Source organism: Mytilus edulis, chromosome 2 (assembly GCF_963676685.1).
Source record: "Mytilus edulis chromosome 2, xbMytEdul2.2, whole genome shotgun sequence".
Lineage (NCBI taxonomy): Eukaryota > Metazoa > Mollusca > Bivalvia > Mytilida > Mytilidae > Mytilus > Mytilus edulis.
The window spans coordinates 11,709,148-11,828,118 of NC_092345.1; the positions used below are offsets into that span (position 1 = coordinate 11,709,148).

Here is a 118,971-nt window from a genome sequence, read left to right on the forward strand (position 1 = left end):
ACAAATGCCTCCTTGCCATCCATAATATCAAATGGTCGCCCCCTTTTGTATAGAATTTGTTCAAAATTTAGATTGAAAATTTGAGACGGTTTTAACCGAAACACCGATTACAAAGGAGTTCCTCTGCTAATTTGAGTTTTTATAATGCCGATCCCAACCCCAAAGTGGTGGCCATATTGTGGTTAGGGTCGGCATCATAAAAGCGCAAATTAGTAGAAGCATTTGTGTTAATTTTGATTTTAAAAATTGTTTCAGTTGCATTAGAAGTGAAAATCTTTTAAAAAAAATGCAAATCAAAGATACAAAGTGTCATTTAAAAAAAATCTTAAATAAACAGTCAATCTACAGTTTTGCCACGACATACTGGATTGCTGATCATTTATGCTGTTTACAAAAGTCAATTAGTTTTACTAAGTCTTTCTATGTTGTGTTTTGTATAATGGTCAGTTTTCCTTTTATGTCCATGGCATTGTCAGTTGGTCAGTTTTCCTTTTATGTCCATGGCATTGTCAGTTGGTCAGTTTTCCTTTTATGTCCATGGCATTGTCAGTTGGTCAGTTTTCCTTTTATGTCCATGGCATTGTTAGTTGGTCAGTTTTCCTTTTATGTCCATGGCATTGTCAGTTGGTCAGTTTTCCTTTTATGTCCATGGCATTGTCAGTTGTTCAGTTTTCCTTTTATGTCCATGGCATTGTCAGTTGGTCAGTTTTCCTTTTATGTCCATGGCATTGTCAGTTGGTCAGTTTTCCTTTTATGTCCATGGCATTGTCAGTTGTTCAGTTTTCCTTTTATGTCCATGGCATTGTCAGTTGGTCATCAACTTATGAGTTTGTATATCCTTTTGATTCATTCCAACTCCCAATGCATTATGAATTTAAGGTTGTAAGATATGTGCACAAACACGTGGCTCAAAAGGCCTAATTGGATAAAAAAAAACGTCATTAAAGGACAGTATCTCCTATAAAAAAAAGATAGCTTCAGCAGTCACATTGGTATTGTGAAGATCTTATTATATATAATATTGACCAATTTAGCTGCATAGATTGATTGGTATTTAATGCAACTGCCGTCACTTTTCTGTTTGTACGCGGCTGTCAGTTTTTAATTTCTGTCTATCAACAACAGCTTTTTTTATATTAATAGACATAAATGTTGAAATTGGTCAAATTGTTATTTAGGAGCAAAACGCCAGGAAATACAACACGCTACAAAAGTCGTTTTTACGAAGTGCTCTGCGATATTTGGAACAACGGTTTGAGTCATTTGACGTTCCAGTCTGTCTGTACCTGTCAGCTTTCAAACAATAGGCCTAGATGGTCTGATTCAAGGACAATAACTACAGAAATAATTCGATGTTATTCATTTGTGTACATTTATTTTCTACAAATCTATTTTGTTCTGACTTTTCTGCCTTTCTTCTTCTTGGGTTTGAGTTTGGAATTGAGAAAATCCATTCCCTGACGTTTTATGTCATCTCTAGATAGCAGACCATCATTATCTTGATCGTGGTCGAAATGGAAATCATCGATGTCGCTCCCATCATCCGTCTCTAACCGGATACGGACATTGTCAGCCGGAAGTTTGTTTTCTAGATATGTGTGAAGCTACAAAAAGAAATATTATATTAACAGCAATATTTATTTTTTTCAAACGTCTTTTGTTTTACATTTTACATTTTCGAAACGGTTGCAACTCTACTATTTCTAGCCTCACTGGGTGCTAAACTTGTCAATTAATAGACATCAAAGTGTAACTTCTTCAAACCTAAATAAAAGCCGGGATGGAAACTACTATATGCTTATGACCAATGAGCTTCAAATCAGAAATGAGTATTAAACTCGGGGTGAAAGAAGAATTCAGTCGTTAAAAATATATTAGATAAGACTGATAGACTGAAATGCTAGAGTACATGTTTATAAATACCAGTTTAAAGCTTTGTGCAAAGAAATACCTATTAAGTTTTAAAGCTCAGTAGGCATATCAATTGAAAGTACTTAAATGTCCATATTCATATATCTCATATAGAAAATAGTGATTTTTAAAATTTCAGTTATCATTTGGTTAAAGAATTTATGTTAATGTTTGTCTAACATGCAAACTGAATTTCAACGGTCTTTAAATTCCTATATAATTGATTGTAAAATGTTTAATTCTTGACTTAAAAACCAAAATTACGCATTTCAAACACGCGAAAGGTGTAAAAATGAAAAAGAATTTTGATCAAACTTGATAGTCCTTCATCACTCCAGTATAATGTTGAATAAAGATGATCTTACCTTGTGTTCATTTAAGTTCACGGGAGATAACTCGGGTGTCTTCTTCCACAGTCCTAACCCTGTAAGCAATACCTCTAGCTTTCTCTGACAATTAGCAAGATCTTCAACTGGATCAGATTTCGAAAAATTGTGGTAAGGCTGAAATGGAAGTAAAGCATCATTATTTCAGTAATCTCGTACGAGTACCACAGTCATGGCATTTTAATTCATTCTCAGTTGGTAATTTTTTTTTATATACAAATTGAGATTGGAATTCACACAGACAATGTTTTGTGTGTCCTGTCGACCAGACGATGACTTGTGTTTTTAAACATTTTGGGATTTACTTTATTCAAATTAACACGCTTGACAGGAAAGGGTTTTGATCCGCAGCATTTGATGTAACACTTGAACAATTTGGCAAATATACCTACATCATTGGAGACTGACACCATCAATTATTAAAAGCCATTTCTGTAAAATATATATGGGCACTTAAACTTCATTTTGAATGCTATGAAATGGCTCTAATACTCTTCGCGGTACAGATTTTAAAGGCTTATTAAAAAGAATTTCAAAATAGCTTTTTGCAAAGTTTTCCGAAAAAGAAAGAAACAGTAAAGACAATTTATACAGACATGAGTGATCTTTTTATTTGCACTTACCGGTTTCAGCCTGATTTCTTTGAGTTTCTCATACAATGTAGCGATACCAGATTGTAGATCGAGAAGAAGCTTTTCGTTGACGGCCATTTCGGTTAGACAATCGTCTCTTGACGTCTCTTCCTTCTTTACATATTCTTGTACATCTTCCACCATTTTTCTACCTCTAAATGTAGAAATCATCAGATCAATATAAATAGGCAAACTCTAAATGCACTATACTTAATAATTCATTAAATGTAGGGAGAAACTTCATTTGTAACTAAAGAAATGCTACTATTCAAGTCTTTGGAAAATAGAATGGGATATATAAAAAGAAAATAGTTTATCTTTTATATGCGCATGGAGTATAAATAGATACCTGAAAAGTTATGCTTGGTCAAGAGGAACTAAAATAAAAATTAGCAATAATACCAGACACTGGAAGGGTGACCTACTACAAATAATAGTAAAGTTAATCAGCATTTAGTTATTAGTAGTAAATGATGTACAAAACAATCTATCGGAAAAGAAAGAGAGAAAAAATGACAGACAAAAGACAGCCAACAAAGCACTGCACAGACAAATTAAGGTTCAGAATGCAAACTTCACCAAAATGTGTGAGAGAAGCAACCCAGTGCCCCGGTAGGATCAGCACTTCGTCCCACAGTAGAATCGTCCATCGAAATCCCCCTTTATGATAGTCTTAATCAATTCAGATAAGTTTAACGCACAAGAATTATCATAATCTACGGTATACTTATATATAAGAAAACTTACTTAGCTATCTGCCGCTGACTTGTAAATTTGAGGTCCTCAAAAATGACTCGTAACGAAGTTTTTTCTTCCATTAATCTTTCTTTTGCATCTAAGTTCTCTTGCTCTTGTTGTAAGATTCTGTGACGCGTATTATCTTGATTTGTTACACGGTACACAATGTCCTAAAAAGAAAAATGGATGGAGATGATAAAAAAAAAAGATAATACTGGAAATAACGTCATAAATTAATTCAAAAATATGCAATAGTTGAGGACAAGAAGCATATATATAAAATACGCAGTAGATGAAGGTAGGAAGCAAAAATGTAGTTCTATACTAGTAAAGTTATTTTTGAATTAAAAATTAATTTATTAGACCTTTCACGACGAACAAACTAAAATTTGTAAAAGCACCAGCTTTTGGTGGAACTTTATCATATAGTTATTTTATTAGACTCGTATTTCGCTTTTATTGCACGTGTACATGTAAGCTTATACATTATTTACTACTCATCAAGATATATCACAAGTTTTCTAATTCTTCTGTTCAAATAACCGCTTTCTGACTTTCTTATAGCAGAACTAATACTGCAGAGGTTTGACAGTAAATAATGCTATTTATTAACCTCCCCCTTTTTCCTTTCCGGACTGGAAACTTTTGACAATTTTTTCCTTATGTTTATGATATTTATCAGTCTTTCGTCAATTAAATTGCTTATTTATCGAAACAAAAGACAGTATTTTTTTATACCGTTCTCCGAAAAAAAAATGTATGGAATGCCAATGATTTTCCAAAACCAACTTTTGACATCCAACGATTTTACAATATTTATAGATGTAAAGGTATGCGACGTTTTTCGCGGTGAAAATACTTTTTCTGTAGGATTATTTAAAATCCAATTCATACAGAAAACCCTACTATAGTTCTATCAATATGGAATAGATCGGTTTATTAATCTGTCCGCAAGTAAAATGAAAAAACTCACATCCATATTGGACACGTGGATGGCAGACTTTATCCTTTCAAATGCATCTTCTAAGGTAAGTATCTTTTCCTGGCGGTCCTCCTTCTCTTGTTGTAATTTCATTGCCTTTGTATCTGTTAGAAAAATATATGTGCGAATCAATCCATATATGAAAATACAGGGAATTATTGTCAAAGTTGACTATTAGCAATCTATTAAAATTAACAAATAAAAAAAAAATTAAAAAAAATAAAGAGAAAACGTGACTAGAGGCTCTAAAGAGCGTGCGTCGTTCACTTTGGTGTATATGTACATATTCCACAAAGGACACTCTCCAACATTGTATACAAACAGAATTCTTTAAAAAAAAAAATCATATCCTGACCCTGACTTCCATGATACAGGGTGAATACAGGTATAGCCAGGAGTTTTTCTGGTTAAAATTGATTGATTCATTGGAGTTTGTTTTACGCCGCAGGAGCACACAAAGGCTATATCGCGGCGAGAGTTATTTCAAATATTTTTACAATTTACAGTATACTTTGGCTAAAATAACTCTAAGACGGAACTGACTTCATACACCGCATTGCATTTGCGTCAATTTTTGTAAAATATAGTATTTCGTATGCGCCAAATGGTTGTTTTTCAGGGTATCCCCCCTGCATTGGGTCGGTAAGTCGAGGTAACATAATGTAAATAACCCACTCGGAGACAAATAGAAGAGGACATACGCACTTTGTTCACAACAGATGAATGATGCCGGGTACAGTCAACCAGCGTCACGTCATGGAATAGCCCAATAACAAATATATAACATAGGGGCATTATGATTTGAGATCACAGACCTATGACCTTGAAATTAAGATCAAGGTCAAAGGTCAATTTCACGTTCTAGATTTCGACCTTTGCTAAAAATGCTTTCTTGTTCATTATAAAACTTCTGCATATACCTATTAATGCTATTGTTTTATATCAGTTTGAGGTACCAAATTACATCAGAAAGGAGTGAAATTTTCTAACATCGTTTTTTTAAATTTCATTCTTACTATCGAGGTGGAAAGACCTTCAACTGTTCTCTGAAAAATTGGTTTTTAATTTTTTATTTCTATTTCTTGCTGTCGTTTTCTTTTTCTTTTTTTTTTATTCCTTTTTTATTATTTTTTTGACTATCAGTTGAAAGCATTCCGATATGAATTCGCATTAAAAAAAAGTAGGGTAAAATGAAAATATCAGTATAAAAACGTTGAAAATTTAACAAGAATGTGAAGTCAGATGTTATAGGACTACCGTCACTTAACAAAATCAGTGTTTAATGATCTTTAATGCTGTCAACTTGATGAGGACTGTGATTTATGGTGAATATGTTCAGTTATGCTATCGAAATCTTTTCTTTTAATATTATTTACCTGTATTGAGTCTGTATTATTAGCGAAAGACAAAGTACCAATAAGAACCGGTGCATTACGTTTGCGCGCATTACCATTACATTTGCGCGTAGCCGTTTTGGTTACATGTTCGCTCATTTATTTGACAGATAAACTCAACTAATAAAACTCATTTATTTATTAATTTATTCAATTATTAACAAAGCGCAAGTACCCCTTCTGTTAGTCTAAGCCCCTGCTCACCAACTAGATGAGATTTCAAGCAGGCGAAGTCCGATTAATTATGCATAAGCATCGTAAACAGTTTTTGAGAAAAAGATATAGAAATCAACCAAATTCATTGAAATTTATTGAACTGATGAATAGTAAAAATCTTTCTAATCTTAACAACTTGTGCAAATTTATAGGTCCCCTGGGTAATTCATGTACTTAATATCATTTAGTCTAATATGTATACCGTAATATTTGATATATGTACCTCCTCTTGTATTCGTATAATTTGTGTATGTTTGTACATATGCATTATGTAATTGCCATTGTAATTTGGTTTGTTGAGAAATGAAGATATATAGCACGTTATCATATAAATATATAAAGATACAAATGTTAAAATGTATAGCTTATCGAAAATTTGATAGAAATTGCTTTGAGAAATAAAAGTTTGATAACTTCACAATCCAAGTATATTTACTAATTTAAAAGCTATTAGAAATGGATTAATGTCCAAATGATTAACTCAGTGCTCTAGCTAGATATCAAAAGGGGCAGGGTGCCAGTGGAGGGCAGGGCACTTTTTATGATAAGAAAAGGCACTGCTCATTTTTTTGTCTACGTTTCTGTGTGTATCACGAGTTAACGAATCTCTTTTTTTTTTTTTCTGTATATGTTTTGTTTTTTAAATAAAGATGCTTTTCAACTATAGTCTTTATTTCATTGTTTGTGTAGTTATGAATGATATAGTACATCTTCATCAACATATTATGTTTTTACAGTTTAACTTCACTCTACCCATTATTAAAGAATATGTTGTTTTTTTTTATATCTAAAATTATAGTTTTAATACATCATATGATCTGAAACTGAGAGCATTACTAATTTAACAATGTTTAGAACATGGATTGCTAAAAGTATAATTATCAAGTAGAAATTGCAATATATATTTTTTAATATGTTCAAAGACAGTTAATATCTTTAAGATAACATTATTATGTTATTATATATTCAATTGGTAATTTATTCCTTTTTTTGATACTAGATAATATTTTTAGAGCACAAATTTGTAATAAGCTATAACAGGGGAATTAACTCCAAAATCAATATCCACCACGTTTGGGTTAATTAAAAACTGTGCTTGTCGCTAACAAGTGGAGATGGAAGGCATTTCTGTAAAGGCATAGTTTTATTTTGATGACTTAAATTCAATTCTAAAGTCATGAAAGTTTTCATTTATATACGCTCTTCCATTGTGACTTGGAGATCGAAAATGCCGACCCAAGCTAAACACACTCGCTGACACATTCATCAAAAGTATGACAAAAAGATACATTGTCCTAATTAAATTACCTAGTTATTAACACCTTTGAAGTCTTTATCATTGTAATTCATTGTAATGACATGATTAACCTGGGGGCAATCACACATGTGTCATATATGTAATTAACTTGGAGATCAGAAATCGATGAAACAAAATTTTACCAAAACGGCACAAGATAATTTTGGAAAAAGACGTCAGGGCAGAAGGGCGCGGATAAAGGCACCCAGGGCGCGGCTGAGGGCACCCAGGGCGCGGCGCCCTTCTATTTTGAGCTAGCGAGACCACTGTAACTTGTTATTGTCAAAGTGGGTTGCAATATGACACATAGACAGACAGTACATGCAATAAATTTATCGTCATAGAAATGTAAAAGGTTAGATAGACGGTTAAACACATTGTCATCTTATTTTTAAACAAATAGGCCAATGTGAGCAATTGTTTCTCCATAGGCGGTAATGGTAACGTTTTCTTCTGTAGCTCAATCCATATCGTAAACTTGGGATGTTTATAATGACTCGTTTCGAAGTTGATACATTTTCACGTTTGTGGTTAAATTTTCGTGGTACGAAGTGTGATTCATTTTTCCGTAAATTAGTATACCCCAAAAATCCTTTCGTGACACAGCTCTTCATGGTAAAAAAAATAAGTTCTTTGAAAACTTAATACTTTGAATACATTTAAAAACTCCATAGTTTTTACACATTGATGGTCCTCTACTTTCCAAATCAACACAAATAGTTAAGCTCAGTCACTTGTTAAAATAAGAAATATTTCAAATATCACTAAACCCAGACTTTTTTACACACGAAATTTTCCTCAACTGGAGGTGCATTAGGGATATTGACCTAAATATAGTTAAATATAATATAAAGTTAATTTATAAACGTTTGCAGTTGTCCAAATTTTCCAGGTTATTCCTGTGACTTACGTTATACTCACAAGAACGCCATTTAACCGTTAAAATTACATTCATTCGTTTGAAAATGCTTTTAAGGACGCCAATTTGATTCAGTTATAGAGAAATATCTGCACATGTGTTCCAATCGTCATGGCAACCACCAATTCCTTATTTTCTTCATTTGTGACATGACCGTTAGCGTCTTACGGAAACACGACGGGCGTCACAAGCAGAGCATAATCTCCTTATCATTCCGAAGCACATGAGATCATTTCCAGTTTTTGGTTGGTTTTATGTTGTTCCTCTTTATTTATTTTTTTGCTATTCTTTTAAAGTTTTTTTACTGGTGTTTTTTCTTTCTTTTTTTTTCGACGAAGAATTACGATGTTAATTTTTGATTCTCTTTAAAAATATATGTGAATTTCCAATAAGACTATTTCATTGTTTCCTCCTTGTTATTAGACAGACACGTCTTCTAGTTTTTGCAAATTCAGATTAATCATGACGAGGTTAAATGTATAAAATATACAACAATTATGACATACATATCAAAAAGGTCACGTTTTGATTTATTTATGATGTTCATATCGTATCCTCTTTGAATCAAATTACCATTATCAAATCTAAATAGAACCTTAACTTCTAAACATTAATAAATTGTGATCATTCAACAATGACTTTTGACACATACATGTACATGCCAAGTTTTTCTCGTTTTGATGTGTTTATGTTCATACATGTATACCATGCCTATTTCTCATCAAACTACCTTTAAAAAGAATTAACTGCTTTACAAGTTCATCAATTTTAATCACTCTACATTCAAATTGATGTCGCCTAATCGCCATTATTATAAAATTGGTTTGATCTCAAAGTTTCAGCGGAGAAAACATTTTCGAAAACTGACCAATCAGAAGCAACAATTGTCTCTGATTACCATGGTTTTCATCCAAAAGAATTTCAAAGATCCGGAAAGTTTCTAATGTGAAAAAGACATTACAAACGTTTGTCTTGTAAAATTTGGACTACAGGCGACATTAAAGCCTAAAAATAAATTAACCACTGGAAATAACGAAAAACATGAATATACAAAACTTACCACCTGCAGTGTCTGTGACGTAAGCAACCTTTGCCTGTAAAAATAAATTGTTGTAAAAAAATATATTTCTCACCAATCCTGTGCTTACATTAAACAATTGTTTACTTCGTATCGATTGTTTCATTCGTTTAATTTTGTCAATTGTTTAACTCTGCTTTAGTATTTTTTTTATTTATTTTTTGCATAATTTTTCAACATTCCAATTCTTTTAAATTCGTTTGAACAATGTGATGTCTTGATAATCACAAGGCTTGTTCCTGTAAATGCATGCTCGTTCTACTTAATTATTGGTCGTAAAGATTCTTTGAAGTGACAGGCAATGATCAAAACTAACAGAAAATAAAACAAGAACGCACCGTAAAAGATAGACTTTTAGGATGTTTGCTTGTCATGTTTTGGAATTTTTGTCAGATTTTCGAAATCCTCTGGTTTTATCTATTTGAATGCCTAAAAAAAATTGCCAATGAACCCCAATTTTTCTTTTTATAAATCTTTAACATGTATAATTATAAGCCATTTGTAAAAGTCTTATGAAATCTTATTTATTTTTAATAGTTTTTGAGAACTTTAACTGGTCAATGATAAAGCTATGAAAAATCAAGAGAGAACAATTTCCCGCCAAAATTCCAACGGCTAAAATTTCGAAAACAAGCACATTGACCCCTATATTATTTTTGCTTTTTGGATTCCTCAATTAATCCCCTATCAATATATACTAGTTTTATGGAAAGTTATTTATTTTGAAACTTAGCAGCAAACATCCTTAAGTTAACATACTTATAATTAGATCCAAATATCAACCGGGTGCTTGAAAAGGCTAAAGCATTTTATTCTGCAAACTCATGACCTGATTATTATACTCACCCTCCTTTCTTGTCTGTCAGTGGGCTCCTTACGTCTCTCTACTTCCTTTTTGGTCACAGTGAGCTGTTGGTCTCGAGCTCTCCTCGCTTGATACATTTCTCTCTCCATTTTCATTAAATCTCTCTGTAAAATGTTAGATATACCATTAAAAGGAATCTACTGGGAGAACCAAATTTAAAGTGAATAACCTATGTTTCAAGTCTGGTTTAAAATGGCTGAGTTCCGAATCTATGATCTTATGCTGGTGAACACGATTCCACGATATCACCATGGAGTCAACAATCCTTTGAAATTTCCACTATTTTGCTTTAACAAAAAGGAGATAGATTTGCTATATAAGCCGGTATTAAGATTCCCAGCTGCAGGTAAAACTATCCCTTGTATTGGTGTACATTTATAGCGTTTTTTGTGTGTGTGTGACCATTAGGTCTTAGAGCATACTACAGGTCAATATGTGATGCTAAAACTTGTTTTCCACAGCAACACTTCAAACCTTCATCCTTAAGAAGAAGACATAAATAAAGACAATAATATGATAGCGAGATCTTACATTGAAATGTTGTTAAACACATTCTTTGGTTTGTCGTGAGAATATTTAAATGTTCCAATGAAGGGGCAGGACCTTTTTCGGGACGTCGGGATCGGGTGTTTTTAAACTCGGGATTTCGGGATTGACCCTTTCGGGATCCGTGAATTTTTTTCGAATTTCGGGATGTCGGGATTTAAATTTCTTTAAATTCGGGACCTTGGGATTTCGGGATCAGGACCCCTCCGACCCCCTCCCCCCCTTTTCCAATCATACATTTATATTTTTCTAATGTGTAAATTAGTCCTTTTGCATTGTAACTTACTCTTGTGTCATCGCTACTTTTAACTGCCTTCTCGTTCATTAGTTTAAGTACATCTAGTTCTGTACTAGCATCACGAAAGATTTCCTCTAGTACATTTAGTCTCGCTGGATACAATCTGCATTCCTAAGGGTAAATAAAAATATTTCACGTTAGCCATCGGTTTGCAATTGATTATTTGTTTATCACTCGAAGTGTCGGACCTTACATCTGCAACGCTGATTTTTAGATCTACATGAGCCTTACTTAAGATGAACACGTACAGCGCTGGATTTTACATTTCCAGTGCTTGATTTTAAATCTACAGTGCTAGACTTAATATCTATACAGTGCTCGACATTACATCTCAATCGCTTGACTTGCATATATCTACAGCGTTAGACTTTTTATTTGCAGCGCTGGAGTTTACATATTTAGCGCAGGACTTTATATTAACAGCACTGGACTTGACATCGACAGCGCTTGATTTCAGATCTACATCGCTGGACTTCAGAACTACAGCGCTTGACTTGAGAACTGCAGCATTAAACTTTATATTTCCAGCGCTTGACTTTGAAAAACATGTACGAGACCAACAAAGTTACGTTAACGTGACCAACAAAGTTACGTTCACGGTAGTACTCGTATATCGATACCTTGTGTAAATGTTTTTATGCTTGTTGTTTTTTTCTATTTTCCGTACCGATCTTTGAGGTTGCAACTGATTTTTACAATTTGTTCTTATGTTGTGCTGTTACACCTCTGTTAAACTCTTAACAAACATGTGTAACCCCGCAACATGCTTTATGTGCTTGACCCAAGTCAGCAGCCTGTAATCTTTAAGTAAATGGTTGTCTTTCGTTCATGTCTGTCATATATTGTTTTGGTAAATTGTATTGTAGGCCGTTATAGTTTTCTCGTAACAAATGCATTTTTAGATATTTTTTATATCGGGGTATTTTACACGGCTTACGATACGGTATGGATCTTATCATTGTTGAAGGTCGTGCGGTGATATATAAAGGACAAGGTTCGCTAATGGCACAAAATGTCCTAACCATGATATCAACTTTATCATAAAAAACCAAACAGGTTTCAATGTGGTTCATAAATAGGTCTATTTCAAAAGTATAAATGCTAAATATATCAGTTCTTTTCATAAGACTACAAGATATTTGCCAAAGTAAGCCCATTTTGGACATTTTGTCAAAATATAATGATTTTGTGCATTTTTCAGACCTAAAAGCTTTTGAAACACCTTGGCCGCCACCTACGTTCTAGAATGTTTTGTAACCAAAAGATTCCAATTTTGATATAGATTTCATTAATATAAAAACTTTTTGGATCGTAGATGGAGGCCAAGGTTAATTATGCCAAAAACAATTAAAATTATGGACAAAAAGTACCAAAATTGACCTTTCAATACAAATTATGCTCATTTAAGGGGTCATTGCTTCATAAATAGTAAAGGAAAAGGCCAGAAAAAATATTTTTGTCTTAGTAGTATTATCGCAAGTATTTCTATGTGGCATTTGTAATTTTTTGTCCCAATTTAAAAAACATAAAAAAATCAGGGCCAATTTTAACCCTTCGTGAACCTTCTCCTTTGTATATAGCCATTTCATTCGACTGTAAAGTTGTGTCATTGGCCATCACACAGTATCTTCTTATTTTTACATTTCAGTGATCAACATAACGTTTTACCTCTTGCATGTGTGTCATTATTTCCTCGTACCTCCTCGTTATATTTCTGGCGGCCTCATATTTTATACCAGCTTTATCCATCTCATTCTGTAATCGTCTGATAACCTTAAGTGACAATGACAAATTTTAGAAATGATCTTACTAGTAATCCAAAACCCAATAAAAAATGCAAGATGTATACTACTGTAGTAAAACAAGGACGTCGGAAAACAGAAAAATATGGGTTTTTTTCTAGTCTGTTCTGACAAATTTACAGAACCTGCCTATTATATTTATTGTAATCGTCTCGACTATGCACAAAGAGTTTGGCACTGGGCATCAAACAACTTATCTGGTTAAGATAATTATAAAAAAAATCAATTTTAAACTCCGACAATATAACTTGATCTCTGCTCTTAAAACTAAAGTGAGATATCTTTATGTTGTTCAAAATCCTTGTCTTTACCCTCAATACTAGCTGAAATCTGACAGGCGCTTGAGTACTATTGGAGATAATTATATACAAATTAAGTATCTTAGTTTTTATCTAAGTCACATGCTTTGTCCATATTGATTTTTGTTTTCTTTGACAGATTGCTGTTTCATACACATCTGCTTGTCCCTTATTCTATATTTGGTTATCATGATCACTGGTATTTTTTACAAAGCTTCAGTCACCTGTTTTCTTTCTAGATCGAAATCTTGTGTATTGACAAGCCTCATCTGCCTGAGAGTTGATTGAAGTTCTTTTAGCCGATCTCTTTTGATGTCTGCCTCATGTTTGATAGTATTGCGGCGTTTACTGGCCTCGCACACTTTCTGGTCCATCGTTTTTACAGCACCCTAAAGTCACATAGACAATTTAATTCTTAAACTAATATTTTGTTTGGTGTTCTTGTGTTTGTATTTATATTTTTTCTTTAATACGCTACATTTGTTTTGTTGAGATCATTTGAAAAAAAAATAATGTTAAAAAATATTAAACGGAGAGGGGTAGGAGTCAAAAGGTAAATTAACAAAAACATTGCATAAAACGAACTTAATGCGACAAGCATCCGTTATTTCAACTCATTTGAACTATAAAATTGAGAAAGGAAATGGGGAATATGTTAAAGAGAGAACAACCCGCCCAAAGAGCAGGAAAAAAGCCGATGGCCACCAATGGGTCTTTAACACAGCGAGAAAATCTCTTTCGAGTAATACTAATACTACTAGACACATTTCAACTATTAATTACTTTCGAGTTGTACTAGTTGTAGGAGAAGTACACAATTATTCAATATATCAGCCTTGTTTTACAGCTATATAGTTACCTCGACAGTATATCGCTGCATCGATAGAAGTTCTTCTTTCCGATTTTGGAACACAGAGTGGATAACTTTCTCGTCGCCCTGCAAACACATATGTATAGTTTCCGTTGTTACGACTTGACACTTGCGATGGACTATGTCTATAGTACCAGAAAAATACTACCAATAGCAAAAAAAAGATACACAAACAAAAAAAGGCTACTGAGAAACATTTACTAACATTTGGTAGGAATGATGGGTCTACGTTGTCATTCAGGTTTTACTTTATCGTTTGTTTGTTTAGTCGTAAAAGATTTATTCTAAACATGCATAATTAAAATTCATTCATCTTTTTTCTGTTTTCTATAACTATTAGCATTTGCTTTTTTAAGTGCTGGTTCAGTTAATCCGCATGATTTGATTTTTTCCCATTGGTTTAGTGAACTTTACTTTTGACCTAGCTGGTCCAATTCATTTTGTCCTGCTTGTAATGTATAATTTCTACTTACTAAATTTTATCGTTTTTTATTCAAATCACTATATTCGTATGGTAGTTCTTCTAATCAAATTCTCTGAATAGTTCATAATTTTTATTATTTTGATCGACTAAAATTTATAGTTCTTGAACTACCTGACAACCCATTCCTATTTCATTTAAAAGGCCCTTGGGCTGATATTGGTGTCTCGGGATGATACAACATATGACACGGACTTTGCCATGTATTATTCTCTATTTTACACACTTTTGTTTGAAATTTGACAGAGATATTTACAAGATTGAAGAGAGACTTTTTTTCATTTATTTTTTTGTTATTTTTAACTTTGTTATTATGTTGTTTATTTGGACGAGGGTGCATCTTTTATTGTTGAAGTCTCTGCCTAATTGATGTTTGTTTCATACCTCCATTTATTTATATCCAGGGTGTCATTGTTAAACGATAAATTTGTTCCAGACGGATTCCCGGTCTTTTTAATTTTTCTATTTTTGAAATAAAAACATGGTTTGTTTTGTTTTGTTTTTCACACTTTCTCTAATGTTAATTGTTTTGAATTTTACCAAGGTACATGATTTCATAGATTTTAACTTACATTTATACTCTTTGCAAGAGTTACACGCTTTTTCTTATTTTCTGCTCTTAGTGTCGCGATTAATCGTTCATTTTTAATTTTCTTCTCTTCTGAGCTTTCGAAAAACGCACGCGCATCTCTTTCTGAAATGAAAAGTACATTATGGTTAGACTACTAGTTTGTATTTTAAAACGCAGAAGATGTTGATGCCAGTTTTCAAACAAATTGACCCTTAAAACTTACACAAATTTTCTTAGTCTTTCATATTTACTCTTTTTTATGTTTTCGAAATAAATTTGAAATACTAGTATAATTTTTGACGAAGGATCAAAGTTACCTTTTAGATGGAGTTTTCCACGAAGTTCGTCTATCTGCTCCTGTTGTGTCCACGCAGACATAACCACAGAATTCCTGATATCCGGTCTCGGCATCACTAAGAAAAGAAAATGAAAGCGATCTACAGCTCTGGTTGATACATAGGTCATCTATTTTGCCTATTTAGATTATATGCTGATCAAATGAAGTCTTTACCATACCCTAAAACCCACCTTGAACAATCTGGCCTAACTCTAACCACAATGAAATCGTAACCCTTATGAACAGGAACACCTATTCATGCTATTTAAAAAAGTTCAACCACAATATCATATCGAAAATATATGTTTCTGCTTTCTGTAAATTGAAAATAATGTTACTAGTATTGTAATTTCCCCATTTTCTGAACAAATTAATCATATTTCCTACAAAAATAAGGCTTTCTTCTACTTTGGGCTTCCAACCTATATAGAGCTATACGAAACAATCATTTGCCATAAACCTCAACATTTACCTTTCCCATATAGGCTAACCCCAACACTAAACATAAACCTAACCTAGAGCATTACCTTAACTTATCATAACTATTAATGAACCCTCACCCTGAAGTAAAAGGGAGTCTTACTTAACCAACGCTTACCAAAAACCTTATCCATCACATTGTATGTGTCATTTTATGAAACAAATTATTACCAAAGTTCTGAAAATAGCGTAAATGAGAAGGAAACTTACCGTCTCTTGGCTTCTTCCGTCGATGCAGCGATAACAAAGACAGAACGACGTCGGCAAGGAAGTCGCGTAACAATGCTGAAATAGTAAACGTCACAATAAATATAGCTCAGAAGCATTACGGAAGACAATTATTGATGAATGAAAGGAGAAAAAACACAAATTCAGAGACCTTTACTATTTTTTACTTTCTTTTCGAGGACGGAAGCTGTTTATCTGGTTGACATCCTAAACATATTTGTCTATTACTAGTAGCTCATAGACATCATTTTGTCATGTGAGTGTACCATAAAGACGGGTTGGTAATTTCTCATAGAGTCAAGTTCAGTAAAAAAACCGACTCTCGTATATTTATGTACAGCTTGGAGATGTAATCTTTTTCTAGTCATTGTGTCGGATGAAAATTACAACCAGTCAAGAGGGCTTTCTCTAATGTCAGCACGAACGTCAGGTGCATGGTTAAAAAAAAATCGGTCTTCATTTATTGAAACAGGCCTAGATAAACTATGAAGGTACATAAAGGCTTTCCATGCAAAAGGATGAACACAAAAGGAATGTAGTTTCCATTATGGAAATAATGGCAAACGCTGCTTGTAGTATCAATGACAAACTCTGCTTGGAAAATTAATGACTTAAGTTGATTGTTCCCTTTATACAAATTTAGTTCTCTCGACTATCGTTTATCAGAGAGCGAAAACATTCTGATATCGTTTACCTGATACATTTTTTTCATCTCATCTTACCGACCCTGCAAGACTCTCATATGGGTAGTCAATGTCGTTAAAAACCGACCTCGTCGTCGCCTTCTCTGACATCTTGAGGATATTAGGACGGTCTGAATTGGGGGTCATTCAATTGTGTATCTTTTTTGGAAAGTTTGCTATAGCTTGCTTTAGCTACTTTCCATAGGCGTCGGCCTCAACTTCCAGTGAGATAGACTATCGCAATGTTCTGCTCCAAAATAATGTAGTACTAGTGTTTGTTCGAATTCTGATTCTTGGATATTTTGAGTTGCTACTCTTTTGAAAAGATTACAGCTTGAATAAAACAGGAATGAGCGTTCACCTACAATTCAGATGAATTTAAGGGCAACAATGTGTAGTCCTAACACTGAGGCAATGATTACTAGTATATAAAATAAATGGCTTAAAACAAAAATCTCAAATGTCATTGCCTCAATGGTAATTACACAGCAGCAACCAAAATGTGTTACAGGGTTATAAGCACCTCAGATCAACATTGTATAAATCTAGTGTATATAAACTTTGTATTTCTGATGTCATACTACTATTGTTATGCCCCCACCATATTGAGTTTTAGTCTTGTTTTTTTCTGTAAGTATGTACGTCCGTTACTTGTACGTACGTCCATTCATCCCAAAATTGATTTCTGTTCTCCGTTACGTTAGTTTGTCTGAACCAAATTTTATGAAACTTATACGCAATGCTTATATTAACCACAAAACCATAGGCGGATCCTTTCGTGGGAAAAAAATGGTTGATTATATAGGGAATCATTGAAGCATGACTGGAGCGGGCCCCCCCTTAGGTCAGTCAGCGGGGCCCCCCTTAGGAAAAGTTCTGGATCCGCCACTGAAAACACAAGTCAAGTTTGAATTTTGTTGGTGCCACTTTTACCATTCTAGATGTAAAGGGGTGACATTTTCAGTATACCCTATCAAGTATATATACCCTTATGTATAAGTTGGAATTGTAGCTTTCTTCGGTTATACATTTATTAGGTGAACATAAAACGGTCTTTAGATTTAGAAGAAATAATAGATATATAAAACAAGAATGTGTCCATAGTACAGGCATGTCCCATCTGCACTATCATTTTCTATGATAATTGGACCGGAAAATGGAATAAAAACCCTAATTTGGCATTAAAATTAGAAAGATTATATCATAGGGAACTTCTATAATACTAAAATAACACTACTAAATTCAATCATTGTCAAATTGCGTCCTATTGTAGTATTTTAAGCAGTAAGACTTTCTAAGATGAAAATACGAATACTAAAAATCTGGACTTAAAATAAGGCGTATTGAAAATAAGAAGGTCCAATTTGTCAGCCGTCATGGGGTAAAAATGACAAATCAAAGAATTCAATTTTATATATACCCAATATAGGACAATGGTGTTGATTAAAAATTACCCGACTCCAGACCTTTTGTTTTCCACATAATTAATATATATTGCCAATAATTAACAAGTTCCGGGTCGTATCCGATACCGATACCAATAGTATATTCACCTGTTTCCTATTACCTTATTTGTACGTTTCTCATCTGACAGGTGCACCACCAAACAGTGTATTTCAGATTTTGCTATATACACAGGGGCGGATGCAGGAATTTTCGAAAGGGGGGGGGGTGCTAACCCAGGGCACCCAGGGCAAAGGGGGGGGGGGGTGCAAAACATATGTCCCGATACCCGATACAAATGCATTGATCGGCAAAAATAAAGGGGGTGCGCACCCCCGGAACCCCCCCCCCCCCCTGGATCCGCCACTGATACACGGGTCATAATCACAGGGTTGACACTACTAAATTCAATCATTGTCAAATTGTTCCCTATTGAAGTATTTTAAGCAGTAAGACTTTCTAAGATGACAATACGAATACTAAAAATCTGGACTTAAAATAAGGCGTATAGGTACAGTTTTCTATTTGTTAGCGGGCATGATATAAAACAGCGAATCAAAGAATTCAACTTTATTTATAACTAAATTAATAAATATAGGACAATGCTGTTGATTAAAAAATATTCCTTTCCAGGACCTTTGGTTTTCCGAATAATTAATATTACCAATAATTGATAAGTTCCAAGTTGACGGATTCAAACAGAAAGATTTTAAAAGCAGAGAAAACTGTGCATCTTATAATCAGCAAGACTTTATCAGATGACAATCCCAATACTAAAATAAGGCTTACGCATAGTTATATAGTACTTTAATTCAGTCACGGTCCTCCGATATCACGGGTGTGTTTTAAGTTTCAAATTGATTTGACTTCAACTTCATCAAAAACTACCTCGACCAAAAACCTCAACCTGAATGGGACAGACAGACGAACGGACGCAAGGACGAATAGACGAACGGACGCACAGACCAGAAAACATAATGCCCATAAATGGGACATAAAAAGTGATTTTTGGAAATTGCTGGCGAGACAATAGTTTAGTTTGAAAAGTCAAAACTGTGATTAAATACATATTTGAAATGATACACCTCTATAACCTATTTGAAGTAATACACATATACAGTTGCAAACTTTCCAGAGGTGCTATCCAGCACTTTGATTAATTTTGTAGCTTAATTTTCTATTTTATTTCTATTTCTATTCTTATTCTGTATTCTTTATTTTGTGGTTTATCCTTTTCCTGCATTTTTGCTCATTTTTCTCTATTCTAACGGGTCATCCAGACTAAGTTAGTAAATAAGTAAGTAAACTTCATTTAGAGTCGGGCATGATCTGTACAAATTCACACTGTAAACATGAGCCTTATACGTACGGGAGTATTTTCAAAGAATGTGTGAACATCTTTCTTTCATACTGGTAAATCTAGTTAAGATTATAATAGGCTAACTCCTGGATATTCCGAGTTATTGCGGATGTCTTTTTTAATGCGAATAATGAGACTGAGTGAGTGTCGCAATTATATAAAAGCTCACATTCTGATATATCCGATACATATAACTGTATCAAGATTTTCCTGAAATCGCACTCATTAATCTAGTGTTTTTGTCTATAAAATTCCTTAACCAGCTAAGATTAGAACTCGATGTCCAAAAAGGTAATACATAAATTAATAATGAAAAAATATAGACGTGTTAGAAATATATTGCTGGCTTAGCCATTAGAACCAACTGATCCTAGATGGTTTTTGTAATGCCCGCGTCACACTGTCCCGATTTTTACGCCGATGGCAACACGATTATGGAAATTTTCGAAATCGGGACTGATCGTATACAGATCGGGCTATTCGTAGTGCCATCTTTAACCATCGTAGAACCATCGGCCACTTTTTCTAGCCTTCGGGGACAACTTCGGGAAGGGTCCTAATTTTTTTAATATGTTAAAAAATCCCCGAAGGTGCGTCCGATGTTGAGGGTTCGTATTGTGTTCGTATCACCATCCTCACCATCGTAATGTCACCGGGAATGCATCTTTGAACATCGTATTGCATTCGTGTTTCCATCGTTTCCCTCGGGCAGTTTTGACATTATGATGTCTACACGAATGAATCACGAAGCTACCCGAAGGTCTTACGATGGCAACACGACTTCGTGAAGAACTCGTAATCCCGTCGGGTTGCCATCGAATAAAAGTACGAAGGCGACAAGATGGAACTACGACGGCAATAAATCCAGCTAAATGTAAGTTTTTTTCGCGCTAAAATACATTTAAAGTGACATGCACGATTTGCACTGGTCAGTCTAATACGACAGTTAAGAAAGACGTTCACAAAACATGGAGCTCATATCATATGATTCTATGAGAACAAGAAAGGCGACAGCGTTGTTTCTAGTAATTCAAATGGAACAAGAAGAGCAGCTATTACAGGCTCAGGATTTACTTTTACAAGTAAAATTTTATTTTTTGTCAATTTTTCATATCAAGTAACATAATGAAAATCATAAACGCGCCTCGTACACCAACATTGCAGGTACACGTATATAGGGAAATCAACTTTTTCTTTATTATTCTGATTTTTTTATGTATTGTCTGAGTTGTTGTCACACGAATGTTTACTCCATAATCATTTTGTTTCTATATGTCATATTTTGCCGCATTTGTTGCTTTCCCCACATCCTTCCTTTTGTCTATATTATCATAATATTCTCCTGGAAAGAGCTCTTTTTGAATAAAAGGGATCAACGAACCCACTACCTTACCTTTAAGATAGATCAGTAAACATGGGCACAATTATGGGTGATTATTCAGACTAGTGCACACATTTTACAGTTCAAACAAGGCAATGCCGAGCGTGGCATCCCCTCGTATGTAACATATTGGGGACAAATATGGACACTATATTTGTATATGACACATGCAGAAAATGAAAAATTGAATATGAATATTTGATACATAAACTATTTGTTTAAAAAGCAACCAAAACATTCAGTAACTGGAAATACCTTTAATATTGTCTTTAGAACCAGCAGGTAAAAAAAATGAGCAACCAATTTCCTGTGTATTATGCTATTTCAAGGAGAAAAAACAAGTCCATCTGCATGACCTTGACCTTTGGCCTTGAACGTAAAAAATGTCAGATCAATACAAGGAGGAACAATATACCAAATGTGGTTAAAATCTTTTGAAGCTTATTGGTTTTAGAGTGTCCACTGCCACTGTGACCTTGACCTTTGAACTTTAAAGTCAATAGCGCTTAACGAATAACACCATACCAAGTTTTGAGCATTTTGGTTCTAAAGTGTCCATAACAATTTTATCTATACGCATCTTACATGTAGTAGGCGAGGGGATAATAAACTAAGTTTTATAAGAATTAGACAAAAAGGCATTAAATGCAGAGACTCAGAGTTAAGTTTTACCCTTCAAGCCCACGGTCTTCCGTCTTATGATTAAACCAGAAATTAAATGTACAATATAATATATATTCAATATTGATCAAACAATTTAAAACGCTTGATGCCTTCGTCATATAATTTAAATGCATCGTAAGCTGTACACGACGTCTTTTAGACATCGTATGGCCATCGCGCCATCATCGTAATCCATCGTGTAGCCTTCGTAATACATCAGGTAGCCCACGGTCGCGAAACACGTGACTTGCTTGTGATCAGTTTCACGGAAAAATGGCGCCTGTCTGAATAAACAAGTTCGCTTGGAGGCAAATTTTGAACGTAAGTATTTACATATCATCGTATTCATACTATAGGACCCCCCTCATCATATGCAGCGTTTTGTTCCGAATATTTTGATGCCCATTAAGTTATATTTCACTGTTGGTTTCATAGAGAACATTCACAGAATATTTCAGATCTGCCGAAGATTGATCAGGATTGTGTACACGATATGTCCGTAAAATCACTATAAATCCATTTATGTATCTTATTTATGCCAATCGTGTACAGAAACTTGCCCATATTTACATATTCATTCATACAAACTAGCGTCAGTGTATATTTTTGACATTTTTGTCAGCTGAACGCAATAATATTTTTTTTTCAAAAAATGATCAGTATCCACGGTATGAACATTATATGATCAGTTCCACGGTATGAATCTGAATCGTTTCCACATGTAACGCAAGATACATTTTGTGCTAAGATTTTCGTCTATGAAAAATATTTTCATCCTCACTGCAATTTCTAATATGCATATGGCCCTACGGCTAACCATGAATCGAATTACGGTCTCCAGGTTTTCCCCAGTGTAGAATAAATTTGTACACTTTGTATTTTCCTTTATTTTCAGAAATCATACATTCGACTCTGCAGGGAGGAAACGGTTGAATGGACGAAAGCGAGAGGCAACAATTTCAACTGACAGAAATGCTCTATGTAAAGGGGAACTTGGAATTCGTTGAGAAAAAGCTAGATGCAACCAGGCCAAACTTCTACCAACTGTTAAAATGGGCATTGAATAAATATTTTTCATAGAAATAAATCTTTATTTGTCAAAACCAGTATGTATCTCATCTTTGAGATCAAAGTACAAAACGTAAAATAAATAATAAAGTCAAGATGAATCCTGATTGTCAATGATTACATTTTCTCTTATGTCTGTAAAGGTTTGTCTGGTGGATGTATGCCTTTCCACATGTGTACCTATGCTGTTTGTCACCCCTGTGACTAGCCTCGTGATCACCACAATCATGTGCTTTCTTAAACTCTAAACCCCATACTGTACATTTAAATTTTACAGGGTGTTCCTCGTGAATCTTGAGGTGACGGGTGAGATCAGCCATAATTGAAAATCTTTTATCACACTGTTCACATGCAAATGTTTTTTCTTCACCATGCACTGCACACCTGAATGTTTAAAGATCAAGAATTAACATATGGTTAATAGTGTCCAGTAAGGTAATTTCCTAGACAAGGCTCGTAGGCAGGCAATGATTACTGGTACCTATTTTGCCCATGTTGTGGTGGGTTCCATCGCGGTTATGTATTTTAAAGTGTTAGTGTTAATTGATTGTACAAATTTGTCTTGGTTTTCGGGTTTTGCAATTCCCTAGATTTTTAAATGCTGATTTTGTTATACATAATGTTCCTTGAATAAAAGTACATATTCACAGAGGACAGAGACATTTTTACAGAAATGATATATTCCTAGTTCGTATTTTCATTTAACTGATTTTGTTTATAGACAACTTCTCTATTTCCGTGGCTTATGTTATTTTCCAAAATTTAGTGACAGTAATATGATAAGAATTCCATGAAATGAAAATTTACCTGTGTCTTTTGATATTGGCTTTACTGAAAAAAACTTTCCTACAACACTTGTATGGCCCCTTCTTGGCATGCCTCCTTTCGTGATCATACACTGCTGAAATACTCCGGAATGACTTTCCACAAATTTTACACAGCTTTTCTGCCTTCTCAGCATTCATTTAAAACCTAAATATAAAGTTATGGGAAATGATCTATAACTTTCAGATTCATACCGTGGAACTGATCATATAATGTTCATACCGTGGATACTGATCATTTTTTGAAAAAAAAATATTATTGCGTTCAGCTGACAAAAATGTCAAAAATATACACTGACGCTAGTTTGTATGAATGAATATGTAAATATGGGCAAGTTTCTGTACACGATTGGCATAAATAAGATACATAAATGGATTTATAGTGATTTTACGGACATATCGTGTACACAATCCTGATCAATCTTCGGCAGATCTGAAATATTCTGTGAATGTTCTCTATGAAACCAACAGTGAAATATAACTTAATGGGCATCAAAATATTCGGAACAAAACGCTGCATATGATGAGGGGGGTCCTATAGTATGAATACGATGATATGTAAATACTTACGTTCAAAATTTGCCTCCAAGCGAACTTGTTTATTCAGACAGGCGCCATTTTTCCGTGAAACTGATCACAAGCAAGTCACGTGTTTCGCGACCGTGTAGCCTTCGTGATCCATCGTGTAGGCTTCGGCTGAGATATGAAGCTTAAATACCCGTCTTCGGTTAACCTTCGTATGACCATCTTTTGCTATCGTATATAATTTCGGCACCATCGTATAGACTTCGTTATTCATCGTACTTGCTTCGGTCACTTTTTTGTATTTCAACGAGATCGGGACCAACTTCGTACGAACTTACAATTTTCGCATTCGGGTGTCCATCGTATATAAAAATCGGCACAGTGTGACGCGGGCATAAAAGTGTTAAAAAAAGAAGAAAGAAAGAACCCAATGACCAAATATACAAGCTAAAGAATGGCTTAAATAGAATATTTAAAAAATTGTATGAATAATTCTCATATTAAACAAACATTTTGAATTCAATTCAAGTATTGGAAATGAGTTTTGAAATTACAATAACACAGATTTACATGTCAAGATAACAAAGGGTGAAGTGCTGTTTGTCATAAAGAAATTGAAAAACAAGATATCAAGTGGATATAATGGGATAACATTTGAAACGTTGAATTATCTCTTGTACAATGATTGTCGACATGTTTGTAATATCATTTAACTTATTTCTTTTTTTTTCTGTGGTATGTATTAATCTTTTTAAGTGGAGAGAAAATATCTTACAACCCATATCTAAACGTTTTAAAGGGGATTAAGTTATGGTTTAGACAAACATTTAAAATACGAATCTTATTGTTTCAAGTTTAAATTAAAGCGGAATTCTGAAATAAGATTTATAAGCATTTAAATTGGCAGCACCAATTTTTCAAGATAAGCTCAAAAACATCGCTGAGGTGTGATATACTAGTAAGTTAATAATTCGACCTCATGAGAATCCGTAAACATGTGAGCTCCGGTTAAACCCCTTAACTGGAGATGAGTTACGCATGGACCAGACGTATTCAGCTATCAAAAGGGAAAGAATGAATATTGAAAGTGAAACAAGTGTGAACAATTTCGTTTGCTGATTCGATCCACACAAAAATTCCATTCTTTAACAGGTACAAATGATGATTAATGTATTTTAACATGAAATACCAAAACAGTGCTAACAAGCATTCTGTGAGTATTGCATGGCAATACATAGTCTACACAGGCACTCGTCTCAGAAAAAAAATTCCTATATACCTTTTTTTATTAGTTATTTCCCTGAAAATTGAACTTGACCTGTAACTTGTCATGATAAAACAATACACCAAATATCAAATCAATATCTTCAAGCATGAAGAAAAAAAGTCTAGAAAACTGATTTGCCAGACTGACAGATGGATGGACAGACAGACAGACAGACGAACAGAGTGCAAACCTTAAGACCCCTTTGACTTCATCAGTTGGGGACTAAAAACAATCTAACTGCACATGATTGCATATATATGTTTATGTCGCTTATGTGAAAATAGGTAGTCTTCAGAGGTAATTTCAATGGTCAAATTAGATGATGACTAGGCAAAAATACAAATTAAATGTTGATACAAATTATTGAGTCCATGTATTGTTAATTATTTATTTCAAACTTTTTGTAATTTGTCATTAATCAAAAAAGATAATTGAGTCAAACCTGTGAATATGAATTTAACAGTTAATACCACTCAAAAAATAAACAATTAACCATGCATGAACTTGATAATAGGTATTAACATTTCCTGTAAAATTTGAGTATTATAGAAAATGGTCCTATTGTTGATCATGTCTACATCCATCCTTCACTTTCAAGATGCTCAAATGTTACTTGTAATAAATTCTTACTTTAAAAAAAATACCAATGAATCGGCAGATGGAAATACATCAATTTCATTTTGCATGGAGATCATTGAGTAACAGCTTTTTACTATGTATTATCATTTTACAATTTAAAATAAAGGTTGCATCTTATTTATTGTTGACACTTTGGAATGTTCTCTCAAAAGGTTTTTTTTGTATGCTCTCAAACAGTTTATCATGTTGGCTTTCCAACTTTTAATCTCAAGTATACCAGACGAAAATAAATCCAGAAACATGTGTGGTTTCCACAGAAATTGGTAACAAATGTTTTTTACCATATAGATAATCACAAACATGATGATAAAACTCAGAATAACAATATTTTCCAGACTAAACAATGTGCAAGAATGATTCATCTATACAATTTGAATTCTTTTTATTGGCACTTCAAATTGTTCTTTAAAGACTGTTATTCCTGAATGGAATTGACCATGACTACAACTAAGACTGGAATTTATTGGTTGATGTTAACACCATTTGAGCATTTAATGATATTTCGTGACGGTCAGTTTTTAAAGCTAGAGTGCCTGGAGATAACCATCATCCTTTGGTAAGAAAAGACGATCCTGGTCATTACAGGTCAAAGTATGGCTTTCAACAGAGGCAAAGCTCAGTGTTGAAGGCCGTACTTTGACCTTTAATGGTTTACTTGTTAGACATTGTGACTTTGATGGAGAGTTGTCTCATTGCCACTCATACCACATCTTTTTATATCCAATTAGATTGGAGTCGAAAGCACCTGTCACATGTGGGATTCTAACTCACAACTCCAATGTTGATGAACAGAAGGTGAATGGACTGACAGTGGTACTGTAAATTTAGAAATTATTGCGAAAAATGTGACAGAGTTGTAAACGCAATAATTGAAACTCACATTTTTTTTAATTTTATATGAATTAAACACTATTTTTCTCAAAATCATAAAATTAAAATTGCATTTAAGTCTAAAATGACAAAATAGCAATAATAAATGCACACAATAATTTTTGAATTTACAGTATTTCATTTGAATTTTTTGTCACTGAGGCATCAAAAGGGCAAATACTTTAATCTTGATATAAACTGTCACTACATAATGTTTACATCTTTGAGGCTAGGGAAACTAAATCAAACTATTGTTTTCTCTCTGACAACAAAGACGAAAGATTTGGCTGAAGTATCCATAACAAGCTATAAGTTTGAAAGCACTAAATCTGGTTACTCAGAAATCCACTCACCTTTTTTAAACCCCTTGTATTGATTATAACCTAAAGGAAGCACATCAATGTCAAGCTTTTGGGTTTTTTTTTTAGAATTGTGGTGCAAATCTTTTACTAAACATAAGGCCGCTTTGGGACTGATAGTTGTATACATCATTCTATTTCTTGTTGATAGCTGTCTTATTGTCAGTCAAATCTCTGCTCTTCTCCTTTTTTTTAATACAAACAGGACAAAAATCTGCTTCAGTTCAATTACAGAGTAAAACTAAGTTATTCAATTTATGAAAATAAATTACATGTATGTCATGTACGTTCAAAAATGAAAAAAACCACTTGTTGGAAGCAATTTCGCGTATTTAATATTGAGAATGAGATATATTTCAGTAATACATAATTCAAACTACTTTAGCTGTCAAATGATAACATATGGGGATACAAACATTTGCATACAATTATTTTTTGTTGTTTGTCAGCACCATAACCATTTCACCTTTTTTACCTCAAGGCTATTCCATTTAAACATACATGGTACCCAGAGAAAGCACTTTCAAAATATGTTCACTACCTATAGAATCAATTTGAGAATTTCACTTATATTTCTACTGTATTTGACACCCATCCATAGAAGAGATTTCGAAGTGCCTTACCTGAGTCCAATGTATGTTATTATGGAACAACCCTCACATTATCTTCTCTCTACTCATTTATAGCTCTCTCCATCTCCACTATCTACATCTTATTGACACACCAGGGAGTTTAATATTTCTTCCTTCAATCCTTCTAGATTCATATCAAAGTTTACTCACTACTGTGACTTGTATCTGTGATCATACTATTGTTTCATCCTTCATTCAGTCAATAACTTTGTGATCAACAAATGCCATATTCTATGACTGAACATTTTACATATCTGCCACAAGCTTGCTAATTACATAATTTCTCACTCAAACATTCAATAAACTGTTATCACAGAGATCTGTCTCGCCTTTTTGTTATTTTGATAATGCAAACCATTTAAAGTCAATATAACCATGACTGAGGGGGTGGAGCCAAATAATCTCCATGACAATGAGATTAGGCAATGTTAATACATCTGCATACCAATTATCATTTACCTACCACCAGTGGTTCCCCATAAAACTGAGCTAATCACAAACTAATACATTGTAACGTTGATGCCATCGCTGCCGTCACCACAGACGCCAGAAACAGCATACCTTTGTCTCGATTTTTGACTCCGTCAAGGCGAGACAAAAATGGTAACGTACCGTTTTATTAGTATATAATATCTACTGCAATTCCTAGCTTCAATTGTAAAAAGACATTGTAATGTTGTATCATACACCTGAACTTACAAATATAGCTGTAACTAGCTCATACTTTTTCCATTGAAAGCAAACAGATATTCCATAACTTGTGTTAATTCATACATGATAAATACACATTTTCACTATGTTATTCCATACACAATAAAACACACCATTTCACAGTTTATATCATACACGATTGTACACACCATTTCACTTCAATACCAGAGTATGTTTTCTCTCATATTGTATCTGACACATAAAGCAAGTTTCAAACTTCACAATTGTTTGCTACTTTACACATCACTTTTCTTACACATGTAAAACAAACTTAAATTTAAGCCATCATCTACAATTATGTAACACATGGATCTAGTATGCACTAGTCATGTCTCGATCAATTTGACACTGTTTCTTGGAGGATTACATTTTTCTGTCATGTCTGATTAGACATTTTCTGTTTCTCATTAGATACAATGGTGGTTATGTAGGACTTTAATAAATTCTCATTACTATTCATCAGAAACTGTACAAACTCTGGATCTAAAAATAAAACAGAACTTTGAACATTAATATACTTTGGATCAATTATTATGTAAACAGACAAATGATAAGCTTTCAATAATTGAAAATCCTCAAACCTGTCAAGGCAGAGTACTCCTCACCCACTAGCATTAAAAGTAGCATGAACATTTATTTTAAAATTTAAATGGTATTTATTCAGCAAAGTGTACTTCATTGGCAGTCATCCCTCATCTCCTTATTCTATATTCAACTACCAAATTCATATATTGTTAAGGTATATATTAAATTATAGGGTATATTGGTATAAATATTAAATAATAGTTCATGTCCAACAGAATTGTTTTGTTGGTAAACTATTTTGTTAAAAAATTGGCTTAAGTTGATCAATATTTTTTTTCTGTTTTTTAATGATTTATAGAACAATGATTAGATACAACTTAAAATCATAATAAATTATACAATAAATCTACATATTGTACCATGTTACAAGAAAACGACAACAGTGACCCAATTGTATATCCCCTTTTTCTGAATAATACAAAATGAGCTATTTCTCATATTCAATTTCATAATCTTACCATTTATTAATGAAAGTATTGGTACTGTTTCTAGCAAAACATTGGCAGATTTACTGTCCTTTGAATTTTGTTCATCCACTAGATGACAGCAGTGTTCTAACAGGAAGTGTGAAACACCAGCATATTTATAGCAGATCAATATTTGTAGCAAACTTTCTTTTCCTGGTTGTGGTAAAAATCCAATCTGTACAAACAAACAAAAATATTTTTTTTCCAAGCAGTCTTCATTGCTCATCCTACAAATTGTGTATATCAGTCATGCTGTGCATATGACAAACTCAATTACAATGTCCTACTCAAATTCAAAACAAGAGGCTCCCAGGGATCTCCATGGATGAAAATTGAACGATGGAGGAAATTTCACCATCACAAACCGTGCGTACACCGTACAGTGAAGCGTGATCGAAAGTATACCATCCCTCCACATAAAGGTTGGTGAACATGCTAACTCATTGCTTATTTAAATTATATTTATTTGAATTTTCATTGTAAATGGAAGTATAAATATTTTCAATAACTTCAAAGGCCAAGCCTTCATGCCACCCACTTTAGTCGAGAATGACCAAAAGCTGTCATGAAGGTCCACATGTAGTTTTCTTGCTATTTTGGTAATTGTTATGGGGGTTAAAAATCATGTAGAGCTTATTTTTCACGGACACTTAATTCAGAAGTTATGAACCCATTATCGCATTACCGGTATGGCTGATTTGCAGCAACAACAAAACGATTCCTTCGGGTTATGTAAAATGTTAAAGAGATTTGTAAAGCAAACGTTGACAAATGAAAAGGTTTTTAATGATTTTATCCATGTTATCTAGCAAATTGTTGCTATGCAACATGCATCTTTCGAGTCTGAATAGAAACCTGAAATGCGGATGTATCAATTTGATTGTAAACCATGAAATGAATTCGGAATTACAATACGACATTTCTTTACAGGAAATAAAAGTTTATTATTTTTTAACTTTTAAAATTATTCTATATTATCGTTCCAATACAGCAGTACTCGAGTTATTTGCGATGAAATAATAATAACTGTTTTACGTCTTATTTTGTACTTCTTAAAAAAGGGGGATGTCTATTGCGTCAGTCAAAATAAAAGCATGTGTTCGACTTTTTAAACTGTTTTCTTTGTAACTGGGATTATTAATTTATTTATTTAATCTAAATATCATAGAATTTGCGGAAACTTGGTTGAATAATTCGACAAATGAATCATTTATCTTCAGATTGTATTCTCCTGTCTGGTTTGTTGATCTACCTGTACAAGCTCAGGTACAAGTGATTAGCGATCTTAATCCGGATATCCCTCAGGTGTTAGAACTGTATTGGATTATAATATAAAAAAAGCCTGAGGGTTATGCAATTACATGCATTTGATTATAATTGCTTAAAAAAATGGCGTCGGGTTATTAAAACGATAACAGTTTTGAACGATGGCGGAAGACAATTTAACGATGGCGCAGGTCATTTGTTGATGGTGCAAGACATTTGAACAATGGCGCAGGTCATTCGACGATGGTGCAAGACATTTGAACGATGGCGGGGCGCCATCGTTAAACAGGCCATGGAGATCCCTGGTTCCACAGAGATTGTATTATTGACCTGTTTTCTAGGACAAATGCCAGGAATGGCCACTTAAAATTGAGTAGTGCCTATTAATTTAAAGTATAGTTGTAAATTAATAATTAATAAGCCTTTAACTATTTTTTTTTTTTTATTTGCTATGTATCTTGCTAATTTCCCCCTGTCAACTATAATTCTAAATGTGTATCTTAAATGAACCATGTATAACGTTTGCAAAGATTGGTGGTGACAAGTTTTATAAAACTTTTTGAGCATATCTTTTCGTAAATTAATAATAAAAAACTAGAGGCTCTAAAGAGCCTGTGTCGCTCACCTTGGTCTATGTGAATATTAAACAAAGGACGCAGATGGATTCATGACAAAATTGTGTTTTGGTGATGGTGATGTGTTTGTAAATCTTACTTTACTAAACATTCTTGCTGCTTACAATTATCTCTATCTATAATGAACTTGGCCCAGGAGAAGATTTTTGTAAAAGATAACTAAGATTTACGAAAAATGGTTCAAAATTGACTATAAAGGGCAATAACTCCTAAAGGGGTCAACTGACCATTTCGGTCATGTTGACTTATTTGTAAATCTAACTTTGCTGAACATTATTGCTGTTTACAGTTTATCTCTATCTATCATAATACTCAAGATAATAACCAAAACAGCAAAATTTCCTTAAAATTACCAATTCAGGGGCAGCAACCCAACAACAGGTCGTACGATTCATCTGAAAATTTCAGGGCAGATAGATCTTGACCTGAGAATCAATTTTACTACATGTCAGATTTGCTCTAAATGCTTTGGTTTTTGAGTTATAAGCCAAAAACAGAATTTTACCCCTATGTTCTATTTTTAGCCGTGGCGGCCATCTTGGTTGGTTGACCAGGTCACGCCACACATTTTTTAAACTAGATACCCCAATGATGATTGTGGCCAAGTTTGGTTTAATTTGGCCCAGTGGTTTCAGAGGAGAAGATTTTTGTAAAAGATTACTAAGATTTACGAAAAATGGTTAAAAATAGACTATAAAGGGCAATAACTCCTAAAGGGGTCAACTGACAATTTCGGTCATGTTGACTTATTTGTAAATCTTGCTGAACATTATTGCTGTTTACAGTTTATCTCTATCTATAATAATATTCAAGATAATAACCAAAAACAGCAAAATTTCTTTAAAATTACCATTTCAGGGGCAGCAACCCAACAACAGGTTGTCAGATTCATCTGAAAATTGCAGGGCAGATTGATCTTGACCTGATAAACAAATTTACCCCATGTCAGATTTGCTCTAAATGCTTTTATTTTTGAGTTATAAGCCAAAAACTGCATTTTTACCCCTATGTTCTATTTTTAGCCATGGCAGCCATCTTGGTTGGTTGGCCGGGTCACGCCACACATTTTTTAAACAAGATACCCCAATGATGATTGTGGCCAAGTTTGGTTTAATTTGGCCCAGTAGTTTCAGAGGAGAAGATTTTTGTAAAAGTTAACGACGACTGACGACGACGACGGACAACGGACAACGGACGCAAAGTGATGGGAAAAGCTCACTTGGCCCTTCGGGCCAGGTGAGCTAAAAATTACTTTTTCTGATATCATGTTAAATTGCATTGTACATATAAAAGTAATTAAATTTAAGGCTCATGATAGATTATAAACAATTTTTGGTAAGGGATTTTCCATTAAAATGTATGTGGGAGCGTAGGAAAGGACTTTCAAAATATTCCTACCACCAAGAGTCATCTTTTATGTAATTTTGAATGATGGTATTAAACACATACTGAAACAAGAATGTGTCCTCAGTACACGAATGCCCCACTCGCACTATCATTTTCTATGTTCAGTGGACCGTGAAATTGGGGTAAAATCTCTTATTTGGCATTAAAATTAGAAAGATCATATCATAGAGAACATGTGTACCAAGTTTGAAGTCGATTGGACATCAACTTCATCAAAAACTACCTCGACCAAAAACTTTAACCTGAAGCGGGACAGACGGACGAACGAACGAACGAACAGACGGACGGACGAACGAACGGACGCACAGACCAGAAAACATAATGCCCCTCTACTATCGTAGGTGGGGCATAAAAAGACCCATGACCCACATTCAATTATTAAACTTCCCTTCCTACCCTCCCACATACATTTTAATGGAATAGCCCTTAGATGCCTTTGTATATACATGTATGTGTATAAACTATGATATTGAAAGGGTGGTTCATATCATTCAGCAACCCTTAATTGTAGTTTGTACAAATCATAATAGTCTAACCTTTTGAAAACAGGAACTTAGAAGATATATAATTCCTGCAGTAAATCTGGTCAGACATGATGGCATCTGTATCAGTACTGTGTTTTCTTTTGACAAAACCTGGAAATATAGGAGCACAAAATACCATCAGATGTTTAGTGAAGGTATACATGCAACAAAATATCATTTTATTGTAGTCATAAAAATATCCATGTAAGAAGATGTAGTTTGGTTGCCAATAAGACAATGCTCCGTACACAAAATCTGTAGGTCAATGTACAGCATTCAACAATGAGAAATACCCATACTGTACCATATGCTATAAAATTCCCCTGCATGACAAAATGTGCTGATCTCAGATCCATACTTACAGATAATTACAGATAATCAACCTTGTTTTCAGATATATTTTAACTCAAGTCACTTTTTAGTGAATTGGTCTAGACGTAAATTAAATGTCAAATATCACCTAGAAGATCTTAGTTTACAATGAGTAAATTATAAAGGTGGCAATGTATTGGTAATTTAATACAAAAATGGGTCTTTGCTAAATGATGTATGTTTTGTTGGAGAAACAATAGCTATTTCAAAAGAAATAATGCTCATGTCTGCACCTTAATTTTTCAAGCAAGAAAATACTGCTCAAGTTGTCTATTTCATTTGTGTGACCTACTGAATTGGACTGTTTGCCAGTTTTGTTATGGCACGGGCAGCACAACGGGTGCCACATGTGGAGTGGGATCAGCTGGCCCTTCCGGAGCACCTGAGATCACCCCTGGTTTTTGGTGGGGTTCGTGTTGCTTATTCTTTGGTTTTCTGTGTTGTGTCATGTGTGCTGTTGTTTGTCTGTTTGTCTTTTCTCATGGCGTTGTCAGTTTGTTTTCGATTTGTGAGTTTGACTGTCCCTTTGGTATTTTTCGTTCCTCTTTTAAAACAACAATATACAGGAAGTGGAGATTTCATTAAGAAACTACAATTTTGGGCAAAAGGAGATAACTCCAACTTCAGATACTGGTATAACTTTGACAATGACATCATTGATATTTTTTTAAACTTATTATAGCTTCAAGCACCATGTTCAATTTATGTTACTTTCTTGACAGTTATGGTTATACACATACACATCATTTTGTAACTAGTAAATATTTTCTTGATAAATTTCTTGATAATGGATATATAGGATGTAAAGAATGTTGTGATCAATGCACTATGTTATGTTTATCTCAAAAGCAATGGAAAAGTCTGGAAAATTGATCAAGCAAGTTCCATAAGGGTTTCACTATTGTATAAATGCAATCTTACCCCACCCACCTTAAAAAATAAAACAAAAGTATGTGTACTTATTGTCTTCTCTAGGTGAGTGAAGCATAAAGTTGGACCTTATTTTCTGCTCATTTATGAAGAAAAAATAAAAATTAGAATAAGAATAGATTCATGGACAAATGAACCCACTTGTAAATATGCAACAGTCAATGTACCAACTCAAACCTATTGAGCAAACTTACCATTTATAAAGGAACATAACTTGAGAGCTAAAAAATGGATGCCACCTTATTTGAATTTAATCTGTGTTTGGTGGTCACAAGCATAATGTATAAGTTTCCTGATGTTTGATTGAGAATATTTATCTTATTACCTGAAACATCTTTGTCAGTTTCTTCAGCAGAGTTCTCTGTGAGGTAATATTTGTTTCAGTACTAGTGTTGAATATATCTAAGTACACCAGTATTGTATGATCACATACTTCTGTTATATCTTCAACTGTGGTTACCTATAAAAAAAACATATGTAGTTCAGCCCATAGGAAGCTTGTTACTCTTGATTTTTTTCTCTTTAATAAGACATTTTAAAGCAATAAGTACTGTTTGATATAATTATTTTCAACATTAGCAAATACTGGATGAACAGCTCAAAATATGCTAAGAAAAGAACATATTTAAAAATAATTAATAGAAGTTTTTATTGATCTCATATAAAAAAGTTAAAAGTAGTTTACAGGAACAGTAATTCAAGAAAAACTTTTGTCAACAGTAAACAAATCTAAAACTAGTTCTATGGTTACCTTGTTCACATACTCCTGCTTCTGAATTTCATCACATTTCAATTCAGCAGATGATACAATGGTCACATGACATGGAAAATCATACACTGATTGGTTAAACAATATATCTAATGATGAAATGATTGATGACACATTACAATCTGCTGTAGTGTCAGCCATCTTGGATTCTTCAATCTGTAAAAAAGAAAACAAATGATGACCAATTATGATAAGAGTCACAATCAATCATATTAGAAAAGTCAGACAGCAAAAAAACAATAAGGTTATCATGTTTTAGAAAACACTAGCAACTTTAAAACCTTAGCGCTAGGCTTTAGTAGAAACACTATTTGTTTAAGCCATAATCTTTACAAATACTATATGTGAAGAGATATGTTGACTCACTTCTTGATCATAAAAAATGATATCTTCACTTACAACTGGTTCACCATTTCAAGTACTTTTCTGGCTTCTTTTGGTACTAATAAAAGAACTTTGATGACACTAAACTATATTCTATTTTTAGCCATGGCAGCCATCTTGGTCGGTTGGCTGGGTCACGCCACACATTTTTTTAACAAGATACCCCAATGATGATTGTGGCCAAGTATGGTTAAATTTGGCCCAGTAGTTTCAGAGGAGAAGATTTTTGTAAAAGATTACTAAGATTTACGAAAAATGGTTAAAAATTGACTATAAAGGGCAATAACTCCTAAAGTGGTCAACTGACCATTTTGGTCATGTTGACTTATTTGTAAATCTTACTTTGCTGAACATTATTGCTATATACAGTTTATCTCTATCTATAATAATATTCAAGATAATAACCAAAAACAGCAAAATTTCCTTAAAATTACCAATTCAGGGGCAGCAACCTAACAAAGGGTTGTCCGATTCATCTGAAAATTTCAGGGCAGATAGATCCAGACCTGATAAACAATTTTACCCCATGTCAGATTTGCTCTAAATGCTTTGGTTTTTTGAGTTATAAGCCAAAAACTGCATTTTACCCCTATGTTCTATTTTTAGCCATGGCGGCCATCTTGGTCGGTTGGCTGGGTCACGCCACACATTTTTTAAACTAGATACCCCAATAATGATTGTGGCCAAGTTTGGTTAAATTTGGCCCAGTAGTTTCAGAGGAGAAGATTTTTGTAAAAGTTAACGACGATGGACGACGACGACGACGGACGACGGACGCCAAGTGATGAGAAAAGCTCACTTGGCCCTTCGGGCCAGGTGAGCTAAAAAAAGAAGTTCTGGGGAAAATATATACCTTCCAGTTAATACCAATATCTTGTGCTTGTTGAACAAACTTTCCATCACAAAATCTGGAACTCATGATTGTAGTGACCTGATATCCTGTTACACATGCCCAGTTCTTAACTTCATCATCTTCCAGGGGATACAGGGTCTGTTTAAAAAATACAAGCTTTTTTTAATCTTTTAATGGTATTTTGATCCTCTGTTAATCTGGCTGATTCACCACAAATTTTACATAGAAATTGATGTTTAATAACTGCTTCTATTTTAACATAACATTTTAAATTATGAACTTTGACTGATTAATCTGAATTCTAATGCAACAACGTCTGTAACGTTCGTTTTGATTGGATAATGTTACTTTTTTACAATGCCAACTGACAATTGATGCAATGGGACGTACTCGCAAGCGCAGACGGCATTTGACAGACTTTTATTACATGTTTTAACATGGTTTCTGTCAGTTTCATTAGAATGGAGATAACAATATTGTATTTTAAGATCCGACGGCATCAATTGGGGATTTGATGGTCGAAAATACCCGTTTACTGTCTCTGCTAACGCGTCACCAGTAAACTTAATTTGCGACCATCAAATCCCCAATTGATGCCGTCGGAGCTTAATATACGATACAGTTATATCCTAATTATTTATGCTGAAACTTCTGTTTATTTTCAAAAATTACCAAATTTAAAACAGTTTTACAATAGCTCACTTTGTTCGCTACTCTTGATATTGAAAATTGTATTGTCTTTTGGAATTCAATATAAACTTAAGCCCCTTTCAACTGCAGATAATATTTTATCATAGCATCTGGCTAAGGTTTTACTGAAGCCAAATTATTTTAATCAAGGTGTTTGGTACCACCTTAAAGGAGCCTCTCAAGTAAAGTTTACCGGTATTACAAAGAGTAGCAGAAGCACCATTGTTATTGTTTGTATTTGGTCCAGTATAATCACATTTGGATAAATACAAGTGAGGTTTCTTTTTCAAGTCTATGAGACCAAACTTTTCCAGTAACGAATAGATTTATATTCATGTAAATACATTAAAAAGAACTTTTCTATATTGCCATTCCAAAAGGGCCTAAGGAGGCGTAGAATATAAGCAGAGACATTTTAGAAATAAATACTTATAGTATTTGTTTTACTGACAACAATGCTAAGAAATAAATGATCATACCCGAAACCATTCCACACAGCTGTCATCCATGTCATATGTGTCATACTGGAGCACTCTCTGTTCCCATTGTAGTGCCTGAACTCTAACTCTATCATTGTATGAGCCTTCATTTCTTTTTATTTCCCTGTAACGATGATTACAAGATTTCTTTTGTGGTTTCTGTAAAAAAAATTATAATACTTTTGAATTGATTTTACATTCAAATATTAAACTATTATTCTTAAATTAGTGTGGATGCCAAATGACCATTCTTTTGCCGTTTGGTTGCTGTCTTATTTTCATATGTCCAAAAACTTGTTCCTTTTTCTAAGGGATATATTGCAGTTAACCAACAATACATTATTCTAAGAACATCAATCAAGTATAAAATATCTTAAATATATCTAAAATATCTAAAAATAAATACTTTGTTCTAATTACTATAGGCCAATTTGGTGACCTTTTTGTCTTTGTCTAACAAAATTTTAGCAAGTTGTCACTACAATGAAACAGTTTTACTAGAATTATTATTATTTTTTTGTGTTTTAACACTAACTTTTTAATCATGGCTTTTGGGTTATTTTGTGGGGGCCAGTTTTTATTCGTGGAGGAAGACAGAGTATCCATAGAAAACCTCCCATTGATAGGAAAACTGACAATCGTAGTTAATTGAAATTGGAGTTGAGTGCACCTTCATGGGCAGGGTTCAAACTCACAACCTCAGTGTTGACTGGCTAGTGATTACAGTAGTAACTACTTAGACCACTTATTAATCAAAGAGCAGATTGCTCTGAGGGATACGATTGCCAGTTGTTTCATTGACACATGTATACATGTAGCTGGATAATATTATTTTCAAAACTAATTCAACTGCACATGTAAAATAGTTACAAAATGGCAAATCCCGGATATAAGTGTATGAACAATGTAATTAGGCCTATTCTGTTTTATTTTTGTACTATCAATTCCAAGTTTACTTTCCACAGCAGTCACTGAGACTCAGAGTGAGAGAAGGTAGTTCACTTCGTATCTTATCACCTATTTTCCTACGTTAATTCTAGGAGAAATCCCATTCCTAACTCTTTAAATATTTAATTTGGGTCAGTGATCATGGCTCCTTTCCGTACACATTTATCGGTTTAAATTGCGATAGTTTTTAATATAATACGACATCTATTGACAGAATGAGCTAATACTCGACGTGTTCTTCCAGAATTCACGGAAGTTACATCTGGAAGGGAGACAACTCGACACGATTATATGGAAGACTCCATTTCGCCTGAAGGGGTGTTCTACGATAAGGAAAACATGTATTTTAATTTAAATGACGCATATGATCTAAAATTATGCAACAACAATAACCCTCAATAGCAGACATACATAGAAAAGATCCCATGAGTTATAAATTAATTAATTGAGTGGGGAATCCAGAGCAACCATTCAATCTAAAACCCCTTGAAGTCAAGAAAACTATACGCATGCGCATAACTTCCAAAACAAACCCTGGAGCAAGAACGTATATTAATGTTTATTAAATGACCTAGATGGTTCTCTATTTCTTTATGGAATTACTTTCTCAAATACCAGTTTCATAACGGTAACATATAAGGAAAACTCCACTTCAGTTCTTATATGACAGACATAGATTTATCGGAATTCAGAGAACTCTCGCACTTTATCAAAACTGTGAATTCCCTCTGACATGTGTTTCTAAATTTATAAATACACTAAATATAAATACTGCTTAATTCTGATTTTCCGTGTTGTTAAAAACATGCATATAAGTCAATGGAATTATCAAACATGAAGATTATGAAAAGAACCTTATAGGAAAGTTGTTTAAGTTCAATCCCTTTGTTTGTTTTTACCTTTTAAAGCAAGACAATCATAAGAATCTGAGATGTTCCTTAATGTTTAGAATAAAACGATTGACGTGAGGGCAATGCTCTGAGCCACCAGTATAAGTCTACAGATTGCTTGAAAGCAATCGTATCCCACAAATAAGATAGATACCTGAGGTTGTGTGATCTTTAAATACATTGGTATAGATTTGACATTATATTTGGAGAAATATAAATCAGTGCAGCAAACTTTCATTCCAATGATTTCTTGGCTGAAGTCATCTGATATCTTTTCAAAGTAGTTTAAGTTTGAATGAATTGTCTCCTCTTGGAATGACGTGAAGTAGGTGCAGCATTTGATATGTTGTTGTAGAAAGTCTTCTGGAATTTCATCTTTACTGAATAGGCAATGAATCTCAGTGCTTGATTCTGCTGGACCTGTAATGGAAGATTACAACAGATGTAAATACATGTTCAAATAATACATCCATCTGGTGAACATTTTTATATTATCAATTTATTTATGTAACATGTGAAGTTTTCTAATATGAAACTTTTACTCTACAAGAAACATTTATATATTTCAGGTCTTTACCTCAACAGAAGTCTAAGTAGTGACATGTCTTTTTGCAAACAGCTACTTTGTAAGCGTAAATGTGAAAATCCCCCTCAAATTGTGGTTCATATCTCAATAAAATGATATCATCCTGAATATTAAATTAGTATTTTCTGCTAGACTTCAAGCAGGCAGGAATTAATCAACTATAACCAAACAATAGACATAAGAAGATGTGGTATGAGTGCCAAATGTCATTTCAACACCAGTAAACAGATATTTTCATCTCATTTAAAAACTTCCATGACCATGATTATTGTAAACTGTTTAGCTTAAGCACTGCCTATCATGGAAAAATAAAGGATATAGGGTATCCATCAATGACACAAAATCTTTGAAATCTTGTCTATATTTGTATCAGAATTTGGAATGATAAGTCCCTCCTACTTAACAATGATGTATAAAATCTTATTATAGATACTGTCAACTTACTGAAATATTTTTCACACAGTTGTTCTATCTGTCCCTGTATACTGTCTACACCTAAGAATCCCAAACAGATCAAATAAACTTCAGAATTACCACTCTTACTTGTAGCTGGTTTAAATACAGTCACCTGTTTTAGAGAAAAATCATAGTATCCTAAATAATGTAATGGATAATAAAAATAAGAAATGTATAGGGAAATATACTGAGCCTTGTAAAATGTATTTATTGTTTTCATTCTGTTTCATTTAATTTAAAATATTATCCTGCTACTCTACTGTTATCTAAGAACACATTTTTTGTTTTTGTTTTATCTCAATATTTCTGAAACAAGAGGGTCTCAAGAGCCTGAATCGCTCACCTGGTAAACAATGCCTTCGGCCATGTTTTTTGTCGAAATAGAAAATAAAACACAAACTTTATTTCATACACCCTACTGATCATTCAAATGAAGTTTGGTTGAATTTGGTTGAGTAGTTTACCAATTCAGGGGCAGCAACCCAACAACGGGTTGTCCGATTCATCTCAAAATTTCAGGGCAGATAGATCTTGACCTGATTAACAATTTTACCCCATGTCAGATTTGCTCTAAATGCTTTGGTTTTTGAGTTATAAGCCAAAAACAGCATTTTACCCCTCTGTTCTATTTTTAGCCATGGCGGCCATTTTGGTTGGTTGGCCAGGTCACCGGACACAATTTTTTAACTAGATACCCCAATGATGGTTGTGGCCAAGTTTAGTTCAATTTGGCCCAGTAGTTTCAGAGGAGAAGATTTTTGTAAAAGATAATTAAGATTTATGAAAAATGGTTAATAATTGACTATAAAGGGCAATAACTCCTAAAGGGGTCAACTGACCATTTCAGTCATGTTGACTTATTTTTAGGTCTTACTTTGCTAAACATTTTTGCTGTTTACAGTTTATCTCTTCCTATCTCTTCGGGCCATGTGAGCTAAAAAGGGAACAGCAAGGTCTTGTTTTTTAATGCCCGTGTTTAAGGAAATGTGTGTAAGAAGCCAGGACATGATGTCATCTCTCTTTATTTTTAGAATACTTCTCACCATCTTTTAATGTCTTTTTCTGAAATATTTTGTTTTTCTATTTCACCTACCTCTGTAAACATACAATTCAAAAGATACAACAAACAAATGGTATCACATTCAAACATTGTAAACTTCTTCAGCACCATATTTCCTCCAGGGGACAATATCAAAATGGATGACAACACTTCACAGTAATGTAACTTTGAGACAACCTTCTCCTGTTCTGCTGGATTATTCTGACAATCAATACTGCCATCAGCCGTAACCTATAAATCAGTAAAATGTAGATTACATTTGTATATATGTAAACCTGTTATTGTTTTGAACAAATTTGTTTATTATTTTGAAAAAGAGTTACCATCAAGCTTGCATATTTTTAGACCCTTGTCTATAGTTGAAGACCTTGATGATGACCTCTAGATGCATTGTGGTTTTTTTCTTTTTTTCCGGTTCATGTCTCATTGAATATTTTATGTATTTCCAAAAAACAAAATTGGTGATATCATACCTTATATTAACTTTACTTGTACACTCATATATGATTTAGTTACATGTTGGTGCTTAACATCCAGTGACAAATTATTAAGGACAAGAACATGTTTTGTGTAATATCAATATTATCCAAGTGCTGTGCTAGACCGAATGATAATACTTATATCCAAGTGCTGTGCTAGACCGAATGATAATACATAAAACATTATTGTCATACTTACCAGTGTAACAGGTCCCATAACTGCCACCTTATCTTTAATTTGTTGTATATTCTGCCAGGACATGAGGTTACCAGTATTATCTACACCAAAGTCCCAGTTGTCATAGCTACCACGTACAAATCTATCATCATCGATCATCTCACTAGGGTTGTTTCCTTCATAATATGGATTGAGTGTGGTACCTACCCAGTTCCATGTACCACTGTAATCTGTACAGACAAACATTATTTATACATGTTATAAGAATATCATGAAATGTACATTCTATCAATACACTCTCTAATCCAATTCAGGCAAAGTTTGTAAATGTTCGCACACAACATTCTTTGTATGTATGTTCAATATCAAAGGGCATTTACATGTACATTCGTAACATTTAACTCGATATGGACTTTGACCTGATATATTATTTGTGTGCAATTGAAGGAACTATTACATTTCTATCTACTTTTCTTGTCACTAGAAAAAAATCTCCAATGTCACAGACCTATGGTGATTGATTTGAGTTGCTACATTTTAATTGTAAAGGGTTGACACTGTAGCATGATCATGATATATATGGTATATTTCATGTTTTTGTTTGTTTCAGAAGACTCAGTTGATGTAATTATGTATGATAATTCTAGTGATGATCAAACACAGGATACAAGAAGAAGATTTGTACCTTAAAGGCCTTTAACTTAATGTGAACAATCACAATGAGCATGATGGGTTGATAAATTAATAATTTTTCAGTGATTAGCAACTGCCAATTGATAAACCTATATTATTTGTGTGCAATTGAAAGAACTATTACATTTCTATGTACTTTTCTTGTCACTTGAAAAAAAAATATCCAATGTCACAGACCTATGGTGATTGTTTTACAAACATCCTTTAAGGTCAATCATTGTTTAATATAGCTGAGAATACATTAATGATAACATTTCTAGAATGCAAAATTCATGTTTTTTGTAGTGTAGTATTTTCAGTATTTATAATTCTTACCAGAGGAAACAAGATAATGATTTAGGCTTGTTATAAATGCTCCTGGTGCTTCACACAGATGAACAGAATTAAAAGTATCATTTTGAAGGTCAACAAGGTCATAGGCTGATACCATTTCATAGAATTTGCACCATGCTTGTGTGCATAGTTCTGGACGTACAGTCTGACGTAATTCTGAATTAACATTCCCTGCAAGATTCATAAATGTTGTGTGTTGATGCCATTTTACAATGTCTTTATCACTCAGTTTGTCTTTCAAGCTATTCAAATTTGATTTCAAGGTCATTAACTCTTTAATTTCCCAATCATCTTTATGTTTGATAAAATTTTCTGGCACCTTCCAAATGTCATCTTTGGGTTTGGAATATGTGAATTTCTTTTCAAAAACATTCTGTACTTTTTGACGTAGAATTGGATCTAACTGTAGCTCGGCTGCTGTATTAGAAAATTTTCTTTTCCTCCATCCTGCCATTTATTACATTATTCTGAAAAACATAAAAAGGAGCATATTTTATAATATATAAATAAAAAATTCTGGTGTGGCCACTATAAATAATGTCTGATAATCAAATATTAAAAGTCAGCCAGTATCGATGTATAAAGTACAAAACATAATAGGTTATTTGCCTTTTGTTTATGTTGTTGTTTCATACTGCTGCATTCCTTTAATATTAGCTTTTTAAGTATTTAAAGGTCCTTCAATCATTGAAGTGATGAATATATATATCAGACAGAATTTCACTAAAGAACAGAACTATTTTAGTTTCAAAGTCATCAGGTCATATTCATTAGACACATTTCCCAAAGAACAATACATGTATCTAGTATTATATCGACAAAACAATGTCCATTGCTGGAATATTCATGGACTTCAATATTCTTTATATTTATAATTGAATAAGACAATGTAAGAGGACTCCTGTTTTTTAAAAAGTTGTTCTAAATTTAATCATGGTAATGAAGTTTCTCCTTTGTAAGTTAAAACAAAGTTTTTCGTTTTCCTATACATGTACAACTGTCAACAGCAAAATAACCCTGTGTCTGTGGGACATTCCTTCATTTAACCCTCTTGCTGCCAATAGTTTTTTAAGGTTGCATTTTGTGTGCCAAAAAATATGACAGCTCGACGTCTATGAAATCAGATACCCCAAAATTACGTCATTTGATGTATGACAAGTATGACGTCACGCCAGGGTTTCCCCTGGGTCAATTATTTTTTTCGCCACCTCTTTCGCCAAAACAATATATTTTTCGCCACTTCATTTTTTTTTTCGCCAAGTAACATAAATATATTTTTCCTGTTGTGCCCTTTTGTACTAAGAAGTAATTTTTACAACAAAACAAAAGCTTTTATTACATGAAATTGATCCCTCATTTCATGTGTAGTCATTACATTGAAGGGTTACTCTCATTCGAGGGGTTGTTCCCAGACTTTTGGATAGATTTTTTCATAACGACAGTTTTCTTTTCTTGACCATCGTAAATGAAAAGTTGAGACGTACAACTATGCTTGAAACACGTGCACGTGTCACTCAAACGACTTTATTAAATCAAAGGATAAAAGAATTAAAGTTTTAAGTCAGAGATTTTTCTTGCTTTTGAACAATTTTCGTCACAACAACAGCTTTCTTTTCAAAACTATCTTTAAAGGGAGAAATGTCAAAAGTTTACGTCGCAAAGATGTAAATAAATTCTGTATGTGACATTTATAGCGGAAGCCATTTGACCATATCATTTTGTGAAACAATTCAATCAACACCTTTATTAATTAGTCCTTTGTTGTCGATAGCTATAAAATGCAATCAGCTGATTATTGATTTTCTGTCTAAATCTTAATGAGGTCAAGGTGAATTCCGAGTATTGTCTGATCGGGTAAAGTCCGAGAAACTCGAAAAAAAGTAAATAAACAAGATGGAGGAAAATAAATCGTTTTTTTTTTTCTTTCGCCAAATTCTTTCGCAAATGACGAATTTTTATCGCCACAATTATTATTTTTTCGCAAATTGCGAAAATGGCGACCGCCAGCGGAAACCCTGCGTCACGCCATAGCCTGGCGGGGCCATACTGATCATTTCATTTGGGACCCATTGAAGAAAAATATAACATGTATAATCTTTGGTCTTTTATTTGAAAGAGAAACAGATATCAGGATCAGCTTGCATAAATTAAAACATAGACATATGTGTACCTCTACCCTGGCACAGTCAGTGTGTACAAGTGTCTCTCAGGCAACAAGATAAAATGTTAATTATGAATGATTACTGCTAATTGGTATTTCAAATATACACAGCTAAATTTTGTGTTATTGTTGAGTGTTTATAAATCATGATTGTTGTTTTAACTTGCTTGAAAGTACTAAAAGTACTTAAATTGAGAAAGGAAATCGTCGCTGGGCTTCTAAAAAGTCATATATGACTTTTTGGCTAAAAATACTTTTTGACACCAATGGTCTGGGCGGGAGGAAATCTTTGGTATTACAAAGTAATATACAGTAAAACCAATCAAAATGTGTGAAATAAGACATATTACAAAATTGCCAAAGAGGGCTATAAGCAAAGGATGGAATTTAGATAAATTTGTGGAAGAAGCAGGACAGATGGAAGACACATGTTTACAGATGAAGGATATGAAAGGAGATCCCAGAGACATCGGTACGTTTTCAGCAAATAAAATTCAAAGCAACAGGTCAAGCTATAAGGCACATGATTTTGAAGAAGATTGCGGTTATTGTGGATTTGATCATGGTGAGGGAAGAAAATGTCCTGCATATGGTAAACAATGTAGAAATTGTGAAAAATACAATCATTTTGCGTCAGTATGCAGAACGGAAAAGAAAAAACAACAGTACAGAGCTGGCAATTTTAGACGAGGAGAAAGAAGTGTGAAGAAAACAACGGAAGACAAAATTGAGACAGATTCGAATACAGATGTATCAGATTATGATGAAGATGAAGATTATTTTGGAGAAACGATTCAACATAAAATGAAAATACGAAAGGTAAAGACCATACAGGGTATAAGAGACATAGAAAAAACCGTGACGGTAAGAATAGATGACGTAGATGTGAGGGTGGAACCTGACAGTGGAGCTGATGTTAATGTAATGGATGAAAATCAATTTGTAAAATTTCAAAGTAAAAGATACGGCAGTCCAGTATTAGAAAAGAGTAAAATCAAGTTGAGCACACTGCAAAATTCATTGCCAATCAAGGGAGAATTTACAACTATCATAAGAAACAAAACATGTGGAACAGAGGCAAAATTCGTTGTTGTAAAAGGAAAAATCAATTCTCCACCATTAATTAGTAAATCCACTTTGATTGAGCTAGGGATGATACAGATAAGAACTGATGGTTCTTTTGTAAAGAAAAACAAATTGAGAATACCAGACAGTGGACCAACTTTCAACTCCGAGAAACATAACCAAGTCACACCAGGACGCCAAATAGCCAATAAAGAAGTTAACTTATTAAGAAAACCCATCAAGAAAACACAGCAAATATCAAAGGTAAAAAAGAAAAATACATATACAGATAAGGAGCAGGAGATTCATAGAAGATATCACTCAAACTTAAATGAGGGGATAAATGAAAGAGACAGACAATGCAAAGAGAAACTCAAAGGGTATGGTGAAAACAGAAACAGGAAAATTAAGAAAATGGGCCCCCCGCAAGACATGCGCGGGAGGGGGCAGTGGACATACAGAATTATGGGCCCCCCGCAAGACAGGCGCGGGAGGGGGCGGATAAAGAGAACTTTGGAAAAGTCAGGAAACCAGGACTGAAACATAAAGCAGAAGAACCAGGAGACCGATACATAGTGAACATTATAGAGACTATTATAATTTATACAAATTGAAAGAAAGTGAACATCTATATTTTATCTTTATTACAAAAACATTAATAGTGAACAATACAGAGACTGTGATAATTTACTTAATGTAATCAAACTTTATTTTACACATTTTAATTTACATTTATAAAGTCATTTTCTAATTCAAAGTTAAGGAGGAATGTAATATCTGCGATTATTCCGGGAACGTCACGCACAAACCTTCGGACATTTACTTGTTACGTAACGTCGCTACGGCGATACCAATTGTATATTTTGTAGCCATTATTAAATTACTATCAGAACCATCAAGTCTTGCTTCCGATCTTTCAAGTTGTTTGTAAAGTTTGCTTCCAAAATGTTGTATGAAAACTTGAAAATCGTTGTAGAATGGCTTTGGGAAAAAAATAATTGTACATTTCTTTATTTCTGTGAAAATAATTTAAGTTCTTGGATAATCCAGAAATGTCAACGTTTTTATTTCACTGCTATTTACAAAAATGTTCAAGTTAACATACGACATTTTGGAAGCATGCATTTTGCCAAAATTTTCAAAGCCTGTTTGTGAGAAATTTTTTTCTTGAAAAATTTGTAATATACAACATTTTAGAAGCCCAGCGACGAAATGGGGAATGTGTCAAAGCGACAACCCGACCATAGAGCAGACAACAGCCACTGCATGTATTGAGCTTGGTATGAGTAAAACTTAAAAGATTTACAGTGGCGTAGCTAGGCTATTTTTGAGTGTACGCCCTAACCTCGGTGAGAAGTTTGAGGGCTCCAATCGAATCCAAGTTCTAACATCTACTAGTAGTGGGTTCGAGGGGAAGCCCTTTTCTGACATTAAAAACTATTCAATAGCTAGTTGAACATACTTTAGAGACTATCTTTTTAATCTTAATATGTTTAAGTTGATTTCAAATCTAATGGTCATTGGTGTGAGAGAAAACATCCAAACCAGTTACTTTAAAATATGTTTATAAGGAACCGTAGGGCAAAGCAGTAACTCGAACAAACCCCTTGTTGTGCAAATGACGTTAATGGATATGAAACGATTAATCTTCATAGATGTTTAGGTGCATTATGAAAATTAGTAAAGGGTTCCGTCGGGTCTGTAGTGTTTGCCTGGATTACCGCTTCCCAGCGAAAATTGAATCCATTTATCAGTCCATTGCAGGAGTTTAAACAATTAAACATTTTCTGTAGATTTTTTTCTTGAGATGGAATATGACAATATCAGAAAAAATATTTCAAATTTATCATGTTAAAAATAGTAATCACAGACCGTCTGTTAATTGCTAAAAGATGTCAATGGAAAAAAATATATGCATAAAAATTTTGTTTCATACGTTAATTTGTTTACTTATTTTGTATGTCAGAAACTGAATGTTTAAAGTTATTTGGCAATAAATATTTGAATCTGAATTTGAATTGATCACAAAAAATCTTTTGCCAAAGTTTCATAAAATTCGATAAAGGTTTGACAAAATAATTGAAGTGTAACAAACTTTAACCACAGACAGTATCTACTTGTAAACTGCAAAAAGAAATTTCTTTTATCATTAAAACATAGAGAAATTAAACATATAAATTCATCCCTATGCTCTGGATACTCTTTTGAGAATAAAAAGCTTCTGTCCAACTTTCGTAAAATTTCACGAAGGGTTGACAAAATAATTAATATTAAAAAAAAAATTAATCATACTAAACCTAAATGTTTGACGAAAACTAGGATCGCTATTTCTTGCTTTCGCGACAAAAATGTCACAGACTCAGCTAAAATCAAAGCTCATAATAGAATCTCAGCTATTATGAATTGCTTTAAACAAAAGGAAATAAAAAGAATTCCAAGTAGATTCAGACTATGACTGACAGAAAAATTAACAAATATATAATTCAGTACCATTTGATAGAAAGTAAATTTCGTAACTTTTATTCGCAATTACAAGCTATTGAAAAAAGATTTACAAGCTTTTAAACCAGAATTTTGTGATTTATTGAGATTATTAATTTTTTTTTACCAAAATTTAAGTGTACGCCCGGGCGTTTTGACGTAAACGTAGCTACGCGCCTGATTTATTTTATTAAGAAACAATGAAAAAAATATGTATAGCAATACGTAAACTATCCAAAACATGATAACGAATTATTCAACACTTGTCAGAATTCCAATTCCTTTTGAAACAATGAAAAAGAGATATTTTTTGCAATACACTATAAACATATAAACCAAAAGATGATTAAGAATTTATCAACACATAAAAAAACGTTATCAAAATCTCACCAAATTAAGAAACAATGAACAAAAAATGTATTTATAGAAATACACTAATTACCAACTCGATTACAAATTATTAAACACAAAAAAAATAATAATTGGGTGCGAATGGACTTTCGTATGGATAGTAAACCCGGCAATTGTAACAAGCCATGAAGCCCCTGTGATATACGTATGCCATACGAAAATATATGAACATCAGATTGTTTCAAATCAGATTGGCACGTGTATTTTTCGCAAAAAAATCAACTGTTCTGGTGTCTATATCGGTTCTCTGTTTCTAAAAGCATGGCCTCGTGTATTTTAGGCAATTAGACCATCAGTGAGATCAGTTAATATGTAAGATTTCAATACGTATACCTTAAAATTAATTTTACAGCAGTCAGCTATTTACAAACTTTACACTGGTTTCCCTTTATATTTTTTCTTTCTTCGCTCCAGCAGATTTTACCTAGGCGGACGGAGTACCAGATGTAGGCGTGATTAAACCTACACACAAACTCGGTTACAAGATCCGGATGAAACTGACGCAATACTATTGTGGAATTTCTGTGAACACTTTAGAGGCAAATACTTAGTAATATTAAATCATGATTGGAAAACTGTATGAGCGTCACTGATGAGTCTTATGTAGACGAAACGCGCATCTGGCGTGCTAAATTATAATCCTGGTACCTTTGATAACTATAATAAAAATGTATGAAAACATAAAGTACTTTTTAATTCATAAAAAGGTTAACTGCTTTGCAGTCTTTAATTGGTGGGGAATTTTACAATTTTACATAACTTCAAAGTCGGTTGAATCTACCAGTATAAATTTCACAAGTTGAAACACTGACATGAGATGTCTAAATAATCGTAAAACTCTTACATTCCAAATTGAGTTTTTGTCAGTTTTGATGTGATTAAAAAGAATAACTGAAACCTTAGAACCTGCATGCAAATATAAGACAGATTTAACAAAATAAGAATATGAAGTCCTAACAGAAATTCTGTATGTCCAATTGCTTATAATTTTACTTGATGATAACAGCAATGTCAGTGGCAGATCAAGGGAACGGGGTTCCAGGGGTTGGAACCCTACTTTTTTTTTTTAACGATCAATGCATTTGAATGGGGACATATAGTTGAGTTGGACCTCCCACCTTCCTATATTTCTGACAGATGACATTCTTGTGTGTTCTTTTGGTGTAATTAGATATCCATTATAAGTGACTTGGAAATTGTTCTTACTCTGTCAAAAGTTTATTACACTAAACATATGGAAATAAAGGATAATTTTTTGGGTTTTTTCTGAAATGCATTTGTAACAGATCCGCAAAATCAAAGTTTCTGCTAGTGCCTGCTACCAAAAAAAGGGTGGGGGTAATGAACTTATTTTTTTTTAACTTACCTAATATGATCCAATATCCAAAATCTAAATACTTGGATGAATTCAGCATATCAAAGAATCCCAAAAATTCATTTTTTTTTCTGAATTCAAACCAAGTTTAATTTTGCCCAAAAGCCCAAAAATCAAAATATAAATACATGGTTAGATTTAGCATATCAACATACATTCAATTTGTGTTGAAATCAAACAAAAAAAAGTTTAATTTTGGACCCATATTTGGACAAACTTGAAAACTAGTCCCATAATCAACCAGATGCTCTGCAGGGTGCAGCTTTATACGACCGCAAGGGTTGAACCCTGAACGGTTGGGGCAAGTATGGACACAACATTCAAGCTGGATTCAGCTCTACATTTGGATTGTGATTAAATAGTTGACACAGCATAGGTTTCTGACACAGAATGAATGTGGTCTAATAATGAACTTAAAATACTTTTTTTTGCCTTTGAGCAATTCACTATGCTGTTGAATATTAATCCTCTCAAAAAAATGTTTGAAGAAATTTTCTTTTTATTTATAAAATCTGAATTGAGAAAAATTTAACCCCCCCCCCCCCCCCCCATTTTTTTTCACATCCCCCTTTCCCTTTTCCAAAACTGATCTCAATTCAAATTTCTAATGGAGTTTGCAACAATAACTACTCATTTAAATACATCATAAAATATTAAAATGTAACAAAAGGTGCTTGTTATCACTGAATGGTAAAGATTGTTTTAATTTATCAGTTGATAGTAAAAGTGAATATACATTGTATATTGTATAAAACAATGATTTAAGTTGATTCAACTACTATTTTGGACAAAGAAAGATAACTCCAATCAATTGAAAATTTCTTGCTATTGCACATATTGTGCAATTAGATATTTCTTGCTATTGCGCAATACTGTGCAATTGAAAATATTTGCTATTGCACAATATTGTGCAATTGAAGATTTCTTGCTATTGCGCAAGGATTCAATTTTTGTTAAAATCAAACTTAGTTTAATTTTGGACCCTTTGGACTTTAATGTAGACCAATTTGAAAACGGGACTAAAAATTAAGAATCTACATACACAGTAAGATTTGGCATATCAAAGAACCCCAATTATTCAATTTTTGATGAAATCAAACAAAGTTTAATATGGACCCGATTTGGACCAACTTGAAAACTGGGCCAATAATCAAAAATCTAAGTACATTTTTAGATTCAGCATATCAAACAACCCTAAGGATTCAATTTTTGTCAAAATCAAACTAAGTTTAATTTTGGACCATTTGGACCTTAATGTAGACCAATTTGAAAACGGGACCAAAAATTAAGAATCTACATACACAGTTAGATTCGGCATATCAAAGAACCCCAATTATTCAATTTTTGATGAAATTAAACTAAGTTCAATTTTGGACCCTTTGGGCCCCTTATTCCTAAACTGTTGGGACCAAAACTCCCAAAATCAAACCCAACCTTCCTTTAGTGGTCATAAACCTTGTGTTTAAATTTTATAGATTTCTATTTACTTAAACTAAAGTTATGGTGCGAAAACCAAGAATAATGCTTACTTGGGCCCCTTTTTGGCCCCTTATTCCTAAACTGTTCAGACCTCAACTCCCAAAATCAATACCAACCTTCCTTTTGTAGTCATAAACCTTGTGTTTAAATTTCATTGATTTCTATTTACTTAAACTAAAGTTATTGTGCGAAAACCAAGAATAATGCTTATTTGGGCCCTTTTTTGGCCCCTAATTCCTAAACTGTTTAAACCAAAACTCCCAAAATCAATCCCAACCTTCCTTTTGTGGTCATAAACCTTATGTCAAAATTTCATAGATTTCTATTTACTTAAACTTAAGTTATTGTGCGAAAACCAAGAAAATGCTTATTTGGGCCCTTTTTGACCCCTAATTCCTAAAACGTTGGAATAAAAACTCCCAAAATCAATCCCAACCTTCCTTTTGTGGTCATAAACCTTGTGTTAAAATTTCATAGATTTCTATTCACTTTTACTAAAGTTAGAGTGCGAAAACTAAAAGTATTCGGACGACGACGACAAAAATCTAAATACATGTTTAGATTCAGCATATTAATGAACCTCAAGAATTCAATTTTTGTTAAAATCGAACTAAGTTTAATTTTGGACCCTTTGGAACTTAATGTAGACCACTTTGATAACGGGACCCAAAATGAAAAATTTTCATGTTTAAACCAAAACTCCCAAAATCAATCCCAACCTTCCTTTTGTGGTCATAAACCTTATGTCAAAATTTCATAGATTTCTATTTACTTAAACTTAAGTTATTGTGCGAAAACCAAGAAAATGCTTATTTGGGCCCTTTTTGGCCCCTAATTCCTAAAACGTTGGGATAAAAACTCCCAAAATCAATCCCAACCTTCCTTTTGTGGTCATAAACCTTGTGTTAAAATTTCATAGATTTCTATTCACTTTTACTAAAGTTAGAGTGCGAAAACTAAAAGTATTCGGACGACGACGACAAAAATCTAAATACATGTTTAGATTCAGCATCCTCAAGAATTCAATTTTTGTTAAAATCGAACTAAGTTTAATTTTGGACCCTTTGGAACTTAATGTAGACCACTTTGATAACGGGACCCAAAATGAAAAATTTCATAAAGATTTCAGCAAGTTATCAATCACTGAAAATTTTAAGACTGTATCTCAATGTTAACTGTAAAGCAAATTAAGTAAAATATGGAAAAAAGAAAATAAACATGGGAAAATTTGGCTCTAAATTCCCTCTTTTTGGTCGTCAAAATCTCTTGGTTGTTGTATGCTATGAATATAGTCCACCAAATAATACAATAAAAAGCAAAAGCTGGCTGAATGGAATGCAATGAGGAACAGAAATAATATCAAACAAGAATGTGTCCTCAGTACACGAATGCCCCACTCGCACTATCATTTTCTATGTTCAGTGGACCATGAAATTGGGGTAAAATCTCTAATTTGGCATTAAAATTAGAAAGATCATATCATAGGGAACATGTGTACCAAGTTTGAAGTCGATTGGACTTCAACTTCATCAAAAACTACCTCGACCAAAAACTTTAACCTGAAGCGGGACAGACGGAGGAACGAACGAACGGACAGACGGACGAACGAACGAACGGACGCACAGACCAGAAAACATAATGCCCCTCTACTATCGTAGGTGGGGCATAAAAACAAATGTCTTTAAATAAATTCCGCAGTTATCAGAAGTGTCATCGGAATCTGGGTCAGTGCTTAATTAATAAGATTCCACTGGCTTAACAACACCATCTGATTTTACATTATTACAGTAAGGTTTATACTCATTGTTGAGGGTCATATGATGATCTTTTTAGTTATAGCGTAAAGTTGTCTCATTAGAAATCATACATTTTTTTTTTTTGCACATCTCCTTCATATTTTTATTTTTCTTAAGTATTCTAACATGTCTTAATTAATGAAATGTTGAGTTCCTGAAACTTCCTTCATTATTTGGTTTTATCTTTCTTTTTTTTTTAACTAAATAAATCACCATTTAGTGATGTATTACTTAAAAAAAAAACTAATTTCTTATAATAAAACCAGGGGTTTTTTTTTTTTTTTGGGGGGGGGGAGGGGGGGTGTACTGACTTGATATCTAAATCTTACAAGGTTTTATCACAACATATAGTTCAAACAAAATAGTGCAGTAAAGTTATCATTCTATAGATTCTATCCAGTCAATGTCAAGTAATTTATTAATGATGAAGTTATACTCAGATGTTGAATTACCATACATAACAAGAAGATTTTTTTTATTTAAATTTTCATAAGTAATGGTGCATGAATCTGTGATAAAAAAAAAAAAAGGTTAAACTACAAAGGTACAATGATGACTAGTTATTTATGTATTATTGTCATTTTGTTTATTTTCTTTGGTTAGTCTTCGGACATCAGACTCAGACTTCTCTTGAACTGAATTTTAATGTGTGCGTATTGTTATGCGTTTACTTTTCTGCATTGGTTAGAGGTATAGGGGGAGGGTTGAGATCTCATAAACATGTTTAACCCCGCCAAATTCTTGTGCCTGTCCCAAGTCAGGAGCCTCTGGCCTTTGTTGGCCTTGTATTATTTTTAATTTTAGTTTCTTGTGTACAATTTGGAGTTTAGTATGGCGTTCATTATCTTTGAACTAGTTATATTTGTTTAGAAGCCAGCTGAAGGACGCCTCTGGGTGCGGGAATTTCTGCATTGAAGACCTGATTGTGACCTTCTGCTGTTGTCTGCTCTATGGTTGGTTGTTGTCTCTTTGACACATTCCCCATTTCCATTCTCAATTTTATATCGAGCAAAGAAAGATAACTCCAACTCAAATTTATAATTGGCCTAGCTAAATACTATTTAATGTTTTATCTAAAATACACAAAATAGCAAAATGAAAGCAACCTTTACCTTCAGTGCTCACAAGCACTTTGATTTATTATTTCTTTTTATCATGAATGATGCATATGAAATTGATATAAGATACAATACTTCCTTCCTCCAAATAATTTAATTTATTGAGTCTTGATTAATAACAACTTCTTACAAATAAATGTATGTGCATTAGTTTGTTGAAATGTCAGTTGATTTATTGTATATTGTTAAATATGTCCAGATTGTATCTTTCAAGGATAGGTTTTCTCTTATGTATTCCACCACTTCTAATTTCTTGCAGGTAGTTCTGAAGGACTTAAAGTCTATCTGCACATAAGTTCTTTTATTTATCATGATTGAAGAACAAACAAGAAACCATGGTTGTCTTGTTGACTGTTAACCTTAAAAATACATGAGATACATGAAATTTTAAAATAACTGTGTCAAGTAAATTGCAAATTTTCATCTGAGTCTACAGATTTAAATAAGATCCAAATCAACAATATTGGAAAATCATAAATATTGCATTCTCCCTAGTAAACCGTATAAGATCATACAATGCACCATATTTTGTACATGACTGCCATTGAAAAGGTGTTTCTTTTGGCTTTCTTTGTTAATTTGTCTCTACCTTTTCAAGCATATAGTATTTATATTGTAATCCCTATATTTTGTGTTTATTTGTCAATGTTATCAACAGTATTCTTTTATTCATTTTTCTTGAAATGTGTTGGGAGACCCCAATTAAGTAAACTTCAATTAGGATGAAGGTCAACCAAATATATGTAATCAAATGACTTTCATGAATATATATTGGATAACTATTAAATGAAAATGTTAAAGGAAAATATGTCTCCTGGAAGTTTTAGCATTGTAGGTGATATATGTATATGAATAAATGAAGATGTTCCTTATGTTACTTATACATGTTAGGGCAACCAAACTTCACAATTAAAATAATTTCAATTACAAAAAGCAAGTGAATACCACTTTTGTATGCATTTATTATTTCCATAGTTGAACAATGAACCAAAATGAGAGATTGGTTATTGATAATTCAGGAAATGTAGCATATAAATGATTTCATGCTATATAAAATTTGAAATATGAGTTTTAATTTGAGCAAAACAGCAAGGATCACACAATTATAAAAACATAGAAAAAATTCTGAATTTGCAGTACTTCATCTCCTAATCAAGAATATCTACTGGGTCAAACTTCCTGAAGGGTATACATCAGACTACTAATACCTTTATATGTATCTTTTGAGCAAACTGTTCATTTTCATGTCTGCTGGTTTATTTTCCTCATAATTCTATCTAAACACACTGAACAACATGCATGCATTTCATCTGTAATTTCTGAAAAAATGTAAAGAAAATTGTAAACTATTTCTGTACAATGAAATTAAAAATGTTTTACCTGCCTTACACATTTTAATTTATTTTCATGTTAATTTTTTTAGGTCAAAATCTTAAATCAAATATCTGTCACGGTCAGAGTAGAAGAGAATCTAATCAGACTAATGTTGTGTTTGTATTGTCTATATAGATCAGTATATGAATGTGGACCTTTAAAATGATAGTTCAATTTTTTTTATCCAGCATTAAATTTCTGATTGTGCTGATGTCAAATTACAAATTGTAATCATGTAGCATGTTGGTATACTAGAAAATAAAATGTCTTTTTTCTCACTGTGAAACTGGATTGCCGTTTATATACCGGTATATAATTGAATTAATATAACACAATAAATAGATAATTTCCACCTGATTTTAATTGTGATATGTACTCTAGGGAATTTCCTGTATCATTACATGTAATTCATTTAATGTCAGCACTTACCAAACTCATTCTTAATTTGATCTTTGACCTTTGCTGGTATTTTCATCCAATTTTCAGGGAAAGGATGTAACTGTTTAACTTTCCATACTTCTGTTGTACAAGTTGGAACAGGACAACTGAAAAAATAGCAATGTATGTATTATCTGTGTGTTCAATGTTTATTATAATACAATATCAATAATAATCATAAATCAAACATGAGAAAGGACATGTAGATAATGACCAATGTAATATAATAGTAAATACATATGGACATTTACCTTGAACGGTTCAAAAATACTTTTTTTGGCTTCCGCGATGTATTATCTACAGCTACAACATAATCAAATTCCGAGCTTTTCACAATTTCTATAAATTTCTCATTTAGTTTTGTTTCAAGATGACAAGTTCCTTCAAATTTTTGTATATCTTCTTCAGATGGCACTGAGGAAAATAAAGAATGGTGAATCATCAGCCACAAATCAATAACTGCAGAAAAATCAAGTTCATTATAATCCTCATTTTGAAAAATAGGCAAGCCATTGTTCTCCATTCTTAAAAGATAATCATACTCTGCATTATACAAAGCCATCATATATCTTGTTTTATTTAGTAAACAAACAGGTATCATTGAATGACCAGATGCATCATTTACACTATTCAAGCGTTTTTTATGTTTCCACAAAGATGCAGCTATTGCCTGTTTACATATTTGGTTAACTTGGTTATCAGTAAATTCTGTTTCTATATTTAGCTCTAAAGTGTCCAGCTCATCTTGAGATAGTTCCTTATCATCATCAATGTTTAACTCCAGCTTCCATTCATTTGATCCATCTATGATTTTGAACAGAGATGAATTCTCAGTATTATTCCAAATTATTTTCTTTGCCGATGGAAATATTATTATGCCTGCTGGACCATTGAATAGCTGGTGACTTCCTAAAAACACAATTGTAAAAGACCAGTAATGCAAAGTAAAACTATACATGACAATCAAATACCATATACAACAGAATGGAGCATTATTGCCAATAAAAGCAAAAAGAGGGTTAAGCAATTTCAAATAATTTTTACAATTTGTACTTTATATGTCATGTATGTTGTGCTTTAACACTGCTCTCCTATCTAAATATAAGAAAGGAGGAGGGTTAAAATTTCACAAACATTTTTTCACCTCCCCACAACCTTTTTGTGCCTGTCCCAAATTAAAAGTCTGTAATTCAGTTTCTGTCATTGGTTCATGTCTGTTTTATCATTTTTTCTTAATTGTATGTATAAATCAGAGCATTAATTTTCCCATTTGTCAAATGATTTGAATGTCATATTTTTCATGTCACAGCCTTTTTAATATAGCTGACTATAATATTTTCACATTGTTGAATGCTATACAGTGATCTATTATTGCTTATATCCATGTCAATTCAACTCTGGTAAACAGTTGTCATGTTGGCAATCATACCAGATCTTCAAATTTTTAAAATGATCATCAAAATGATAGTTAAATCTGAAACTGCAAACTTAAGATTAATATTAAACAGGAATTTGTTTAAAACTCTGACGTGAACTTAAGTGCTTTGAAAAGTAATTTCTGTCTGTTGTGTCTTTTCTTGTGGCTTTAGATGTGTTCAAAAATAAGGTGTTGGCATATTCTGTAAAAACTATACATTGAATGCAGAAACAATATTAAAGTCATATGGCACCATTTTTCTCCCAAATTTATGGAAATAACAGAGAATTTTGAAATATGTGTATGCCTTTCAATAATCATTAAAAAGTCAGATCTTTATCAAATAGGCTGCATAAATATTTTTAAAATGCCAACATTATTTCATTAGTTTTTACCAATATAAGTATTTCCATAGTGTATTGGACTGCCACAATCACAGGGACATTCTCCAGCTGGTTCTTCCAATGAGTTCACATCAATTAGATAGTTTGTTGGATGATAAATAAGTTGAGAAAGAAGGTGATTTGTCATCACTATGGTTACTTCACTCTCTGACAGCTTAACATTCTTCAGCTTTTGAAGACTTCTTTCATGAATTTCTGAGAAAAAAAGTCCATTAAGATCATCCATATTAATTATTACAATATTCAGATATCACAAATTGAATAATTCAATCAAAAGAATTTAAACAAGAGGCTCTCAAGAGCCTGAATCGCTCACCTGAATTTTTTTTGTTTAATCTCTAATCAATGATTATTTTGGCTTTTCAATTTATTTAAATGTTCTTTGAATCGTCCTATTTTCTTCAAAAGCAAAAAAAAAATCATTTTCTCCTATGTTCTATTTTACCCATAGGAGCTATGTTTCTTGACATACAAGGAAATGAAATATAAAATTTATACTAGATACTCTGAAACTCTAAAACTCATTTAGCCTAAGTTTGGCTGAAATTGATACAGCAGTTTCAAAGGAGAAGATTTTTTAAAGTAAGGCAACATGATGAACAAATTGTGAAAAAAGTCTTTAAAGGGCAATAACTCCTTAAGAGGTCAATTATTTGTAGATCTTACTTTGCTTAACATTTTTGCTATTAACAGTTTATCTGTATCTATAATAATATTCAAGATATTGACCAAAAACTGCAAAATTTCCTTAAAATTACCAATTAAGTGGCAGCAACCCAACAATGGTTTGTTTGATTCATCTGAAAATTTCAGGGCTGATAGATCTTGACCAAATGAACATTTTTACCCCATGTCAGATTTGCTCTAAATGCTTTCGTTTTTGAGATATAAGCCAAAAACTGCATTTGACCCCTATGTTCTATTTTCAGTAACGGCGGCCATGTTTTTTGACGGATCAAAAATCAAAGCACACACTTTGTGCAGGATAAGCTAAGGAACAATCATGCTAAGTTTCATCCAAATCCATTCAGCAGTTTCAGAGGAGAAGATTTTTTAAAGTTAGCAAGTATGATGAACAAATTGTGAAAAATTGTCATTAAAGGACAATAACCCCTTAAGGGGTCAATTGACAATTTTGGTCTTATTAACTTATTTGTAGATCTTACTCTGCTGATCATTTTTGCTGTTGACAGTTTATCTTTATCTATAATAATATTCAAGATAATGACCAAAAACTGCAAAATTTCCTTAAAATTACCAATTAAGTGGCAGCAACCCAACAATGGTTTGTTTGATTCATCTGAAAATTTCAGGGCTGATAGATCTTGACCTAATGAACATTTTTACCCCATGTCAGATTTGCTCTAAATGCTTTCGTTTTTGAGATATAAGCCAAAAACTGCATTTGACCCCTATGTTCTATTTTAAGTAACGGCGGCCATGTTTTTTGACGGATCAAAAATCGAAGCACACACTTTGTGCAGGATACTCTAAGGAACAATCATGCTAAGTTTCATTCAAATCCATTCAGTAGTTTCAGAGGAGAAGATGTTTGAAAAATTGTTAACGACGACGACGACGTCGACGACGACGACGGACGCCAAGTGATGAGAAAAGCTCACATGGCCTTTTAGGCCAATTGAGCTAAAAAAAATTAATGTGAGCATTGCACAAGACCTTGGTCTTATTACAACATTTCTCTTTATAGCAGACATGTACACTTAAAGCTTGCTTTCAATGAATTGTAATCATGAGAATTGTTTGACTAAGCTCCCTTTTGATTTTTATAAAGTTTACATATTACATTTCTGAGTTATGAGATTTTATTCATAACAAAAGGTGATTTTCCAGTTTAAGACATTAACTCATAAGTGCTTTGAATAGTTTTCATGAATCTTTGGTGACTAGTTTATATCTATTAAAATACCCCCACTCCTAGGCACCCTTTAGTTGTTGGTTTTTTTTTTTACATAAATTTCTGATTATACAGAAATGAAACTGTCATGTATATTTATGTACACATATGTAGATCTGCAATTCTAACTCATTTGAATATTTTTTTTAAATACATGTAACCAAGGTAGTGTATTAACATATTAATGTAGTCCTCTGTACAATATCTATTTTTTCTGTTTCAAATGAACATTTCTTAGTCATGTTAGTTGCAAATCTTAATGGTACTTTTTTTCTTTTCTTTTTTGCTCTTTAAAAAATCTACATACAAATGTACATGTTATGTACATATTCATAATGAAATGTGTTGTGAACCCACATCTAACATACATGTCTAACGTTGCTGCAATGCCAAAATGATTATGACAGTAACATTTGAAGGTGATTTTTTGTTTGTATGTATACTTCTAGTTCAATCTTATAAACTAATTTAATGTTTTCTAAACACCACAAAATCATTGGAAGCATTTTGTTTCTTATCAAAAATACACCAATTTTAAACTGTATTTTACTTTCCACAGAGGTTTTCCTTGACCTGAGTACCAAAATGTTTTAGCACAGAGTAGCTTTATATGTGAAGAATAATTATATCGTCTGGAGTCAAAAGTCTGTAAAATGAAAATAGTCTATTAATATACATGACATACATGTACCTTTGTTGTTGTAAAATCTTTTAAGTGCTGTAAATGCAGGAATTACCGCTTGGTCTAAAACTTCACCATTGACATATTGCTGAAGGGTTTCATAACCTTTTCTATATACATTAGAAGAGTAGTCTCCTATGCCTTTTACTTCCACTTTGACATCACATGTATCTTCTAGCACCCTTTCATCATTCAAGCTATAATATGGGAAATGCCATACACTGCTATTGGAGGAAAATGGTTCCCCCAGTTGTTTGTTAGCCTTTCGTTGAAGAAATGTCAAGGGAGCAGCATCAGCTACAACAGCATATAATTTGTATTCATGAGGATTATTCTTATCGACGTAGTGTCTTATTTCTTCTTTCAAACAATCGTTCTTGTTGATAGATAATTTCTGCTGACTTCTGTATTTTGAATTTTGTGAGAAACTCCGTTGAAACAATTTTGCAATTCTCACAAACTTAATCTTATTGAACCCAAAGATTTTATCATGCATAATACAGGTTGTGTACAGTTGTTACATACACAAATCAATCCTCAATTTAATCAGAAGTAGTATGTTTACAAAATTATTGTTTGCGATACCATATATAGGTAGGGGAGAGTAACGTGAGAGTCAGGTTAATCTTTCTTTTCATTTTACATCTCCGACATAGGATAACCTCCTATCTTTATATTTTTACTATTTAAAAAGTTTTTCAACTTTTACAATCTATTTAAAGATAAACAAAAAATTAAAAAAAATTAAAATGTTTTACCTCATAATATAACAACTGAATTTGGAAATTTTCATTTTAATAAAAATTATTTATTACTGAGGAAGAAATTAATTTCTTGCAAGATTTATTCTACTTCATTGTTTTAAAATTGTTTACCATAGTTCTGTTATACATTTAATGATTTAAACTTCAGTTGAACTTGATTTACCTGTTAAATTTCATACCTGTAATTTTCATTTAAAGATTGACACGATAAACTGTTGACTTAGTTTTTTTTTTAATATAAAATGTATCTATTTTCGAGTTGAAGCGTTGATCAACGATTCCAATAGATTACAGAGAAAAATATTAAGATTTAAATTTTTGAGTTAAAGTTGATGCGTCGATCAACTATTTCGATAGATTTCATGAATTTTTTTTTAGATTTGAATAATAGATTTGCAGTTTTCAGTTTTTGGATATTTTGAAAATGTTCAAAATTGAATTTTGTTTGGAAAAATATTTACTTCTTGATGACAATGGCACAGTGTACGTTCAGGTGTTAACAGGTGTGAAAATTGTCTGCTGGTAAATTGACCATAAATTGTGTATTAACTTCAAAGTTTTTCTTGGAATTTGGATATAAAGTTTCATGGATATATGACAATCATTCTGACATGAGCTGTTATGCAGGGAACCCAAAAAAGTAAGAGGTCTAGATCTTCTGAAGGTGAGACACCCCGCCCGCAAAGTAAACAAACTAAAATGGCTGATCAAAATGAACTTATTCTTTCTATTGCATCAAGTGTTAAGGAGATAAAAGAAGGACAGGACAGTATGAAACGTATGTTTGAGTCCAAAATTGACAAATTAAGAAACGATGTGTTATCTACAATAGATGAAAAAATGAGGGCACTTAAATCTGATATTGATATACATGTAGATATGGCAAGAGAATCTACACGTATAGACGAACTGGTGAATTCTGTTCAACTACTTACTACCCGTCTCGGTCAAGTTGAAAATGATATACAGTCTGTATGTAATCCCATGAATGACGAAAATGTACCTAGCGGGCACGTTGATCCTTCGATCGGTAATGTAATGCGAAGTGCTCGTGTGTTAGACCCATTAAATAACAATGATGTAACGGTAATTGTCAAGAATGTTCCTTTTAACGAGAAAGAAAATTTATTGGAAAAAGTAACAGAAATAATCTCATGTCTTGGGGAAAACATTTCGTCAAATGTGAAAGTGGCAGCAACCCTTCGCCTAAAAGCAAGATTTCATAATAAACCGGGTCTAGTAAAAGTTAGTTTCCAAAATGCCGAACAGAAAATTATGACACTTCGTAATAAGCACAAACTGAAAAATAGTGAGAATCACAGTCGAGTGTTCATACAGGGAGCAAAATCATACATAGAAAGGCTATTAGAAACAAACGCTAGAACAATTTTACGAGAACTTCCACAAGGAAAATCTTACAGGATATCAGGAAATGGCAGAATCTTAAAGAAAACCACGGAAAATGAACAAATCGTTGACAATGCAGAAATGGAAACACATCAGGAATCTGCTTAGGACACATCCCGGCTCAAAGGAACTGTACGATTAGGACATTTGAATGTTTGCGGTTGGACCGTAAATAATGATTTACTACGGAAAGCAATTGTTGAAAACATTAATGTGGATATACTAAGCATATGTGAAACGCACTTGAAAGAAAATAATAAAATTGCAATAGATGGTTATACATGGAAAGGACATAAAAGAAATAAAATACATCGTAATGCGCCGAAAGCGTCTGGTGGAGTTGGTCTACTAATTAAACAATGGATACTTGAGGAATACAAATATGAAACAATAGATATGTGTTACGAAGGAATACTCTGTGCTAAATTTACGTCAACAAACACAGACTATAGTTTTCTTGTACTTTCTTGTTATCTACCACCAGAAAATTCCGTCTGGGGTCGGGACTCGCAGGGATTTTTCGCTCAAATTCTATCTAACATTTACGTACATTATACTTGTGATGCTATATTTGTTTGTGGGGACTTTAACTCCAGAATAGGAAACTTCAACGACTTTACCGAATTTGATGATGTACCCACCCGTTTCTCCCTTGACGGCAACACCAATCAACACGGAAAAACCTTCTTAGAATTTTTAAATGAATCAAAAATGTGTGTATTAAATGGTAGAATCGATGTTCAAAAAGATAATTTTACTTATATATCGGGAAGAGGAAAATCAGTGGTGGATTACATATGTGTTCCGCATGATGTTCTTGAACAGTTAGTTTCTTTTGAAGTTATAACAAGTTAACGTGCTCAAATGTTGAACAATCAAATTTGTATTCGTTGCTTGGAGAACGAAGTAAAGTTCCAGATCACTCAGTGTTAATAGCAGAATTTAAAACTACATGTACGTACTCAACAAAATCACAAGTTCCACAGGAGTGTGTTGAAAATAAACGTTACAAACTAAAGTCAATTCCTAATGATTTATTTGCGTCGGATTTATCTAAAATTGCACTACAGTCAATTATAACGCAAATAGAAAGAACAAGGGAAACACAAACAAACATAGACGAAATATATTCAAAACTTTGCGATGTCATAATCGATGAGATGAATGATAAAATTCCACGTTTAAGTACAAGCACAAATACCAGAAAACGCCATAAAATGAATAAACCGTTTTGGAACGACGAACTTAGATTATTATGGGATGACATGCGCACCAAGGAAAATCAGTTTTTAAAATTCAAAGGGAAAAGCTAGCGTTAAATCAAAACTACGACAAGATTTCAAATCTGCACAAACTATATTCGATCGTAAACTACGAAAATGTGAAAGACAACATCGACAATCGTTTTGTATTGATATCGAAATCATGACTACGAAAAACCCAAATGAATTCTGGGAAAAAATTAAAAGGCTAGGACCACGAAAAAATAAATTGATTCCAATGGAAGTATATAATACTGAAGGTGAAATCTTGATTGATGAAACTAGAGTTATTGATAAATGGAAATCCGACTTTGAACATTTGTATAATAATGATCAATCGGAAGAGGATTTCAACAGTGAATTTTATAGATGCATTATCTCATAAAACAGTATTAGAAGATATAATTTCGGATCCCTTGTACAATGACGACGAAGAATTAAATGGTGACATAACACTTGAGGAAATAGAAACTGTAATCAAAAGTGCGAAAAATGGAAAATCAACAGGGATTGATCAAATACCGTACGAAGTTTTAAAATTTCCAAATGTGTTTCAAGTGATTCGCTCTCTCTTTCAAGTGATTTTTGACACCAGTTGTATACCGTCAATCTGGAGAAAAGCAGTTATTTTTCCGATATTGAAGGATCCCTCATCTGACCATCGTATTCCGCTTTAAAATTATCGAGGAATAAGCTTATTGTCCTGTATATCTAAGCTGTACATGTACAGTGCCTTCATAAATAACCGACTGTCGACTTATCTAGACGAGAATGAGGTTCTTGCTGATGAGCAAAATGGATTCAGGAGTTATCGTTCTTGCGAAGATCACGTCTTTTCTCTTAGTAGTGTGATTCGGAACAACGCTAATGTAATTGCAACATTTGTGGATCTAAAGAAAGCTTTCAGTGACTTTATGGACCGAGATATGTTACTTTATAAGCTTTTACTAAACAATATCGACGGCAAAATGTACAAATCTATCAAAAACATTTATTCCTACACAACAGCTAGTATTCGTGTCAATCAGAAGATGTCGGATTGGTTTGTTTGTAACTCTGGTGTGAAACAGGGAGACAATTGTTCGCCAACTTTGTTTTCTATATTCATTAATGACCTTGTGCAAGAAGTGAACAATTTGGATCTTGGTATAAATATCGAAGACACCAAATTGTCTATGTCGTTGTACGCAGATGACATTGTACTACTAGCATACAACGAGACGGATATGCAAAAGATGTTGGATAAACTACACGACTGGTGTAAACGGTGGCGAGTTCTAATAAATACAGATAAATCCAAAGTAGTGCATTTCAGATCTGGCAGACGACAGCGTACATCTTTCCAATTCAAGATTGGAGACAATGAATTAGAGGTTACAAGTCAGTACAAATATTTGGGAGTAATATTCAACGAGAAAAAAGACTTTGCATCAAACGCAGAAAATCTAGCAAAAGGTGGTGGACGTGCTCTAGGAGCAATTATCTCAAAACTTCACAATCTGAAGGAATTTGGATTTAAGACATTTGAGAAGCTGTATAATTCTTGTGTGGTACCAGTATTAGACTACAACTCCTCAGTTTGGGGATACAAAGACTTCTCCGGAATCGATAATATACAAAACAAAGCAATTAGATATTTTCTTGGAGTACACAAATTTGCACCAAAACTAGCCATAGAGGGGGATATCGGATGGCTACCTTCTAAAGAACGACGATGGCTCAACATGATAAGTTACTGGAATAGACTGTTGTTAATGGATAATTCAAGGATTTGCAAACGTATCTTTCAATGGGACTATAGCATATGCTCAAACAACTGGTCGGCAGAAATAAAAACTATAATGACAAACATTGGAGTTATGGAAACTTTTCACAATAGAAAGAGTTGTGATATAAATAATGCAAAATCAGCACTACTTGAACAGCATAGTCTTGATTGGTTAAAAAACTTAGATAGATATCCAAAACTGCGAACATTCAAAACTTTAAAAAATAATTTCTGTGCTGAATCATATGTGAACCTTAACCTACAACGCAACGAACGGTCGATGTTGGCTCAATTTAGATGCGGCATTCTACCTCTAAGAATTGAAACAGGACGGTTTAGTGGCGAACCTGAAGACAGCAGACTTTGTAAAATGTGTAGCAAAAATGAAATTGAAAGTGAAACTCATTTCCTTATTAACTGTGATTTTTATAATGAACTTCGAAATGAACTTTACTCAACCATACCAAGCAAAGAAACATTTTTATCACTGCCACACTGTGAACAATTAATACAATTTTTAATTTATTTTCCAAGAAGAACAGCTAAATATATTTTACAAGCATTTACAAAACGCAGACAATTCGTTTATGTAAATAATTGAACTACATGACTCTACTATGAAATGATTTAAAGATTTATATTTTTTAAGTGACTTATAGGCCCAATGGGCCGGGTGTACAAATATTGTATTGACAAATATTATTATTATACTGTATATATACACAATGTCACTATAACAAACAAATTCGTATTCGTATTCGTATTGATGTCAATGTTAGACTTTTAACACACCTTAGATGTGGTTCACTTAAACTCAACATTGAAATTGAGATATAACAATGTGCCTCGTAATGAAAGACTATGTCAATGTTGCAATATGAAAGCTATCGAAAATGAATATCATTTTGTAATGATTTGTCCAGCCTATAGACATTTGCATTTAAGATTTTTGCCTACATATTATTATTCTTGGCCTAATATGTCAAAATGTGTTTCACTTATTCAAACATGTTCAAGAGCTAAATGGTATTAAAACTTTGTTGTTTGTTAAATGAAAACTGGAAACTACGGTCACAATTGATGAAATATATTATATATGGTACTTTTTGTTTAATATGGTTTTTTTTGGTTATTATCTTGCTTTCTGTTTTCATTTATATTATGTCGCTTACTATATTATATATGTTGTTGATGCTATAGCATTATATTATATGCTGATTTGCAATAAACTTATTACAAGTTACAAGTTAACGTTGAATCTTTTGATTAAATTTCTTCGATGGATTACAGAGAAAAATATTTAAAAAAATATAATAGTGTGTTATATGATGTTCTTTATACTAGTTTAGGGTTAATTGTATGCAATTACATTTTTAGAATTTATACCTTGACAATTCTTTTAATTGTTTCTTTATTTGAACTATATTGTGTTGTGTGATACCATATCATTAGCCTAATAAAATGTTTTTATGATACATGTATTTTCATGATTTCGAAAGAAATTTATAACAACTGAATTTGCAAATACAGAGTTTTGTACTAATACCTTTGATTCAATATCATGTTGTGTTCAACCAAGTATTGTTTAAATACACAAGCCATAATACTAGCGGTCCCTCGTGCAATGCCTTGGTTCAACTTGGCCATATACGGAGCGATATATACCGTATTCGGCCGTGTATAGTACGCATTTATGTATAGTCCGCACCCCCTTTACATCCCCTTAAAATCGAGAAAAAAAGTTTTGTTAAAAAAAAAAAAACAAAAAAAAAAATTATTGTAAAAGTCTAGTTCACTGTAAAAATACATTGAAAGACACCTATTCTCCATGTAATTTTATATAAAAAAAAAAATTAAGTTTTATTTATTTCATAAAAAAATGAACACTTTAATCTAACTTTTTATAGAGGGATCAGCCAGGAAATTTACCTTAGGCTTTTTCTTTTTAAAGCAAAGCCATATTTTTTGTGTCTTTTGTAAGTACATTATAAGATGTCTTATTTTAAAATTTTATCGTTTAGTTTTCTTTCAGTACATCTCACATCTACGACATAGCTGCAAAGAAACTAGAAAACTGACTTCTTCCAACATGACAACAAAATGTACATAACATATTTAAATAAGCAATAGCTTCAAATTGTGCTACAACTTTCACTTATTATCTTCATTCTATAAAATCATATACATTTAATTCCAGGCAGGATCAGAACCATACAATCATTACAATTATCATTGTTATTACATACATTAATTAACATTTCGTCTAAAAAACATCTAGACATGTAATAATATAGCTCCCTAAATATTTAAGTACAGACACATTTTCATTAGTAAATAACCAAACAAATTTTGCCTCATTTGAAATATGTATAAAATTAGGACAAATACAGTTTATCTCCTTGAAAAATATCTCCCTATCATTTTTGTATGCTGGACAACTAGTTATAAAATGTTGTTCATCTTCAACCAGATTTAGAGTACATTTCTTACAAAGCCTTTGGTCTCTTTCTATATATATGATGTTTTATACCTGTCTCTTTCTATTTTGAGATCATGTGCACTGATTCTAATTTTACATATGGCACTTCTCAATTGAAAATTGTTTAAAGATAGATACATTTCTTTCGAAAAACAAGTTTTAAGTTTGAAATAAGTATCTAATTTACTACTCTTTTTATCTGTTCTTTTTGTGTTCCAAAATTTTACAAAACTATTACAAAATTTTTGCTTAACTGACTTGATAAAAAAAGTTGAACTTCACCTCCAAATTATGAATATTCAGCTTTTTCAAAATGAAATGTATGAATGAATACCAGCATTCAATATTATTATTAAACATGTTTTTGTTACACATATAGATATCATACAGTAAACCATCTTTCATATTCTTTATTCTAAACCAATATTTTAGCATTGATAATACAACTGAAAAATATAAAGGGAATCTACCAAGCTCACCTAGCACAGCTAGGTTAGAAGACTTTTTGTTTACACCTAATATATACTTCATATATCTTAAATTGGATTTATCTAAAAAAATCATTCATATAAATGTGCTGAAATAAATATTCACTTTCTTTCTGGCATGCCGCAGAGCTAGTTTTAAACATACCTGTAATTTCACTGCCATACATTAAAATGGGTTTTATTGTATGGTCATATATATTTAATAGAGTAGAAATACTTGGATTGGAAGATGATAAAGATCTTTGCAATTTGAATACAGCTTTTAGTGATTTTTTGTATAATTCTTGCTTTTTTGTATAATTCTTGTATAAACTATAAAACATTGTTACCGTTTTTTATTCTCCGAGAGAAATATATTTACTGAACGAATTCTTTCAAAATAGGTTATCATTTGTACAGAAAGGACATACAATCGGAGAAAAACGTTCTTAAATTTGTAACTTCAAATGTACAGATGTTTCTTTAAAAAAAACTATTTAGTAGAGGTTATCGGAATATCGGAATAAACTAACAGGGCCGTAACTAGGGTTCGAATTCAGGGGAGGCAAGGGTTTGGGGCCCCGATTGAGGCCACAAGATAGGGGGTTGGGGACGCAGCCCCCCCCCCCCCCCCCCCCCGCTGATTTTTGTCCCCAGTAAAATGACTATAAATGACCCGTTTTCCTTCGATTTCCTTCCTAAAAGACTCATCAGTATTGCTTGGACCTGGAAGCAATTTTATACAAAAACAAACTGAGATTGTTGTTCGGGGTGAGCCAAGCGTCTTGAAGCGTCTTAAAGGCCGTATTTTGAACTTTAATCATTTACATTAAATACATTGTGACCGCCGATTTTTTTCTCTCAATAAAATGGCTAAAAATTACCCGTTTTCCTTCGATTTCCATACTTTAAAAAAAATTAAAAAAATTAAAAATAGAACATAGATCTAGGGGTAAAATGCAGTTTTTCGCTTATAATTCAAAAACCAAAGCATTTAGAGCAAATCTGACATGGGTTAAATTGTTTATCAGGTCAAGATTTATCTGCCCTGAAATTTTCAGATGAATCGGACAACCCGTTGTTGGGTTGCTGCCCCTGAATTGGTAATTTTAATGAAATTTTGCTGTTTTTGGTTATTATCTTGAATATTATTATAGATAGAGATAAACTGTAAACAGCAACAATGTTCAGCAAGGTAAGATTTACAAATAAGTCAACATGACCGAAATGGTCAATTGACCCCCTAAGGAGTTATTGTCCTTTATAGTCAATTTTTAACAATTTTCATAAAATTTGTAAATTTTTATTAACATTTTCCACTGAAACTACTGGGCCAAGTTCATTATATATAGAGATAATTGTAAGCAGCAAGACGGTTTAGTAAAGTAAGATGTACAACACATCACCATCACCAAAACACAATTTTGTCATGAATCCATCTGCTTCCTTTGTTTAATATTCACATAGACCAAGGTGAGCGACACAGGCTCTTTAGAGCCTCTAGTTTATCTTTATTTAAAGATATTTTTGTTAGAAATCAAACTGGTAAGTTAAAAAAAAAACATATCATTGAAAGCAAGATAATAGAACGCAAGATATTTTTTTTTATCGAGGACCTTGAATTTCAATATTGTTTAAAGCTGAACAGACATAGAACTAAAACGATTGGGAGTGTTAACAACTAAGGCATTGACCATAATGTTCTCGTACAATTGGGAGACGTACACGTTAAAAAAATTATACAACAGCTGATTTAGCCGGTAACGAACTTCCAATATCATAAAAGATTCACAATACAAAGGGAACTTTCTTTGCTTAATTGAGCCCCTCAATAAATGTGATTTATTTAGTTAAGTTTTATTTAAAATTGTCGAAATTAAGCAAGAATAACAGATGGATGGCCACACCAAAAAAATACTAAAACAAATACTGAAATGGTTCAAATATATCATGTATCATTATAACACTGTTAAAACTGTATACGTGTGTAGTTTATAATAATACAAATTCGTGTACATATTGTTAATATTTCATTTTATTACTTAAAAAAAAAAAATTTGTTGTAGAAAATTCAGGGCAACAGTTGCCTCCCCTGCCTCATAGGTAGTTACGGCCCTGACTAAACCAATATAAATATAAGGAGATGTGGTAGGATTGTTGACGATATAACTTTCAACCGAAGGTTCAGTGAAATAGATGCAAGTCCATCAGAGTAAGAATACATTCTTCACTGAATAACAAACTATTTTAATCTGCTCAGAGACATATATATATATATGTCTCTGATCTGCTTTAACATCCGAAGCAATGAATAACATCCAATATATTCATTATAATTATGAAGGAAAATATGAGAAGCAGACTCAAAAACTAAGAAAAACCACACTCTCACATATTTGCACATATGAACATCCAAAGACTCATATTACAGACCCTCATACCTTCCATACACAATACCACCGTGGAATCAGGTTCCTGTAGTATTTGTTCATGCAATATCAAGAGGTTTCCTACGATAATCTTAACAAAGATGTTCTATTGTAGTCCTACTCGTTGCCTTACACATGTTACAGTACATAATATTACTGATGCAATTATTGTAGTCCTAAGTGAAATTTTCTCCTTGCCGTACAGTACATGCTGTTGCAATTATTTTAACAAGAATATGCAGTAGGATTTAATTCTGTACGCTTCATTAAGTTTGCACACATATTATGCGTAAACTTAAATCTTATATATTCCAAAAAGAAGTTCAAAAAAAATAATTTTAATCAAGTAAAAGGAAGAAAATATAGAAGAAAATGTTATTTGAAATAAATACAATGTATATACCATCAAATGGTGTACACATGCATTTACAGTCGCGGTAAAATATACGTTTAAGTTGTAAATAATTAGATGAGACGACATCAAAGTGCCCAACTGTTACGATTATTTTAGTTCAAAGGGGAATCACTGTAATCTTGGTAAACACTCCCCTGTTATATTGCTTTACCGGGGGAAAAATAATATATATGCTTTATCGTATCCCCACACAATGAATGAGTAAGAAGAGAAGTCAGAATTTAAAAGACACAGAAGTTCAAATTCTACTACTTCATAATGATATCCTAAAGTTAAAATGGTCTTAGAGCTGTTTTCCTAATGCATGTAGTGTTAAAATTTGCTTGGCTTGCTTGCTTTGTTTGTATAAATGTTTGCTCAAGCATTATACGTAACTTCCAAAAACGTTTAAGTAAAAGGTATATGAGCTGAAGCTCAACTTATTGATATCAAGATGGCAATCTTAATTACAATGCTTGAGCCGACATTTATACAAACAAGGCAAGCAAGCCAAACAAACCTAAAACTAAGACAGCTTTTTAGTAGTGCTAAAGTTGGGGCCCAAATTAGGACATATATATCGTAAGATAAGACCTTTTCGATAACACGACTAAGAGGAAAAAATTCTCCTTTAAAGATGAACTAAGGACAAATCTTTATTAGTCCTAAGACACCTTCGATGACACGGCCCCTTGTTTTCTCTGTACTATTTTAATAACATAAATAAAGATTGTACATAATTCCAATCCCTTTGTTGCGCTAAATAATTATTTTCTGTAGAAATTGGGGTGCTAGTATTTTTTTTATAGATAGTCCACGTATGCAACAGTATGTAATAATTGATGTCGATAGAATATTGACAGTACACATAAAGAAGAAGAAGGACCCTGTTTTAATAATTATCTATGAATTTGAGATTACCACTGTATAGTTCCATACCCATAGCGAGAAATAATTTAACAGGATTGATCTTATGCATTTCCAGTCCGATAATTGGATTTAATTTGCAGGGGGAATGTTTTCTTCGAATGCTAAAAAAATATATATGGCATTGCACAAGGTCAAGTTTTCCCTGACTATTTTTGATGTCTTTACACTTAAGTTAACTGAACCCATTGGATGTTGGATGTGTACTGATTAGCATTTTAGACTTAGATTATGGAACGCCAATACTGTCTTGTTATGACCATTTTTATTATATGATGACCATTTACTTTTATATGATGTACATTTACCTTTATATGATGTGCATTTACCTTTATATGATGTGCACTTGTCATTATATGATGTGCAAACACCTTTATATGATATGCAAATATCCCTATATGATGTGCAAACATCATTATATGATGTGCAAACATCATAATATGATGTGCAAACATCATTATATGATGTGCAAACATACTGATATGATATGCATATATACTTATATGATGTGCAAATATACTTATATGATGTGCAAATATACTTATATGATGTGCAAACTTTCTTATATGATGTGCAAACATTATTATATGATGTGCAAATGTACTTATATTATGTTCAAATAAGTATGTTTGCACATCATATTAGGATGTTTGCACCTCATATAAAGGTGTTTACACATCATATGATGACAAGTGCACATCATATAAAGGTAAATGCACATCATATAAAGAAAAATGGGCATAACAAGACAGTGTTGGCGTTCCATATTAGATGCATGAGGTTTGTTTTCATTAGTTATTATTGCCTTTGAACTAGGTGTCCATAACTGCAAGAACTGTCAGATAGATCTGTACTTGGTGCCTTTCTGTTGTCTGGATGTATAAGTACTCGTCGATGACTACTCTGTGTTTTTGGTTAGATGTATTAGATGTATTTTTATTTGTATCCATATGAGAAGTCAGAGACTGGGTTAGGCCCTTTTCAACTAATTTTTATAGTTGAACAGTTACATCACTGTCTCAGGTTAGCTGAAGAGTTGTCGACTTTAAACAAGTTTAACCCCGCAAAATTCTTTAGGTGCGAGTCCCATGTCAGGAGCCGTGTCTTTAAAAGTGTCCAAAGTTTGTCTTAAGATATATATCTCAGACTGAACATCGAAGGTCCTCTAAGATAATCTTAACAAAGATGTCTTATCGTAATCCAAATGCAATTTTCTAGTTGCCGTATAGTGATGCAATTGTTTTAACAAGAATATACTGTACAAAAAAAGTTGGATTTCTGTATCATGTGTATGCTACATAAGGTTTCACACATATTTTAAATCAAGTAAAAGGAAGAAAATAAAGAAGAAGATGTCATTTAAAATAAATTAAATTTTTACCGTTAAATTGTGTACACATTCATATACGATAATAGGGTAAAATATATTAATATTAAGTTATCATGAAATATTAGATGAGACGAATTCAAAGAGCCAAACTGTTTAGATTTTTGAGTTCGAAGGGGAATCTCGTGAAATCTTGGTATAAAAACTCGAGACATAAACTATTTATTAAACAAAGAACGAGGCGGATTTAGAGGGGACCAGGCCCCTCCCCCCTTTTCTGGGAAAAATTTGGTTGATTATATAGGGAATCACTGAATCATGACCAGAGCGAGTGGCCCCCTCTTAGGCAGTCAGTGGGCCCCCACTTATGAAAATTTCTGAATCCACCACTGTAGAATTAAGATAAATGGACCATATTAAATAAAACACTTTGATTACGAGTTATAGTTTCACCCCAAAAAACAACTTATATTATAATGACAAGTCGAAAACTTTTATTTTTTTAATTTGAAAACAAACAACTGTTTTTAAATTTTATAAAGGCTAATAAAAGCCATTGTCCCTATTGTTGAAGGCTGTACCATAGCATATAGCTGTAAATTTCTGTAATTTATCGATTCGGTCAATTGTGGAGATTTGTAAGGAAACGACCGTTTAACTTCAAGAAAAGGCAGGAGGTTTTTTTTTTTTCTTTCATTTTTTAAAAATATTCTGATCCCCAATTTGAAGAATGAACATATTGTGGTCAAGTAGATGCCATATTTTTTTTAAATTCTGAATCCAGAGTTTCCCCATGCCTTATAGTGTTAAATTTTGAAGAAAAAAATAATTTTATTGATGTCATTGATAACGGATCATAACGACGAAAAACTAGCTAAAAACGAAATGTAAAATAAAAAAAAAATGACTCCGACAAAAAAAACTTGAAGTTAAATGGCTTTCATGAATTCGAAGTCTTTGGAAATATTTCAAACATATAAGCCAATCAATAAAAAAAAAGGTCTTTTATTTACAATCTAGTGAAGATATGGGTTGATTTTTTTTCACAGCAACTCCAGCAAAGAAACTTGCCAAAGTAAAAATGGCGGACATGCGTTGGTGTATCTGGAAACCTATGTTGCTTCTTGAAATATTTTAACCCTACTGGATTCATAAGTTATACCAAAATAATAAATTATAATACCCGCATAATTTATTGACATTGTAAAACCAATACCTTACCCTTTTTACGATAGGTTTCTTTCCATTTTAGCTTCACTTTGACTGAGCAAAGAGTTTAGAAACAAACAATTAGAAGTTCGACGTACGCTTTCATGACGACTCAATTTTAAAATGTGCGTTATTTGTTATGGAATTTGAAGATTTGATCTTACCAGTTATTTTACGTCAAAAATATCCTGTTTCATACTGTAACCTGTAAATTTTCTGCAATTGAAATGAACTTGGAAGCACAAATTTTCATGTCCGCCATTTTCTCTTGTTTTTACCAACAACTTCTATAGGTGCTCTCTATCACGTCCGCGTTATTAACATAAAGGAAGCACCTGTAGCTGAAGTTGTCATTCTTTAATTTTGACGTAGAAGTAGCAAGTAACCAAGATGCCAAGCCCAAGTAGAAGACGTTCCCGATCTAGGTCCAGGAGCAGGAGCAAATCTCCAAAGAGAAGTCCAGCAAAGAAGGCAAGAAAGACACCAAAGAAACCAAGAGCAGCCGGTGGAGTAAAGAAGCCATCTACCTTATCCATGATTGTTGCTGCCATCACAGCAATGAAGAACAGAAAAGGGTCCTCAGTCCAAGCCATTAGGAAGTACATCCTGGCTAACAACAAAGGAATCAACACTTCTCACCTTGGATCTGCAATGAAGTTGGCTTTCGCTAAGGGATTGAAATCTGGTGTTTTAGTCAGACCCAAAACCTCCGCTGGTGCTTCTGGTGCAACTGGTAGCTTCCGACGAGTTGGAAAAGCACCTGCTTCTCCCAAGAAAAAGGCAAAGAAAGCAAAGTCACCAAAAAAGAAGAGTTCAAAGAATAAATCTAACAATGCTAAGGCTAAGAAGTCACCACGTAAGAAGGCTGCAGTTAAAAAGTCATCAAAGTCTAAGGCCAAAAAGCCAAAGTCTCCAAAGAAAAAGGCTGCCAAGAAACCAGCAAGAAAGTCTCCAAAGAAGAAGGCCAGAAAGTCACCAAAGAAGAAGGCCGCCAAGAAAGCTGCAAAGAAATAGATTTTATTTCCAGAAACAACACAAACCAAAGGCCCTTTTCAGGGCCACCCAAATATTTCAAAAAGAGTCTCTTTTGTTGTACAGTTATTGTAGAGGGGGGATAGGACCTTTATCGGGACTCCGGGATCGGGTGTTTTTAAGTTCGGGATTTCGGGATTGACCCTTTCGGGATCCGGGAATCCTTTTTTTCTGATTTCGGTACGTCGGGATTTACTTTATTTAAATTCGGGACCTCGGGATTTCGTTTTTTAAGTCCGGGATTTCGGGATCAGGACCCCTCCTATCCCCCCCCCCCCCCCCCTCATTGTAATTATCAAGGTGTGTCCTTTTTCCTTTACTATATATTTGAATTTTTACTTTAAATTTCCTGATTTCCCCGCACTTTTTAAAATAATATTAATCTTTCTTACTGGTTTACCCATAGGTCGTATCATGGATATTTATACCGTTCGGTTGACGCTTTAATTTGTAAGGGCGCAAGTTTCATACCAGGAAAGTCGCCTCCCACAAAAACAACAACTTGATAATAATAATGATTAATTTGTTTCTACATTTAAAAATGCCTGTACCAAGTCAGGAATATGACAGTTCGTGTCCATTCGTTTTTGATGTGTTTTGTCATTTGATTTTGCCATGTGATTATGAACTTTCCGATTGGATTTTCCTCTGAGTTCAGTATTTTTGTGATTTTACTTTTTTTTTTCATTGGCGTACACCACTTTATTCACTCAACAGCTACTCAAATAGTTAGATTCTGGGGAATTCAAATACAATGATTCCAAAAAGGATCTTTATATCGTTTTAGCTCTCATATTTAGAAAACACAAGTCCTGTACAGTATAGTCTGAAGTTTTACCTCTGTATTTCTATAATAATAATTAAAATAAAAACAATGATATTAACAAATTCTGCAAAGAGAGTGAGTGGCACAAACAACTCGTATTAATAATCCTTGGTGTAAAGTAGCAAGGTAAACGTTCCAGATTCAATTCTTAAAATATAAATTTCAAATTTCGAACCAATTTGTAATCAATCAAGTTTGGCAAAAAATAATATATAATATTTTATTTCATTTCAAATACATCTTGTTTGTGAATGCAAACATAAATAAATGAATATGATTTTATTTTCAACATAAAAACTGAGCTACCATATTATGACCTAGTTTCGATGCATTTTGTGTCTTGTGATACACGAACACAATTACATATTTACAAGGATACAAGTGTGGACACAGATGAGTGTGGATAGTATGTTTGAATGTTTGACAGTGTTTTATGATAAATGTAGTTCTACGATTTTCCTATATGTGTTATTAACTGTGTTGCACGATGACAACCAACCGGAGCATTAGGAGTATTGTTTATTTTATATGTAGTTTAGTTTTTATGTTCAAGACAGGCATGGAAGAGACACTAATTGCATTAGTTACCAAATGATTATGATAGAATATGTTCCACATCTTTGATTTTGGATACATTTTATAGCTAGGAGAGCAACACATAATAGGTTCAATTTTTCGTGATTTTTTTAAATTGGGAGATGATATCTGAGAACATGATATAAGGAGCCTGTAATTCAGTGGTTGTCGTTTGTTTATGCGTTACATATTCGTTTTTTCTTTATTTTTTGTACATAAATACGCGTTATTTTTCTCCTTTGAATTGTTTCACATTGTCATTTTGAGACCTTTTATAGCCGACTATGCTGCATTAGCTTTGCTCATTGTTGAAGGGTGTGTGGCGACCTGTAATTGTTAATTTCTATGTCATTTTGGTCTGTTGTGGAGAATTGTCTCATTGGCAATCATATCACATCTTTTTTTATATGTATTTGCTAACTATTTGTATGGTTCTATTTATATATACTGAGTGCCAATGAAAACGCAACACTTGGTTTTTCAAAAATAAAATTTATATTAGAAATCATGATCTTTCAAAATGAATTGTTCTTGAAAATTAACAATTCTAACAATAGACCGATATCAAACAAAAATGTTTCATTGTCATCTTTCGGGCGCAATAGATAAACGAAACATCCAATGTCGACTCATCAAATCACAGTCCTAACAAAAAATGTTACAACCCTGTTGTGCAGCGCAATCTCGACAGCGCCGCGGAATTGATCATCCCGGACGTTTAATGTGATCTCGAGGAATGTTATTCCACTTGTCCCGCAAAGCAAACTCAAGCTGACTTTTTGATATTGGTGGTGGTTTTCATCGTCTAAACCATGTCAAATCTGATGCAAAATTTGCTCTATCGGACCTAAATCTGGCGAAACGCATGACTTTTGGCCAAGGCGGGTGCCAAACGTCTATGTAACCACCACTGACGATTTTTGGTACATAATGAATGATTTTTGGTCTACAGAATTCGATGTTTACGCCAGACGGCCATTAAGATGTCGGCTGTGGTGTTCTTTAACTGTTGAATTTCTGCGCAAATGGTGCTTTACTGAAATTGCTTCAGAGGATCTACCTTGACTACCATTGAACTCTTGTGACCTTTGGACATCCATCAGAGTCGATATCGGATATGTTAAAGACCAAATGTATCGGTTTTCCTGAGCGTTTCTTGCTTTTTGAACCCCGGGATGTGGCTTATCATTAACTGATCCATTTTTGTTGAATTTGTGGATGATTTGGGTTATTGTAGAGGCTACAGTCTTCTCGAAATTGTATGCTGTGAAAGGCTTCATTGGATCATGCCGGAAACTGCATGTCGCTGGTTGTCAGAAAGTCCTGGCATTTACTCAGATGTTTATTGCAGTTTCCTTACAATAAGGGCGGGAAAATTCATGACATTAGCCAAGCTTTAAATGACAAAATCGTGAAAATGGTGCGTATATTGAAAAGCGGTGAACTCGGTTTATGTCCGTTCAAAATAACCCTTACTTCGCATTTGTTCCAAAAATCACCCAACCGTAAAGTTGTCGACAATTGTCTTTAAAGTCATTTTCAACCAACTTTACAAAGTTCTAATATAAAATAAATAAAAATTATCAGACTTTTTTGAAAAACAAAAGTGTTGCGTTTTCATTGGCACTCAGTATATCTTTGTGGTGGCTTGTCAGTATCATTAGTAAAACACTTTAAAATGTTGAATTGATCCTCAGATTAGAAGAAATTTATTGGATTTTAGTAATGACAATGCCTAACATGATGCTTGGGCCTGATGAGCTGGAAAGTAAGCTTCTGTGCTGTTTTCTATCAATTCTTTGATAATATCTCCTTCAAAGCTGGTGAAAGCAAAACAAATTTGGTCAATGGACAAATAATGTTTGGTTCAAACAAAAAATAAAATGCTTTTATCTCCCTGTTACTTACATTGTACATAGAAATGATAATACATGGAGACATCCTTGTACATGAGAGTTGTCTGTAAAATCTTTACTTCACAAAGAATGAATTGCATAACAATGAACCGAGCTCAAAGCAAAGCACTTTAATAATACACTTAGACAGAGAGCTCAATCCAGTGATATACTTTGTACTACAGGTCCTTCGTGAACATCCATCAACCAGAACCATATCTCAATAACATGCCATTCTACATGGTTGGATCAGAAGTCCTGAAAAAGACATGATTTTTTTTTTATCGTATTTAAAGTATATATGCATAGGTTAAAACTTTCACAAATTTGAGGTATAATCATTCAGTGTCTGGCAACTATCAATCGCTTCATGCACAAACTGATATAGGTTGAGCATGAGTGCCCTCTGTTGGAAATAAAAACATACCTCCACCTAATTTTAGTAAACTGATGAAGAAACATTCAAAACTATAAAATGTTATCCAAGACTTGTCAGTGTCTATATATAGCTATTCACCATCGCCACTGAATCAGTGATATATGTACACATAAATACATGTAAGACTAAAATTAAAGTACATATATAAGACTAAAACTGACATTCAGTCTTTACCTTCATTCCCCAAGTCCTGTTCAAATCTTAATTCATGATAAAATAAAATTACAACCAATGAAATCAAAGACGAATTCAGAGGCCCCCGCCCTGTCTGGAAAAATATGGTTGATTATTTAGAGGACCACTGGAGCATGATCAGAGTGGGCCCTCTCTTAGGCAGTCAGTGGGCCCGCACTTATGAAAATTTCTGGATTCGCCACTGGAAATATCCCTCTAATAGACTAGCATTTAAATCCCAGTTTTCTAATATGGTAGCTAGGTGGAACCTAAAACTAAAAAATTTGAAAAAAATATTTTAAATATATTTCAAATGCATGTATATGTGATAATATAAATTCTCCAGATTTCACTGTATTTTCCCTTTTGATGTTTTTCAACTACAGCCAGTTTGGTGTGGGTTGATGTTTGATTGTTGTACATGTTATATATCGACATGAGATTTGTTTATATACATAATACATGTACTTATTTCCCTAAATTCAAATAAAATAGATGAGAGAAATTAAAGGAAACCATATGCAAATATTAAAAAAATAATTTGCATTTGTTCTGTTGATTGATAGTGGTACACATATGAAGAAATGGTGAAATCACTTATATATAGTTCTGATCAAAAGTTTCATGATAGACATGCATGGTAAATAAGTAGTAGGTTGTTTGAAGTTTGCAGCATATTCAACTTTGAAAATCTTTTTCAGGTCTACAATCCATATAAAAATCTGTATATATGTGGTATAATTTCCAATGAGACAGCTTTCCAGAGGTTAAAATAACAAAGTAATTATAGGCAACCATACAGCCTTAATAAGTGAGAAAAAAACAGTCTAGACATGTTAAGTAAGCAACAATTAATGTAATGGCCTGATTTGCAACTTATAAACAACAGGTTTGGAACCCTCCCCCCAAAAAAATCAAAGAGCAGATTGCTCTGACGGATACGATTGCCGTTGTTTCGTTGACACATGTACATAGATATAGGAAGATGTGGTGTGCGTGCCAATGAGACAACTCTCCATACAAATAACAATTTAAAAAGTAAACCATTATAGGTTAAAGTACGGCCTTCAACATGTATACATGTAGCTGGATAATATTATTTTCAAAACTAATTCAACTGCACATGTAAAATAGTTACAAAATAGCCAATCCCGGATAAAAGTGTATGAACAATGCGATTAGGCCTATTGTGTTTTATTTTTGTACTATCAATTCCAAGTTTACTTTCCACAGCAGTCACTGAGACTCAGAGTGAGAGAAGGTATTTCACTTCGTATCTTATCACCTATTTTCCTACGTTAATTCTAGGAGGAACCCCATTCCTAACTCTTTAAATATTTAATTTCCTTTCGGTCAGTGATCATGACTCCTTTCCGTACACATTTATCGGTTTAAATTTCGATCATTTTTAATATAATACACTTAATTGACAGAACGAGCTAATACTCGACGTATTGTTTTAATTCAGAATTCACGGAAGTTACTTCCAGAAGGGAGACAATTGGAAACAATAATATGGAAGACTCCATTTTGCCTGAAGGGGTGTTCTACGATGTGGACTATATTTATTTTCATTTAAATGATGCATATGATTTAAAATTATGCAACAATAATAACCTTCAATAGCAGACATACATAGAAAAGATCCCATGAGTTTAAAATTAATTAATTGAGTGGGGAATCCAGAGCAACCATTCAATCGAAAACCCCTCAAAGTCAAGAAAACTATACGCATGCGCATAATTTCCAAAAAAAACCTGGAGCAAGAACGTATATTAAATGTTTATTAAACGACCTAGATAGTTCTCTATTTCTTTATGGAAGTACAATCTCAAATATCAGTTTCATAAAGGTAAAATATAAGAAAAACTCCACTTCAGTTCTTATATGACAGAAATAGATTTATCGGAATTCAGAGAACTCTTGCATTTTATCAAACTGGGAATTCCCTCTAACGTGTTTCTAAATTTAGGAAAACACTAAATATAAATACTGCGTAATTCTGATTTTCCGTGTTGTTAAAAACACGCATATAAGTCAAGGGAATTATCAAACATGAAGATTATGAAAAGAACATTATAGGAAAGTTGTTAAAGTTCAATCCCTTTGTTTGTTTTTACCTTTAAAGCAAGACAATCATAAGAATCTGAGATGTTCCTTAATGTTTAGAATAAAACGATTGACGTGAGGGCAATGCTCTGAGCCACCAGTATAAGTCTACAGATTGCTTGAAAGCAATCGTATCCCAAAAATTGTTCCAATGAAGATAAAGGCAAGCCTGGAGGGGATTCATTACATTTGGAACAACTTTTCTGAAGGATGGATACGTAATAAAAATTAAAATATGTAATAAGATTGCCAATAAGACACGAACCCACAAATGTTCAAATGACAAAGCAATTATAGGCAACCATACAGCCTTCAAAAATGAGGGAAACTGTCCCAACATGAAAAGTATACATTAATACAATTGAGAAGAGAAATGGCCTGATTCACAATTCCACTAATAAACAGGTCGGGAACATCTTCCCTTCAAATAAACCAGATGCTCCACAGGGCGCAGCTTGATACTACAGCAGAGGCCGAACCCTGAACAGTTGGGGCAAGTATGGACACAACATTAAAGCCTGATACAGCTCTGAATTTGGATTGTGATCAAATAGTCAAAACAGAATAGGTTTCTGACACAGAATGAATGTAGTCTAAGAACTTAAAACATTTAATATTAAATTGGACTTTACCTATTGTGGTCCTTTATCCAAAAATCTTAATACATGGTTTGAGGCACTTGTCGCAGAAAAAAATCCTATAGACTTAGGGGTCGACCATTTGATATTCTGGGGGAGGGGCAGGTGGATTTGTTTTTGATCGGTTATTTATTTTTGTAATCTAAGAGGACAAATTATTCATTTTCTGCACTAGTGAAGCAAGATTTTTCATTAAAGCAAGGGACTGATTATTCATTTTCACAACTGTTTTTATGATATTCGAAAAACATACAATTTTCAAATGATTTTTTTATTATAAACAACATATTTGTGTTTCCTTTAAATTTTTATTTTTATTTTATTTTTTTGCATACTGAATGCTATAAATTTTTATTTTGACATTTTTTTTTGCATGCCGAATGCTATAAATTTTTATTTTGACATTTTTTTTGCATGCTGAATTGATATGCACGCAGTTGCGTGTTGGCATATAGGGAGCTATGCGCCTGAATACAATTTAATTAAATATATTAAATAACTTGGAATCCTCCCCTTTTATAAGTAGAGACAATCCATAACCTCAGAAATATTAATCTTAAATTTATATAAATGAAAAGTAAGCTTCCATAAATAAAATTCAACAATGTTTCTTAAAATTGGTAAAAGCGGTATAGTCATACCCCAACATGTTGACCATAGATAGACAAACAATTCACTTGCATTCGATTCGCATTTGAACTATGTGTTTGTTAATGTAAACCGTTTCAAATGTGAATTAAACTGATTCAAATTAGTTAATGTCAATCCAATTCAAATTAGGTGTGAACTCAGTATGATTGTCAGGTAGTTTCAAACTGAAAGATACTTTTAAGGGAAGGGAAAGAAACGGATAAAACCATGTGTGTTACAAACACTGTTTATTCAAGTCAGAATCCTGGATCTCAATAGTACTTTCATAATGTCAAATAAAAACATGAATATGATAGTTACATACAATGCTACATGTATTTAATATGTATTAAATAACATTTATTTTAGTGATTGGTAATTCGGAAAGATCTGAAATTCAGGCGTAAATTGAGACAAACAATATCACTGAATGCAGTTTCTAGTCAAGTGACCAGCAAACATGGAAATTTACCTTTTGAATGAAAGGAGAACTCTTACATTGAAAATGAATGATGTAAATCTAGATTCTAATAATAGCCGAAGGGAGCTCACATTCACAACAGTTAAAGCATTGCTGAATTAGTGAACAAAGCATTTTTCTCATTAACTTGAAAATCCACCTATTTTTATAATAGAAAAAACCCGAATTTTAAGACATAAATTATAAAATTCCTGATAAAAAGCGGTGCTGAGCATGCATGTAATATGCTTGAAACATATTCAAGAGGGGGAGGACAGGGGTAAGGGAGAAAGGGGTAGGAGAAAGGAGAAAGGGGGTGGGAGAAAGGAGAAAGTAGGTAGGAGAAAGGAGAGGAAGGCTGGGAGAAAGGAGAAAAATAAAATATCTCTACTTTTAAAAAAATTTCTAATATTTCAAGAAAAAATATCTCAAAAGGAGATGTTTTATTCTAATGGGAGAAAGGAGAACGGGGGTAGGAGAAAGGAGAAGAGGGGTGGGAGAAGGGAGAAGGGTACCCCCCTGTCCTCCCCCTCATTCAAAGAATAAAGTTTTATAACTTCCTAATGTCATTTCCAAAATTTATCAAAACCTAGATCTTACTGTGGATTCCTATATTTTTCGTGGATGTCAATTCTCCTGGATTGTTGAAAACTTGCATATTCATCGATATTTGATTTTGTGGTTTTAACAATCCAGACAGACAAATAGCAATAAGGTGTTTAGGAAAACATGACCTAAAACCTCCTTCATATAAGACAAAAATACATGGGAACTCATACTGAATGGTCAAATGTGTTCAATATGAAAATTGCAGTTAAGATGGTAAAATCACAAATCAGCCGTTTCTGTAAATGGACTATGACTTTTGAGCAAATTTAAAAGTAGTCCGAGATTACTCTGACGTCCAACGGCTGTTTTGCCAGACAAGCTGGGGCCGTGGGACGTCAGAGCTCGTCCCATATCAAAAAGTGGATATTTGCCCACCCAAAATAGATGCGCTGCTTCGCCGCTTCTGATGCCGACTGACGGCCATGGAGTTATATAAATCGGGCACCAATCTGTTCATTTTTCATTTATCTCTTCATTTATGTAAGTTTCACCTACCTGCCAACCTTTATTTTTCCATATTTTAACAGTTTTCACGGTGACCCATCGATATCGGCATTTTGCCGTTGGACGTCAGAGTAATCTCGAACTAATTTAAAGGGAAATGACAGGGAAGGGGCCAAATATTGTTCAAGGGGAGCAAATGCCCTTTCATTTGGTATGCAGGTTTCAAAAATAGAGGGAGAATAAGAGGAAAAGTTGAGTCATCTTATTAGACTTCAGTTAAATAATGTAGACTAATTTAAAAAAAAAAAAAAAAAAAACAACAGAACTATGTCTAATTCACTTTGACTACTGATATGCAAACCTAAAAACAGAAAAATATATCATAAAATAGTGATTGAAAGATTCATAACACTTTGAAAGGATAATTCAGACACGTGTTACACGGGGAGCATGTTTGTTTACAAATAATAATGTCACGTGATCGCGCAGACCTCACATGTTGCATCGCCCTTACAATCGACTGATACATAACCCATTATCATGCAAACATGCAACGTGAATGTGATTGGTTATCAAATAATACAGAAATAATGCATGCACAGTTTATGAAGAAATTAGTTCATCAAATAGATCGATTTTCACTTTTGACACGAATAGGTCGGGTTGACATTTCTGTCATCGGGGATAATATTCTTCTTCTTCTTCTTTAGGTTTTCAGTAGTCCTTCAATGATCTGAAGATTATTTACTGTTTGCGCGCGCAGCGTGGCCTATATATATATATTTACAAAAACAAAGACAAAAATATATGGAAATAAATTTGAGGTGCGTAATTTAACTTTTTTTTAAAAAAGGTGATTAAAACTATGTACATAGGCTAATAATGAGTTAGATGAATTTGTGGAGAACAGCTGGTGTGAGCTGTTCTCTAAAAGTGTCGACTGTGGCGACAGCGACTGTTTGCATTGGCAATAAGTTCCACTGAGTTATGGTATATGGAAAAAATGAATATTTATATGTATCTTTTTTGGTTGAAATGTGTCTAAAAGTATAATTATGGTTTTTGCGGGTTCTACTGTCTGATGGTATGAGAATAGCAGATGGTATAGCTACGATTTGATGTACTATTTTGTAGAACATTATTAATCTTGTGCGTGTTCTTCTTTCCTGTAGAGTTGGCCAGTTTAGGGTGTTTATCATATCTGTCGGGCTACTGATGTTATGGTATCTGTTACAGACATATCTGGCAGCTCGCCTTTGGACCATCTCGATTTTGGAGGTTTGTTCAACTGTGTGAGGGTCCCACACTGAACATGAATATTCCAGTTTTGGACGGACTAGTGCCAGATATGCCTGAGTTTTGATGTTCTGACATGATGTTTTTAAGTTTCTTTTTAAGAAGCCCAGAGATTTGTTGCCATTAGCTATGATGTTGTCTGTATGTTTTGACCATTTTAGGTTCGATTGAAGTGTAATGCCCAGATATTTAGCTGAAGAGACAAGTTCCAGTTTGTGATCGTGGAGGATATAGTCATGTTTGAATGGGTTTTTCTTCTTATTGAGATAAATGGGATAAAACTGACCGTCAAAAAGGTCTAGAGAAGCACATCAGTAGAACCTTAACATTAATAAGTAATACTTACCAAAATTTCTCTAATTAATAAACTATATAACTGAAATTTCACAAAGATAACGGTAAATAATTATGATGGTGGCGGTGATGCTGGTTAAATTGGCGCGAAATAATATTCTTACTCCTATTGCTTTACGTAAAAAAAATGTATAGAATTGAATTTGACTAAAGTTGAACATAAAAAACGTGAATATGCAAAAGCCTGGTAATATATTAATGATAAAAGTGTGTATAAATTTCTGTAAACGAATTTACCCGTATACTTCACTAAGAATTACATTTGAGCGCAAGGAGATCTTTATTGTGAATCGGTTTATTAACTCAGGGTCGAAGTTCAACATGTTTATATTAACGGAATTTTTTTGCGTTGCTTTTTAATAAATCATTGAGGCCATCTATTTTTATTACGGGTTTCCACATCTTTAAATCGGAATTATAGAAAAAATGGAATGTTGTTAGCAGAATCAAAACAGAAATGATGAACACTGCAACATTTTCAGCAAAACATAAATAGGATGGAGGATCTGTGTATTCACATTATTTGTAAAACTCTCCTTATTCATGTGAAGCGTGTGCTTTACATCGAGGCTTGTGCTTTACATCGAGGCTTGTGCTTTACATCGAGGCTTTCTATGCTTATCATCGACGCCACAGTACTTCAACCAATCAGACAACGTTTATTTGGGGCATTCGACCTGTTTTAACTCAGATTTTGGAATTTTTTAATCGAAATTATAGAAAAATGGAATGTTGTTAGTACATATAAAATAGAAAAAGATGAATACTATTAGTTAAAGCAAGTTTGGATGGGGTTCTGTGTATTTACATTGTTTGTACAACTCTCCTTACTGATGCCATATTTTGGAATTTCCGTGACCTAAATGGTTCGCGAAAATTAATATTTTTATATATAGTATAGTAAAAACGTAATAACGGAGATGTAACCATCGAATGATGATTTTATCAATGTTTGTGTGTTATGCCGAAAACTAGAGCTCTGACCGAAAACAATAGATTGGGTGATATATTTTTCCTTCTGTTTTCTCTTGTATATTTACAATAAAATTGAGAATGGAAACGAGGCAGTTTGTGTACAGGTGCTGGTAAAAATATCATCATGATCTTTTGTTCGTGTTGGTTACCCACTTCAGAGAAGCTTGCTGAGTTTGGTCTTGAATTCCTCACTGCTCTCAATGTAAAATATTTCGTCTGGTAGGTTATAATATTCCCCATTTGCACACTTTTTTTTCTTTCTCGTTGTATATAATGTATACACAATCTGAGAATTTTTGCACAATCAGTAGTTAAAAAATGTTCCGTGACTCATATTTAGTTTTTGAGTCAGCTTACAAAATTTAAATCAATTTATACAAACAATTGATAAGAGAAACGGGGAATGTGCCAAGGAGACAACAACCCGACAAAAAAACAAACAAAGGCCAACCAAAGGCGGGTTTCAGTTGGCTTCTTAACAATTATAATGTATACAAGTTCAGCGAAATAAACGCCACACTTAACTCAGAAAAAAAATGAACCAGAATTTAAAAATAAAATTAGCAAAGGCTACAGGTTCCCGACATGGGACAAACACATGCATGCACTAGGGTTAAACATGTTTAGTGATATCTCAACTCACCCCTATACCTATAACCACTGTGGAATGAACACACACACATCAAAACCATGAAAACGAAAATTAAAACTCAGTTTAAAAAATGGCAATGATGAACATGGATTATTAAATTACTACTAGAAGTTAAACTGAAACTTCACGTATAATTTAAGAACATATTGTCACATTTACCCCTTACCTCATTGGCCTAACCCATGCATTGATCAGATCTGCTTTTAAGTGGTTGAACATTCAAGAGTCAAATGTTTAAAGCTGATAACAAACCTAATATCAAACCGAATAGTGAAGCCACGACAGTTTAGGGAGCAACCATTTGTTTCTATGGAAAGGAGGGATAAAACATTTACGACGAAACACTGCTTAAACGGAAAAAAAAGGGGTAATTCACAGAACTTTGTGTTTGGCAAATGACGACCGCTTGGTCAATGTACAAGATATTGTGTCATATTTGTCCAATGCAAGGTCGAAATCATGCACCTGGGGCAATATGCGTAATTGTTTCTCCATAGGCGGTAATGGTAACGTTTTCTTCTGTAGCTCAGCCCATATCGTAAACTTGTATATATATGATGGCTTGTTTCGAAGCTGAGACATTTTCACATATGTGGTTAAATTTTCGGGGTACGAAGTGCGATTCATTTTTCCGAAAATTAGCATACCCCGAAAATCCTTTCGTGATGCGGCTCTTCATGGTAAAAAGTCACTTTTTTCACAAAATAATTTCTTAGAAAATTTAATACTTTGAATACATATAATAACTTCATAGTTTTTACACATTTATTCTAAGGATCTATACTTTCCAGATCAACACAAAAAGTTTCTCATACTCATCAGCCTCTATGTTTCAGTATACATTCAGGTGTTGTATATAGAGGTGAATATATCCAACTCATTAACACTTTTCATTATACATAATAATCATTTAATTAGCATTTAAAACCTGTTTTGATTTAGAATATAATCAGCATTTAAAATCTGTTTGATTTATATAATAATAAATCAGGTGAAAACTAAACTTCAGCATAATAGGAACATTTGTTATACTCATCAACATATAAGATAAGTTCCTAATATCAGTGGACCAAATATAATACAGATGGAAAAAGTATTCCATGACACAATTTCCGCAGAACAAATATTATTATAATATTGTTTCCCTCAGGAACAAATATTATTAGGAACAAATATACGTTGACAAAGCTCAGTCACTTGTTAAAAATTCAAACATGTCCAATATCACTACACAGATTTTTTGTTTACAAACACTTTTTGTGTTCCATCAGAGACACATTAGGGATATTTTCCCATCTATTGCATTGATGTACGAGATCAGAGATAGTACTATGATGACACAAAGGCAGCGTGTTGCTTCACTATAGCTTGGGCACAACATGAACAGTTAAAATAGTCACAACTGCATGCATACGATCAGTCCGAAGTTGTTACTCTGATTAGGCATGCAGTTTTTATTTAAAAATCTTCGTTTTTAAAACTATAATATTACTGAGTTCAGCTTCACTTAGCTTACTTTAGGTTTAGTTTTAATCCCGTGTACATCCTAAAACGTAATGGTTATAATTGTATTGTAAGACGGAAGAATTTAATTTTAATCCTTTTTATCTTAGTTTGACAATTTATTTTGTCTGACAAGATGTTTTTTCTCGATGAGAAACGTTAGAGTAGTGATATACTAAAGTTGTAAGAAATGTGCTGTAATGTGGACAAATTGCAACGGAATCTGCGAAAAGTTCATGTGAACAAATTAACAAGTATTGTGGTTGTACTTTTCATTCTGTTAAACATTGTTATTTTGAAGGAATTAGACAATATAAAGTGGAAAGATATGGATTATAATAACAGATCAAATATAAATGGTATAAACGAAAGGAGTGATAGTTACAACAATACCAACAGAGTTGACCGATTAAGGCAGTATTTGAGAAACAACGATGCTAACTTAATTTTTGAGAATGGAGCGATCAGTGCTGATGAACAAGAAGTAAATACAGTCCCGTTAGTGTGCTATGTTAAATTTGTAATTTTCACATCGTTCGAACCAACGACTAAACGTGAGATTGTTCATAATAACACAAAAAGAAATTGGCCTTCTCTCGACTGCCAAATAAGGGCAGTGTTATTTACAAATAATTCGGTGCTGGCAAAAGAATTTAGATCAGGAGGATGGGATATTTTACCTATAAAATATGTGTCTAAATCAGACACTCCTATACTTAAACATATGTATATCACTATAGCTAGGCACTACAGAGCGTCTATTATTGGTTATGTGAATGCAGATATATTATTTACATCATCTTTAATGCAAACTTTGGAATTTATAAATAAATATGATAAGATTATTGGAACGCATTTTATGCTAACTGGAAAGAGGATAAATGTTGAAAATTTGACAACCGACGAGGCAAGTTCCGTTAGCTCATTGATACGGGCCTCTAAAGATCGGGGGACTCTGTTCAGAACTGATGCGGAGGATTATTTTTTCACGAATCGGTTTTTCCCGTGGAATTCGTTGCCAGAACTTGTGATTGGTCGACCCGCATACGACAATTTTCTCTTGTTATTTGCGAAAATGTCAAATTTTACTACAGTTGATTTAACACAAACTGTAGACGCTATTCATCAGACGGTTGATACAGGATATTTACAAGAAAAATGGAACTCGACAAAAAGTGAAAGTGTTTATAATCGATTTATCATATCGCAGAAATATCGAAATGTAAACTATCATGCAGGTCAAATCAATTGCTTGGTGTTCGAAACAAGAAGAGAATCTAATGAAATTAGTATCCATAAACGAACCAAGTTTGAGAGATATTGTAAGTTCTATACGGCGGAAATTTCTGAGGCAAAGCCACTTCACTATATATCAATGAAAAGAAATGCAACTCGAAGACAATCGAAAACTTTGAATTCAGCAGAAAAAAGACTTAAACATAAACTTTTATTTTTATAAGACAAAATAGCTTTAAAACCTAATTGTTATTAATTACACATTACTTAATTTATTTATTTATCTTACTTTTTTTTACTATGGTCGAGTCATAACTCATTTTGGGTACCATTTGCCAAGCAGACAACGTTTGATTGTTGCTACATTTTGATTTTTAGGTTTCCGGTGGTAACAATCACCGTCCAGCAATGAATGTTTCAGTATCGTTACTGTTGGAGAAACCACTGTATGTAACATTCACCGAAAAGATAATGCTTCGGTATCATGCTGCTGCAAGTTATCGGTCTCCGAAGGTTCAATTTACACAGCAGCCAATGTTTCGGTATTGGTGCAATATCGGTTCCCAAAGGTAAAACTCACTAGTAGCCAATATTTCAGTTTTGGTGCTCAGTGACTTTGGATAATCAGTCCGAGTCAGGAGCCTAGAGGTACCATTTACCCCTCGGCCTATTTTTCAGTTTTGTTGATGTTAGATAATCATACACCACTCACCTAACATCATGACCGGTAACATCATGGCCAATGTTTCAGTAGCGCTGTTGTCGAATAATTAGCCTCCGGAAATACCATTCAACAAGCAGCTAATTTTTCAGTATTTGCATAATACAAATAATACATCTGTAAACTCATTTATCAACAATTAAGTATTTTCCCTTATATAAAGACTGCATTTCCCTCAGATAAAACGTCTTAAATTATTTTAAAAAACCCTCACCAATGTATATAAACAACAAATCTCTCAAAGTCCTTTGTTAATGCATGGGAAGATTATATAGTAACCATGTATATTTTGCATATGTATTTTGTATCAGCGAATTGGTCACACGTAATTATGTTCAACATCGAAATAGAAGCTATTGATTATCATTTTCATTATCAGTAAGTGGAGGGAATTAATCAAAATGTAGTATATGTTGTACTTAGTGACATTTTGATATTATATTTGCATGTATGAAAACATCCAAGTGTTATTTATGACAGCTATTTGTCTCAGTTGACCAGTATTTAACATATGTTAATTGTCGAGAAATGTAAACCAGCTCAGTCAGAGCACAAGGTTATTATATTCGTAAATTACAACGAAAATACATAATACTGCTAAAATACATAATACTGCTAGTATAATTACTTGTGCCCCTTTCAATGGAAATAATGATAATCTTATTGTTCTAAGTACCCAAATTCTTTTTTTTTCAATTTTTCTTTTTTCTATTTTTTTTTATTATTATTTTTATATGTTACATATATTTTATAAGGCTAGCTATCATAAAAGGATCTCTTATTTCCCCTTATTTTATTGATTTTGAATTTACTAGAGTGTCATGGATCAAATTTGTTCGTTCAGTGTATGTTCTCTTGTGTTAATATGTCTTTTGGTTGAGGTAAGCCATTTTAATTGATCATTTATATTGTGTCTTTCTATGTTGTGATGTTACACTATTGTTTCAGATAAGGGTGAAGGTTGGTACCTATTAAAACGTTTAAACCCGCCGCATTTGTTTGCACTCGTCTTAAGTCATGAGCCTGATGTTCAGTAGTTTTCGTTTGTTGATGTTGTTGATAAGTGTTTCTCGTTTCTCGATTTTTATAAAGATAAGACCGTTATTTTTCCCGTTTGAATGGTTTTACATTATAGTAAATGATGGGGTCCTTTATGGCTTGCTGTTCGGTGTGAACCAAGGCTCCGTGTTGAAGACCGTACTTTGACTTATAATGATTTACTTGACAATTTGTGTCTTTCGTGGAAAGTTGTCTCATTGGCACTTATTTACAACATCTTCTTATATTTGCGACGAATCGAATTACTAGTCTTTAACTGCATAAGTACGATGACAAAATTTGAATACACGTATTCTTTCTTCAAGCTGGCTGTTGATTTTGCATGTAAATGTGCATAATAATAAAATTAATAAAATATGACAGACAGAGCTACAATCTTCAATTGTAAAACGTTACACTATTTTCAAATAACAGCAGTTTTGGTAGGTCCTTCTATAATCAACTTCGTTCTTAATATGGCATGAATGTCAGCTCATGGCGCACATTTAAACCGATGCATTACATTTGCGCGCATTACCCCATTACATTTACCGTTAAAATAAAATACACGGTCAGGTAGATTATATTTACAATCTAATGTTGATTAGATTGTTTATATTTATTTACTTCGATTTATTTAAAGCACCCCTTCTGTTTATCTAAATGCCATGCTCACCAACGAGAATGGATGGCTGTTTAGAGCAGGATTAGTTCGTGCATAAGTGCTGGAAATATCTACAGATGAAATTGATAAGAGTAAAATTACCGATCATACCTGTAGGTACGTGATGAATATTTGAAGCCAACTAGTTTATGAATATAAATTCATCCTTATACTCCGAGTTTATATCTATTATCCGAGTTAAGTATTATGGGATTTACTTCATCCAGTACTCATTTTTCTCTCTCATTTCTACGTACAACTGGTTGTGTTTCAAGCCCCCTTAGTTTGATATATGTGTTGGTTTTGAAATTTTAAAATTATGTCGCAACAGACAAAAATACACGAATAATCTCTTAATATATATTATTTTTGAATATGATATGTTAAAAATTTATAACTCTCGACATATTTATTATAAATAATCTTTATATTTACCTCTATTACCTTTCAAATGAATGCGTGCAAACGTTAAAAAATCCCCAAATGTGCGAAAATGTAGTATGCATTGAAAGTATATTTATTTATAAAATCGAGATAAATTCTTTCAGTTGTATTAGAACTGTTCCGATTTATCGCACTTTCAACGATAAACTATTTCAATTTGCTATTTTTTAACCTTTGAAATACCCAGAATTGAAATGCTTTGAATTGCTTTTCATCAAATAAGGGTATTGGATATTCTTCCAATTTGGAACCTTAACTTTTAAAATTACATAGCGAGTATTGTGTGCAATTTTGACTCATCACTTCGACCAATGAATAGTTATGTAATTATTAATAATTCTTGGTTTTGACACAGTCTACAGCAATGTCTATGGTGGTCCAATGTATAATTAGGCTAAGTGATTTGTACATTATATATAAGAATAACTAATTGATGAATAATATGTCATTTTTTCAAGTAAAAGAGAACATAAAATTAATTTATGTATCATAATAATATTTCTTTATGCAATAACAGTGTCAGTCGTCACAGAGGTGTGAAGTTATGGTGTAATAGATTATATTATTTCTGAGTCTTTGGTCGTTATTGAAATCAAAGGTGGTGCGAGGAACCCTTATTTCTTGTGAGGCAATGCAATTCAAGGACCCTAATGGGACTTTGGGTGGCATGATTCACGGGTCAACATTTTTTTTTATAATTTACAGATGGAGGAAAAATATGATTTTTTTTTATGTTTGCTTAACGTTCCGTGGCAAATAGTTCATGTATTATTTAGTATAACAATAACTCAACAAAATAACTCGAACAGAAGGTGCGTTCTGACACTCTTCAATCATCCTTCGCAAGGGTTTTTTAATGTTTAGATAGCATAATACACTTCCGACACAACATATCGGGTTCAAAATCTAATTCTGACACGTAATATCTGCGAGTGCATAAGTACATTCCACTTAACCAAGTAGACACCTCTCATATGCATGGTTTACTGACGGAAGGAAGAATTCGATGTCACCATATTTCTTAGTCCGAGATTTAGGTTATAGCAATATGTAGTCCGAGATTACTCTGACGTCCAACGGATGTTTTGCCGTGCCCCAGCTTGTCTGGCACATCAGAGTAATCTCGGACTACATATTGCTATAACCTACTCCCCCCTTGGCGTCCTGTTTACAGACAGATAAATTATCTTGTCATGAAACTGGAGTTTCAGACATTCCCCGTTTCCATTCTCAATCTTATTTAACACCAAGCATTAAATTTCATCTATTTACGGTATACGGCTAGAATCATCATTTTCATCTTAAGATTATGTATATCATATTTGTTTTCTTTTTATCTTTTTTGCCTGTTTGATTGGTCATACACTAGCACAGAAAATAGTCTCCTTAAAGCAAAATTTAATGAAGTTTAAATGACGACGGTCAATCGGTTGACAGTTGGAGTAATTGCCAACATTCGTTGGATAATGGTAGTTTGGATATTTCATTGACCAAGAAAATACGCAAAAAGGCCGAATTCTGATGCATGATTTTCGTCTTCTCGTTTTTGTGCTATACAATATAAATGGCTTAAACATGAAATTAACCCCTCTCTCTCGCTCGCTCTCTACCGCCATCATTTTGTTACTTCGTAACGTTGAATATATGAATATACAATGTATATTTTGTAGGAAGAATACAATACATAATTTCGTGCGTCGGCTGCTTTAGTGTATTTTGACCAATAGACATTAAAGTGAATAAGAGCATGTCAATGTACAACTAACAATAATCTGTCATAAAACCCGTCCCCTCAATTAATCATGTCACTTACCTGACATAGGAAGATAGTAACTGCAGCTGCGGGTCACCGAGAGTCAGTCTATCCTATTAATTTTTGACAGCGCTTCTTTAAATGGTTTTTCGCTGACTTTATTTTCTTTATGGTGTATATTCATTCTTACAACAAGACGCCATCCATGATGCTTCTGCTATTCATAACACTATCGATTTTTGGAGTTACACAGACTCATGGCCAGTGTGAATTTTCTCCATTAAAAACTGATATATCAGGTACGCTAATTTTCTTTTAAGAAATAATTAAGTTTTAAATAAGTTAATGACTGCATCCATCATTTTCATAAATATCTTTCCAATCTGTATATATATGTGTGTTAACTGTAACTCTGGTTTGAACCGGCAGGGCGGCAAACTGCACCTTAAAGATGCCATGTAAAGAAATTATTAAATTTTGCAATCATTTTATTGGTGATAATCACTTAAAAAGTTTAATTTTTGTAAATCATTTCTTGATATTTTTAAGATGTTTCAAACCAGTAGAGAAAAGTTGACCTTGATGATGAATTTGACGATTATTATTAGGCACTAGCTTTTTGGTCATCATATTTACGGCTCTTCAACTATTATATTTTTGTGTTTGAGCGTTTCTGATGAAGTAAATCCAGCAAGCGTTTAGAAAGCATGAAATTTAGAAAATGTTGTTTTCGTTTTGAATAATTAATTTAATGATTTAATAAAATAATAAATGCAACAACAAAGGGTGTTTTCTAAAGTATGCAGGATGTTTTCCAAATTAGTGTTTTTCGATCCTAGTTCCGTTTAATGCCAAGTGCCTTTTGTACATACTTATGCTTTCTGCGTCTGTATAATAAATCAAAAAAGACTTTCGTAGGACATTTAAAACATTTCAGCTTTCAAGGAGATAGGGAGAAACATTTTTCGTCAGTTTCCTAAATACATTTTTACCTACGTCGAATTTTAACTCGTATGACTGCCAAAAGCAAACTACAACTTCAGTATAATTTATCTCTTTATTAATCTGGACAAACAAATATGTGTTATTTTGCCTTCAAAACGTGATAATATATGTAGACATTTATGGCAAAAAAAAATTGAAACGTTTCAAATGAAGGTATGCAATGCTATATTTGTTTTTCTCGTGTATCTCATAATTGATAAAAACAAAAGTAGATATGTTTATTAATTGTGTACGCGTAATTGAACATTCGTGTCGTACATGACAGAAGCATAATTCTTAAAACAGTTATTTAATTATTTTTCCTGTATCTTTGGGTCATATAGTGGTTTTAGATCATCTCTGAGTGACAAAAGCCCTCGAAGATATTAGTGTATGAATTGCATAAGAGAACATGGGTGTTAGACACAACTAATGGACAATACATGTCCGGGTAATATTATTAATTCAAATGTTCAAATTAACATAAATAAATGTGCTTTTGTAAATATTGACAACAAATCTACACAAAGATAAAAACAAAAGACGTCTAGAGGATCAACAGTAATATATGACAAATTGTATGCATGTTAAATTTGCTAGACTAAATAAAACATGATGAACCAATGATTCGTGGCAATATAAAGCAATTATCTAGCATAAAAGAAGTCCAGAAATATTATGGACATCCTTTTAAAAAATATTTATAGACTATGGTGTCCCTGAGTCCTAGTAAAACTTCAAATGGATATCCTTCTATAAAGTGGATACCTCGGTGGCTACTACCCAAAACGATTTCATAGCAAACAGTGATCGTTTCTAGAACGCTTTGCCGTTCTGTGTAAAATTATGTCATCACTCCTTATACAGATATTTCTGTTCATAAAGCACAGAGTCGTTCTTCCTAGAAAAGTACCACATATATATATATATATATATACGATACTTATAAACGCTAAAAAGATAATTTCCCCAGTTTCAAAACTTGAAAAAAACTTTTTAGCTACTATATAGTTTGCAAATTCAGTACAGAAATGGGGTAACGCTAAGATAAAGAGATACATTATAGATATTGATAGAGAAAATAGAATATCATACGGTAAACATTGTAATATAAATGCGGTTGAAGATGAAACCCACTTTTTTCTTAAAATGTAAAAATAATAAATCTTTACGTAATCAACTTGAAAAAGATATAAATAATATATGTCCAGAGTACTTCTAATTGTCTGAAGCAGATAGATTACAATCAATTCTATCTTCATTTGATATTATGCAGCTTGTAAGTTACTGTTCCGTTCATTAAAAAGTCATTTGCACTGAGGGGAGTGGACACAACGCCTGCATAAATATTACTGTTTTACCACTTTATATATAATGTTTAATATGTTAATTTTTCCATTGTGTATATTGTATTGTATTGTTTGTATATGCCTTCAACATTGTTCAACCCAACCCTAGGGGTATACATGTGCATTTCATAAATAAAGATTAATTTAATAGAATAAATATTTAAAAGAGTGGAACACCAATGTTATAAAATTTAAGATCAGACAGTATTTTCAACAGTTCACGGGATTGTTGGGAACGGTCTAAAATCAGTATACCCCTAACCAATAAATTTAAGAGGAAATACAAGTCATATATCTGTAATATGTGGACAAAACAATTCAATGAATGTGTTAACGTGACATTAGTAAATACACTTCGTGTCATTGGTTAATTGAAGAAGAAGAAAAAAACGAATAAAAACATACATCTTCTTTACATCTATTTACAAAATTTCTCGAGGGTAAATGCGTCCACATTTCTGTAGTCATTCATACACTTTACACTTTCGAATTCATGCCTCAAGTTTATAGAAAACAACTTCTGTTTCCAACAATGCTACAGAAATCTAACATTGCAAGGTACACAAACAATCTAAAGTCGGCAAGGTACACAAACAATCTAAAGTCTACAAGGTACACAAACAATCTAAAGTCTGCAAGGTACACAAACAATACAATAAAAAAATAAATTGTTGCAATAATTGACATTTATAGTTACTTTGTTAATGATTGCCATTTGTTTTTGTCTGTTTTAATATGTTTTATTATCATTCTGATTTAACAGTCCTAACAGCTAACAAATGACTTTATAAAAATAGGTGATAAGGCTACATAAAGGATCTCACTGACCAGTGCATATTAATCCTTTGTTAATTTATTCGTATTCCTTGATTTTTTTCTTTTATATGTATCTTTTCTCTTGATTTCTGTCTTGGTGAATACATTTCTTAACCAAACACATTGGTTCATTTTCTCTTCCACTGGCAAATTCATTCATATGACATCTAATAACTTTTTTTTCTGAAAATATTGTTTTTTAGATAACTTACTATGTTAAGCCACGGTCACAACAGATCGTACGTTTTTTTGTCGTGGAAGATCAATAAATAGTGAGGACATATTGTTTCGAAACATCTAAAACATAGTGATTTTTAATTTTGATATATTTTTAACGGGGATTAAAGCCAAGTGTCCCAAATATTATAAATTGATTTATTTTGGAGAAGCAGTGAGGCATGTTTGAAAGTCACGCTTGGATGTTCTGTTATGCTTCTTTGGTTTTTATTATTAAGAATATTCTAAAGCTTATGCTCATGCAAACATGACCCGACGAAACACCTGTTGTGTGCGAGGAAATCAGAATCATACGATTTACTGTTTTCTTCTATTTTTTCTTGTTGTTTGTACTTTTTTGGTTTTAAGGTAGACCATGTTGCTAAATTCTAGCACAACACTTTTAATTTATTGGAACTCTTTTTTATTTTAGCTTTTGGAACACGAAGATCTTATTGTGAACATCTTGTGAAAGATGGAATGAGTGTAGCTAAATTAAGAGTTTTACCTGATACCACTTTTAAAACATTGGATTGCCATACATGTACATGTAATCAATATGGGATGCGTTGCTGTCCGTAAGTAAACTGTGCACAATGAAGAAATGGATAAAACCAAATAGAACTTAAGGTCAAGTAACAGTAATTGGGCTATGTCTGACATTTTGCATACAACTTTGGCTCTTTGAATTACAAAATTTGACTGAAATCTGTGACATAACCTATTTACTGTAACTTGGCCTTAAATTTTATTTCATGATATATCAAAATAATTTAATTTTGGATTTAACGCGTCTTCTGATTGGCTGACAGTCTTTTGTCTATCAGCACAAAGACATAACTTTGTCATGTGACCGTGACGTCAGTCATCATCGTGTCAGTTTCATGATACGGTTGTCCTACTGATATACTCCGACTACCAATGCTTCACGGGTTATCTCAGTGTGCATCTCATTTTTTTATGTTATTTCTTCAGAGACAGAAAAAAATATTACAGTTGTTCCTTAAAGAATTTACCCTTCTACATTTTGGCTGAACTCAAACACACAAATTCATTGCATATAAAAAAAAATCCCAAATTTACCTTCATTTTTCAGTTACCTATCTGAAATCCTCGAGAAAAACAAACGTCGGGATATTTCTCTTCAAAAAGAGGAATAAGAAGAAACTAACACAATCCATGCTGTCACCAAATTGAAACTTTCCAAATACTGACATAAAAAAACCCATTAAGATATGAAATGAGATCTGTTGTTCTCTAAAGCAATAAATAGGAATTGAAAACTTTATTTCAGACCATCCTATATTTTACCAAACTGCCATAACAAATAAATGTAGTCGTATGAAACGGTTTTGGTTTATTTTGATAAACCTCAGTGTTGGCATATTTTGTCCTCTGTTACTGAGTCTGCAGATGAATTATTATAATTATTGACGATTAAGTTAATCTTTTAAACTTTGAACTTTGATCTTTAAAAAAAATGACAAGCATTGAAAATTAAATTATGCATCATGTTATAAAAGTACATGCGTTGAATGTTGTTTGAGTTTCATTAAAAAATATGATTGAGACCACATCGAGGTGTCTATGATATTGTTACCCAAAATAGATTTACACAAGTTTTACACAAATGAATGACCTATCTCTCTATTTATATTTTAGAAGCAACAGGGATCCACGGTCACTACAAATACCCAGACATTGCAGAATTGTAATGGATGGCTGCACACCCACACCAGTTAGAAAGTCAGATAACAAAACAGACTGTTATACTGCAAAACCCGTCCAAGTTGTCCGTCAAAACAGACAAAGAATAAACAACGTATTAACCACTTTGGACCGAGTTCAGAGAATGCAGCGACAACAAGTGGCCCGTGGTGGTGAGGCCCCAGAAGGTCCTACTCCGGACCAGGTTATAATGATGATGGCAATGTCAGGTGCACTAGATAACCCATACAACCCTTTGGGAACATCTGGTGGAATGTATGGACCTTCTTTCGAGAATTCAATGATGCCATTTTTAATGCTAGGAATGATGGGATCCTAGTGGGTTTCCGAAAATATTATTGAAATCACCGATTTTGTTCAATTTCAAGCTTTAGAACTGCCTTTTTTAACACCGCGGTTGCATGAAATAATCATCAGTGCGCGGTTAATTTCTTGTTTAGTGAAAAATATTACCAGTGATTTTTATTTTGATTTATTCTAGGTTTTAAAAATGTTGATATTTAGGTATTATCTGTTTTCAGATCAATTTGAGTTACTAAGTCAATGAATATTTTTTTTCATAATTGACATCATTAAATTTACAAGTATCCGGTTAACTTATGGTAGAGAGTATTTTACTCTTTGTTAACCGTCGATGTTGAAAAGATTATTACAAAGTTGTTCGGAATCCGCAAGAATAACACGTAATAACATAGATGGAAAACTAGCCCGTAAATAATATGCAAAATCCGGTTACGTTTAGATTATGATACCATATATATTGTGCAGTATTTTTTCCAATTGTTTTTTAATAAATATTTCAATTTTGTGATAACTTGTGATTAAGATTATAACACAATATCGACTGCTGTACCCCACATTTTTGACACTTTTACCTATTATGTCTGCTTGTTTTGTTCACACATCTTTGTCAATATAATGGAATTTGATGCGACTGTCTTACAAGTGAGAGGTTTAGCTAGCTATAAAATCAGGTCTTATTCACCATTTTCTACATAAAAAAAAAATGCCTGTACCAAGTCCGGAATATGACAGTTGTTATACATTCGTTTCATGTGTTTAGTCTTTTGATTTTTTCCTCGGATTTCAGTATTTTCAATTTTTTGTTTATTGGGTTTATTTTCTAGTCACACTACAGATCTGATTTTGATAGATATTTAAAAAAAAAAACCATGCCTATCTCTCATTGTGAGATTTATAGATTATCGTTGATCATCTCAACAAGATTGATTTTCTCGCTTGAGCCGGTACGGCGAAAGCAAGAAAAGCAATCTAGTTGAGATGACCAATGATAATCTGTTTATCACTATTTTACCGATGACGATGTTGTCAATTTCACGTCAATTTCCTTAGTTTAAAGCGATAATTGTCCATCCCATGCGAGCAGCATGAGATGAAAAATTATCACGAAAAATGCACAAAATAGCGATAATAAATGTTACCTCACCAGGTTTAGCCCTCTATTTTTACGGACAAATGTCAAATTATTTAGAAATCGAAAATTGCATATAAGATAAAACAAAATACAAATTACAACATATCTTATAATAATTAGTTAATCAAAAGTCATTAGTCAATAAAGATTTTCAAGATGTTTTTCAAATGGATGCTGATGTGTAAAGTTAGTATAAGTCTTAACTTACATTTGATCTCTTATGAGAATTATCTCATTGACAATCATAATACTATTGGAGCTGCAAAATTTAAAATTTTCTCGAACCTCGAACTGATGTACATTTTGTCATGGGGTCTTTTTTTGTAGCTTATTATACGGTATAGCTTATTCCATTGCTGAAGACAGTACGGTGAAATATACTAGAAGTTGTTTTTTACATCCAAGTCTTTTGAACTAACATTTGGTGCTTCGCATGTATATAAAAATCTGCCATAAAGTTACCGATTGTACAGCGTGTTCGCCTCGAGTGCGGCAGCTCGTGGTTGTGTTTAGAATTGATATTTGCTGGTTCGTTGCTGAGAACGCGGTATTAAGGAGTAAGTTCAAAGACCAGTCAGTTCGGAGTCAGATTGATGCAGTGTCCAGGTATGGTCTTCCTGCTGACTGTTACCTTGTGCACTATCACGTTAAAAGTCTGGCCCAGCATGTGTCTAGAACACAAAGCAGTACACAAATCAGGGTTAATATCATTGTTATATTAAAATGTTCTCGTCTTGAATATGCATTAAATTTGACACTGGACGTTCAACAGCAATCCTTTATAATCATCTGTTATATATATGTATATACATATCTAAAGACAACTTTATGTTTATGAAATATTACGTGAAGTTAAGTGAAGTATTCATTCGCATAAAGGTTACAGATGAATGAAATAACAAGAGACAGGGTTTTTTTTTTTATCTTCTGGAATCTGGACACTTGACCTTACTATGTATAAAATATTTGCACTCATAGATCAAATGGCGCACTTTAGTATAATACCTGAGTTGACGACCCTGTCATGTAACACATTAAAATGGAAGAATTTACCTCGTATATATATTTGCTCTAAACCCCTTGTTTTACATAATGGTACATAGTTTAAACAGGAGATATACATTAAGTGTTGATGGTAGCAACTGTAGGGAATTTGCATCTTATTTCAATGTGGGTAAATAGTTTATAAAAAAGGACTCAGTCTGAATGTCCTTGATCGTTATGTACTTCCTGATAGGCTCTCCCTTGATCTAGGTAAGAAAAAAGACCTCGTTTTAGGACTAGTACGTTTGAAACAGTTCACGTGGTTTGCAGATAAGCTAGATACTAATATATAAAAACTGTGGATAAAACAATTTTTATCATAGAAAAGTTAGTGTTGTTTCATGAATGTGTCGCAAGAGTCTTATATATTAGATGTTAACTTAAAACCTGATTTTGAAATATGCGTATTTGTTATTTAATAAACATTGGAATAGAACTTGAAACCGTCCGGATTCTATTTGTTTTTAGCGACAATGTTAAGAAATAAAAAAGGAGTGAATTTTTGCGTAAAGAAAGCAAGTACTCTCCATGTGCCTACGTGTTCACAATTAATAAATAAGTGCGTTTTGAGCTCTTCGGGTTCTAAATAATAACAGTAAATAAAGTGTTCCACTTGCGCCTTTACAATCAAGCCGGTTTTTACAGGAAATGCGTTGCTCACATTGAAGGTTGCCGGTAAAAATCAGCTCGTAAAGGTAAAGTTAATTTAAGGTCAAGGAATAGTAAATGTGCTACGTCACAGCTTTTGGTAAAGTTTTGCTTACACATGAAAGGTTCGTTGAAATTTAACTGAAAATTGAAAAACAATCTTTTTTATTCTCTGAAGTACAAATGATTGAATTCTTTTAAAGTATGTGTACATTTGTACATAAATAAAGGCATAGTAGTATACATGCTGTTAAATCGCCAAAAGCGCTCTTAAATTTAAAATAATCAAATCTCTAATTTCAAATCCATAGGATTTTCTTTAAAACGAATTATAGAAGTAGAATAGCTATATGATCAAAAAGGACCATACAAAATAGCAAAATCTATCAAAGGTCAAATTTTCCTGAAGGAGTTGAAACCTAAGTTGCTTATTTATTTCTAAATTTATAAACTATCAATTTTAGAAAAGGTTTGGTATAAATCCTGTTTGTACCGAAGTAATGACTGCTGAGCAAACTGGTCCTAGGTATTTTTTAAAATAATAACAAAATGCCATGACAATATGATCCAGAAAATGAGGGAAACCGCAAAATACCCGGGATTATCCCTGGTGTTAATACGACAAATTGTCTATGAAATTCATAAAAACAAACAACTCAAAGATCATTTTGCTATATCTTAAACTACATTAACCATCCTATATTTGTTATGGAGTAAGCGATAATGGTGCCAAGAAACTGGCAAAAGAACAGATATCTCATTCTCTATGTTTCTCACTTATCAGAAAAGAATGATTGCATCTACCACGAGAGACACATTTTGCCTTTATCATTCAACCAAAATAATCCCCCCAAAAAATTGCAAATCCAAGAAATACTAGGAATCATTAGAGATATAAGCCCATAGTTGAAGGGGCATTAGCTACCAAATTCATAACCACTAAATTGACCTAAATTCTCCTTTTTTTCCCCAAACATACTTTAACGTATATCAAAATTTTAAAAGAATAAACAACATATGGAGTCATTATTAAATATCAACATTTTGGGACTGTACGCAATTTAATTAACCACCGACCTAAAAACAAAAATGACGATAGGCACGAGAGACCATAACAAATATATATATGACGACTGTAATAGTACTTTAAATTCGTACCTTTTATAGTCAGCCATAACATCGCTTTACGGAATGAATTTTGAAGACCAATATTATATAGTTATACTAATCTATTTATGAGTTTGGCATCTTTCGTCCCTCTTCTATTCTATCAACGCTTATATATTTTTTTCAATAATTAAAAATGTTGAACAAATTGTTAAGTAATCTCCAATAGAGAACAAGTAAAGCATGTATACCGATGAAAATTAGAAAGGATAATGTATCAATGGTTTTTGGTTACTCATTTTTTTTTATAAAATTATAAATTCAACCAAAATGACTGCTGAAACATGGAGTTCATATTCAATTTTCATTTTTTTTTTGTAAATGCTTGAAGCATTTTTTTTTTAATATTCAGCCTATATTGTCAAGCCAGTAGCTGGAAAATTATAAACGTATAAAATAATCTGTGGTCAGTTTATAATTCAATCATCATTTATGATTAGAATTATTGTGTCAACTTTTATCTTTAGCTCAAAGTATACCTTTATCTCATATAATATGATAACTACTCAAAGTCCAAGAGTCAATGTTAACAATTCCAAGGTCTATATTTACTCAGCGTGCATTCTGTTACAGTTTTACGTCAAACCATTGCAATATTGCATAAAGAGTTCAAGGTTAGAACACATTCTTCGTTCTAGATTTAAGGAAACTTATCAACGTCAAATGACTTCAATATCTATTATAATAGGGTCGAGGTTATTGTAAAAATAAAAGGAGAGGGTAATTTCTTCGAATGAATGAGCATTTTCCAAACAGTTTTTATAAAATTGAAATAAAAGATACTTGTATAAACTATAATAAAATGTCTATGCTACTTATTGACATATTGAATCGTTTTACTTGGTATTTTGATGTATTTGTATTATTGTTTAAATAATTTTATATGATTATTTTTTAAGATATTTCCAAATAAAATTCATGTGACTGTTTTTTACTTGCATCAGCTAAGATGACCACACTTAAAAGTCCTTACAACACATGTTATACAAAGAACAAAATTGACGAAGCAAACTTTCTTCCTAGTTGGAGGCGTCATATTTCCGAAATGATTCTAGTTTAAATTTTAAATTAAGAGAGCTATAAATGCATATCCATGTATCATGTCTGTAAGGCAGTTAAAGTTTGATCATAAATAGATGATTTACTACCATATTCGACCGTGTATAGTACGCAGTTATGTACAGTTCGCAGGTATGTATAGTACGCAGTTATGTATAATACACACCCTTTTATACCCCCCCCCCCCAAAAAAAAAAAAAAATTTGGTGATTAAAATTGTGAAAAATATTTGATAAAACACTTTAAAAGTCTAGTTCACTGTTAAAATCCTTTGAATAGGGACCTATTATTCCATTACTATATTCAACGTTTGTAAAAGCTAGGCCATGCTCTTCAAGATTTCAATTTTAATAAAGCCTTAAATCTGTTTAACAAAAGGGCGCAACATATATACAGCAATATATGTCGTGCAAAAATATAATCTCTGGATATTTTATGAAGTGATTATGGTTAGGAAAAAAAATCAGATGTGAGTCGATTGTTATTTTCTTCCGACCTTACTATAATTCACTCACCATTTTGTGTCTTTAAAAGAATGTTTGCTGAGGATTAATTCTGACATGACAATGTCTAATTTATAAATAAACATTTTATATTATACAAAGAACCGTACAGCATCAATAAAACCTTCAATACCAATATTACAGAATTAGACTTCATAAACAAAGTATGCATTACATAATTATTAATGTACCATAACAAGACAGAAAAGAAAAAAAACCCCACAAATTTAGCGTCTATTTGCAGAGGGCTGCTAAGATTTGTCTAGGCGGGACAAACGATCGTCTGCCATGTAATACCTGACGATTGTCAACCATCACTACGTCATGTTTCTTCCACGAAAAATCAGTAGCTAGCTCATTTAGAGTATTTTCTAGTATTGTCATAACATCAGGATCCATAGGAGATCCATCTCCAAATGTAATTGATGTTTCTGGAGAATTTCTGCTATCCTTCCAACCACGGTATACAGCTATTACGGAGTTAAACCATGTCATTTTACCAGTGCGTTTATCTTCTCTTATTGCTGGGAGAACATCTGTTATTGTTTTGAGACAGCCATCTGAGAGCCACTCAATGCTACCGACTAACTCTAGAGCTTTCTTCTCGGCTTCTTCCTTGTTCGTTGTCCCGTAAGTAGATTGCCACCCTCTACCTATGGGTGAAGACGGATCGTCTCCATTCGGAAGAACCCGTGTATACTTTACACCGAGATCCAATAGTTTATTTACAAATGGTTCGTTTAATTTTAACATTTGTTGATAAACTAGATTAGATAAAACAAGGGGTGTCTGACCTCCTTCTGGTGGACTAATATTACAAAAGAAAAATAGAACATTCGGGAACGTCGGTACTTGGGCCATTTCATGATGAAAGGGAATAAGCATTTCCGGTGGAGCTTCGTTTGATGTAAAAACGTCGCCGACCACTAACTTTCTTGGAGCTGCTCCGCCGACATATGGCAGTGCATCATAACCAAACGACTTGACGAATTTGTCGAACATTTCGGGGTTTTCGATTGGAAAGCCGCGGAATAAGACAGCACCATATTTTATCAAACAAGATTCAACATATTGTCTGTTATTTTCAACCCAGTTACATGTCTTGTTAATGTCAGCAAGATCTGAGCTTTCTGCAGGTGACACAATGTAAGGGAAAACTTCACCGCTGAACACTTTCTGTTGTGGTTCTGGAAGTTTTACCTCAACTAATTGGCTGGCCATTTACCTGAATGATGAAAACAGAATATCTTTAAACCTATACGTTATCTTTGCTGTAACAATTACATGATAATATTCGGCACCAAAGATCAGATCTAAATCGTGCTCATTCTTACAGATGAGTAGATAGCTATATACATTTGAAATTTAAAAAATAATCCCGAACGGTCAAAACGCAAATGGGCTTTTTTAATACAATAAAATACCATTAGATCACTTACAAGTACTATGTTGTTATGATCCTGCTATGTGATAGCACAAAAAATGCCAACAAAGTTCAAATATATAAATAAGACAATTTCATCAACCAGTTCATTCAAAAATAAACTCAGACGATTTTGACTCCCATAGTATCCTAGTAGTCTTGGATTTGCGAAGTGATTACGATTATGATTTATATGTTTAGGTTCAACGGTTGAGATCTGAACGATTATTTGAGTATTGGTTTGATATATTTTAAAGTTTGTGTCTTTATACTACATCACATATGAAATATAAACTTTGTCAGTCTTGGTTCATTCGTAAAATGTTTCATTTCCATAAAGCTCAACTAATACATTGAACTCCGTATGTTTTAGTTGATTTAGAACACGTGAACTGTTTCTTAAAGCGACTGAGCAATTACATCTTCGCTAGCCAAGGGTTAGGATCCACTTCCCTCCTCTTCAAAGAGATAGAGAGGACGGGGGGAGGTGGATCGTAACCCTTGGCTAGCGAAGATGTAATTGCTTAGTCGCTTTAAGAGACAACAATACGTGTTTTGATATTGGTTACATTCATATTCCGTTTGATAAATTGTCGACTGACGTTTTTTTATACAATTTTTTAGGTTTCAAGTTGAAAGTAGTTATTAGTTTTTTTTTTGTTTTTTTTTTGTCGTGTATGTATTTGTTAATATGACAAAACAAGTGTAAGTATTTAAAACAGGTTCAAGAACTTGACCTTGCTAGCTTCTGGAGAAAGTAACAATAAGAAGGTATCGGTCAACCAATACGTGATGATGATCGTAAAACATTTGTATGTGTCCTCATATCTCTCTTTGGAGCACTTCTCTGTTAATGGTGTTTGTTGAAGTGAAAGAGAGTCGAAAGTCAACATATGGCAAACAAGAGCAGAAGACAAATGAGGGTCAAATAACAGTATAACAAAAACAAAACATAAATCTGCACACGCGTGTACTTGAACGACATACAATGAGGTAGAAACTATTATAATTCACCCTTTTTATTGATCACTAATTAAAAAAAAAAGTTGATTTCAAATTAAAAAAAGTTTTGATATCTGACAGACGTCAAGTCTTTGAAGTAATCTCAATGTCAAGTTAACTGAGATATATATCAGATGGAAGCACTCAATGTTATAAGAAGAAGATACCAAACGGACAATTATAAACCAGAGGTCGGGTAAAATCAACAATATTATGGCAAAAAAAGTTTACAAATCATTCACAGAAAACTAAAGATTGAACAATACAAACTACTCAAACTACCGAAGGTAATCATTGGTACACCAAAGGATAACCAAATCCTGTTCCTCAGATTATTATAATATTTGTAACTATTGAGTGTGAGGACATCATCAATTTAACTGAACCTAAAAGTAATAAATTCGAAAAGACACCTTTCAGGATTGACGAGGATTGTTATGTCACTACTAGTCCAAATAATTATGACGTCTTGAAAGGCTATTATAATTTGTTTCTATGACTTCGAAGTAAGGCGTCATAGAAAAAAATTATAATAGCCTTTCAAGACGTCATAATTATTTGGACTATGTCACTACCAGTACAAAAATAAGGAGATTTACGAAACACAAATTTGAAAGTCATAAACTGACGACAATCAGGAATATAATAAAAGGAACTAGAACAATCCAATACAAGATACAGGCCAAATGGAATCTAGACCACCCAATATAATAAAAGGAACTAGAACAATCCAATAGAAGATACAGGCCAAACGGAATCTAGACCACCCAACAACATGTCTGCTGTAAGGAACTGAGACTATGTCACGATCGACAGATACATCATGTCCATCACATGCGTTTTGATCAACAAATGTTTACTTGCAATTCTGCCAAACCTGCAGATACACTTTCATTATGAAATAGTATGATTCAGCATATTGTAGAAAAGAGATATACTAGACAACAGACATGATAAAGAAACGGAAAACCGATACCTTTATTTGCGTTTTGATTTAATACAGTAAAATATCCAGTCGGAAATCTTGACGGTTATTTAATGATATTTCTTCAGGTCTCCGAGACGGTTTTCTGAAAACTCACAGTAAGACTTGCTTGGCAGGTGATGATATCTTCTTGAAATACAGTTATTTATCTTGTTCGTTTATTTGTCAACACTGAAAGTTTTGAGACAGCCTTACTTACTAGCGCTAATATATACCTTATAGAAATTATAAACCTATATACAATATTATACTCATCCGAAGAATTAGTATATGTTATTGGTTTATTATTCTAGAATAAACACCCTATTTAGTAGCTTATTGCTGTTTTCTGCTACAAGAATATAGTCATAAAACTTACCCTTTTAAATATATATAAATATAAATATATTATGAAAATATTTTCTTCTCTAAACAAAAACACCTTCCAAGAAAATTTTACTAAAAATTTGGTAAAAGCTTACTGGATTTGTGTAAGTTTTGTCTTTTAAACTAATTATAATCACGTGGATGAGGTATCTAACTGATAAATTTGACAAAGTTGAAGTAGAATTCAAAATAAACCTTGACCAAATTTATCATGTGATAATGAAATGTTATTTATATTCTAATTCGTTAACTCAAACGCATATTAAATATTAATCAAATAACCACAAAACTATAAATGCAGATACAGGATTTGGAAAAAGGGAAAAGGCGACAAGGGGAGTGGATCGGCCCCAACTAGAAAAAGATTGAATTTGAACAGAAGACTGGATTATGTAGCTCCACAAGGGGACATAACATCCGCCTCTGAACTGGGTGACGCGACTTGCAGAGACAAGAAAACATTGTATTATGCATTTGTGAAAAAGTTGATGTAAATACGTAAATACACAAAAAATAAGCAGCTGGTATACTGGTTGCCTCCTCCTGGAGCTCAACAAATTTTAAAATAAATAATATCAATTTTTATAGCATTCATTTGGTAAAATGCGATTGAGCACTTTGACTGCAATACCTCGAATTGTATGTATAGGTTCATTTATGGTATCCATTTTATCAGAAAGGACGAGGATTTTTAAAGGAGGATCTTTTAAAAATTGTGGGAGGGAGTTCTTGTTTACAAATAGCACAAGTCATGTAGACTATAGACAGATGATTATGACATAGTTATTAAGTTTTGCATAAAAAGGCAGGGGACACAACATTCAATAAAAATAAGAAAACAAAAACACCAAACTCAATGGAAATTTCCAAACGGAAAGTCCTGTATTAAATGGCAAAATCAAAAGCCCAAACACATCAAACGGTCCGAGTACACAGTTGTCGTCCTTTGATTTTCGAAACGAATATAGTTCCTAGTGTGGATAATATGTTACTTGCTATTTTTTTTTATACCTCTTTCAAATGTATTTCTTCATGTTTTATGCCTCAAGTAGCAGGTAGTGGAATGAAATTACACTGTAAACAAATGGGTTAAGAATTTAAAAATAAAGTAGTGATTTGGTCCAGCTGAAAAAGGTTACAAATAACACTGTGTATCATCGCCACCGGAAATTGGGTACTAACGAAGCGGAGAGAAATAGAAAAAAAAGTAAACAAGTTAAGAATTCATTCAATTTAAAGCATTTCCACTCATTTGATGAGGGTGCTGCTTAAAAAATGATTTTCTGATATTTAATTCTTTAAATTATTAGGCCGATAAGTACAAAATTAATACAAGATTTTGTGTAATACTCCAAAACTTGCCACTTAGTACCGGAAAATTTCGAGGTCGATCGTCCTCTGTCGCCCCATTCTCAAGATATTGAACTGTTTTTCATTATTTTTCCAGACACGTTTTTAGATTATTATAGTGTGGCATCATATTTACTGAAATTTGTTGTCAAAAACATGTTTTTTAAAGAATATGGACAAAAATATTGTTTGTTTGTTGTACGGCGAATTGCAGGACGTTGTACGGCGAATTGCAAAATAACAACTTTTGTCTGTACGGCGTCTTGCAATATATTATAATTTTAAGAGGGAATTAATCACTGTTTAGATAATATCAAGTGACGATATTTTGTTGATATCAAAGCTTTACAGGCTTACAAATATACAAAATGTCTTACATGTCAAATATTATTAAATATATGCCGTTAATTCAGTTCAGAAGGCCTCGTTGCGTACCGCTTTTCGATTTTGTACAAAAAGTTTTTTTTACCATATTATCCTAAATACATTTATATATCGTTATACTACTAACGACTGTTGTCTTATTTGTTGTTAGGTTGAAATTGTGTAAATTCAACAAAATAAACCGTCCATTCATCTTTTCTTGGTGCTAGCTTTTTTTTTTTTTAGATAAAAACAGTGGAGATGTGGTATGATAGCAAATAAGATAACTATCAATCAGGATAAAATAAAGTGTATGCAAGCAATTATATGCTATTCAACAACGAAAACTCGTACCTTATAGTCGGCTATAAAAAGCACCGACAGAAAAATGTGGAAGTACTCAACAAGAAAACTAACGGCCTAACTCATAAACAGTGTAACAAAACAATTTATGAAAACAACAAATAAGATAGAGATGAAGAAACGACAACCACCGAACCACAGGATCGAGAATTCGGACAGACAAAATTAAGAAATTCTTTGTTTTCATCGAAAGTAAGGAGAAACAAGTCGTGAATTGCATTTCGAATTAATTTTCTTGTCAGTTTCTTTTTGAAAATATAAAATTGAGAAAGGAAATGGTGAATATGTCAAAGCGACAACCACCCGACCATAGAGCAAACAACAGCCGAAGGCAACCAATGGGTCTTCAATGTAGCGAGAATTCCCGCACCCGTAGGTGTCCTTCAGCTGGCCCCTAAAATATGCATAATAGTACAGTGATAATGGACGTCATACTAAACTCCGAATTATACACAAGAAACTAAAATTTAAAATCATACAAGACTAACAAAGGCCAGAGGCTCCTGACTTGGGACAGGCGCAAAATTGCGGCGGGGTTAAACATGTTTATGAGATCTCAACCCTCCCCCTATACCTCTAGCCAATGTAGAAAAGTAAAAGAATAACAATACGCACATTAAAATTCAGTTCAAGAGAAGTCCGAGTCTGATGTCAGAAGATGTAACAAAAGAAAATAAATAAAATGACAATAATACATAAATAACAACAGACTACTAGCAGTTAACTGACATGCCAGCTCCAGACCTCAATTAAACTGATTGAAAGATTATGTCTTCATCATATGAATATCAGGTACAATCCCTCCCGTTAGGGGTTTAGTATCATACTATCATAAAATATATGAGAAGAACATAACCCGTGTCATGCCAACAACTGTTTTTTTTAGAAATAAATGTGTTTAGTTCCGATGCAAAGACCCTATCAGTGAATCAATGTTAAAGCCAAAATATGCAATCTTTAATGACCTGACAACAGTATCGTAACTATATCCCCTTTTAATAAGTCTATTTAAAGGTTTTGTTAGTTTCTGAGGAGAATACTGACATTTTTGTGCTTTATAAAGAATATTTCCATAAAATTTTGGATGTGAAATACCTGAACGTATAAGATGTCTGCATGTTGAGTTATATTTACGAATTATTTCCTTATACCGGTGATAAAATTTAGTAAATGTTTTGACCAGTTTGTGATATCGAAAACCCTGGTGTAATAATTTTTCAGTAATACATAAATTTCTCTCGCTAAAATCTAATACATTGTTACATACACGAGCGAATCGTACAAGTTGAGATATATAAACACCATAAGATGGTGACAAGGGAACGTCACCATCTAAAAATGGATAATTAACAATAGGAAATGAAAAATCATCTCTTTTATCATAAATTTTTGTATTAAGCTTCCCGTTTATGATATAGATATCAAGATCGAGGAAAGGGCAGTGGTCATTGTTATCATTAGCTTTATTCAAAGTAAGTTCTACAGGATAAATTTCTTTAGTATACATACTGAAGTCGTCATTATTTAGAGCCAATATATCATCCAAATATCTAAAAGTATTGTTAAATTTTTGTATCAAATGTTGTTTTGATGGGTCTTTGCTAATTTTAGTCATAAATTGTAACTCATAACAATACAAAAACAGGTCCGCAATAAGTGGTGCACAGTTAGTCCCCATTGGAATTCCAATAACTTGACGATATACGGAATCTCCAAAGCGAACAAAAATGTTATCAAGTAAAAATTCAAGTGCAGTTTGCATACATCTTAAATGCTGTCAAGCAAATGGTATTTCTATCTAATGCATTTTATCTAATGCATAATTAGATGGGGGGAGGGGGTCCGTTAACATGTTAACAACACCTCGATTTTGACAAAAACAGTCAACAGCAAATTTTAAATGCTGATAAGAGTTAACAGCAACTTTAATTTACCCTTTTTTCCAAACGAACCCAAAAGCAATGAAAAGGGGAAGTGCATATCTTCAATGTATTCAAAAGTTTGAAAACCACTGTACAAAGTCGCAGAAATGCCAAGCTCCGTAAGGAATCTTTTATAAAGCTGACTAATTTTCAGAAGACACACGCAAGTACCATATTTTTTATCAGTCGTAGCAAACTTGGGTTATCGTCATGACGTAGGAAAGTGTAACAAACAGATAGAATGAGTGAATACTATAGGGCGCGAACATTTTTTTTTTATAGCGGGGGCTCTTATAAATTATGGTTACATCTCAGTCAGGGTATTCATACGACTCATTGCTTACATGATTTTATTAAAAGGAATTACGAAGGTTTACTGATTTTTATTTTAAATAATCAAAACCAGTGTATAAATCAGAAAGTAACATGTAAGGTGTCACAAATTGAAGCGCTCTTTCATCTCCAAGTCCCAATTAAGAACTCTGAGCTGATATAAAAAAAAGCCTTGGTCCATCTTTACATTTCTGAAGTCTTAGTCTAGCAAATTTGACATCAATTTGAGAACCAAGTCCTCATTTTCGGCCTCTTCTACCAGGCCACACTGTTCAGTTATTTTACGAATTGCAAATTGAAAAGGTACTTTATTTTTCACAATTCCGTCTAGGTACTCTGGGTCAATATAATTTATCAAACATTCCATATACATCTGAATTATATTCATCATTGGACTGACCAGGGTTACAGCTGGATAAGAAGTGGCCTTTCTTTTTAACGTTTTTGGATACATTACAAATACAAGGCATATATAACTACATTGGTTAGACGTATAAAGAGGGGCATGATATATCCCAAAACATGTTAACACTGCCGTATTTGTTGCACCTGCATGACCCAACTTGAGTCCGTAACCTTTGCTTCATTTGTATGTAGTCTTGTATTTATTTCATTTTTTAAATTTTGGTTCATTTATATGTTTCAAGAAACAAACATTGAACTTCTACCCCCTTTTTGTAATTAAATAATTGCTCACTTAGGAGACAGCTTCAGGTATATCAATACACAGTTACAAGTTTAGTTTCGCATTATAGCCATGGTGAATTTTCTAAATATGAAAGTTTTTGTATTTTTAGATAGTTGAATAATAATATAGCCTTCCTAGTGGGTTTATATGAACATTTAGATTGTTTTTAGCATGTTTTATAAGCCATTTTTCAGTTTGAACGTCCATACGTTCCTATCCGTACCGCCATAGATTTAGAAATTATTTATTTTTTCAAGATTTGACGCTCGATCTTTTCAATTCAATTTTATGGAAAAAAACAGCAGAAATGCATATGATTTTTTTTTACCTTTTGATAGATATATGTCTATGGTTTCAGGAAAGGTATCACTCTTATTGATTGAAAATTGAAATTTTCCTTTGGACCAAATTTTTTAGATCTTTGTGACATGTTCAACCCCTATTTTGCAATATTTGGTATCAAATAAATGCTGATTGTTGCCATGGTTACACAAAAAAAAGATTATATTTCAACATTATTACTATTGGAAATCAAATCTATGGACGATTCTCTTTTCATAAATATACACATGCATAACTCAAATAGTAAGCCTTATTTATTAGGAAGGAAGGGAAAGAGGGTGTTTAAAAATTATGAGTGTCAATTCAGTTGTTTTACTATCTGTGAATTGACACCCACCCTAGTGCATAATTTTCTCGTTGCGTTGGGTTGTTTCTTCTATTTGGTCGGGCTTCTGTTTCTTTGACATTTTCCTCATTTCCATTCTCAATTTTATCAAGGATTTACTATACTCAAAGATTTTTTAAAGACATGTACAGTTACATATATGCTGAATATGTCACTCCTTTGCGGAAGCAGCGTAAAGAAAGAGATGGACAGCAAATTTTAATGTGATTCTTGTAAATAACAGTTAAGATCAGTTAACAGAGAAAATAATGTCAAAAACAGTGAACACTTTAAGTATTAAGTAACAGATAACAGGAATCTCAATTTCAAATAAACAGTTAACAACATCGCAAATTTTAACAAAACACATTACAGACAGTGGGTCGAAAACAGTTAACAGTTTTTAAAATTTATCAGTCAAATAAAAGTTTTAAACAAACTAAAACCTTAAAAAGGACAAAAACAGTTTAACATAAAAGGGTACCCCCCCCCCCCCCCCCCCACCTTAGATATTTGAACTTAATACTTTATTTTCTTTGAAAGGACGGTAAATAACTATTCTAAAATTAGCAAGTTGCCTTACAGTTGAAAACAAGTTGCCACACAGTAAATTTGTCAACACGAGCAAGTTGCCGTACCCTAGACTTTATTTTTTATGGTCTATATTCTTTAAAATACATCTTTTTGGCAACAAATTTCAGTAAATATGATACCACACTATAATAATCTAAAAACGTGTCTGGAAAAATAATGAAAAACAGTTCAATATCAGAGAATGGGGCGACAGAGGACGATCGACCTCGAAATTTTCCGGTACTTAGTGGCAAGTTTTGGAGTATTACACAAAATCTTGTATAAATTTTGTACTTATAGGCCTAATAATTTAAAGAATTATATATCAGAAAATCATTTCTTAAGCGGTACCCTCATCAAATGAGTGGAAATGCTTTTAATCGAATGAATTCTTAACTTGTTTACTTTTTTTTCTATTTCTCTCCGCTTCGTTAGTACCCAATTTCCGGTGGCGATGATACACAGTGAATAAGCACTTCGGAAGCTGTCAAAAGATTTCAAGACCCCATTAATATAAAATTGTCCATATTTTGAGTTAGAGAAGATGAAGTATTCTAGAATTCTAATATAATGTGTCCCAGAGTAGTAATAAACACTATGACAATTTTATTGAGAAAGCACAGGTGTGATTTCTTTTAATTTTCATTTATTCTAAAAGAAATGCACTACAAAATAACTGTGTACTCGGACCAAACGAATGGAAAACAACTGTCATATTCGTGAGTTGGTACAGTGAAGTAAACCTGGTTTTATAGCTAGTAAACGAAACCATTTGTGACATGGTTCCATTGTAAAATGATAAGTTGGCGGGAATTGTGTAGCTCACGCATAGACATAACAATAGATCTGAAAATATATGACATGCTGATATATCTCACTAATTTACGAAGATGATTGACTCAATATTGAAAGTCATCAAGATAAGGATTTTACTAAAAGTCATATCATCAGTAAACCATGAATAATAATTTGAGGTCAATGTCAAATTAAACCAACCAGATGGACATAAACACCAAATAAGCATTCATACACCAAATATAGACGACATATTGATAACAGTATCTGAAAAAATTAACTTGAACCAATAACCAACGTCAGATGAACATGTCAAGTAAACCTTACAATCATTATAGAAGCCAAACATAGTCGACCTTAAACCATGAAAGTAATATTAACTCAATACCATAATACTTTCATGCTTAAACGTAATTGCTTTTAATATATGAGCTA

The 118,971-nt window shown here is 33.0% G+C and overlaps 6 protein-coding genes and 2 long non-coding RNA genes across 14 annotated transcripts; 3 read left to right on the plus strand and 5 right to left on the minus strand.

The window, feature by feature from the left end:
- Positions 1 to 1,355: 1,355 nt before the first annotated feature.
- Positions 1,356 to 16,388, minus strand: LOC139511456 (outer dynein arm-docking complex subunit 3-like). Of its 2 annotated transcripts, XM_071298211.1 has the most exons (14): positions 16,314 to 16,388; positions 15,604 to 15,699; positions 15,288 to 15,409; positions 14,223 to 14,300; positions 13,588 to 13,752; positions 12,931 to 13,035; positions 11,251 to 11,373; positions 10,400 to 10,522; positions 9,536 to 9,569; positions 4,641 to 4,753; positions 3,677 to 3,837; positions 2,921 to 3,083; positions 2,277 to 2,414; positions 1,356 to 1,604 (listed from the first exon to the last, which is right to left on the minus strand). In XM_071298211.1, exons 2-14 carry the CDS (start codon positions 15,695 to 15,697, stop codon positions 1,389 to 1,391), a joined length of 1,635 nt encoding a protein of 544 aa, XP_071154312.1. In that variant the 5' UTR covers positions 15,698 to 15,699; positions 16,314 to 16,388; the 3' UTR covers positions 1,356 to 1,388. The 2 variants fall into 2 exon arrangements, with proteins under 2 accessions (XP_071154312.1, XP_071154313.1); XM_071298212.1 differs by lacking the exon at positions 15,288 to 15,409 and having other exon boundaries at positions 16,314 to 16,345.
- Positions 16,389 to 22,087: 5,699 nt separating this feature from the next.
- On the plus strand, positions 22,088 to 22,964 carry LOC139511453 (uncharacterized). Its single transcript, XR_011662027.1, has 2 exons — positions 22,088 to 22,182; positions 22,757 to 22,964. It is a non-coding gene; the product is annotated as an uncharacterized lncRNA (long non-coding RNA).
- Positions 22,932 to 24,044, minus strand: LOC139511454 (uncharacterized). Its single transcript, XR_011662028.1, has 2 exons — positions 23,737 to 24,044; positions 22,932 to 23,313 (listed from the first exon to the last, which is right to left on the minus strand). It is a non-coding gene; the product is annotated as an uncharacterized lncRNA (long non-coding RNA).
- A 3,610-nt stretch (positions 24,045 to 27,654) lies between these two features.
- LOC139511457 (cap-specific mRNA (nucleoside-2'-O-)-methyltransferase 2-like) lies at positions 27,655 to 76,566 on the minus strand. Of its 4 annotated transcripts, none has more exons than XM_071298214.1 (13): positions 76,454 to 76,566; positions 43,723 to 44,207; positions 42,736 to 42,944; positions 42,091 to 42,288; positions 40,986 to 41,109; positions 40,110 to 40,375; positions 38,118 to 38,276; positions 36,949 to 37,086; positions 35,694 to 35,867; positions 35,268 to 35,402; positions 33,653 to 33,751; positions 29,800 to 29,983; positions 27,655 to 29,239 (listed from the first exon to the last, which is right to left on the minus strand). In XM_071298214.1, the coding sequence occupies exons 2-13, from the start codon at positions 44,192 to 44,194 to the stop codon at positions 29,133 to 29,135; spliced, it is 2,265 nt and encodes a 754-aa protein (XP_071154315.1). In that variant the 5' UTR covers positions 44,195 to 44,207; positions 76,454 to 76,566; the 3' UTR covers positions 27,655 to 29,132. The 4 variants fall into 4 exon arrangements, with proteins under 4 accessions (XP_071154315.1, XP_071154314.1, XP_071154316.1 ...); XM_071298213.1 differs by lacking the exon at positions 76,454 to 76,566 and adding an exon at positions 50,192 to 50,302; XM_071298215.1 differs by lacking the exon at positions 76,454 to 76,566 and adding an exon at positions 50,186 to 50,282 and having other exon boundaries at positions 43,723 to 44,281.
- Positions 55,543 to 62,462, minus strand: LOC139511458 (uncharacterized). Its single transcript, XM_071298218.1, has 6 exons — positions 61,866 to 62,462; positions 59,251 to 59,454; positions 57,690 to 58,347; positions 57,430 to 57,545; positions 56,835 to 56,945; positions 55,543 to 55,985 (listed from the first exon to the last, which is right to left on the minus strand). Exons 1-5 carry the CDS (start codon positions 62,350 to 62,352, stop codon positions 56,869 to 56,871), a joined length of 1,542 nt encoding a protein of 513 aa, XP_071154319.1. The 5' UTR covers positions 62,353 to 62,462; the 3' UTR covers positions 55,543 to 55,985; positions 56,835 to 56,868.
- Positions 76,567 to 76,625: 59 nt separating the features above from the next.
- Positions 76,626 to 77,356, plus strand: LOC139511459 (sperm-specific protein PHI-2B/PHI-3-like). The gene has a single exon (XM_071298219.1). It carries the CDS (start codon positions 76,680 to 76,682, stop codon positions 77,301 to 77,303), a length of 624 nt encoding a protein of 207 aa, XP_071154320.1. The 5' UTR covers positions 76,626 to 76,679; the 3' UTR covers positions 77,304 to 77,356.
- Positions 77,357 to 88,844: 11,488 nt separating this feature from the next.
- Positions 88,845 to 102,658, plus strand: LOC139510483 (uncharacterized). 3 transcript variants are annotated; one of them, XM_071297059.1, is made up of 3 exons: positions 88,845 to 88,965; positions 100,556 to 100,700; positions 101,785 to 102,658. In XM_071297059.1, exons 2-3 carry the CDS (start codon positions 100,603 to 100,605, stop codon positions 102,167 to 102,169), a joined length of 483 nt encoding a protein of 160 aa, XP_071153160.1. In that variant the 5' UTR covers positions 88,845 to 88,965; positions 100,556 to 100,602; the 3' UTR covers positions 102,170 to 102,658. The 3 variants fall into 3 exon arrangements, with proteins under 3 accessions (XP_071153160.1, XP_071153159.1, XP_071153158.1); XM_071297058.1 differs by lacking the exon at positions 88,845 to 88,965 and adding an exon at positions 94,569 to 94,677; XM_071297057.1 differs by lacking the exon at positions 88,845 to 88,965 and adding an exon at positions 96,836 to 97,056.
- A 5,116-nt stretch (positions 102,659 to 107,774) lies between these two features.
- On the minus strand, positions 107,775 to 111,602 carry LOC139511460 (uncharacterized). The gene is made up of 2 exons (XM_071298220.1): positions 111,475 to 111,602; positions 107,775 to 108,931 (listed from the first exon to the last, which is right to left on the minus strand). Exon 2 carries the CDS (start codon positions 108,925 to 108,927, stop codon positions 107,941 to 107,943), a length of 987 nt encoding a protein of 328 aa, XP_071154321.1. The 5' UTR covers positions 108,928 to 108,931; positions 111,475 to 111,602; the 3' UTR covers positions 107,775 to 107,940.
- Positions 111,603 to 118,971: the final 7,369 nt, after the last annotated feature.

What these genes read in the sequence shown, in the direction of transcription:
- LOC139511456 (XM_071298211.1), bottom strand. Translation starts at nt 15,697, where the DNA reads ATGCCGAGACCGGATATCAGGAATTCTGTGGTTATGTCTGCGTGGACA. An exon ending in TGCAGCGATATACTGTCGAG is followed by an intron (nt 13,753 to 14,222) that starts GTAACTATATAG and finishes ATGTGACTTTAG; the next exon opens with GGTGCTGTAAAAACGATGGA. An exon ending in TAATGACACACATGCAAGAG is followed by an intron (nt 11,374 to 12,930) that starts GTAAAACGTTAT and finishes ATTTACCCTTAG; the next exon opens with GAATGCAGATTGTATCCAGC.
- LOC139511460 (XM_071298220.1), bottom strand. Translation starts at nt 108,927, where the DNA reads ATGGCCAGCCAATTAGTTGAGGTAAAACTTCCAGAACCACAACAGAAA.
- LOC139511459 (XM_071298219.1), top strand. Translation starts at nt 76,680, where the DNA reads ATGCCAAGCCCAAGTAGAAGACGTTCCCGATCTAGGTCCAGGAGCAGG.
- LOC139510483 (XM_071297057.1), top strand. Translation starts at nt 96,927, where the DNA reads ATGGTGTATATTCATTCTTACAACAAGACGCCATCCATGATGCTTCTG. An exon ending in ATTAAAAACTGATATATCAG is followed by an intron (nt 97,057 to 100,555) that starts GTACGCTAATTT and finishes TTTTTATTTTAG; the next exon opens with CTTTTGGAACACGAAGATCT. An exon ending in TATGGGATGCGTTGCTGTCC is followed by an intron (nt 100,701 to 101,784) that starts GTAAGTAAACTG and finishes TTTATATTTTAG; the next exon opens with AAGCAACAGGGATCCACGGT.
- LOC139511458 (XM_071298218.1), bottom strand. Translation starts at nt 62,352, where the DNA reads ATGCATGATAAAATCTTTGGGTTCAATAAGATTAAGTTTGTGAGAATT. An exon ending in CTATGGAAATACTTATATTG is followed by an intron (nt 58,348 to 59,250) that starts GTAAAAACTAAT and finishes TTGTGTTTTTAG; the next exon opens with GAAGTCACCAGCTATTCAAT. An exon ending in GTATTTTTGAACCGTTCAAG is followed by an intron (nt 57,546 to 57,689) that starts GTAAATGTCCAT and finishes CTATTTTTTCAG; the next exon opens with TTGTCCTGTTCCAACTTGTA.
- LOC139511457 (XM_071298214.1), bottom strand. Translation starts at nt 44,194, where the DNA reads ATGGCAGGATGGAGGAAAAGAAAATTTTCTAATACAGCAGCCGAGCTA. An exon ending in TTATGGGACCTGTTACACTG is followed by an intron (nt 42,289 to 42,735) that starts GTAAGTATGACA and finishes ACTGATTTATAG; the next exon opens with GTTACGGCTGATGGCAGTAT. An exon ending in AACTGACAAAGATGTTTCAG is followed by an intron (nt 33,752 to 35,267) that starts GTAATAAGATAA and finishes CTATATTTCCAG; the next exon opens with GTTTTGTCAAAAGAAAACAC.